The sequence below is a fragment of the Osmerus mordax genome, chromosome 24 (assembly GCF_038355195.1).
Source record: "Osmerus mordax isolate fOsmMor3 chromosome 24, fOsmMor3.pri, whole genome shotgun sequence".
Classification (NCBI taxonomy): Eukaryota; Metazoa; Chordata; class Actinopteri; order Osmeriformes; family Osmeridae; genus Osmerus; species Osmerus mordax.
Window position 1 is genome coordinate 9,597,826 of NC_090073.1, and position 131,336 is coordinate 9,729,161.

General features: G+C 47.8%; 20 protein-coding genes across 26 annotated transcripts in view; 7 read left to right on the forward strand and 13 right to left on the reverse strand.

Moving 5' to 3' along the window:
• Positions 1–3,650, reverse strand: part of ssh1a (slingshot protein phosphatase 1a) — a 13,025-nt gene extending 9,375 nt beyond the window's left edge. The window contains exons 1-2 of the mRNA XM_067227905.1: positions 3,323–3,650; positions 203–303 (exon numbers count right to left, since the gene is read on the reverse strand). Of these exons, the coding sequence (XP_067084006.1) occupies positions 203–303; positions 3,323–3,420 (199 nt within the window). The 5' untranslated portion in view covers positions 3,421–3,650. The remainder of the gene's footprint in view (positions 1–202; positions 304–3,322) is intronic.
• An 11,176-nt stretch (positions 3,651–14,826) lies between these two features.
• Positions 14,827–18,870, forward strand: LOC136932570 (D-amino-acid oxidase-like). The gene is made up of 11 exons (XM_067227711.1): positions 14,827–14,838; positions 15,233–15,428; positions 15,512–15,626; positions 16,120–16,196; positions 16,573–16,638; positions 17,028–17,082; positions 17,374–17,478; positions 17,561–17,643; positions 17,874–17,991; positions 18,122–18,220; positions 18,416–18,870. Exons 2-11 carry the CDS (start codon positions 15,235–15,237, stop codon positions 18,536–18,538), a joined length of 1,035 nt encoding a protein of 344 aa, XP_067083812.1. The 5' UTR covers positions 14,827–14,838; positions 15,233–15,234; the 3' UTR covers positions 18,539–18,870.
• Positions 18,871–18,974: 104 nt separating this feature from the next.
• Positions 18,975–28,034, reverse strand: svopa (SV2 related protein a). The gene is made up of 16 exons (XM_067227712.1): positions 27,954–28,034; positions 26,763–26,923; positions 26,368–26,453; positions 25,598–25,696; positions 25,416–25,487; positions 24,868–24,992; positions 24,613–24,676; positions 24,074–24,199; positions 23,758–23,886; positions 23,425–23,498; positions 22,871–22,947; positions 22,514–22,618; positions 21,864–21,975; positions 21,536–21,617; positions 20,982–21,071; positions 18,975–20,761 (listed from the first exon to the last, which is right to left on the reverse strand). Exons 1-16 carry the CDS (start codon positions 27,986–27,988, stop codon positions 20,549–20,551), a joined length of 1,650 nt encoding a protein of 549 aa, XP_067083813.1. The 5' UTR covers positions 27,989–28,034; the 3' UTR covers positions 18,975–20,548.
• Positions 28,035–29,322: 1,288 nt separating this feature from the next.
• usp30 (ubiquitin specific peptidase 30) lies at positions 29,323–34,334 on the forward strand. Of its 2 annotated transcripts, none has more exons than XM_067227621.1 (13): positions 29,323–29,413; positions 30,313–30,422; positions 30,523–30,705; positions 30,987–31,090; positions 31,207–31,305; positions 31,407–31,449; positions 31,750–31,844; positions 32,159–32,218; positions 32,392–32,478; positions 32,681–32,761; positions 32,908–33,124; positions 33,319–33,418; positions 33,772–34,334. In XM_067227621.1, exons 1-13 carry the CDS (start codon positions 29,343–29,345, stop codon positions 34,049–34,051), a joined length of 1,530 nt encoding a protein of 509 aa, XP_067083722.1. In that variant the 5' UTR covers positions 29,323–29,342; the 3' UTR covers positions 34,052–34,334. The 2 variants fall into 2 exon arrangements, with proteins under 2 accessions (XP_067083722.1, XP_067083723.1); XM_067227622.1 differs by having other exon boundaries at positions 33,799–34,334.
• A 763-nt stretch (positions 34,335–35,097) lies between these two features.
• On the reverse strand, positions 35,098–39,708 carry alkbh2 (alkB homolog 2, alpha-ketoglutarate dependent dioxygenase). Of its 3 annotated transcripts, none has more exons than XM_067227624.1 (5): positions 39,645–39,708; positions 36,876–37,024; positions 36,215–36,524; positions 35,862–36,060; positions 35,098–35,573 (listed from the first exon to the last, which is right to left on the reverse strand). In XM_067227624.1, exons 2-5 carry the CDS (start codon positions 36,876–36,878, stop codon positions 35,198–35,200), a joined length of 888 nt encoding a protein of 295 aa, XP_067083725.1. In that variant the 5' UTR covers positions 36,879–37,024; positions 39,645–39,708; the 3' UTR covers positions 35,098–35,197. The 3 variants fall into 3 exon arrangements, with proteins under 3 accessions (XP_067083725.1, XP_067083726.1, XP_067083727.1); XM_067227625.1 differs by lacking the exon at positions 39,645–39,708 and adding an exon at positions 37,234–37,263; XM_067227626.1 differs by lacking the exons at positions 36,876–37,024; positions 39,645–39,708 and adding an exon at positions 36,741–36,807.
• Positions 36,942–40,195, forward strand: unga (uracil DNA glycosylase a). The gene is made up of 7 exons (XM_067227623.1): positions 36,942–37,155; positions 37,535–37,744; positions 37,858–37,953; positions 38,350–38,447; positions 38,919–39,007; positions 39,617–39,795; positions 40,046–40,195. Exons 1-7 carry the CDS (start codon positions 37,057–37,059, stop codon positions 40,184–40,186), a joined length of 912 nt encoding a protein of 303 aa, XP_067083724.1. The 5' UTR covers positions 36,942–37,056; the 3' UTR covers positions 40,187–40,195.
• A 34-nt stretch (positions 40,196–40,229) lies between these two features.
• Positions 40,230–43,013, forward strand: pxmp2 (peroxisomal membrane protein 2). The gene is made up of 6 exons (XM_067227629.1): positions 40,230–40,594; positions 40,768–40,889; positions 41,334–41,447; positions 41,626–41,788; positions 42,098–42,217; positions 42,317–43,013. Exons 2-6 carry the CDS (start codon positions 40,780–40,782, stop codon positions 42,383–42,385), a joined length of 576 nt encoding a protein of 191 aa, XP_067083730.1. The 5' UTR covers positions 40,230–40,594; positions 40,768–40,779; the 3' UTR covers positions 42,386–43,013.
• Positions 42,874–43,855, reverse strand: isg15 (ISG15 ubiquitin like modifier). The gene is made up of 2 exons (XM_067227628.1): positions 43,737–43,855; positions 42,874–43,585 (listed from the first exon to the last, which is right to left on the reverse strand). Exons 1-2 carry the CDS (start codon positions 43,832–43,834, stop codon positions 43,096–43,098), a joined length of 588 nt encoding a protein of 195 aa, XP_067083729.1. The 5' UTR covers positions 43,835–43,855; the 3' UTR covers positions 42,874–43,095.
• Positions 43,856–44,392: 537 nt separating this feature from the next.
• tmem175 (transmembrane protein 175) lies at positions 44,393–50,236 on the reverse strand. Its single transcript, XM_067227937.1, has 10 exons — positions 49,979–50,236; positions 49,676–49,714; positions 49,479–49,576; positions 49,340–49,391; positions 49,211–49,246; positions 48,857–48,940; positions 48,029–48,193; positions 47,568–47,646; positions 47,006–47,141; positions 44,393–46,745 (listed from the first exon to the last, which is right to left on the reverse strand). The coding sequence occupies exons 1-10, from the start codon at positions 50,174–50,176 to the stop codon at positions 46,073–46,075; spliced, it is 1,560 nt and encodes a 519-aa protein (XP_067084038.1). The 5' UTR covers positions 50,177–50,236; the 3' UTR covers positions 44,393–46,072.
• Positions 50,237–50,418: 182 nt separating this feature from the next.
• On the reverse strand, positions 50,419–55,029 carry psat1 (phosphoserine aminotransferase 1). The gene is made up of 9 exons (XM_067227818.1): positions 54,896–55,029; positions 54,317–54,377; positions 54,020–54,089; positions 53,101–53,306; positions 52,209–52,381; positions 51,948–52,117; positions 51,645–51,773; positions 51,379–51,516; positions 50,419–51,128 (listed from the first exon to the last, which is right to left on the reverse strand). Exons 1-9 carry the CDS (start codon positions 54,950–54,952, stop codon positions 51,026–51,028), a joined length of 1,107 nt encoding a protein of 368 aa, XP_067083919.1. The 5' UTR covers positions 54,953–55,029; the 3' UTR covers positions 50,419–51,025.
• Positions 55,030–55,469: 440 nt separating this feature from the next.
• On the reverse strand, positions 55,470–57,729 carry kiss1rb (KISS1 receptor b). Its single transcript, XM_067227817.1, has 6 exons — positions 57,486–57,729; positions 57,118–57,242; positions 56,892–57,027; positions 56,514–56,752; positions 56,145–56,303; positions 55,470–56,064 (listed from the first exon to the last, which is right to left on the reverse strand). Exons 1-6 carry the CDS (start codon positions 57,727–57,729, stop codon positions 55,798–55,800), a joined length of 1,170 nt encoding a protein of 389 aa, XP_067083918.1. The 3' UTR covers positions 55,470–55,797.
• A 4,710-nt stretch (positions 57,730–62,439) lies between these two features.
• On the reverse strand, positions 62,440–64,168 carry isca1 (iron-sulfur cluster assembly 1). Its single transcript, XM_067228210.1, has 4 exons — positions 64,088–64,168; positions 63,506–63,559; positions 63,258–63,363; positions 62,440–63,048 (listed from the first exon to the last, which is right to left on the reverse strand). The coding sequence occupies exons 1-4, from the start codon at positions 64,166–64,168 to the stop codon at positions 62,900–62,902; spliced, it is 390 nt and encodes a 129-aa protein (XP_067084311.1). The 3' UTR covers positions 62,440–62,899.
• A 1,529-nt stretch (positions 64,169–65,697) lies between these two features.
• tut7 (terminal uridylyl transferase 7) lies at positions 65,698–76,698 on the reverse strand. Its single transcript, XM_067227915.1, has 29 exons — positions 76,598–76,698; positions 75,450–75,828; positions 75,129–75,283; positions 74,825–74,941; positions 74,300–74,477; positions 73,918–74,006; positions 73,728–73,779; positions 73,576–73,645; positions 73,293–73,419; positions 72,754–72,873; positions 72,354–72,485; positions 71,965–72,142; positions 71,198–71,856; positions 70,949–71,099; positions 70,408–70,494; positions 70,090–70,190; positions 69,161–69,218; positions 68,434–68,537; positions 68,259–68,348; positions 67,817–67,930; positions 67,535–67,612; positions 67,246–67,423; positions 67,031–67,078; positions 66,856–66,947; positions 66,633–66,748; positions 66,332–66,534; positions 66,149–66,174; positions 65,994–66,057; positions 65,698–65,905 (listed from the first exon to the last, which is right to left on the reverse strand). The coding sequence occupies exons 2-29, from the start codon at positions 75,808–75,810 to the stop codon at positions 65,847–65,849; spliced, it is 3,807 nt and encodes a 1,268-aa protein (XP_067084016.1). The 5' UTR covers positions 75,811–75,828; positions 76,598–76,698; the 3' UTR covers positions 65,698–65,846.
• A 1,200-nt stretch (positions 76,699–77,898) lies between these two features.
• LOC136933136 (cyclin-O) lies at positions 77,899–79,738 on the forward strand. Its single transcript, XM_067228516.1, has 3 exons — positions 77,899–78,270; positions 78,409–78,594; positions 78,971–79,738. The coding sequence occupies exons 1-3, from the start codon at positions 77,899–77,901 to the stop codon at positions 79,682–79,684; spliced, it is 1,272 nt and encodes a 423-aa protein (XP_067084617.1). The 3' UTR covers positions 79,685–79,738.
• Positions 79,739–80,971: 1,233 nt separating this feature from the next.
• On the forward strand, positions 80,972–83,790 carry mcidas (multiciliate differentiation and DNA synthesis associated cell cycle protein). The gene is made up of 7 exons (XM_067228517.1): positions 80,972–81,010; positions 81,188–81,269; positions 81,391–81,470; positions 81,919–81,979; positions 82,241–82,467; positions 82,937–83,047; positions 83,356–83,790. Exons 1-7 carry the CDS (start codon positions 80,972–80,974, stop codon positions 83,788–83,790), a joined length of 1,035 nt encoding a protein of 344 aa, XP_067084618.1.
• A 5,225-nt stretch (positions 83,791–89,015) lies between these two features.
• On the reverse strand, positions 89,016–90,922 carry gpx8 (glutathione peroxidase 8 (putative)). Its single transcript, XM_067227993.1, has 3 exons — positions 90,688–90,922; positions 90,282–90,543; positions 89,016–90,156 (listed from the first exon to the last, which is right to left on the reverse strand). The coding sequence occupies exons 1-3, from the start codon at positions 90,892–90,894 to the stop codon at positions 89,993–89,995; spliced, it is 633 nt and encodes a 210-aa protein (XP_067084094.1). The 5' UTR covers positions 90,895–90,922; the 3' UTR covers positions 89,016–89,992.
• A 4,395-nt stretch (positions 90,923–95,317) lies between these two features.
• Positions 95,318–102,087, forward strand: slc14a2 (solute carrier family 14 member 2). 3 transcript variants are annotated; one of them, XM_067227844.1, is made up of 11 exons: positions 95,379–95,477; positions 97,586–97,657; positions 97,766–97,952; positions 98,398–98,587; positions 98,794–98,922; positions 100,313–100,505; positions 100,735–100,882; positions 100,987–101,121; positions 101,208–101,257; positions 101,402–101,598; positions 101,650–102,087. In XM_067227844.1, exons 1-11 carry the CDS (start codon positions 95,412–95,414, stop codon positions 101,939–101,941), a joined length of 1,659 nt encoding a protein of 552 aa, XP_067083945.1. In that variant the 5' UTR covers positions 95,379–95,411; the 3' UTR covers positions 101,942–102,087. The 3 variants fall into 3 exon arrangements, with proteins under 3 accessions (XP_067083944.1, XP_067083945.1, XP_067083943.1); XM_067227843.1 differs by having other exon boundaries at positions 95,318–95,435; positions 101,402–102,087; XM_067227842.1 differs by having other exon boundaries at positions 101,402–102,087.
• A 2,800-nt stretch (positions 102,088–104,887) lies between these two features.
• lnpep (leucyl/cystinyl aminopeptidase) lies at positions 104,888–114,158 on the reverse strand. 2 transcript variants are annotated; one of them, XM_067227808.1, is made up of 22 exons: positions 113,796–114,158; positions 111,715–111,809; positions 111,287–111,489; positions 111,053–111,164; positions 110,600–110,857; positions 110,085–110,275; positions 109,825–109,963; positions 109,585–109,716; positions 109,102–109,222; positions 108,842–108,993; positions 108,354–108,467; positions 108,141–108,272; positions 107,933–108,064; positions 107,577–107,737; positions 107,393–107,481; positions 107,062–107,245; positions 106,733–106,889; positions 106,417–106,601; positions 105,627–105,788; positions 105,392–105,532; positions 105,221–105,302; positions 104,889–105,131 (listed from the first exon to the last, which is right to left on the reverse strand). In XM_067227808.1, the coding sequence occupies exons 1-22, from the start codon at positions 113,821–113,823 to the stop codon at positions 105,000–105,002; spliced, it is 3,102 nt and encodes a 1,033-aa protein (XP_067083909.1). In that variant the 5' UTR covers positions 113,824–114,158; the 3' UTR covers positions 104,889–104,999. The 2 variants fall into 2 exon arrangements, with proteins under 2 accessions (XP_067083908.1, XP_067083909.1); XM_067227807.1 differs by having other exon boundaries at positions 104,888–105,131; positions 108,842–109,222.
• Positions 114,159–115,144: 986 nt separating this feature from the next.
• LOC136932569 (endoplasmic reticulum aminopeptidase 2-like) lies at positions 115,145–121,218 on the reverse strand. The gene is given in 22 exon segments (XM_067227710.1): positions 115,145–115,292; positions 115,406–115,487; positions 115,574–115,683; positions 115,685–115,715; positions 115,912–116,073; positions 116,189–116,373; positions 116,648–116,804; positions 116,886–117,072; positions 117,176–117,255; positions 117,335–117,510; positions 117,656–117,724; positions 117,800–117,931; positions 118,021–118,152; positions 118,270–118,383; positions 118,642–118,796; positions 119,023–119,143; positions 119,217–119,351; positions 119,445–119,583; positions 119,766–119,935; positions 120,092–120,278; positions 120,533–120,793; positions 121,113–121,218. Coding segments are annotated over 21 exon segments (2,850 nt in total). The 5' UTR covers positions 120,712–120,793; positions 121,113–121,218; the 3' UTR covers position 115,145.
• A 3,042-nt stretch (positions 121,219–124,260) lies between these two features.
• rgmb (repulsive guidance molecule BMP co-receptor b) lies at positions 124,261–130,435 on the reverse strand. The gene is made up of 4 exons (XM_067227978.1): positions 130,290–130,435; positions 127,719–128,086; positions 127,437–127,622; positions 124,261–126,542 (listed from the first exon to the last, which is right to left on the reverse strand). The coding sequence occupies exons 1-4, from the start codon at positions 130,405–130,407 to the stop codon at positions 125,829–125,831; spliced, it is 1,386 nt and encodes a 461-aa protein (XP_067084079.1). The 5' UTR covers positions 130,408–130,435; the 3' UTR covers positions 124,261–125,828.
• Positions 130,436–131,336: the final 901 nt, after the last annotated feature.

Genomic DNA, 131,336 nt, shown 5'->3' on the forward strand with positions numbered 1-131,336 from the left:
GGGGAAATTCATGTGGTCATACACGTCCTGTTTAGAACACAGAGATACACTGTACATACACACACACACACACTAACCTTACCCTATATCCACACACCCGTCAATGGAACATCCTGTGCAACGCTAGCCATGTAAAAATACACATCACATTCAATAAAGGATCTGATTCTCCAGTGTGGAGGGTGCGGCCAGAGGTCCTTACCTGCGTGCTTGTGGTAGGGGCGTGCCCTCTGGCCCTGGGGCACGCTGCCCTGCTGCAGGAAGAGAGCCGCCCCCTTCACCATGAAGAAGCTCTCGCTCAGGCTACAAAAACAAGATGGAGGACATTTACATTTAGTCATTTAGCAGACGCTCTTATCCAGAGCGACTTACAGTAAGTACAGGGACATTCCCCCTGAGGCAAGTAAGGTGAAGTGCCTTGCCCAAGGACACAACGTCATATTGCACGGCAATCGAACCGACAACCTTCTGATTACCAGCCCGATTCCCTAACCGCTCAGCCACCTGACTCCTGACGAGACGGAGCATGGACGCGCGCGGATAGAATGCTGCTGCAGCTGAGCGACGACCCCGGGGTGCGACCGGGTTACGTGTCGGGACGAACGTGGGACCAAACGAGAATCTGTCACCTCCTTATGGTTTATCTGCACGTTTATGATACGCTGGTGAGGAGATGTTTGGGGATGTTTGGCCTCTGTGTGTTGGGTCAGAGGGTTTTCACACGGGGTACAGATCAGAACCTTTCAGGACTTGTAGAAAGACAGATAGTCGATGATTAACCAAAAGGACACTGACGCATATATCCAAAAGGGAAAGTTCAGCCTCCGAGGTTAGAGAGAAGCTTTTTCAATCGAGGATTGAGAAAGTGATGAGTCAGGTATCGATGCTGAAAGCTGCCCAAGCCGTTACCCCCTGCTAGACCTGCATTTCAGATTTGTCAAGTCTCTGCTGGCTTTGCTGAATGCTAAACAGGCAGCATTTTCAACCCTGGAGTTGCGTAAGACCAGAGACGAGGATGACGGAACACATATCGACAGCTCACAAGCACCTGCCTGTTCTTCTCACTGCGCGTCTGACAAACATACAGTACATATGACCGAACACGTTTGAGTTGGTGGTCAAAAAAAAGAAAAAGACAGGATATGGCATGATGATCCCCCACGATTAGCTCCAATCATTCTCCTTCCCTGTGCTTCCTGAAAGAGCCTCTCTCCTGTCTAGTAAATCAGGATGACAGACGCGCAGGGCGCGGTCCCACACTAGTCAGTGTGTTCAGTCAGCGAGACACTCAGGTGTGATGAGAGACTGGGACTAAACCCACACCCCCGGGAACACCAGGGAACCAGGGAGCACCAGAGGCACCAGGGAGCACCAGGGAACCAGGGAACACCAGGGAACACCAGGGAACCAGGGAGCACCAGGGAGCACCAGGGAGCACCAGGGAACACCAGGGAACACCAGGGAACACCAGGGAGCACCAGGGAACACCAGGGAACACCAGGGAACCAGGGAACACCAGGGAACACCAGGGAACCAGGGAACCAGGGAACACCAGGGAACACCAGGGAACACCAGGGAACCAGGGAACCAGGGAACCAGGGAACACCAGGGAACCAGGGAACACCAGGGAACACCAGGGAACCAGGGAACACCAGGGAACCAGGGAGCACCAGGGAACACCAGGGAGCACCAGAAGGCACCAGGCAACACCAGGGAGCACCAGGGAACACCAGGGAACACCAGGGAGCACCAGAGAGCACCAGGGAACACCAGGGAACACCAGGGAGCACCAGGGAGCACCAGGGAACACCAGGGAACACCAGTGAGCACCAGTGAGCACCAGGGAACACCAGGGAGCGGACAGCCCCCAGGAGGAGAGGGGTGAATATCTAGGGACCAGATTTCTGACACCAGTGAGGGTGAAGACTGCATCCCTCCTCCCCCCCATCCTCCCTTCCTCCCTCCCCCATCCCTTCCTGACTGGACTTCCTGTGTCAAGCCCAAAGGAACAGGGGTGGATCAGCCTTACAATATGGTTGCAACAAACAAGCTCTTCTTTGTAAGGCTCACACTAGAATCCCCCCTCCCACCCCCGCCATCTCACAAACAACGTTCCACAGTGACCAAGAACCCGGGGGTGGGCTACAATCACAAAAGCTTTTGTTTCACTTTGACGTATTTTTGTGTTTGTATTTGACAGTTCTCTTTCGTTCGTTCCTTCCTTCCTTCTCTCTCTCTCTCTCTCCGCTCTGACACTCTCTCTTTCTCTGTCTGTCTGTCTGTGTGTCTGTGTGTCTGTGTGTGTGTGGAGTCATGAGGCTGAGAGAGGAGGGTCTCCTGTCAGGGCACGATGGATGAAAGGTAGAGATGCTGAAACTACAGGAGGAATATTCAGTTGCTCCTTCAACAGGTTGCAGTTAGACGCTCCACGTCAACAGCCTAGCTACTGTACCAAACCACTCCTTAGGGGTAAAGAGTAAGTTAATCATGACCATACAGTATCGCTTCAAACGATTGATCACAATGAAAGTTTATTAAAACAAAATACAGAAGGAAAAAAAGTGAACAAAAATGATCGGCTAAATAACTTAATTTGTGAACGTGCCGCTGAAACTGAGAGTCAGGAGGACACGGATCGAGAACATACCGGCTCTCGACTCGACTGGGATGTAAATCCGGATCTGTCCACGACAGTATAGCTCATACTCAGACAGCCTAATTAGCTAGCCCCTGCTCGGGTGTCTCTCGAACTGCAGCACCCTGCTATCAGCCTCGCCACAAGCACACCTGCTAAAAATAGAAACCGGTTTCAAGGCAAACAAAAGAACGGTTTCCCACGAAACCTCCGCGATCCCTCGTGGTCACCACGTACGCCTCTCAACCCCCTTCCGAAACAGACAACAATCTGGCTTCCCCTCGATGCCTACACGTGTACGTACACATACCGTCCGTTATTACCGGCGCTGTTGCCTCAGCTCTCCTTCGTTCCTGTGGTGTTGTTTAACACCGTTTCTGACTCAGCTGCTACGGTGGAATCCGCATGCCGTTGCCAAACTAACCCCAACCCCTGTCGTTCATCTATCTGCAAGCACTTAGCACCGCCAGCGAAACTTTCCTGAACTAAACCCTTCACGGAACGACACCTGTTTAAACATTTAGCACCACCTGCCCCTTTAGTACCACACACACACACATGATCACTGGAGTTCTATTGTTGTTCATGACAGTAAAACACAGCAGGAGTAGAGAGAGAGAGAGGGGGGGGGGGGGGGGGGGTGAAGTTCTGGGTGCAGAGAGTTCTCGAACCCTCAGAAAGACTCACATGCGGCATATCTCTTTCTGGGTTAGCACAGCGTTCTCCACGAAATAGGGCAGCATCTTCAGCACAGCCCCCTGGGAGGAATCCACCACAAGATGCATCCTGTTGGGCCGGCAGAGCGTCCCGACTGCCCCTCACGCCCCCGCCACCTGCTTCTCCAGATCCAGGAGACGGACAGACAGCAGAGAGGAGCGAGGCGAGTCCTGACCGGCTCCCGGTCTGGTTAGAGCTCTTCAGAGACCCCGGCCGGCTGGCTGAAGCCCGCTGCTTGGTAGAGTTCCAGTCTTTTCTTACCGGCACTTCTCTCTCTCTCTTTATTCTCCTTTGCTGTGCGCGAGGGCTGATGAAGAAAAAGCCAAGTCAGTGTGTTCCAGCCTTGAGGGACTTGCTGCAGTGTTCTGAGTCTCCACCCGCAGCCTGGAGCAGACAGGGCTCCCTCCCTCCCTCCTCTCTCTCTCTCTTTCTCTCTCTCACACACACCAACTCTCAGGCTGACACAGAACCCCGCTAACTCTCTCTCTTTCTCTCTCTCACACACACAAATAAACAGATGGGTTACAGCAGGAAGTGTAATAAATCCAGAGGAATTTCGAGATCCCAGACCCACTTTCTTCTTATCGTGAACTGTTGCGATTGTTTTCTGTCCTTCTTCCAGCGGGTTCTGAAACAAAACAACGAATGTGTTCGGCCCACTCTTCAGCTGTGAAGGAGCCAGAGGTTCCCACTTCAGCCTGGGAAAAGAACGTCCACATTTGTGATGTTCTGGCACTGTCCAACAGGAGCCCTTCCCTCCAAGACCACACAATGGCAGCTCTCCCCTGCTGTCTTAGACCAGCAGAGCAATCAGTTCAATTGTAAGAGGAAGAAAAAGACGATGGACCGCGGCCCAAACTTGACAGCAGACATCTTCATTGGTGTAGCTGGAACGAGGATCTGCATGCCAACCCTACAAGTCACTGGACACCTAGGCAGCAGGAGGGTTAGCTGGGTACACTCGACCTGGGAGGGAGGGAGAGAGGGAGGGAGGGAGGGGAGAGGGAGGGAGAGGGAGGGAAGGAGAGGGAGGGAAGGAGAGGGAGAGGGAGGGAGGGAAGGAGAGGGAGGGAGGGAAGGAGAGGGAGGGAAGAAGTGAGGGAAGGAGTGAGGGAGGGAAGGAGGTAGGGAAGGAGGTAGGGAAGGAAGGAGAGAAGGAGGATGGAGAGCATGCGAGCGTTCAGAAGGGAGGACCTGGCAGGACTCTTGTTAAAGCTCATTACCCTCAGGGTTAGGGATTACCCTGCCTCACTTTCAGAACGGCCGGCGGGGTCAGTCAGTCACTCATCTCCCGGTCCAGACCACCGAGCCAGGGTCCAGCTGAGAGGAGGGGCAGAGCGAGGGGTGTGGATCGGGGGGAGACCCAAAACCAACAGCTGGAGACAGGTCTAGTGTACACTGAGACGGTCATTAGTGGTAAACCACTATTCAACTGCAGATGACTATGATAATCACTGGGGTTTCTTCTGATTCTATGCCTTGAGGGCTTCTCCCTTCCTCCTCTCCTTCTCTCACACACACACACCGTGAGAAGTGTAAACACACACCCTGTCTAACCTGACAGGGTTTTCTGACGCGCAAAAACAGGAGTTCTGGGAGGCAGATAGAATATTAGAATATTAATGGGCAGAGATGGAGTTCTACAGCCACACCAACCGCCACCGATCGACGCCTTTAAATGAGACTCACGGCCGGGGGAGCGAGGATTATCTGAACAAGGAATGTTCGGCAAGGCCGGCTTTGGGAGTAGGAGGTTGAACCGAAGGGCCTGTCTTGTCTATGTGATGGGGGAGGTTACCGAACCCAAACAGCCAGAATAGGCTTGGCTCCCAACTTCACCGCCACCAGGATGTCCTGGCTAATCCGGGCCCCATGAATCAGCAGGTGTGAGGGGGGATTACTCCCATCTGACGAGGATCACAACACACACACACACACTACAGAGGGGCTGGGCGCCAGGCAGGTTTATTCGCGGATCGTGTGCCTTCTGCTTACGCCAGCACAAAGGAAACACAGGCCTCCTCCTTAGGGAAGGATGTTCTCTCTGACGGCGCTGGATTGGTGGGGACAGGGGACGGGGGGGGGGAGACTCCTTAGGTGACAGAGGCAGAAGGAACAGGTAACAGGTGACGTCCTACCTGAACAAGAAGCAGGTGCACGTAAGATTGAAAGCCGGCCTACTTCAACCAAAAGCAAACAAATTCTTAAAAGCCGCCTCTCCGGTAAACACAGGACCTGCTGTAATCCGGAACACTCCGTTGATAACAAACGACAGGGCTGTATTTCAAAGTAAGCAAGGGTGTTGCAACAGCTACTGCCCTGGGTAAGTTCAACATAACAGCAGGCAGTCATCCTGATAAATCTGTCCATCTCCTGCTTGTGCAACCCGTCAGTTAAGGACCCCGCCTATAAACTCCCACCGCGTTGGAGCACTCCAGAGAGAGCACACGCTTCTCCCAACGCAACACGCCATTGCCTCACCCTGCTACCATGTTGGTGTGGTGAGATCATTTGTTAGTGCAGCTCCGCTGCCACCTGGGTGCCGTTTACGTTGGCTTGATCCACCACGGCTTGTTTCTGTCAGCGTTATCGAGTTAAACGGAGAGAAATAGCGTCATAATGCCATGCATTTTAATCAAAGTTGTTATTGTGTTGCCCTACTAACAAGCGCTGCCACAGAGGGCTGATCTACCCACAGATCAGCACCTGTAACCTACCTGAACCCTCCAACACAAGGGAGATAAAAATGGAATAGACCTTGAGAGGATGCAGTTACTCAACAGATGTTTTTATCCAAAGCACTATACAAAGGGAGATTCGAACCTGCAACCTCTTGACCTGCAGTAAAATGCTCTACCCCTGAGCTATACCTATCCCCTAACAATGAGGTAAGCCCCATGCTGTTGCTGATTGACAGGCAGGGACTTGGTACAGGGCGCCCTGGAGCACGAGTCTGAACTTAACCTTCTCCACATGCCTATAATATAAATATAACGAATTATATAAGGCGTGCATTTTATGACCGTTATATCGTGAAGCGTTGCTTTTCCAGAAAGCAGGGCAGCTGGAGTCTAGGCAGGCTCTGACTTGCGCTGGGCACACATCACTAGCGCGTACGTGCATCACTTCAGCACAACAGATATTGCGTAACTAAAGTAGAGTAGCTTGGATCTGCTCTTGTGGTTACTAGGCTTCTGCAGATCACAATAAGCCATCTCTTCCTGTGATGGATGATCAAGGTTTTTGACCCGTGTGGCAGCACAGCCCCTTCTCCTCCTTCATATATGGCTCATCCTCCTCCTCCTGTCCTCGCCTTCAGCAAGCAGCCATGCCTTCTCCTTCTCCCCTCCCTCCACCCCACCTCCTCCACCGGTCCTCCTCTCTCCCTCCTCCATCCCCAGGCCCCCAGCAGGAAGCTGTAGCCTGGAATCAGACATCCTGTTCCTGGTTGGAACACAAAGACAGCTGTGTTTGACCCGTACACTCAGTAACTGAGGACACAACAAAGACTAGAGAGTTGGGATGTATCGAGAGCCAGCGTCACCCTCTTTTGTTATCAACATCTTTATTCAGTACAACAGACAGATTGGTGGTTTGAACAATGAAGGAATGAAAGGATGTCAACAGGGTGAGATCATTCAGGTTAGTGGTTCATCGGTGGCCCCGCCCTGGATAGGAACTACTAGCACTACTTGGTAATTATTTTTTACAAAAATAAAACTACTTCACAAAACAATCTGTTCACATTCAACAGTAACATTTCTCTAACCCAGGTATGTCAGTCCTGTAGCTGACAGCCAGTGCAGCTGTAACCAAAGCAACCCTGATGTCGGCCCTCTGAACCAGTATGGATCAGGTGTCAAGTACAAACCCAGCTCTAGGGGTGGTGACACCAACCTGGCCAATCCTGGCCCTGAGATCAAACACGCAGCCGGGGGCAGCTGGGGGCTGCCCCTCCCAGCCCGTCTCAGTTTGGCACGTCAACTCACAGTTAGTTACCTTTGACATTCTGGTGTCACGTGACCGTGGAGAAGATCACAGGTGTCGTTGTGAGAGCCGCTGACCCCCGACCCCTAGCCTTACGTCATGTGGATTGCGTACGACATAAAAGAGCCATTGTTTTTCTGACCACAGGAGAGGGGTCGTTCTGCATTGGCCAGGTGTCTTTATACCAGGTACTAGACAGGTCAGACAGTGGACACAGCTGCCTTGAACGTTAGTCATCTCTACCTTCTCCTCCTCAATGCATATGACGGACCCCAGCACTTACATTTATGTCTTGGTAGTAACAAGGTATATTCAGAGTTTGACTGAAGCGTTTGGGGGGTGCTTGTCCAGTCTGAAGGGTGTGAAAGGCTGTGTTCTCCTCCATCCCCTACCCAGACCCCTACCCCAGGCACCTACCCAGTCCCCTACCCAGGCACCTCACCCAGTCACGAGCCAGTCCCCTACCCAGGCACGGGCCAGTCCCCTACCCAGGCACCTCACCCAGTCCCCTACCCAGACCCCTACCCCAGGCACCTCACCCAGTCCCCTACCCAGTCCCCTACCCAGACCCCTACCCAGTCCCCTACCCAGTCCCCTACCCAGACCCCTACCCAGGCACCTCACCCAGTCCCCTACCCAGGCACCTCACCCAGTCCCCTACCCAGGCACCTCACCCAGTCCCCTACCCAGGCACCTCACCCAGTCCCCTACCCAGGCACCTCACCCAGTCCCCTACCCAGTCCCCTACCCAGGCACCTCACCCAGTCCCCTACCCAGTCCCCTACCCAGGCACCTCACCCAGTCCCCTACCCAGTCCCCTACCCAGTCCCCTACCCAGGCACCTCACCCAGTCCCCTACCCAGTCCCCTACCCAGGCACCTCACCCAGTCCCCTACCCAGTCCCCTACCCAGGCACCTCACCCAGTCACGGGCCAGTCCCCTACCCAGGCACCTCACCCAGTCACGAGCCAGTCCCCTACCCCAGGCACCTCACCCAGTCACGAGCCAGTCCCCTACCCAGGCACGGGCCAGTCCCCTACCCAGGCACCTCACCCAGTCCCCTACCCAGGCACCTCACCCAGACCCCTACCCCAGGCACCTCACCCAGTCCCCTACCCAGTCCCCTACCCAGACCCCTACCCAGTCCCCTACCCAGTCCCCTACCCAGTCCCCTACCCAGACCCCTACCCAGGCACCTCACCCAGTCCCCTACCCAGGCACCTCACCCAGTCCCCTACCCAGGCACCTCACCCAGTCCCCTACCCAGGCACCTCACCCAGTCCCCTACCCAGTCCCCTACCCAGGCACCTCACCCAGTCCCCTACCCAGTCCCCTACCCAGGCACCTCACCCAGTCCCCTACCCAGTCCCCTACCCAGGCACCTCACCCAGTCCCCTACCCAGTCCCCTACCCAGGCACCTCACCCAGTCCCCTACCCAGTCCCCTACCCAGGCACCTCACCCAGTCACGGGCCAGTCCCCTACCCAGGCACCTCACCCAGTCACGAGCCAGTCCCCTACCCCAGGCACCTCACCCAGTCACGAGCCAGTCCCCTACCCAGACCCCTACCCAGGCACCTCACCCAGTCCCCTACCCAGGCACCTCACCCAGTCCCCTACCCAGGCACCTCACCCAGTCCCCTACCCAGGCACCTCACCCAGTCCCCTACCCAGGCACCTCACCCAGTCCCCTACCCAGTCCCCTACCCAGGCACCTCACCCAGTCCCCTACCCAGTCCCCTACCCAGGCACCTCACCCAGTCCCCTACCCAGTCCCCTACCCAGGCACCTCACCCAGTCCCCTACCCAGTCCCCTACCCAGGCACCTCACCCAGTCCCCTACCCAGTCCCCTACCCAGGCACCTCACCCAGGCACGGGCCAGTCCCCTACCCAGGCACCTCACCCAGTCCCCTACCCAGGCACCTCACCCAGTCCCCTACCCAGTCCCCTACCCAGACCCCTACCCCAGTCACGGGCCAGTCCCCTACCCAGGCACCTCACCCAGTCCCCTACCCAGACCCCTACCCCAGGCACCTCACCCAGTCCCCTACCCAGTCCCCTACCCAGACCCCTACCCAGTCCCCTACCCAGTCCCCTACCCAGACCCCTACCCAGGCACCTCACCCAGTCCCCTACCCAGGCACCTCACCCAGTCCCCTACCCAGTCCCCTACCCAGGCACCTCACCCAGTCCCCTACCCAGTCCCCTACCCAGGCACCTCACCCAGTCCCCTACCCAGTCCCCTACCCAGGCACCTCACCCAGTCCCCTACCCAGTCCCCTACCCAGGCACCTCACCCAGTCCCCTACCCAGTCCCCTACCCAGTCCCCTACCCAGGCACCTCACCCAGTCCCCTACCCAGTCCCCTACCCAGGCACCTCACCCAGTCCCCTACCCAGTCCCCTACCCAGGCACCTCACCCAGTCACGGGCCAGTCCCCTACCCAGGCACCTCACCCAGTCACGAGCCAGTCCCCTACCCCAGGCACCTCACCCAGTCACGGGCCAGTCCCCTACCCAGGCACCTCACCCAGTCACGGGCCAGTCCCCTACCCAGGCACCTCACCCAGTCACGGGGCCAGACCCCTACCCCAGGCACCTCACCCAGTCACGGGGCCAGACCCCTACCCCAGGCACCTCACCCAGTCACGGGCCAGACCCCTACCCCAGACCCCTACCCCAGGCACCTCACCCAGTCACGGGCCAGACCCCTACCCCAGGCACCTCACCCAGTCACGGGCCAGTCCCCTACCCAGGCACCTCACCCAGTCACGAGCCAGTCCCCTACCCCAGGCACCTCACCCAGTCACGGGCCAGACCCCTACCCCAGGCACCTCACCCAGTCACGGGCCAGACCCCTACCCCAGGCACCTCACCCAGTCACGGGCCAGTCCCCTACCCCAGGCACCTCAACCAGTCACGGGCCAGTCCCCTACCCCAGGCACCTCACCCAGTCACGGGCCAGACCCCTACCCCAGACCCCTACCCCAGGCACCTACCCCAGGCACCTCACCCAGTCACGAGCCAGTCCCCTACCTCAGGCACCTCACCCAGTCACGAGCCAGACCCCTACCCCAGGCACCTCACCCAGTCACGGGCCAGTCCCCTACCCCAGGCACCTCACCCAGTCACGGGCCAGTCCCCTACCTCAGGCACCTCACCCAGTCACGGACATGACGGGCCAAACAACCTTGGTACTCTTTAAGCCCCAACATGATTTAATCAGTCAGTCAGTCAGTCAGCTAGTCAGTCAGTCAGTCAGTCAGTCAGCTAGTCAGTCAGCTAGTCAGTCAGTCAGCTAGTCAGTCAGTCAGTCTGATATCTGAAAAAGAGAGCATTAACCTCTGATTGTCATGACCGCAGCCAGCTGACAGAAACCACACAGACAAAGACACAGTCTGTTTTACCTCTGGTTGTGGTTAAAGGTGAACGTCGGCTTAGACAAAGAAAGCTGCTATGACTCACAGTGAGAATGTGAGTACTGGTTTGTAAAAGGTGCCAAACCCCCCACAGCAATGAAAAGCCCCACCGTTGGACAAGCACAGTCCCACAGACAGATCACCTCTTAACTAACCTGTTGCAGGTGAGCAAACCCAATCAGGAAAACACCTGTGTTTTAATTATGTATTATTAAGTATTGCAGACTCCCCTTCCCCCCCCACACACACCCACACACAGCCAGAAAGGTTAATTAATAATGTATCAGTGATGGTTTACCGTCAAAACGGCGTGATTCTCACCTCTCACCGAATCAAACACCAATCAGAACACAGGGGACAACCCACACAAACACTCGCCGTCAGACTGTAATTTCCATCCGTTTAACCGCCATTCGCTACGCCCTGAACCCCGTGCAGCTGAAAGGCCTGAAGCAGAGCAGCCCAAGGCCAGGTGGGGGAGGAGGAGAAGAAGGAAGAACTCACCTCTGATTCAGCCTGCGTTCATCGTCACTCCCAAAATCCTGCAAGACAAGACGGGGGGGGGGGGGAAGACCCACGTTTAGTAACAGTGTGAGACGTTATAATTTAATTTATATAAATCCAGCAGCATGAATTAATGTGAAATACTTTCCTAATGCTAAGCTTGGATAACTGGATTAATGAACAAGGTTTCTCCCCCCAAAAAAATTGCGACAGGAAATTCACTTGTCACGAGAGGCGGGAGACACCTCCTGAAAGGCTCCTGGTTAACCTACATACCTTTGTGAGAGGAGAAAGGAGGGCACATACATAATGTTTACCACAGAAAGGCCTTCGAAAAGGGCTCACAAAAAGCCAGTGTGGGAGCCATCTTGACATTTCACCTTAATGACACCTGAAGTTGTCAGTCACACCACAAACATTGATATTCAATCTGGATATGCTGGCTGGATGCCAACAGCGAACAATCATCCGAAACCTAAAACTGCTACAATATAGTCAAGGAAATCCAACTCCAGCTGTTGAGTTTAAATCTTAAAAGTAGAAAAATGACTTATTGGTGTTCCAAAACACCCAAAGTTGAGTGAAATGAAGCATTGTGCTGATATATTCAGTTCATCCCAACAAACGGACTTTGTAATGTGATCTGGCAGGCCATTCAGGCGAGGGGCAGGGCAACAGAGGACCAGGTGTAACTGACACCAGCGCAGTGTCAAACGCTGTGTTTAAGACTGGTTTCGGTTTGCCGTCAGGGTAATCCTATAGTCCACCAAAAACATCCCTGCAGTCACCACATGAACCAATACTAGCCATAACAAGGAACACTGACATTTAGTCATTTAGCAGACGCTCTTATCCAGAGTGACTTACAGTAAGTACAGGGACATTCCCCCCGAGGCAAGTAGGTTGAAGTGCCTTGCCCAAGGACACAACGTCATTTTGCACAGCCAGGAATCAAACCGGTAACCTTCTGATTACCAGCCTGAATCCCTAACCACTCAACCATCTGACCCCTGACAGAACCAGTGCACTGAGAGTACGAATACACGACCTCAAGCCCCTATGGTACCTGGCAGATGGGGGTCTAGGAAAGCCCTGTATTTCACCTGTGTCAAAACCATGCCGCCATGTTGAAGGGGGAATGAAGATCATCAGCCTCTCGCATCACATCCTTCCTCACACCCTCCTCTGTTGTTTTGTCTACCCTGTCTCCCTCTCACTGCTTTCTAACACACCTCCCCTCTCCTCTCTTCCTCCCTCTCTATGTTGCCCCCCTCTCCCCCCCCTCCCTTCCTCTCCTCTCCCTCCCCTCTCTCCCTTTCCCTCCCTCCCTCCCTCGCCACCCCTCATGTGACGATGACATCATGGCTGCAGCAAGCTCCAGAGGGCTGCTCCTGCTCTGCCTGTACACCTCCACGCCGACACCTCTCTGGGATTTACATGGAGGGATGACCCTTCCATCACTCCATCACTCACATTCAACTACGTGTAATCAAACTAAACTGTTAACAGAAGTTAAGAAAGCAAATACACAATCCAGACATCGATGTACTGAAGAAGAAAAAAAAACAGTTGATGACCAATGTTTTTTCTGATTATCTTTATCATCTAAAAATAATTGGCCTACATTCTCTTAAAACATTTATCATTGCTGTCGTTTCGTTGTGAACTATAGCCACTGTATCTTCACTACGCCTGGTTTATAGCGCCCCCTCCTGGTTGGGAAAACTGATTTCTGAGAAGGGCTGGTTCCTGTCATGAGGAACTGATTTGAATGTAACCAACAGCAAAGTATACGTTAACAATGTGTATTGTGAAAGCATTTTACCGGTCATCTTATTCAAGTTCTGTAAAGACGTTGAGTACAATTAAAAACATTTTCTTCCATCTCAGGGTTGTGTGCCACCTGCCATAAGTTTCACTTAATTGACACCTCATCTAGGAAACCACGAGCACAGCATTTAGTCAACACAGACCAGCAGGTTAATGCTGACAATTCCCTGATTTACATGAACTCAGCTGCATTGTAGTTACCTGACGATGTATAGTCTGCAGTGGAACAAGCCATTGCTAACAGCTTTATATGTGTCTAGCTGGATTGCTATAGGGCTGAGCTAGCTAGAACAATGCTGTAGTATCAACGTCATATTTAATATAAAGCAGCCGCTCTAGACTAGAGTCTAGTCTCATTCAATAGAATAATAGCTCAAGGCAATACCTTAGCTAATAGATCGAATTGAGGGAGATATGGCTCCATGTATGCCGCAGTCTTCACAACTAGCCATCTCAGTTAGCTAGCTTCAGCTGATGGATAAATACTTTCCAGCTAGCAAGAAGAAAGCTGAGCTCTTGATAATCTGCCTTCTTAAATGCACATTGCAATGTATCATTTGCTATGTGTCAATGTGCTAATCTGTAACTGCTCTCTAGATTGCAACGTGAACAATTGTACACAACTGGGTGGCACTGCAAGCATGGAAATGAAATACTGTCGATTAATTTAGCTAGCTAGCGAACCACCTAGCTAACAAGCTCCATCCATGGCCTGTTAAGTACCACGTATCCCCAGTGTTTCAACGAGCGCTTCCAACAACTGCATCTCTTCCTGAGTTTGCAATCTTACCTCCCCTGCATTCGTGGTCGTTGTGCTAGCCGTGGAGGCAGCGCTTGGGGTGGGGGAGCGTTGTAGTGTTACAAGAGCCATGGCCGGGAGAACAGCTAGCCAGGCCGGTATGGCCTGTCTGGGGATGCGGTTCCTTATTCCGGGGGAAGAACTGTCTGGAGGAAGTTATGTTTTCTCGATGTCACCGTAGAAAGACAACCGGCCGTCAGTGCACGGACGGTCATAGTCGTTATAAGTGCATCGTTGTAAAAAAACAAACAAAATCCGGTTTTTGGCGTTTGTAAATGTTCTTTGAAAATTGTTCAGCATTCAGCCATGGCTCGGGCCCACGGGCTGGATAGAGCGCGCTTCCCCGTGGTGATGCGGCGTTTCAATTGGTTGCACATCCCCTTGGATGGGAGACGGCCGTCAGATTTATGATACCTGCACTGTGGCTAACATTCCATGTGTGGGAACGGATGTTTACTGCCATGAAGTGAAAACGTAAGGGTTGCCATCATAAGAAGATTATCCTCAAACCAAAACAACCTTTTGTTAAGGCCCGGTGGACCGGGGTAATTGCCCCAGGTTCCCTGATCATCATACTATTTCCCACTCAGATCAGGATGACTTGAATTATATGATTTTAACCCCGATAAGTTTTGTAACATAAAATAAAGTTAAAAAATTTGAACAAATGTTTATGCTTCCATTTGACCACTTTCAAATGTAGTCAGCTTTTTTGTTTCACCACAAGCATTTAAGGACTTTGGCAAAACCTCGGAGAGCTCATCGCCTATCTCCTGGTTCTCGCTAATTGAGACAGCTCTTTTTTAAACGAGTCTGGTTGAAACTGGTGTTGGACCATGTGACCACCTTGCCATTGGGGGCGATCTGCGGTGAACTCGGACTGCAAGTTTGCAACTCATTCAACTTCAGTCTACTGTACAACTAGAGAGGCAAGAAGACACGACGAAGGTGAATTAACATCGGATAATTTTAAAGGATTTGTGCGTTATACGTTTTCCATAGACTAGGCTCCTACAGCCAATCGCAGAACGCTTCTTAAAAGAACCATGAAATTACAAATTTACACTGTAACTGCTCATTGCACAATTAACGCGACTGCAGCCAACAATTGATCTTTAACTATTAAAATGTTCTAAAAGTTTTCATAAATAACAATGACATCGTAGCCTACCGTTATGAAAGGCAATGATTTATCATAAATTTGTTTTCTGAATTATGAATTTAAGTAGGCTATTTGACAAACCACTCGCATTGGGCTTTGCTCTTAGACACGTAAAACAAACTTTAACCTTGTTGCCAATACAGTCTGAGAAGTCAGTGATAGTAGTCTTTTTTTTGTCAGACATGCGAGTTGCAGTGATCGGAGCTGGGGTGTCTGGCTTGGCCACGGCGCAGAGCATTTACGAGCAGTACCATTCCATCGTCACTCCTTTAACGATTGAGATTTATGCAGACCGCTTTACTCCCCTGACCACCAGCGATGGAGCGGCAGGTTTCTGGCAACCATACCTCTATGACAAGGGCAACACCAAGGAGACGTAAGGGATCTCTACCGGTGACACGGAGGTTATGGTTACACCCGACAGAGAATCTCACTCTCTCCTGCTTTCTTCACCTGTAGTGAATGGAACAAGGAGACCTTTGACTACCTGTTGAGCTTCATAAGTTCTCCTGATTCAATCAAGATGGGTATTTTCCTGCAGTCTGGATACAACCTCTGCACTGAACCTTCACCAGTAAGTAACACACCTGGTCTACTGTCTGAGCTACATCATGTTGGGGGTCTATAGTCATTTATATACACTGTAAGTTGATCTGAATAGAACTATTCTGCGATTCTGAATAGCATCTACTGTTCAGCCTTACAAAAGAGATGGCCTAATTAGTTACACACATATTCACTGATAGAGGCCCCAGCCTGCAGTTAGGCCTCTTTTAGGAGGGGCAAGAACTAACAAGTACCTTGCGCCCTGCTTGTGTAACAGAGAACTCACTCCCTAGTATAATCACCACCCACCTAGCTGGTTAAAGCGGGGCTAGTACAGGTGAAGGTCGCATTTGCGAGTCAAAGGTCCTGAGTTCGAACCCCAGTACTGGTAAGATGGGGGTGGAAGCGACACTGACCCGCGACGTGACTCCCCCTGTCACGCTTTCTGACCAGCCCGAACCAGGAAGACCTCGACATCAACACAACCACGATGTGAAGATAACCACAGCGTTTCATTTCAGGAGCCCTCCTTTAAAGACATCGTTCTGGGGTTCCGAAAACTCACCGACAGAGAGCTGGCGATGTTTCCAGGATACAGGTAGTGTTTGTTGTGCATTTGTGGTACATTAGGGGGTCAGATGGCTGAGCGGTTAGGGACACGGGCTATTAATTAGAAGATTGCCGGTTCGATTCCTGGCAATGAAAAATGTCCTTGGGCAAGGCACTTCACCCTACTTGCCTCAGGGAGAATGTCCCTGTACTTACTGTAAGTCGCTCTGGATAAGAGCGTCTACTAAATGACTGAATGTAAATGTAAGACATGCCGTTAGTGTTGCATAAGTCATGGTATCAGCTGTCTAAACAAGGTAATGCAACCTGGTACTGTTACTTAAGGCTGAGTGGGATCCCTATCAGTTTTCATTGTTTTGACAGTCACTGATATTCTATCCCTGCTAATCTGGTGAACGTTTTAGCTATGGCTGGTTTAACACTGCTCTCATGGTGGAAGGGAAGAGCTACTTGCCTTGGCTGATGGACTGGTGAGTGTTATTCAGTACTGGTCTTATCAGTACGTTGGTGAGGTCCTGTTAGATCATTCACCTGACATAACTTTTCACACAGTAGATCCTTACAGTTGTTAACACAACATAGTTTTGTTTGTCTCTTACTGTATGGTATGGTTGACGTGAGGTATATTGAGTACAGTGATGACTGTTACAAGAATACTGCAAATTATTAAATACATGTTCTATGAATGTTTAACTGTGTGGTTCTCAGCTGGTTTTATTGTGAAATAAGGACAGTTGGATTATACTGGCCTTATCTCTGAAGGTGTGGAAAGGAAGAACCATGATAGCATGTTGCTATTTATATACAGGATCATACGGCACAATCTCACTACTTTTTACTGGTCTTTTCTCAACTGTAGGTTACAGAAGAGGGGTGTCAAGTTTTACCAGAGGAAGATCGAGTCTTTCAAAGAGGTTTAACTCTTCTACCAAAAGTTCAACTTTATGTAGGGTTTCCTGAACTCAAAGTTATCTAACCTGTTAGTTATGAATCAAACTTCTTTCATTGAGAAACGTGACATTCAACCTTTGTATCGTCTCCATTATTTAACTGAGTTCATCTTTAACAGCTATAATAACGTAATATAAAAGCATATTCATTTAGCAGACGCTTTTATCCAAGGCAACATATTGTGCAGGGGGGATCTGACCCTGTGACCTTGACCTACAGTCAAATGCTCTAACCACTGAGCTATACCCTCCCAGCTTTCAGAGAGTGGAGCTGACGTCATCATCAACTGCTCGGGGGTGAGGTCGGGGGATCTGCAGCCTGACCCTGAACTGACCCCTGGCCGTGGACAGATCATCAAGGTCAGGGTTGAAAGGTCAGTTCTGTCACATGACAGGAAGTGTCTGTCCACCTCCCAGCTGAACCTGTGTGGGTCTGTTCCAGGTGGACGCCCCGTGGCTTAAGCACTGGGTCCTCACTCACAACTTCTCCAGAGGGACGTACAACACTCCTTACATCATCCCAGGGTAAACTTCAAACAGGGACCCACGACTGAGAGGGAAATCAACCAACAATCATTCAGTCAGTTGACAGATTTGTGTTCTTTACTGTTCTCAAAAGGAATTTATTTTGCTCGTCATATTGATTAATTCATTGATCATACTGATTCAAATACATCGCATATCGTGTCTGTACTTAATAGTACAAGCTCAGTTTTAGCTTGCTCGATAACGATCAACGTCACCTGTGCCGGCAGGAGTCGTCTGGTGACCGTGGGAGGGGTCCTGCAGCTGGGGAACTGGAGCGAGCAGAGCAACTCTACTGACCACAAAAACATCTGGGAGGAAGCCTGCCTACTGGAGCCCAGCCTCAAGGTGACGTCCTGACGGACTACCCAAACGACGGAGAGAAGTTCTGTCTTCGTAGGTTACCGTAGGAACTCACGGATGAGAAGAAAGGATATATGAACAGATTTTGCCATGTGTTCCTGTTGTCTGTCCACAGCATGCCCGGATAGTGGAGGACTGGGCTGGGCTCAGGCCTGTTCGCTCGGCCGTCCGTGTGGAGAGGGAGACGATAAAGGCTGGATCTGCTACTGTTGAGGTGAAGACTTGCACTTTGTACCTTTAGTATTAGTTAGACTTGTACACTACCTATTTAAGATTCTTATGTTTTAATGTATGCACCTTCCTGCCACAGTAAATTCCTTGTCTGTGTGAACTTTCATGGCTAAATAAAACCGATTCTGAAGCTGGCGTGAGTCAGCTAAATAACTGACACGGAGCTGCTCTCTTCCAGGTGATCCATAACTACGGTCATGCAGGCTTTGGCCTGACCATCCACAGAGGCTGTGCCCAGGCAGCAGCTAGGCTGTTCGGGGAGGTTTTGGGACGGGATCATAGCTCCAAGTCTCGCTTGTAGAGCCGATACACTGCCTTCACACTGCTATGAGCTCTGCATTGCCTTCACTAAAGACTGTTATATCGTGGCAGTGCTATAACAGTAGTGGATTTTTTGATTTTATACTGTAATTATGATATTATTAATATATTATTAATAATGTATGTATAGAATGGAGAATCGTATTTTAACACTATTTTTTATAAAATGGGGGCTGACAATTTTGTCATCTGAAAGACAGGAAGTGCAAACTTTCTATTTTGTTTGGCATGAATTATTATTAGTATTAATATCTAATCAGTTCTGTGACCCAAAACAACATGACTAAGAAATAAATAAACACAATGAACAGGCCTGCTTCTTTTGAAACAGTTTATCATTGTAATATACACATTTACATTCAGTGCAATGACAAGAATCTGTGCAGACATGATGCAGCACTAAATTGCAAGGGCAGGTAATTATGACACAGCTGGCTGATCATGTGCAAGGTTCATCACCGTAACGATACCTTTTCAAACGTGTCTGTTGCCAGGACAATGTCCTACCGCGTAGCAGTGTACCTATACCAACAACAAACACAACAGTTAAACCAGGTATCGATACAGCATGAACAGATTTGACATCGTGTCAGGTAGCCGTTTCATTCTAACGGGTTTCTAGGACGATAACGTATGCGTGGACTTTTACACGTGAGTAATCGAGATATTACAGTGTTGATGTCCGAATGTACAAAGGGAGAAGCGCCTGGGGCAGGGGTTGTAAGAAGGAACTTGGCCTGAAGGCGATTCTTTGTTGAAGATGTTCCTTGAAAATGATTTCACCCATGTAGATAAATAATCACATAACACAACTGACGGATCAGTGGGGTTAAATATTCAAGTATGTTACAATTCTTAGTATTCCTCTCAATATCACTCTCCTGTTTGTGAATGCTCTCTGAGTCTACATTCAAAGATTTCAGTAGCACTTCAGTTTCATGGTATGCATATATATCAGGATTTGCAGCAGCTGGCATATGCCTTCATTAATATCCAAGTTCGGCTTTTCCAATTTACATCAACAATACTGTCACTGTGAAAAATAACACCACAACCCTTAAAAATGGAGGAAAAATCTCATGAATATGTTAATGAATGTTTATGCCTGCTGCCGACTGAGCGATGCCTACACCGAGGTGAATTTGTGTCACCCTTTAAGGGATAGAATAGATGTGATTTGTTAGTCTGAAACTACTGTTTATCATTTTGATGTTATGATTAGAGCGTTGGAAGAGGCAGTTTAAATTTGTTTTGTGCGCAATATTATGAAATGTACTGTACTGTGCGACAAGCTGAAAGGATATCCCAATAAACTGTTTATTCAGACTTTCCTAAATGGATCCTTCATTCCTAAACTGAATATAAGGTCCAATATTTTAAGGCATTTGAAAAGTAACTTGTTTTTCTCCACTAACTGTTTTTCTTAATTCTGAGCTCAGTTTCGTAAATGGTGAATTTAAATGCTGAGCTTGGAGAGTGATAGAAGGTAGAATGCATCTCTTGTCTGTCACCAGTCAGTGAATTCACCCAGGACACCACAAAACTCACGTTCTCGTAACAGGTTCAAATACAACGGCCAAAAACTAGTTTTCAGTAATTTTAGAATTAAATGCAACTGTTTCTTAACTGCCTTACAACAGAAGTTAAAAACCGCATGTTTACAAGATTCAACACGTTCAGTTTGTCATCTAATGACGGCTGTTGCGCTTGATCCTGGCCCTACCCTGACTTTCGTCCATCGGCATGAAACCATGACAGTGATGATGGTAGAAGAAAACCAGAAATACGTATTGTTGAATACCGCAGGGTACCACTGTGCTTTCCCTCTCTGCTCCACAACCACGGTGGTGCCATGGCAACGCAGCAACGACACGTGACTTGAGATGGACGAGGGCAGCCCTTCAGCCTTCCCTCTCCTCTTTCAGTTCTCTCTCTCTCGTTCTCTCTCTCTCTCGTTCTCTCCCTCTCGTCGTTGGCCCTCACCGACCCCTCAGTCCTGGGACCCGGAGCTGGAGTGGGGGATGCCTCCGGGGCTGTGTGCGGAGGCCCGGCCCATCATCTCCTGGCCCCACTCCCGGTGGCTGGACTCCTGGAGGCCTCGGCCGGTGGTCTCGATGGGCAGGGCGCAGGACGCGAAGGCCGCCAGCAGGCAGCAGACACAGTACACAGACAGCGTCAGGTACAGAGACGACTCCAGCATCACCTGCAAGTTCACCTTTTAAGTTTGCAGTTTTGTACAGGTACTTGTACATTTTAATGCCTGAGGCACACTGAGGAATGCCTGCCATGAAAATAATTTGTGTCACACCATCTTTACAACTTGACCATGCAAATTAGTAGAAGAGAGAGTCGTGATGGCTGGAGACCGAATTCAAAGGAGAATGAATTCGAAGTGAAGGTTGTAGGGCTATTGGGTTCGTTACCTGGGCAACGAAAGGTGTGATGAGGGCTCCTACTCTAGCCATCCCACTGCTCATGCCCAGACCCAACGCTCTGGTTGCTGTTGGATACACCTGTGGAGGAAGCAAACAATATTTGTGTTTAGATTTGAAACACCGCAAAACAGTCCGAAGTTACAAGATGAATGTAATCTTTATCCCATCTAAAAATACCTGCCTTACATGACCATGTGGCAATTAAAAGTACTATAAAAACTGATAGGACTTTCAAAGGTTATTAGAGATTGTTCGGTAACTGAACAAGATTATTTTATAGCAGTGGCACTCTAAGACTATATCGTTTCTATAAATTGTGAACATCAGCAGAACGTGGCTTGGGCGAACAGAATATCCCTAGCGAAGTGAACTTACTCAGCCTATGGTTGATAGCATTATCATCATTTTATATCAAACCCAAGAAAAATCCTTACTGGTCGACCACAAGTGAAAATTGCCTGATCATATTGTTTCAGAGGTGACGAGCGATGAAGGTAGAATAACCACATCAGAGAGGTGGGTAGCGGGCCAAGAGAACTGACCTCAGGTGTGTAGACATAAGCAGCCTGAAACCCTCCGGCTATGAACGCTCTGGCGATGAAAATCAGCACCGTCAGGGACGTCCTGGTGGAGCAGAACCACGGCAGCGTCAGAAACACAAAGTCAGACAACAGCAGGAACAGCACACTGACCCAGTGGAAGGTAGTGCTGCATGGTCTCAGTACTCACTAGCAACACATTTCATTACTCCATCAGAAAAACACACTCTAGAAAAACCTGTTTTTCTACAGTTGCAAAGAAGATTGGACCGTCTATCTAACGGTGGTTTCTGGTGACAGCTGGATGTGTGTGTGCCAGACGTAGCCTTGCCTTCCTACGCAGGCGTAGAGCGGAACCATGCAGAGAGAGAAGATGAAGAAGCACAGAGCCATGGTCTTCCTCCGGCCCAAACGGTCGATGGCCCACAGCGTCACCAGCAGGCCTGCACACCCCAATGTCAGGTGACACATCACACCAGGTGCTCACCATGAGCATTAGTTCACAGGTAACAAGGCCTTAGTAAGTTACAACATGTTATTGACACCTATGAATGTCAATAAGCACCTTATAAGGGTATCTTACAATAACCCTAGCCATAACCTAACCCTTAGTGATGTTAGTAACACTTTTAGAGTCTTGTAAACACATTAACGCTAATAAGCTTCATATACGGGCCTTATTACCTATTAACTAATGCTCATGACAAGCACCTGGATGTGAAGTATATATTATATATTATAACAAGAACTTGGATCTTAAGTGTTACCTAATGTCATAATGTATTAATTTAGCTGATGCTTTAATCCAGAGAGATTTACAGGAGGGGATTTGGTCCTGTGACCAACTTAATCTGCAGTGATATTCTCTACCACTTTGCTGTACCTATCCCTGCACACCAGCACACTTTAGAATTAGACCAAGAGAAAGCATTGATCTGCATTTATTTCACTTTTTAAATCATTGAATTTACTCCAGAGTACCTGGGAACTCAGACAACGTTGTCCACAGCAAATCCTTGTAGTCGTCAGAGTTTAGGTATTTACACTCCAGATTACACCTGGGCTCCCTCTTGTTGCCTTTGGACACTAGAGGGAGGCAGAGCAGAGGTCATCAAAGTCACCCCAGCCTTGGATTATAACATCTTTCTCAGACACACAGTTGGGAAAGAATGAGTTATTTCCTTCTTCTCGCTACTCCTGCACCATGTGACTGGTTTTAGTCTCCAGTCTGAGGGGATTTAAAAGCAGAGTGTTTCATGGTTGAGGCCTGGAAGGTGACCGCTGCGGTGATGTGAGGCTGCTGCTGCTGCTGGTGATGTCAGAGGAGTGAAGACTCACCCCCACAGGCCCCCCCCTCCTGGAACAGCTCCGTGGTGAGAAGCACCAGACCGTAGTAGGAGAAGGCGTTGGAGAACCTGAGTGAGAGTGAGAGAGAGAGAGGGGGGGGGGGAGGGAGGGAGAGAGATAGAGGGGGAGGGAGAGAGATTGAGAGAGGGGGGGGGTGAGGGGGGGAGGCAGGGAGAGAGAGAGAGAGAGAGAGAGAAAGATAGGAGACACAGAGAGAGAGAGAGAGAGAGAGAGAGAGAGAGAGAGAGAGAGAGAGAGAGAGAGAGAGAGAGAGAGAGAGAGAGGGGGGGGGGGGGGGGGGGGAGACAAAACATAGCTGTCATCCTTCAGACCTCCCACTGGGGGATACTGAGTTAATTAAAGATGGTGGCTTCGATGTATAACTTTAATCAAAATACATAACTCTGACCACCGAAATACTATTAGAGCTATGCACTTCAGATCCTTGATGTTCTGCTGCTCTGTGCATCGCTTTGGATAAAAGAGTCTGCTTTTTACAAGGTCATGATTTGCACATTTTTGTCCTTCTAAAAAAAGCTCCTTACCAAATAAACCACAACAGAATGGTGGTCCAGCGAAAGTGTGGGGAGAAGAGATCCTGAATCTTCCCACGATCCTCCTGAAACACAAGACACATTAACACGGGAGTGAAACACAAGCTGACACGTTCTCATTTCCCTGTCAGGATGAACAATTGTATCATGGGCCCATGTGTGGTGCCTTCGTGCCTAGGAGCTGTGTGCCTCTGTCTTTGTGTCTGTCTGTACAGCATTATGGTCAACGTGTGTTGTTTTCAAATGTGCTTCATAAATACATCTGTTGTTGTTGTCGTGTCGTATGACTGCTCGAGTGTGCGTCACTATCTGCAGTACCAGCACCTGTCTGGCAGCTATGAGCTTCCCCAGGGGCATGGGTGCCCCGTTCTCCGTGGCGATCCGCTTCAGCGTGGCCAGAGCCTTCTCCTGGTTCCCCGTCAGGACGTCGTAGCGGGCGCTCTCCGGCAGCCACTGTTCATACGAGCAGAGCGGGGAGAGTCCAACACAAGACTTCAACAGCTACACGTGGGTTTAAATGTCGTGTATTCCCCTTCGTTTAGATCTCCCGTACGGTAACATATCCATTTAGCAGACGCATGCTCTACCGCGAGGCTGTACCCGTCCCCGATACACAAAAGGCTCAGATCGTCACACTCACGAAACTGAGGAAGGCGAAGAGAAAGAGGGGGAGGGTGGAGAGGCCTAAGAGCCAGCGCCAGCCCAGCGACGGCATCACCAGGATGGCTAGAAGCACCTCGAACACCGTGCCCAACGCCCAGAATATCTGCAGAGCACCACAACAAAAACACACAGGCTAATAGTTGGGATAATGGGTTTCCTGGCACATACAGCAGCAGCTTTATGGATCCAGTGTCGAGGTCAGCTCTGCTGCTAAGTAGCAGCACACACACGGAATCCGGAGGGTCACTCAGATAAGCCCACACAAGCTGCTCTCAAATCAATCAAGGTTTGAATTTTAATTATTTTTGAGTTAAATGTAGACACGGCCTTGGCAGGGCTATGCATGGTTTGCAGACTGAGAATGAGAAAGAGGCAAAAAGGGAGAGAGAATGAGAGAGAGACAACTAGATACAGATACAGGAGAATAGTTTGGTTGGATGGACCTTATAAAGATGGTGGAGGTGAGGGGATGGTGGGGTGGAGGTGAGGGGATGGTGGAGAGGGTGGAGGTCCTACCTCTATCAGCAGAATGCACGTAGCTCTGGACCTCATGGGCAGGAACTCTGCGTACAGCGTTACCCTGGAAACACACCTCACAGTTAACCCTGATTACAATCAAGGCAATATTCCTGACTAGACCACAGACAGACAGCAACCCATAATGAGAGAACCAGCAGGTTGTTATTACGGGGAACTGGATCACTGGGAACAGTGGATCATGCATCATGGGGAACACTATAGCGGGGAACCGCATCACGGGGAAACACTTACGACTGTGGAGCTCCCCCGATGCCGAAGCCGACCAGGGCTCGCAGGAACAGGATCCATCCATAGAGCGGGGCAAAGGCACTCAGCAGGCCGTAGAACAGGGTCCACAGAACACTCATCTTCAGGCCCTGCACACACACACATTACATTACATTTACATTTAGTAATTTAGCAGCAACTCTCCAGAGCAAATTACAGTAAGTACAGGGACATTCCCCAGAAAGAAAGTAGGATGAAGTGCCTTGCCCAAGGACACACGTCATTTTGCACGGCCGGGAATCGTACCGGCGACCTTCTGATTACTAGCCTGATTCTCTAACCGCTCAGCCACCTGCCACACACACATTACTGTCTCTGCCACACACACACACAACATTACTGTCTAAAACACACACACACGTTACTGTCTCTGCCACACACACACAACATTACTGTCTAAACCGCACACACCATTACTGTCTCTGCCACACACCCCGCTGTAATAACCTGCACCACACACACACACGCTTTCCCATAGACAGCACAACATTTCTGAATCCATCCAAACTCACCGTTTTCCTCCCATACTTGTCGGATATGTTCCCCCACAGCGAAGAGCTGATCATCATCCCTATGAACACCACCTGGGCGAAACGAAAAAGGAGAACGGACATCAGTCCCCGTGGAGACGTTACCGAGGGTTACCCGTCACCCTTCTCCCTCTGCGTGAGGCGGCGGCATGACGGGGACTCACCGAGGTGAGCAGCGCCACCTCAAGACTGGGAAGCTTCCACTCGCAGTGAAGCTGCGGAGCCAGGATGCTGAGGATCATCATCTCCATGGCGTCAGCCATCTGAGCCAGGTCACACACAGGAACACCAGTCAGTACACGGATTTAGCTAAGCAGACACGGGTGTAGCTCGGTGGTTAGAGCGGGGGGTCAGATGGCTGAGCGGTTAGGGAGTCGGGCTATTAATCAGAAGGTTGTTGGTTCGATTCCCGTCCGTGCAAAATGACGTTGTGTCCTTGGGCAAGGCACTTCACTCTACTTGCCTCGGGGGAATGTCCCTGTACTTACTGTAAGTCGCTCTGGATAAGAGCGTCTGCTAAATGACTAAATGTAAATGTAGAGTGTTTGACTGCGAATCACAAGGTCCCAGATTCAAATCCCACCCACCGTATGCTACTTACATTTACATTTAGTCATTTAGCAGACGCTCTTATCCAGAGCGACATACAGTAAGTACAGGGACACTCCCCCCGAGGCAAGTAGGGTGAAGTGCCTTACCCAAGGACACAACGTCATTTGGCACGGCCAGAAATCGAACTGGAAACCCTTCAGATTACTAGCCCGATTCCCTAACCGCTTAGCCACCTGACTCCCCTACTTAGGATAAAAGCTAAATGAATAGATATCGTACATATCATTAACATTACAGGAACATACTTTACATTGGATCTAAATATTGCTCCACATGCGTATCAGGTATGATTGTGTGTCCTGCGTCAGCTGGTTTTGCTCACCCAGGACAAGCCAGTGAGGATGGAGAGTTTCCACTGGAACTTTCCGAAGCCAATAGCTTCCACAGCATCCTCCACCATGAACGTGTCTATGGCAACGACAGGTGTGTCAACATCCCCCAATCAGTCACAATTTTAAAAAACACGCAGGTAAATGCTACTGTGGGAAATGGTGCAAGGTCACAAACATGGGCTGCCTGTTTGTGACTTTGCATAATTTCCCATTATAGCATTACCTGCGTGTTTTTTGCTTGGGTCACAACTAGGACTAACAAACATGCATAGGCTGTTTGCTAGTCCTATTAGTCCTTGTGATGGCGGTTCACAGGTAGAGACAGGAGGCAGGGTGAGTTGGAACGGGACACCAGATGGGTGAACGAAGAAGAACGCGATCGTACCGTCGGTCGGGTTAGCGAACTCTCGTGGAACTGGAGCTCCGTCCGCGAGGGCGACAGACTCCAGGTCCAAGTGCCTCACGTCGGCCGGCGCCTCCAGCTCTCTCCCTCCGCCTTCCTCATCCGAGCGGACGCTCTCACCCGTGCGACGGAACTTGACAACTCTGCAGGGGAGAGAGCGCAGTGTGGGTGAAGATGGGGGGGAGCTCGCGCCAGCAGAGGCTGAGAACTAGAGGCTGTTGCCTTGGTGATGTTCCCTTCTGCGCTTCCTTCCTTTGTGAATGGATTCTCAAACTGTGACACGGATTTTACTTGAAAGAGCGATCTCCACACGAGGGCTATCTGCCAGGTGACAAGGAGTTCTGCATGTCGACAGTTTCACAGTTTCACTTTGAAATAGCAGACTACTCCTGGAACACGACACAGTGAGGAAGCTACAGAGGCTGCCAGATACGCCGTAATTATTGTAATTACAGAACAGAATTGCCATGGGCTGTGAGAACACAGCTGAACATCAAGGGGATGTGTCTTGAAATGCAGTCTTTCGGTTTATTTCAGTACTGCGGGGGAGAATCTCATCCTGATGGGTATATTTGTGTTGTTTTGTAGTCTGAGATGGAGGCTTGCATACATGACACCGTATAGGTAGGCTATGTGTTACGCCAACACTCACCCATGCAACCCTATATGGAATTGTAGCAGGCCTGTATCTTCAGTGTCTAGTGGTTTGATCTTATGAATGGACGAGCTTGTGTGTACACAGGCTACATCTAACCAGCACAAGAACGTAGTTCCGAATAGACTACCAATACATCAACAGCTTCAAAGAGGCAACTGAAAAACTATAACGTGTTGATTTAGTAGATAACGGATCCACACGCGACATGTAAACAATCTGTATGTGTAAACAGTATGCAACGTCAGTCCTCGACATGACAGCACTGTTTTTTGCAGAGTGCACGATGCCATTTTCTTGTAAAGGAAACCCCCGAAATGCATTATTTATATAAATATATATATTTATCAATGCTGAAATACTCGCATGCTGTTACCCCAAATATGGGCAAAGTGAATCAAATGACCACAATGTGCACTGTGCCACTGTGCCTAAGGGCGACGGGTTAGCAAAATGGCCCAGTTAAGATCAAATGAGACGTAGTAGGCTGCAAAATATATTTTGTTTAGGATACTCACGGCAGTTGTCTGAGCTGAAACAAATCATCGTCCATTTTGGTGGTATTTGTCGATTCTCACGATGTTTTGTGTCATTGCCTTTGCATTGTTATCATAATGAGCAGAGATTTCAGCACCACGACTAGCGGAGAGCGACCCGTTCTGGTTCTCAGTGGACAGCCAATAAGAGGCAGGAAATCTCCTTCCCGTGCCGTGTCATAGGCCGGAGGGCGACTGCCGTCAAGATAGGCAATGATCTTAGTCTTACAATTCCAGTAATTTGAGGAACTCTTGTCAGACAAGTTATATTGACATATTTACAGACCAATAGTCAGTAAGTTACCAATAAATACAATGTCGGCATGACAGTCATTGAGTGTTATTTTCACAATGAGAATAGATGCTACTTCTAGGATCGCACGCGATCTACTTAGGCCAATTTGTTTCAAGTAGCCTACCAAAGCTCGAGCATCTTAGTAACCGTCAATCACATTAGTTGGCCTTAAAGGTCTAATGTGAGTAGTACTCAGGCCTTATGGATATTCAAAGTGTTATCATCTTTAGGACGTACTGAAAATACAAAAATTTCAATTAAATAAATACATTTAATTATTGTCAATAAATAACTGCATGCATTAAAAACCCACCATTTAGGAAATCGTCACCGGTCCACCCCCAATGAGATGTAGGCTGATGAAATTGTTATTTGATCCCCCCCAAAAAATATTAGTGTCATTTTATAATTGAACGAGGCCTTTTGAGTAGCCTACTGTCACTGTGAATGATCTGAAATACTGATCTGTAGACTGTTCACCTGAACCTTGAGGGCAGAATTTGACCTAATGTAACATTTGATGGAGTATCCTTCTAACGTTTCCTCGGTTTTAAGTAGATCAACATTTAGATTGGGTTCCCACTTGTTCCCACTAGTCTCAACAACCTTAATAGTGTTTTTGGTCAATCAGATGATTTATTTAAAATGGATGATTCTGTTCCACTGTGTAAAACAGCAAAACGACTGATAACTTTCTCTGACTCACATACACACCTGCAAACTACAACGTCACATTCGGAATAATTTGCGCACTATTAATTTGTTATTGTTGTCTTCATAGATATATATATATATAAAAGCCTTTATATGTGTATGTATACCACATATACATACCCTATGTGTATGTATATGTGATTTATGTATGTATGTCGGTTAGGTGTATAAGTGTATATTTGTATAAGCTACTGAATGACCTAAATTTAAAGTATCCATCCATCCATATATATCTATGGTTGTCTTGACGATGACGCTTGCGAATATAACTTTTCTTGGTACGTCTTCGTAAACAATCCGCCAAAACCAGGACGCTTGTTTAAAGTTCCCAATGGCGAGGTGTGATAATGGTATAACTCAGAATGGCGTGGTGCAGGCAAGAGACATCTGAAAATCTTATCCGGGAGTTTCTGAGGTCTGGGTCCACTGTCAGGTTAGACCTAAATGACATTTTACAAAAATACATTGTAGACACTATACCACTCAATGGATAGAGAAAAATAATCCACTTGCTTCAAAAAAGCTAACTAGCTAGCAAGCTAGCTAACTGTGTCTGTGCACTGCATGGACGTAGTAGTACACAAGTATGTGTAGTACTGGTAGCTTGCTAAAAACAAACGGACCGATTGGGTGGTCTAGCTATTTTCAAACCTAGCTAGACAAGCCATCTAGTTAGCCGGTATTCGTTGTCATAGACAATGGTGTTTGTCTGTTTGAAATCAAATGACGGCTGTATGAAAGCTTTTTAGCGTCATAAAATACTTACTATAACAAAAGACAGTTAACCAGACTTTATACAGTACTATCTAAAAGTGTTGGAATCACCTCAAATTAATGGTTTCGTCGTGCTAGCTAGTAACCTACAGTTAGCTTCTGCGCATTGTGACTTTGTGTTGTGCGTAGTGAACTGGCAGATCTAGCTAAATTTTGTGTAATCAGGTCTGGGATCATGAGATGCAAACTAAAACGATTTAATCTCACATTAACAATACATAAACTAACTATCGTTTCATTGATACATTCACACTTATCAGATTTCTCACCTTTGTAAAACGACACTGTACATACATTTTTGAAAACGATTTAAATGACCCTGGAGCAACTGGTGTTAGCTAGACAGTACGTTTAAAATGTACTCAGCGCCAGTCTGGGAGCGTGCGGTCTGTTTGATCATCGACAGATGTAGTTGTAAGCTACAGGGCAGGGGAGCATGAAGGTGAAGATTTAGGCGAGCAGAGATCCTGTTACACTGGCCCTTATTCGTATTGTGTGCGCGCCAGCAAATCTCATCAAGGTAACGTTGTCAGTTGCATCGCTCATCTCAACTTTCAGAAACAAGATGATGAAAAATTGGGGAGTCATCGGCGGGATTGCGGCAGCCATGGCAGCCGGAGTTTATGTTTTATGGGGACCAATAACAGACGGCAAGAGGAGGAAGAGGGGTAAGACGGGGAGGGATTCCCCAGATAAACCTGTAACGCGTTTATTTTTGTTTGTTGGTGAGGTAAGGACCTTAACGACAACCGTCCACCCCTCTCCCAGGTATGGTGCCTGGCTTGCTGAACCTGGGGAACACCTGCTTCCTGAACTCGCTGCTCCAGGGCTTGGCAGCCTGCCCTTCGTTCATCAAATGGCTGGAGAAGAGTACTCACCGGACAGGAGGATCCGAGGGAGAGCCGGAGAAGGACCACGAGCTGTCCAGCACCCTCCTGGAACTCCTCACAGGTCTGTCATGGGTGCTGGAGGCCTCTGTTAGTCCTCTGAGCCTGTGTCATGGGTGCTGGAGGCCTCTGTTAGTCCTCTCAGCCTGTGTCATGAGTTGAGGTACAGGTACAGCTCGGTGGTAGAGCGTTTCACTGTAAATGTAGATGCCGTAGGTTCAAATCGCTCTTAGTATGTTGGTTTTGTTATTACATAATAATTTCTGCTTTCATTAGAAGTCCAGAAGGACAGGACCTGTAGGGAGATGTTGAGCTTGACTGTGATGGCGATGTTGTCGTCTGCAGCTCTGTCGAGCGACGGCCCCGCGGAGGAGGACCTGCTGGACGCCGGCTGCCTCCTGGATGTTCTCAGGCTCTACCGCTGGCACATCGCCTCTTTCGAGGAGCAGGTGAGCAGCCGGATACACGCCCTCTGTGCTGCCGGATGATGTCATTGGCGGGTGCCGATGTGATTGGTGCAGATGTGACGATAACGTGAGTTTCGTGTCTCCTGTGTCGTCTCCAGGACGCCCATGAACTCTTCCACGTGCTCACGTCCTCCCTGGAGGAGGAGCGAGACCAACGACCTAAAGTAGCCCCCCTCTTCGACATGCAGTCCCTTGAGGCAAGCTATCCCCCATCCCACCCCTCCTCCCCCACCCCTCCTCCTCTCTGAATCTATGCTTTTGGAATCTGATCTGTTCCGTTTCTCTCCCCTGGAATCAGAGCGTGCCAGATGTGGAACAGACGCTGCACTGTAGAAGTCGAGGTAAGGAGGTTCACGTGCCGCCATCACGTCTCCTCACGCAGTCTGGCTTCATAATACCATCCTAGGTGTCTAGTTGGGTGATAAATACACTTCGGCCCAGTTTCTTAGACCATGGATCAAGCCTAGTTCTAGCCTCAAATCTTTTCATTGGAGATCTTCATAGAATTGTTCTCTTACTTTGAGACAAGGCTTAATCCATGTCTGGGAATCTGGGCTTTCATGTTTTGAGCCAGGGTAGCAGATAATCTACAAGAGTAGTTTTTGAGGAATTGTTTTTAAACGCAATGGTTTTCCTTCTAGGTCCGCTACACCCTATACCGAGCCCTTGGAAATCTCAGCTTCCCTTCCATGGCCGGCTTACCAGCAACATGGCATGCAAGCGATGTGAACAGCAGGTGGCGCGTTTTAACATTTACATTACATTTAGTCATTTAGCAGACACTCTTATCCAGAGCAACCTACAGTAAGTACAGGGACATTCCCCCGAGGCAAGTAAGGTGAAGTGCCTTGCCCAAGGACACGTCATTTTGCACTGCCGGGAATCGAATCAGCAACCTTCTGATTACTAGCCCGATTCCCTAACCGCTCAGCCATCTGACCCCCCTTTATGATATGAAAAGAGACTGAATGTGTTGGCTGTGCAGACTTACTGTTGTTGACACAGACGTGTGTTTGTGCTGTCTTCTGTCTCGTACTCTCTTCTTTGCAGAGTCCAGTGAGATACGACTCATTCGATAGTCTCTCTCTATCGATTCCTTCGCCTCACTGGGTGAGTGAAATACACTAGGTGTTAGGGAAGTGAAACATCACCACAAGCAAGTCACACAATCGAATGTTTGTACAACTTCCTCCTTCAAATCCCACTGTAAAATCAGCCGTCTGTTGTACTGCCAGTTGGGAGGGTGTTTGGTTTGGAGGGCTGATGGGCTGTTTGTTCTAAAGGGAAGGCCTGTTTCCTTGGATCACTGTCTCCAGCACTTTATCTCCTCAGAGACCATTAAAGAGGTGGAGTGTGAAAACTGCACTAAGGTACTTTTATCTTTTATACAACTATTATATTGTCTGTATCATGAAAGGCTGGTAGTCCCATATGGTGTGTTTTGTTTTAAACCTTTTATAGGATCATTTTCCGTAAGACATCCTTGAGTGTTTTGAAAGGTGTTCCCAAATAAAATGCATTATTATTATTATTATTAATACTGATGTTTTTGTTGTGGCTGGACTTCCTCAGCTTCAACACAGTGCCTCAGGGAACAGGCAGGTTCTGGTAAGCCAGAGGACCACGTTCATCAAACAGCTCAAACTGGGAAAGGTAAAAGAGCTTTGTCACTTTCCAGGACTATCTGTTCCTTTTTTTCCAGGACTATCTGTTCCTTTGTTTGTTATGTCAACGGTTTTAAGCTTGCCATCTGGCTTCACGTCACCACTGTCCGTCATTCTCCCTCCCCCCCCTCCCAGCTTCCCCAGTGTCTCTGCATCCACCTGCAGAGGCTCACCTGGTCGAACGAAGGGACGCCCATTAAGAGACAGGAGCACGTGCAGTTTACAGAGTACCTGTCCATGGACCGCTACAAACACCACTCTAGCATGCAGAGGCAGCAGCACAGCCAGGGTTCCCCCAGGACCAGCCAGCCAGACAACTCAGGGGGGGCCGTGGAGAAGGACCTCACTGCTGGTAGGTCAAACACTAACCATGTCCGAGTGGTCTTTAGTCGTGTTGGGTTTTTTTTCTTTTTCTGTTGTGTGGATGAAGTTCGGATTAACCGGTTCAGCGTTGGAGTTGCTGAACAACTCAGAGGGCCTCATTAGTTTACGCTTGTTTATGAGGGACAAAAATGTATTTGATTGACATCACCTGCGTCCACTCAGGTGCAGAGCACCTCAACAACAATAAGCCCCTGTCCAATGGAACTTCCTTCCTTCGTTCACCTGGTCTGAACCCACAACTCAACTTTACCTACGACTACAGGTAAACAGCCCCGACTACTTAAAGCTGTAGATGTAGATTCAACATAGATTCATAGATCACATTTAAAGGAAAGAAATATTCATGATTTTTCAGAGTTTGAGATCTCTAGATTCACTGATCTCTAGATTCAAGGGAGTCAGTTGGCTGAGCGGTGAGGGAGTCGGGCTAGTAATCAGAAGGTTGCCAGTTCGATTCCCGGTCATGCCAACTGACGTTGTGTCCTTGGGCAAGGCACTTCACCCTACTTGCTTACAGTAAGTACAGGGACAGGAATGTCCCTGTACTTACTGTAAGTCGCTCTGGATAAGAGCGTCTGCTAAATGACTAAATGTAAATGTGTTCCCTCTCGTAAGTGGCATACCACACCCTTCCCTCCCCAGCACTTCGGAGTACCTGTTCCAGCTAATGGCTGTGCTGGTCCACCATGGTGACATGCACTCGGGACACTTTGTCACGTACCGTCGGAGCCCCCCCCCGGCTCGCTGCCCCTCCCCCGTCAGCTCCCAGTGGCTCTGGGTGTCGGATGACTCGGTCCGCAAGGCCAGCCTGCAAGAGGCCCTGTCCTCTAACGCCTACCTCCTGTTTTATGAGCGCGTGCGGCGTCTCGGCCCAGCCAGGCTGTCGGATGAGTAGGCCCCAAAGCCTGGACACTCTCTTACTCATACTACCCCAGCCTGGTCACTCTCTTACCCATACTACCAAAGCCATGTGTGCCACAGAACACGGTTCCCCTCCGTAACTGTATTTCTCCACCCCCCCCCCCCCCCCCCTCCTCCCTCATCAGTCTACCTGTAGGATTGTACCTTTTGCCTGCTGTCTTGCAAGGGAAGTTACTTTTTTATTTTTACCACTGATAAATGTGAGTTGTATCATAGATGTCTATAAGACAGAGTTTATGATGACCCACTTGTCATGTATTTTAATACGAGGAATTTCAAATCAAAAGGTTCTGATTAGGTGGAACTTGATTCCAAAGATTGCATACCTCGGGGGGTTAATAAAACTGTATGGTGAAACATATCTCATATCTCTGATAATGTCAATAATCACTTATCTCTTCTGTCTTTGACAGATGGAATTACTTTTGGCGTTGACGTTGGGTTTTACATTTCTGAGACTAAGGTAGCTCATGTAGGGCACCTCTGTCTGGGGGGGAGACAAGGACATCAATACAAATTCATGAAAGTCAATTACGGATTAATGCACATCAGTGTCCTTTGCTATTGTCATCTGATATGTCATTCTAAATCTATAGCATTATGTGTATACAATGTATTTAAAGATGTGTCTCTCTTGACTCTGCTGCTGAATCTCATATTTTTCTAATTGTACGATAAGAGAATCACTATACAGACATAGCTTCACTTCAAATTAGTCTTGTTCATGTAACAGAATGATGGTTTTGAACTGATTGAAGGGCATTGAACTAACCTGACCACTGCCAAAGGGTTTGATGTTATCTAAACTGTATACAGCTGTTCTTGGCGTACTGTACACAACAAAAGAATGACATTTTTTGACATTGTCCAATAATTGTATGAGACTAGACTGCATACCCATGCCCTCTAAATATTTGTCGGTGAACTTGCACTAATGTATATTTAAGATGTGTGTGTTTGCGCGTGAGATATTCAGAATGTGACTTGTTTTCATAGATTTAAATATAAATAAATGAACTAAACAATTCCTTGACTGCATGTATGTATTGCACATATTCGGCACGCACGCACCCTGCCAATCCAGACTAACGAGAAGGTAAATAAGCAGGAGGGAAACGTGCTAGGACTGATAAGCTGAAGAGTGTCTCCTGTCAGCCACCGTAGCGAGAGCTCTCCCAGGGGCGGAGCCTCCCTTGCGGTCCAGTAGGATGCGTCTGAAGGTGAGGTTGATGCGGGGAGCGAGGATGCTCCTGCGAGCGGGCAGGCTGTGGTACCAGAGTGTGTTGGTGGGCGGGTTCATCAGGAGCAGGCTGCCATGAGAGAGCTGCAGCTTCACCGGGTCGAGCCTGCGCCGGCAACGTTTCCCCCGTGCGTCCCTGTGGCGGAATATGAAGTCCCGCGCCGCTCCCAGAGACACCGATGCGATGGGGGAGAGAGGGTCCAGTTCCCTCTCGTCGTCTCTGTGCTCGCCCATGTGGTCGCGTCCATCTTTATACCTGTCGGAGACGATAGAGAGGGAACGGCATAGGACAGGGGTGTTCAACCCTGATTCTTGGGGTCAGGGGCGCCGTATAGGGGGGAAAAGTTAGGACAATTCCAAGGGCCCCTGATTGACAGGGGCCCCCAAAAATAGAATAACTAATATAAATGTTTTTTTGTTTTTTTTTCATGGTGGTCAACTGTCCTGTATGTTCTAGATGTGTCTCTGCTTCCACAGACCTTGATAACAACCCATTTGAAACTAACAATCTGTCTTTTAAGACCTATTCTACTTCAACACTCACCTGTTAATCAGGACAAAGTTGAAGGTTTGTCCCGTAGCCTTGGTTACAGCATCTTGGATGTCCTCCAGGGTTGGAGTCCAGGGTTTGGCCGTGTGTCTCACTCCAGAGTAGGTGTAGGTCAGTCCTGGATCCCCGTATGTCGCCTGCATCCTGGGAACACTGTAGACCTTGCCGAACACCTGAACCGTGGCTTCATCACCTGATGTGTTTTTTTTTAAAGTTGAATAAACCAAGAAACAGTGAATCATGGTGGACTGACTCAGTAGCGAAACAAAAAAATGAGATGGGATGGGAGCCCCCCAAAAATTACATTCTGGAAACGCCCCTGGACTGTGTATTAGGCCCGTGCATACCTGTGAGATATACCACCTCTTCTTCCAGTTTTTTGAACAGGCGATCAGCTTCTTCTTTGGTAAAGAGTAAAGCGTAGTCGCAGTCTAGTCCCTCCGCTTCAATCTTCCGCCAGGGAACCGGTTGAGAAAACTCCGCGAGGTCTTCCTCCCCTGCATGTTTCACGTCCTCCGATATGCACTCGCTTTTGTCGCTCTCCAGCTTTAACGGCGACCTCACCGCTTCCGTCCGCTGTACAGCTGCGGTCCGCTGTGCGTGAGAACGCTTCCTCGTCATGAATGTATCCATTAGTGACGTGCACATCAAAAGGACCTGTCATTGCAATGGTAGTTAACTTAGAACATTTTAGCGCCATAAGACTGCACCTTGACAATGGGTTAAGCCGTACAATAAATTTAAATGCATTCAGAATTTAGGACAAGAAAATTCAAGATCTTAAAACTGCATCAATTCAGATCCAAACTAATCTGAAGTTAACTAAAAAATTACTTTATGATTATATGCACGCAAACGTATGTTTCTACGCACGTTTTATATTAGGAACTTTGACTTAGTTGCTGCAGTCAAAATCCAATGTTTACCCAAAACCTTTCACTCTTTTGTAAAGCACTTTGAGCTGCAATTCTTGTATGAAAAGTGCTATATAAATAAAGTCTTACTTACCATTCATAAACGTATCCCTGCGACGTCATAGCGCGCGAAAATAATCCTCTGCGTAAATTCTTCAAAAGGGTTTGATGAACGTGGACGCCTGCAGCTAGCTGGACACGTCTTGGTTTCTGCTGTTTCGGAGTCAAATTATTACCCGGCAACTGAAAGAGAAGGCGAAAGCAGAAAAGGGCTAATGAGAATGATAGGTCAGAAAACTATCAATTCGTTTTTCACGCCTGTTTCGAAAAAGAGAAATACAGACAAGCTAAATGGAGACACCAAGGATGAGCATGTAAGTTAGGAATGTCTCGCGGTCGCTGGCTCTTTCTAGCAAATACTATTTGGGGGCGTGGTTCTTTGCAGTATTTACCTGGTTATGATTATAATCTTTACATGGAATAAAACAAACAATGTTGAAGTTTCTGTCTTGCCAGAAAGCAGTCTATATTTTGGTTCGATTAGCAAGAGACTGACCAAATCACTGTTCTTATGGTCCCCGCCGTAACCAAAATTTTTTTACTAACCCGACAGGAAGTTGGTAATGTTCAAGAGCTGCAGCGGTTAGAAAGTCCCTAACTATGTTTGCATCGTCTGTGAGACGCTCACCGAGGAAATTGTTAAATGTGACATGTCCAGTTTCACAAAAGTCTTGCCTTTCCCCAACTACAAAGGTTGGCCAGAATAAGAAGCTGAAGACATCTGACGATAAGGCGGCTTCTTCGTCATCTTATCGTCTGAGCCCAGAACAGCTCGAGCGAATCGCTCAAAACAAGAAAGCGGCTCTGGCGAAGCGCGAGCTCGGCAGCCAAACACCGGAAGGATTTGGGGAGAGCTGGCAAAAGGCGTTAGGAGCAGAGTTTTCAAAGCCCTATTTCAACAAAGTAAGATTATGAACTAACGCAGACTTGTCATTTCACGGTGTTTCTGCTGATAAATGCAAAGACACGTTACGGGGCAGTATTGGCTAATCTTCCCCGTTTCAACATTCCCGTAGTTGATGTCCTTCGTTGCAGAGGAGAGGAGAAAACACACCGTCTACCCGCCCCCCGACCAGGTGTTCACCTGGACACAGGTGTGCAGCATTCAAGATGTAAGTATGTGATTCTGTCAGGTATGTCTGACTGACACACCTAACTGACCTGACCACGTTATGCCTGCATAGTGTGTCACATGACACAGCTGAGCTGTGTCACATGACACAGCTGAGCATGCCAACACCCTTCTACACCAGTCAAAAAAGTCAAGAGAAGGTTCAATAATACAATTCAATAACAAACTTTTTGTATAGACACAAAGTGTATACAAAAAAAAAAAATACACTTGCTGTATTCAGACTGCCTGTAACCTAGAGAATGAGAGATTCTCAAGACTAGTTTTTCTTGGAAACGGTGACCAGATGGGTGGAGCTCATTAGATTTATCTTTCAGCGTCGATGAGGAGTGTAGTTTTTGACTCAATCTCGACCTGTTTGTCTTCTCCACCGCAGGTCAAGGTGGTGATTCTTGGCCAGGATCCGTACCACGGTCCCAATCAAGCCCATGGGCTGTGCTTCAGTGTGCAGACACCTGTCAATCCTCCACCGAGGTACACACACGTTCCACTGAGGAACCCTTGAGTTACACAGAGGAACCGTCACTTGACGCTAGCAGCCAACAGCTGTCGCAACACATCCGCAAACTATCCCTTTATGTGAGGAGTCAGGTGGCTGAGCGGTTAGGGAATCGGGCTAGTAATCTGAAGGTTGCCGGTTCGATTCCAGGGCATTGCAAAATGACGTTGTGTCCTTGGGCAAGGCACTTCACCCTACTTGCCTCGGGGGAATGTCCCTGTACTTACTGTAAGTCGCTCTGGATAAGAGCGTCTGCTAAATTACTAAATGTTATGCAATCCCCCATTGCCCATTTTTTCCCTCAGAGTTTTCCTGGGAGTTTTCCCTTGTCTACCTTTTGAGGGTTTAGATTGGTTGAAGTGCAGTTCTATGGGGCGTATGTGAAGCCCTCTGTGACATTGCTTGTAAAAAAGGGCTATACTCATACATTTGATTTGATTTTTCAGCTTGTTGAACATGTACAAAGAATTGTCCTCCGACATAGAGGGCTTCCATCACCCTGGGCATGGAGAGCTGACAGGATGGGCGCAACAAGGTACTGCTGAACATGTGAATGTGCTGATAACTAGTGGGGGTCAGATGGCTGAGCGGTTAGGGAATCGGGCTATTAATCAGAATGCCAGTTTGATTCCCGGCCGTGCCAAATGACGTTGTGTCCTTGGGCAAGGCACTACACCCTACTTGCCTCGGGGGAATGTCCCTGTACTTACTGTAAGTCGCTCTGGATATAAGAGCGTCTGCTAAATGACTAAATGTAAATAACTCTTGGACATAGACACATCAATACAAGTCACCTCTCCATACCATGAACAGTATGATCACATTATATAGCTGAATCACCTCATTGTCTGTGCTGTAAGTTTGTCGCTCTCTCCCCTCCCCCTCTCTTTCTCCCCTCCCCCCTCTCTTTCTCCCCTCCTCCCCTTTCTTTCTCCCCTCCCCCCCTTTCTTTCTCCCCTAACCCTCCCCTACCTTCCCCTCACCCCCCCCTCTCACCTCCTCCCCTACCTTCCCCTCACCCCCCCCCCTCTCACCTCCTCATCGCCCCCCCGCCTCTCTCTCCCCCTCATCCCCCTCTCTCTCTCCCCTCCCCCCTCTCTCTCCCCCCCTCTCATCTCTCCCCCCTCTCCCGTCCTCACCCCAGGAGTGCTGCTGCTAAACGCTGTGCTCACCGTGCGGGCTCACCAGGCTAACTCCCACAAGGACCAGGGCTGGGAGGTGCTGACTGATGCAGTGATCCGCTGGCTCAATGACAACCTGCAGGGGCTCGTCTTCATGCTGTGGGGGTCCTACGCACAGAAGAAAGGAGCAGCTATCGATAGGGTTAGATTATATAAATACAATTAGATATAGTGAATTCATCTAATTACATATCTGTTCTGATAGTTAGTTTGTTTATACAGTATCTCATACACATCTGCTGTGATGTGTAGCGATGATCAAACACAGTATCTGTAATGGTTTGCATGACAGCACTATTTGCATGTCGCTTTGCATCAAAGCGTGTAGTGAATGAATACATGTAAACGTTAAGTCTTCTAACCTCTAGCAACGGTACTCTTATGTTCGGTAGAAGCGTCACCACGTCCTCCACTCCGTGCATCCCTCTCCGCTGTCGGCACACCGAGGATTCCTCGGTTGCAAGCACTTCTCCAAGACCAACGAGCTGCTGAAGAAATCTGGGAAGCAACCGATAGACTGGACCGCACTTTGAGATTTGGATTTGAAATGCGAATACTAGCAACTTGTCTGCTAGCTACTGACCAAACCGTATAAGCTTACGTTTTCCTTCTTGTGTCTTTGCATTTTTGCGGAGTTTTCCGCCACACTATGGAGAGTTAGTTGGGGTGGGTGTTAATGTGCAAACTGGAACTACATGGACATCTGTTTACATTTTATTTTAAGGCTCATGGTAATACAGCTGGTTGGAAGTGCTAAAGTGGTTAGGTGAACCCACCGCTGCAGACGGGAAATAAGTAGACTCATTTTTATATACTCTTACATTGGTTTATGGTTTTGTACTTCCAAATAAATATCTAACGTACTTCCGTATCGTTTCTAATTGGCGTTCGGTCCTCAACGGCTGTCAAATCAGACACAAAAGAAGGCGTGCTGTGTTGGCGTAAGTGTGCGACGCTGGGCTGGCTAGCCATGTTGGTAGCAGGCAGGTTCAATGAGTTTCAAGTAAAGATACAGATCAGCTGCGAGGCATTAGACCTGCTACTTAGTCAATAACTTGTAATTATCAAGCTAGCTAGTCAAATTGTACATCTATATATTGTTATTGTTTTATAGCCGACATAAACAATGCCTGTTGAAAGTTTGCCAATTCGACAGTCGTCCTTCCATGTTCGGTTGCTGCAACAGTATCTGGGTTTGCTGAAAAATTACCCCATCCTCACCAAATCCGTAACGAGGTTAGTAGGTTAAAGTAGTTGGCCAGGTGGCTAGAATGCATTGTATGAGCTAACTAGTTAGCCAGCCACATCTGTGAAAAGTGACATTTAGCTGCAACTTTGCTGCTGTTTGTAGTCAAACAGGTTTGCTTCATTATTTTTTACGGGTTTCTCACCCAATGTTGTTCATTAATTGGCTAATTGTATGGTAAAACTGTTAACGAATTTATTTATGTCTACCATTAAAGCTACTGACTTGATTGTACCCTAAAAGTAAACACGCGTAGTCTCTTTCAACATGGACCTTTTAACCTTTCTCTGGTTGATTTAGCCAATCACCCTCGGCAGTGAGAACCTCCCCTTGGCTTGACAGCACAGCCTCCGGAAGCATAATGACGATTTCAATACTTTTATTGTCCATATCTTACTTCTGCTTTAACATAAATATTGATTTTGCCTCTGCAGTGGCATACTCTCAGCGTTGGGAAACATCCTGTCACAAACGTTAGAGGCAAGAAAAAAGACGAAGGATTTGAAAAAGATTGACATTACTGGACCTACTCGATATGCCATTTATGGGTAAGCAACAAAAAAAAAGACATTTCCAGAGGTCCCACTGACAGGATGTTCCTATATAGCCTAAATCTTAACATAAATTACTAATTTCTATATTTCTGCATTGCCATGAGGAGCAACTGATATGTGGTCAGATGATTTGGTGTCAATGGTCAGTTTATTGGATCCTGTGTGGCTTTAGGCTTTTTGTCACAGGGCCAGTGAGCCATGTCTTCTACCAGCTCATGGAGGTCCTGATGCCTGCGTCTGAGCCTTACTGTGTGGTCAAGCGCCTGTTGCTGGATCGGCTCGTCTTCGCCCCTGCCTTCCTGATGCTGTTCTACTTTGTCATGAACATCCTGGAGGTCGGCTTTACACTCAACCCATCTCCCACTCTCTCCCGCCCTACTCTCTCCTCACTCCCTCAACTCTCTCTCCTCACTCCCTCAACTCTCTCTCCTCACTCCCTCAACTCTCTCTCCTCACTCCCTCAACTCTCTCTCCTCACTCCCTCAACTCTCTCTCCCCATCTCCTTTTTCTCTGGTCATTCATCATCACCTACTTCTCCCTCCCCATCGATCTCCTTCCTTTAGTGTCTGTTTTCACAACGTCATCAGATCTATTGAAAATGGTTGCTATGAAGAATGTTGTTTGACTTTTTAATGTTTCTCAGGGAAAGAGTTTATCAGACTTTGAGGGCAAAGTGAGAACTAGTTATTGGACTGCCTTGAAAATGAACTGGAAAGTGTGGACACCCTTCCAGTTTATCAACATCAACTACATACCTGTTCAGGTGAGCTTTTTACATAAGTGGCCTTTACTGGCACTCGTTGTGATGTGGTTTTGGATTGGTCTGACATGTTGTTTTCGTGGTTCACTTTTGTTTTCCCAGTTTCGAGTGCTGTTTGCCAACATGGTGGCCCTGTTTTGGTACGCTTACCTTGCGTCTGTGAGAAAGTAAAGTCGTCCAGGGCTGATCTATGCTGGCTGGAGAGGGCCTGGTTTCACACAACGCAACACAACTATAAAACATGCAATGACTTTAACTCATCTTAATCTACATACCATCTGAACCATTGTTTGTTAATGTGGTATTAGATAGGTCTCTGACACATTTTTGGTCGAGTACTTTTGTAAAGAAAATGTAATGAGTCACCGAGAACAAACTCTGTGCAAATTTCAGCTCAGGAGGCAAGTATTTTCTGCAGAATACGATGCATGTTTTTATTACATCCTGTCTGAAGTCTCAGTGGTGCTGTGGCAGTGTTGTGTTTTGTTTACTTACAGGCTGCCTTAATGCGAGTCTGTTTCAGGTCAAAGTTACACTGAACTACTACTGAACAGTTTCTAACCCAGACTTCCATCACGTTACCTTGTGATGCCATCTCAAGAAGTATGTCAAGACCATGTCGCCATTTTGTTATGGCTGACCATGAAGAGTACACATGCTGATCGTTATCCATTTTTAATTGTTACATTTCTTACTAACGTATTACAATGATTGGTTAATGTGGATAAACATTTGACATGAATAACGTTAAGGATTTCCTGCCTGTTACAAGGAGCTAAATATAGATTTTCAAACATCACTTTGACTAATTATTTCCAGAGTAAAAGGTAATATAATTTAAAATGTCACGTAAAAGATTGGGAAATATATTCCCCAAATACTCAGCCTCCCCTTAAACGGAGCGTCAGGTAAATTGTACTGTTAACTGCAACGTTATAGTCTGCCAGAGTCCTTCCGTCATCGAATTGCTTGCCTTCGTGGATCAGCCTCTGTTGATCGACGGGAACCCCCTCCTTGTTGTAGACCCTGGCTTTGAACTTGGTAACGGTCTCCCCAGGCGAGACATCGTAGACGCTTGTCTGACCTTTTTCATTCTTCAGGAACACCTGGAATGACGCGGGTTCGGGAGTCACCAGCAGCCACACTTTAGATCCAGAATGCAAGCCGTAAAAGCTCAAAACTTTGGAGTCGTCGCTGAGCTGGATCTTTTGCCCGTTTTCGCAGGTCAGTTTTATCCTGGCCACTGACAGGTTAAAGACTTCGGAGATGCGTTTCTTAAGATCCTTAACGGTTGCGTTCTGCTCCACGCTCAAGGGACGCGCTTCTCCACTCATCAATGTGACTACGAGATCCATAGTGAGAACTTGAAATCTGAAAAAAAAAGATTATAAACCAGATTTAATTAAAATACATGTTAGGATGATGTTAGGCTACTTAACACCTTACTTGTGAATAGTCGTATACAAATAACTAGTTTAGCCTATAAATGTACAAGACATGAAAAGGGATCCTTTTTTTTTACCTTAGTTGTTTTGACGAGTTCTGAGGATTGTTATGCTGAACAGCTGATGACACCGTTGACTGAGGTCTCTGCCAGTCCACAGCTGACAGGAGCGGCATATAAACCAAATGAGACTGCGTCACGCCCATCAATATAAGATTCGTTTTCCCTGAGTTCAATCGCTTTCCAAGTTTCGTTTTTCTTTCTCAAAAGCTGTTTTGTCCCGTGTGAGGGGATTTCCGGAATTCATAGGCCGAGTAACAGGGCTTGTTTACAATGTTACCTGTATAATTAGCCTATCACACAAGGCAATATTTTGTTATAATTTACAATGCCTCATTACATTTAATTGGAGATAACGTGACAATCTTATAGAAATTCTAGAAAGACTCATGAAATGGAAAGCATCCCAGGGAGGGGAATGACCATGCCTGATCTCAAGAGAAAACTATTTCTCTGGATGACATGACTGACTAAGTTTCACTTCACAAGATCGGATTCTGATTGAATCGCAGTAGCTCAATTAATACATTAATATAATATTTTGATCTGTGTGCGTGGGGGGTAAGGGGGGAAAATCCTATTTTGTGGAAGATTTTTCGTGACTAGGCTAATGACAGCTGACACTGTTGGATGCAATTTGTGTCAACACGCATAAACAAAACACAATCCAGAAGTTCATGAAATACGTAACAGTATATTATATTCACAATGTTACAAATATTTTCACGTTTAATTTGTTACAGGATATTTAGACATTAAAGTAGGCTATCGCAGGCAAACAAGTAGGCCTACGCATTCAGGTTAAAGTGCTTTGTGGATTTGATTATCCATGTCATCTTAATAAAACACGCACATCAAGCACAAAAGCAGCAAGACATTACCCCTCAGTTTCATGGCAAAATGAATTAAACAGTGGCCTCTTGTGGAAAACACCTGGCAAAAAAAAATCATTAAATATTTTACATGACATCCAATAGGGTCTACAACATTGCATTTAGAGTCGTTACTAAAATGTATGTCCTTTAACATTTAAATCACAATGGCCTCATTGATATGTAATGCCCTAATTTGTGGAAAATATTGACTCAGAAACTGTTGCGACAGGCAGTTTCTTCGACTCTATTACACACACCTTCTACCAAAACAGGAAGGAGAATTTTCTGTTGTACCACACCTCAGTGTTTATATATATATATATCTATGCCACACCTACTGTATATCACAGGGCGTTTCTTGGGATTTCCCAGAAGTAGATAGGGTAAGGTAGGCTCACTACATAGATGTCACTGTTGTTAGAATGCCCATGCACCTGTACATTCAGGTCCTGATAGCTGCTACAGTATACACTTTCACAACAGATTATTTTCCTTAAACTTCAAAACAATATCTTGAACAAAAACATAATATACAGTACGGGTACAATAAACGAGGATATGTGCAATTAAATTATCTGGTGGAGTGTGTACATCTCTAACAGATTTAAATTTCAACATGACGTTCAGTATCCTACACCTTTTCCTAGCTGTACTGTATAGGCTACAGTACAGAATGGCTTTCATTTGAGTGACTGAATATTTTTCACTCAGCACTGTGTTAAAAAGGAATATTTTAAACTGACTGTTCGCTACTGAACAATAAACCAGGCATTGTCAATTCTTTAAATGCAAGACATTTTAAATAATAAATAGCAGAGCCTTTGGTTGTGTTTTGTATCATTGCTACCTTTTGAAATTCAACATTCAAGACCAATTTAATTTCAGTTGATGACACTATGACCACTTGATGAGAATAGCATAGGTTTCATGTCACATTCTTCACATCAATGCTTGAAATTGAAAACCGAAAGTGGAACCTGGCCTGAAATGAATTCCAATGCAATCAGGAAATAAAACCTCAGCAGGCTCTTAAGTCTCACGCATTCGCCGTGAGTTTTTCGCCGAGCTGATAGCTGTCTCGAGTTATACAGAGTTAAATGCCACCTACCAGCCAATCAGACACATCGCCAGCATCTCCCCACCTCCCACCCCTTTCCCATGGCAGTCAGTGGAAGGGGTGTTAGGGGGGGAAAAATCCTCCCCATCATCTTCGTTTCTATCTTTTAACCAGCTAGCAAGCATTATTAACATTATTGGATGTGTCAAAGTGTGATTTAGAGCATGTAATCTACCCCGTAAACGAATATGAATGATTGAAAAAAATCCCCCGCTTGCAACTTTTCACCAGAAAGCATCTTTTGAAAGGGGCGGAACGAGGCTGAAACTGGCGTGTTTCGTTACGTTTTTAAGAAACGCTACTTGATTGACACCAAAGTTGCGTCAGGCCCATTTACGGCTTTGCTATCGGTGCATCGAAGGCTAAGTTACGAGAGCGTTAAACGGCATCCTGGCCTCGTCCTCTTCGTCCTCCAGGGTGCTCCTCTGGTCCGACCTGTCCGGACAGAAGACCAGGCGCAGCAGCGCAAGCCCACCGCGCACCAACAACCTCAACAACAGGAAAGCAAAAGGCACCGTGACTTGCATCAAGTGAAATATTGAAGCGCTGAACCGACTCAAAACGCACGTCACGAAAAATGTTCCGAGCGCGACGCACGGATACAGCGCCAGCTTGGCGAACATAAACGCGTGATCTCGACCTCCGTACCTGACATATGGGTGCAGTGTCTCGCGCTCGTTAAACAGAGCCGCGACCCAAATCGCCAGCTGGAACACGCCCGCGAAGAAAATGATAACGCAGCTAATCTGGATAGCTTCCAATTCGTTGCGGGAGTTGCAGGGGAACTCGTGGGTTAGGGTGTACGCTAGCGGAAGGCCTCCGACGAAGGCCAGTGATAAGGTGTTTAGCAAGCCCATGAAGCGCGTGGTCTTGGTGACATGGAGAAAGAGAGAGTGGTGGACAAACCACAGGAGGCCCACAGTGGCGAAGGAACCGAAGTAGGCCAGGTATTCTGGGCCGTAGTCCTGCAGGGCAGCTATCAGGCTGCCTCCATACTTCTTCTGTACCACACTGGGGGTGGGGACGTTGTCCTCGCTAGGGAAAACACACAAGGGATAATCATAAAAAAACAAGAAAGAGCGTCATTGCTGTTCAGTTTGCATAGATTATACTGTATATTACATACCAACATTGAGAAAAACGAACAAAGTCACATTATATGAAAAGTTTCTCGTGCACACGATAAAACCATGCTAATTACTACCCGAGTCTCCTGACTGGACCGAACATGAATTCATCCACCCCATCCCACCCCTCAACACATCCAGCCGCACACATACTACCAGGTCACGCACCATATATCCAAAATGAGGAGTGTGGCGACGATGGCGTAGACTCCGTCGCTGAAGGCCTCCACGCGCTCCTTGGTCAGCGGTTCGTTGGGGCGGTAGCTGTAGAACAACACCGAGTCTGGAGTCTCTTCCACTTGGCCTGAGGTAAACAACAAAAAACAAAATCCACTTTATAAAAGGGGGGTCAGATGGCTGAGCGGTTAAGGAATCGGGCTATTAATCAGAAGGTTGCCGGTTTGATTCCTGGCTGTGCAAAATGACGTTTTGTTCTTGGGCAAGGCACTTCACCCTACTTGCCTCGGGGGAAATGTCCCTGTATTTACTGTAAATCGCTCTGGATTAAGAGCGTCTGCTAAATGACTAAAATGTAAAACAAAAAAGAATCAGCCGAACAAATGGAATGTGTTCATTTAGCGGATGCTTCCAAAACAGTGTACGGGTTTGTTTTTTAATTGATTTTTTAGGGATACCATCTCTTGATCTGCAGTCAGATGCTGTACCACTGAGCTATACCTATGCCTCAAATGTTCTATTCACTTTCATTCAGCTGTATGGAGACACGTACCTATAGCCTTGCTACGACACCATTTCAAAGACTCTGTGATGTAGGGCAGGAAGATGACTACAGCTAGTATCACGTAGGACTGGAAAACAAAGAAAAACATTTACCGTTACATGAAGTCTTCCACCATGATCTGGTGGAATTCTTTGAGATTATGGTACTGAACTCCCTGTGACTTTTTTTAATCCAAAATATTTAGTAAACCTTTCAAAACTTGTTTTCAGACACAACAAAAATTCTGGGTTCATTTTTGTACTTTTTTCCAAAATATTTTTTCACACACACAGTGAAAAGTGTGTGTGAAACACATAAACACGTTTTACGGTACATCATTTACCACACACGTGGGTATACATGTAGATAACTACCGATCTCAACGCAGCCGTTTCAAACTGTAGTCCATCATTGTTTCAGAGAGAGCTTTGTAAACCCTGCATGGAGAACTAGCGATAACTTCTACCTACCAGCTGGAAGAAGATGAAAGAGAAGATGCTGGCGAAGAAGCACATGATGGGAACCCTCATGATGACTTTGAGGATGTGGTGCTTGTAGAACACCTGGTTTTCCGAGATCTGGATCTGGTCGTTCAGGAGGAACGGACGGCTGAAGCCGTACAACACTATAACTGACTGGGAGGAGAGGTGGAGGAGAGGTGGAGGGATGGAGGAGAGGTGGAGGAGGGATGGAGGAGAGGTGGAGGAGAGGTGGAGGGATGGAGGAGAGGTGGAGGAGGGATGGAGGAGAGGTGGAGGGATGGAGGAGGGATAGAGGAGAGGTGGAGGAGGGATGGAGAGGTGGAGGAGGGATGGAGGTATGGAGGAGAGGTGGAGGAGGTGGAGGAGAGGTGGAGGAGAGGTGGAGGACAGGTGGACAGGTGGAGGAGGGGTGGATAAAGGGATGCAGGAGAGGTGGAGAAGGTATGGAGGAGGTGGATAAAGATATGGAGGAGAGGTGGAGAAGGTATGGAGGAGAGGTGGAAAAGGGATGGAGGAGAGGTGGAAAAGGGATGGAGGACAGGTGGAAAAGGGATGGAGGAGAGTTGGAGAATGGGTGGAGGAGAGATAAAGGAGGGATGGAGTCGTGCATCAATGGGTAGAGGAAATAAACTAGTAGTCTAAAACTAAACAAAAGCATTTGTTTTTTTGTTTTGTTTTTATCTAGGATTTTTGTCTAATCATCAGTTAATCAGTGAAAGTACTGACATGAAAATGTATTTTTGTGTCGTAACAACAGTACACATACAGTACTGTATTATATGATAGTTCAGCCTCACTTGTTAGAAAGACTCTCACCTGAATCAGTCCAATCACCATGACACACGCACAGAACAGGAGGATTCCTAGGATATGCTCAGGAAAGGTTGCCATGAGAGAAAACTGTGGTGACAAAAGTAGCCTATATTTAATATCAAAATCATTAACCTCTTGATGCTCAACTGTGCATCTAATTTCGTTGTATTTTACATGAATTCACTTTTGAAACTAAAATAATACAATACAAAATGAGTCGACCTGGAGACACAGAGAGAATGTTTGGCATGTGTATTGTGGTATATACATCAAAACTTTAATTAATGAATAGGTTATATTTTTCTTATGGTTGGAAGTATACATTACAATTTTTCTACTATAGGTAGTTTGACTTACTGTGTATGGAAGAAATGTTATCAACATCATGCAGGCCTGAAATAAGCAAAATACAAACATAAACCACAAACCAATCAAATCTGAATGTATTTGTATATCTTAATAAAACGCCATTGTTTCGATTTTTACCAGATTGAGAAGTGCAAGGCAGTCATCAATACGCTCGATCACTTGAAACAACCTGTGACAACAGTAAAGACACAACTGATCAATTAAAAATGAGCCAATCAGATTGTGACCCAGGAGAGCTTGTCTGAATGGTTCTCACCTGATATGGGCGGCCCACGCCACACTGACTATCAAGAACGTCATCAAATAGACAGCGATTTTGGTTGAGAGTAGGGCTTGTAAACTCTCCTTTAGTTCCTAACAGAGAATAAAGGAACACGAACTCAGTAATACAGTATATATACATATGTATTTTTTTTTAATGCAATGTGATTTATTCAGTTCTACAACCGTTACCTCAGTATCTTCCACTTTTGTATGAGCAACAGGTAATATCTGAAAATACATTGATTTTCAGATTAGATACATTTGTGTGTGACATTTTGGTTGACGTTAATCCGATTTGTTGTAGAGGGCTACTAGTAGCTCTATATCTGCATGGGGCTCACCTATGAAAACATACTGTTAGTGCACAGAAAAACTGCTGTAGCATCGGTACCTTTCATCCATCATCTATACCTTGTATCATCCATTCATTTTAAGGGTGCCTTTCTAGCTGTGGTTATGTGAAATAATGTCAAATAAGCGTGTATTATTTACCATTACAGTGGCTATGATCGAAATAAGCGCGTCGCTATAAGCAAGTAGTCGGTGCGAAGACTGCGTGCTCGAGTGTCCCTCCCGTTCAAAAGGAGTAAGACTCCCGATAAACGAAGAGGCATGACTGTTTGTTCTTCTCTTCTCCATCTCTTCATCAACGTGATGTTCGATTATCTCATTGTCGACGTTTTCCCCCATAGCGACAAACGAGTCATGCAACAGACAACCCAAACGACAGTGAAAACATGCGGGCACAGTAGCTTTGTTTGCAAACAAGGATGACAGCTGACTGGAAGAGCGGGGTGAAGTCAGCCTCAACGGACAAGCTCATTTCCGGTTGATGTATTCAAACATTTCAAAATAAAAGGTACGACACACAAAGTATTTTTCCATTATTTGTAAATTCATAGAAAAGAAAAAGTGAATAAAAAATGTTATAGTCGTTTTAAGTATGGGAGGCGTTTTACTAAAGTAATGACAGTACAAGTCAATAGAATCACACTTTGTGGGACATCTTGGTCCATGCTCTTATTCCGAACTCGAATTTGGAAAAACGGAAATCTTACTGAGGACAGTTTCATGGTCCTGACTGATACCGGAAGAGCTATTAGTGTTATTTGTTTTTGCTACTTTAGGGATTTGCTAAGTAGTTTTCATAATTGTCAGTCAAGCACAGTACAGAAAAGATGCATTCAAGTAGACAACCAATTAAATGTTTTTGCCATAGCAGTTTTTTTTCCCCTTCTTACAGGTCTTGGTGGCCACAAAAACAACTCTTGATACAGAGCAGTCGAGTGGGTTTAATGTAGTGTATTAAACTTAAAACAAATATTTATCCTCAACAAATATCACAGCACTGAATTTTACTGCCTGCTTGTTTAAACCTGGAGTTAACAATAACAAAATATAAAAGTAGTTAAGGCATTACAGTCAAGACTATAATTGTCTAGAACCTACTAAAATGTGCGCTTTGCAGCCTTTAGATCCATATCATGGATCTTAAACTACTGACATATAATGCTTAAGTGGTTTCTCTACATTCTTGTTTTATTGATGCTCCTTGAGGAATTCCTTCATGTAATTCGCCAGAGCTTGTGTGTCCTCCACAGTTACGGCGTTGTAGAGAGACGCACGCATCCCCCCAACTGACCTGTAGAGGGAGACAGACACCTTCTGTAAATAACCCTGTTTCAGCCAACAGAGAGATCCGTTCCATACAGCGAATTTACTGAATAAGCCGGGCTTATGTCTGGGAAACTGGCTTCACGGAACAGCCCCCTCCTTTCGAGGTGAAGTCAAGTTTCTCTGACTGGACCACAACAGACACAACACCAAGGTTATGATTCAAACTAGCAGACAACAGGGTTCTTCTTTAAACTGTCTCGTGTGACCCCTCGTACCTGTGTCCTTTCAGTGAGATCATCCCTCGTTTAGACGCGCCGTCCAAAAACTGGGCCTCCAGTGTTTCATCTCCGTCCGGGCCGCCCACGCGGAACGGCACGTTCATACGGCTCCTGCAGGCGTCGTCGACAGGACACCTGGACGGGAGGGGGGAGAACGGGTTACCATGGGAACAGCAGACCGACCGACGCCGGGACAGCAGCAAAGCAAACAGAGGTGTGTCGTGGGGAGCTTCGCGGACGGCCGCAGGGAGAAGGACACTCACGAGTAGAAGCCTGCAGAGGAGTTGATGATGTCGTAGATCAGGGAGGACTTCTGCTTGTTCAGCGTTTCCATGGCAGCCGTGCCCCCGTTGTTCTTGATCCACTCCAGAACCAGACTCATGATGTAGATACTGGAGGACAGACAGGCAGACAGGAACAGAGACAGGGAGACAGACAGGAAGAGAGACAGACAGGCAGAATACACACAAATTAATATTGTATGCAATAATATCTAGAGGAAAATCTTTCTTTTTTTGGGGGGGGGGGGGGGGGGGGGGGGTGTACACAGGGTGAGGGGTTGGTACCTGAAGCAGGGGGGGGTGTTGTAGAGAGAGTTGTTTCCAGCCTGCACCTTGTAGTCCAGGATGATGGGACACTCGTTTAGGGCGTGGCCCAACAGGTCCTCTCGCACGATCACCACGGTAACCCCGGCACACCCTACATTCTTCTGGGCTCCTGCGTAGATCAGCCCGTACTGCCGGGAAACACACACACAAAACAACTTGTTTAAACATCAGAAGACGGAAGGTAAAAGCGCCGCCGCGCAAGCCGCTGGCGAGACCGACCTTGGACACGTCGACGGGACGGGACAGGAAGTTGGAGGACATGTCGCTGACCAGCACGGCGCCGTGGGCGTCCGGGAGGAAGTTGTACTCCACACCGTGCACCGTCTCGTTGCAGCAGTAGTACACATACGAGGCCGACGGGTTCAGAGTCCAGCTGCTCGGGTCTGGGATCTCTGGAAACACATTTTGTCATTTAGCAGACGCTCTTATCCAGAGCGACTTACAGGAAGTACAGGGACATTCCCCCCGAGGCAAGTAGGGTGAAGTGCATTTACATTTAGTCATTTAGCAGACGCTCTTATCCAGAGCGACTTACAGTAAATACAGGGACATTCCCCCCGAGGCAAGTAGGGTGAAGTGCCTTGCCAAAGGACACAAGGTAACTTTTTGCCTCCAAATCCAAGACAAGGCTCGAAGCTATAATTGTATATTTGTGTTTCAAAAATTGTTACCCCGTTATTTAACACACACAAACATTCCTTCCTCAAAAGCACTTTATACTTCATTTCAAAGCTGGCTGAGGCCAACCAATTCAGCCAGCCTGACAACAACTTTGCTCAACCATGTGAGAACATAGTCAGCATGCCAGTCCTGAGATTTGTTCATTAGCACAAGGTCATTGTGTTCACAGCGGGCCAGGAAACAGGCCCATCTTGTGTTCACTCCAGAACGGTTTTAGATTATGAACTTTGTATTAATTTGCCAGTTTATTTTGAGGCTGGAACGGACGTTGAGATCTTCAGATGATGATCGTGTGAAACTGACCACAAGTGGAATGTCTAAAAACCAACCCAACCCTTATCAACCGCAACAATTACTATTACTGGTTACGCAAGTATAGCTGCTAGGTGGATCAAGTTCACATTCTCGTACTTCACACACACACACTTACTAGTGTAGCTGTCCAGTTTGGGGTGAATCACGTTCACTTTCCCATACTTCTCAGCCTCCTTGGCAGCTCTGGAAGACCAGGTGCCCGTCACAATGTAGTCAGCACACCTGTCCTCCTTCAGACCAATCAGGTTGAGCGGAACACCACTAAACTGGCCAGACCCGCCCCCTTGAAGAAACATCACCTTGTAGTTGTCGGGAATATTTCTACATAGAAAAGAGATTGTGCAAATAGTTAAACCCGTAATAAAAAGGACAACAACAATAAATCTTGAAATGTTGTAACTGGATACAAGATACATTTACATAGTCAAACAAAGCACAACTTTGGACATTAAAACAATGATGATACAAAACGACAAAATTATATCAGTGAGGTGGATGCAATGACAGAACAACTAGGCTGTCCAATCATCACTTCTGACACTAATGATATAGCAACTTGAAAATACCTGTTGAAAACGAGGCAAAGTACGATAAATCATGACAGTTAAACAGTTCAGAGCTACGAGCCGTGTGCGCCACACTGGGCTGCCCAGCGATCAACCTGGCTGGGCGCCAGGCTGTTTGTGCATTCAGCAGCGCTACACGGTTGCCTAGCGTCGCAACATAACGCATGCATGAGCAGTCCCACATTATAGGGCCCAGTTCCTGTGAACAAGTGGATGGAATAGAACATGAATCCCTAACTATCTAAGACACCTACATCTAAACAAATAATCACCTCAATTTTGCTTCAGTGTCTGAATGTAACGTCTCTGGTGAGTTTGAAATCAATAAATGTAAATGTTGAAATCAGAGCAAATCCTAAATTCGACAGATTCTTCTCTAGAAATAAGCCTCTGTTTAAAAGTTCAAAGAAGATTTGAGAAAGAGAGAAGAGACTATTTGTGTTTTCAAACCAGAAGGCCACTACTCACAGTAAGTCTCTCAATAGAGTTTCAGTTTTGGTCATAATTTTGTTGAAATCTGATGACCGATGACTCATTTCTAGAAAAGGAAGAGTAACACATGCATGTTCATACAAGAATAACACATAAGCATGTTCATACAAGAGCAGAGGTCTGTCAGGTATAATACAGACTGGAGTGACTCATCAGTCATGTGACTGTAGTTTGACATCTCAAAGTTTTGAGTATTATTCTTATTACTATGCACAGACAAGAATTACATCAGTTAAGTTTGATAGTTATAATACATTTTCGAATGATGCTCACCCAGAACACTGATCCCAAGTTCATTATAGTCCACAAGCTCCTGTTGAGCCCGTAACAACACCTGGAAACATATCACAAAAGTTAGGTGTTGGGAAATTATCTAGTGCGCAGGTAAGCATATGAATAGTCTTTTGTCAGCCGAGAGATGATTATCTTTAATGATAACCACAAATTAAGAAATACTCCAGCCTGCCCCTAGCGGTATCTTCTCGACATTGGATTTCCCCCCAGAATTCGGCTGACGCAACCAAAGGATGCAACGCAAGGAATCTACACCGCACAAGTCAAATTCTGCGATTTTCAAATTTATGTTTTGCTTTTTGCAACAATTTAGCGAGGTTAAGATACTGAAATCCCGCAGCAGATTGCTACAAACATGAAAATATATTTGTTGTCAAGTTCATAACAAATTTCCCTAAAACAACACGCTAAATTGTTCCAAGCAGTGAAACCATTTGCTTGGCTCAATCAGTTTACGCTGTGCGCCTTTAAAGTTTCTTTAAGATTTAGACGATGGATAGCGAGGTGTAAGCTAATCTGTCTCTTAAAACAGCCCACCATCGATGCTTTCATACTTACCGACTGCGGAAGCTTTGCAGGTCCAGGACCAAAGTTGATAATTTGCTTCTTTTCCATGTTTAGATAATATTTTTGTTCTTACAGTAAGACTTGACGTTAGTTCTTGCTTGCACCGATCAATACTCGCGTGGCGCAGACTTTTTTGTAGTTGAAGCTTGTGTATTAGGGTGAAAACCTCAGAAGAGCGTTCAAGCCATTTCATTGGCTGCATCCACATGACTAAGTTACTATTCGATCACTCATTGGTCGATAATGTTTTCTGAGGAACAGTGATTGGTTTTTCTATCATGCCACATGTGATTTTGCAGAATCGCATAATTCAGGAGCACACATTATTAATTAAAGCGTAACTGAGAGGCTGAACATGTTCATCCAAGTCTTGTTACCGACAACTCTTTGCAAAGGGTTATTCTTACATATGGTGACATGGAGAAACACAAAACCTAACGTTAATGAATGAAAATAGGAAAAAACACACACAAGCTTTCACTATCAAATAGCCCAGTTTTGTACCAAAATCGTCTGCAGCTTTAATCCAGTGAAATCAGTAGATCAAACAACAACAACCTGATCATTTGGAAATCTGTGCAGAGGGGAGGAGTTCTGTCGAGGTCATGTGAGGCATATTCAGATCACCTGACACTCTCGAAGAGCCCAGATACACCGGTGCTTGTGTTCCCTCAAGAGTCTATATTTGGCACGTATCGATTTATAAGCACAGTTGGTTTGGTCTCTACCAAGTAATCTGCCATTTTTACGGGTACAAAAGCAGCTCGGTGCACATCAGTCCATTCTGATTGAAGTTGTGGCATCATACGTGTCTGTGTGTTTGTGAGCTCAGCGGGAAAAACATAAATGAATAACAAAGGTGTAGCCCTGTGTCAATAACAGATCACTGGCCTTCAGGGTCCAGATGAAAGAAAGTGCATCTGTATGTCCCTGGTGGGGGGCTGCCTTTGGATCTCTCCACCCCCCTCCAGCTGCCCTTCCATCTCTCCACCGCCCTCGGTCTCCGCTGCCCGCTCCTTTGTCCTCCCTCCGCCTCGCTTCAAGAACACGGAGGGGAATGCCTGCTTGAAGGCCTTCCTGAAGTTGTTTCCCATGAAGGCGTAGACCACGGGGTTGACGGAGGAGTTGGAGTAAGACATGCAGTGGGCCCAGATCTTCACCTGCAAATCGGTTGGAGGTGAACGTGACAGTCTGAACCTCAACAGATATCTGATCTGTAGCAGACTTTCCCGGCACTGACCTTGTAGAGAGAGTAGCTGCGGAGCTGAGGCCTGAAGGCTTGCAGCAGGATGCAGATCTGAATGGGACCCCAGCACACGGTGAACAGAGCCACCATCACCATGACCATCCGAGACACACGCACCCTCACCGAGGCCGCGCGCACCTCCTGGGCCTGCAGCTGGCGGAGGAAGGCAGAAGAGGAAGACCATCAAAGAGGTTGTATGATCAGTGCATGTGGAAAGTGCAGCGGAAGATGAAAGGATCAGAAGCGCGCAGTCTTTCCGTGGCCAGAGTCAGGGAACGAGCACATCACAGACACCAGGCACAGTGAACAAAACTAAACCAAAAAAACACCACCACAATATGTACGAAGATGACATCAAGTCACCTGGTAGTTCCCATCCATGGGCTGCACCCTGGGCTGACCCATGCGCTGGAGCATGAAGGCGTAGCAGGCGCTGATGGTGACCAGCGGGAGGAGGTACACGGCCAGGAAGCTGTAGAGGATGAAGGCCTTCTGGAGGTGGGGCGAGGGGAAGGCCTCGCTGCAGTAGGTCTGCGGGCCGAACCAGAACCCCGCCTCCAGGCGCTGGTACAGCGGCACCGGGACCGAGAGGACCAGGGAACCTGGGGAGGATGACATGCAGTTACGGATGTATGTGTGTGTGTGTGGAGGGAGGGTGTACATTTAGTCATTTAGCAGACGCTCTTATCCAGAGCGACTTACAGTAAGTGGGTGTAATGTGAGTGTGTGTGTGTAAAATACCAATCCAGATGGATACTGAGACCATCACGGCCATGCGTGGTGTCCGGTGTAGTAGCGACTGCAGAGGGTAGACGGTTACATAGCAACGATCCACACTCATGGCTGACAGTGTAATACAGGTGGCCTGGGCGGTCACCTGAAAAGACAAACACAGACGTTGGTAACTTGAATGATGCAGCCTCCTGTTGCTAAATCGTCCTCTGTTGTGTTTGTGTGTGACTCGCACTTGTTGAAGGTAGCTGACTAATCGGCACATGAACTCGCCAAACACCCAGCTGGGCAGCGGATAGAGCGTGGCTGTGAAAGGCACACAGCACACCAGGAACAGGATGTCTGTGGTTGCCAGATTTACTGTAAGAAAAAAAAAACACAGTTGATCATCAAGACTACCTACCTGCTTATTCTTAACGCCATGAATATGGGTTCACAATAAACAGAACATTTAGCCTACAAAAATGAGAGCATCTGTAGGCCTAACATATTCACAGGCAGAGGTAGACCTATAAGGTAAAACACCAGTGTTCACGTAGGGGCAGGGACACATTATAAATAAGGTTTTTATGCACAAACAATGTCGTAACGCATCCGAAGTACCTATGTAGAAGTTGGTGACCGTCTTCATCTGCTGTTGCTTTGTGATCACGTGTATGACCAGTGAGTTGCCCACCAGCCCCACCAGCATGATCAGCCCAAAGAAGACGGGCACCAGCCAGGCGTCCACCAACAGCGGAGGTCCATGGTCTTCCAGGGGGGAGGACTCGTTACACAGTGACCCCTCCATACCCAGATCGCAGTAGCGCCCTCCAATGGGCGTCGACAATTCGGGATTTTCCGTCATTCCGCCGCGATGTGATTCTAGCCAACGATCTCAACACTGTGACCTCCGCCTGAGGAATGTTTAGAATGCATTCCGGCAGATTCTTTGCAATAATCGGTGCAGAAATTAGGTTCCTTCCAGTACGCAGCACTTATAGTTACATTTAGTCATTTTACATTAGTTAGCATAGTTGATGGTTCAGCACTATAGCTGTGTTGGTCTATTGGGCTTCAAACAGCGTAAACAAAACACCATGTGTTACTGTGTATCGGTTGAATTAGGGTTGTGGTGGTAATTTGATTTCTGTCTCAGTCCATCAGCATTATTTCCTAAGTAAAAGCCAGAACATCTACAATATCCATACATACAAGACTCCTTCATACAATTCTTCAAGTCTTAATAGGGACCAAAATAATTGCTTCCATATATTTATGGTCTATTCCTGTCTTCTTTCACTTACTTAAAAACAATTATAGATCTAAGGAAACATTAACTTTTAAGATCATTTCGATCTTTTCATCTTTTGACAAAATATGCAGATCATTCAATCGAACAGGGCAGAGCACAGACACCAGATAAACCACAGCATAACTAAAATAATAAAACTAAAACTTTGTTTTGTGATGTTACTCTTAAGGACATGGATGCGGTCACCTGTTAAAACGTCTCCTCTGGTGGGTCCTGTCCTCAGGTGGGTCCTGTGTCCTCTGGTAGCTGCTAAACACACAGTCTATCTGTGGTTGGTCTCTGCTCGGCTAAGATCCCTGCTCACTCCTTTTGTTTGGTTTGTTGTCGTTTAGATTTGTATTAAACGAACAGTTCACTGTTGCAGCCCTGCTCTGAGAGGACGACCAAGAGATGAAGAGAGAGATGGAGAGAGACAGAGAGAGGGGGATGAGGCTCAGGAGAGGGCAGAAGGGTGGGAGGTGAATATGGAGGGAGACAGAAACCGAGAAGGGAAAATGTGATTGTGTCCCTGTGTTTGTGTCCCCGCACATGTCTGAGTGTTTGTGTTCTGGTAACATCAAGCTGTTATCGTCTGTAATTATCTGGGTCTCAGTGACATTTCATATGGCTGCAATGGAGAGACAGGAGACAACAACTTCAAAAGGATGAGAGTGAAGCTCTGAATGGCAACCTTCAATGAGGCAAATCATTTGGCTTTCAACGTTATCAAATAGCATAGTTTAGGATTATTTTCATACATCTCGGATGAATAAAAGGAGTTGAAGGACTCATCTGTGTTGAGAAGCTCTTTCTTTGACAGAGCCTTTTACTGATGCATGTAATTGTAGTTTAAAGAAATGAGTTCTCTCTAGTGGTCTATAGAACACCACTCAAACCTTGTTCCACATCGTCAAATGTTCTCTAGTTTAAACTCACGTAAAAAAAAAAGAGTCTTATTTTAAATGAGGCTTCCTCACTTATACGTCAATTACACAAAAAGTCGACTGAAATGGTAAAACAGGAGGAAAAGAACATAGATGATGGACCCACAAGAGAGGTCACAATGACAAAACAGAGTAGTCTCTCTCTAAGTGCAGTTTCCAGGTCTCACAGTGTGTTTCTTGCCAGGTCTAATCTCCCAAGAGCAGGGTGACACTGAGGGACAATAGCACACTATGAAACCATCAGAGCCAACACAACATGCTGCTCTGGGAAAGGATGTAACCACCAACCATGGACAAATCAGAGAAAATTACACTGGTTCAAGAACTCTTTGCTGATATTCTCATCATTCCAACATTTATTAAATCAATCTGTTGAAAAAAAAAACTACTACGCAAAAAAAAATCGCTATCTAGTCTGTGTCACGTCTTTTAATGACGTTTGTTTATTTGTTTGTGAAATAGGAGATTGTGGAGTTTGAACCTGTGAATGCTCCAACAGGGTGACTGTACTGACTGTGTGTGTGTGTGGTTTCTGAGTGTTCATCTGGGAGGTGAGAAAGCAGAGTAGTAGATGTTAGTCCGACAGACCAGAGGAGGGCAGCAGAGCAGAGAGGTGTCAGCAGAGTGCCTCAGGTTCCTGGTCAGGACACCTCGGTCTCTCTGACCACTACGCAGAGTAGGCAGCGTCCACACAAGCCTCTTATACAACATCCACTGAAGCTCCCTGATGTCCTCAAAGTACCGCCCACTTACTACAGCTAGACCTCAGAGAGACAAAGATGAACACACATCAGACAGTGTTGTATTCTGGGAGCTAAATGCAGCATTCATGGACTGTAATTGTAGTTAAGTATGTGGGGGGGGGGGGGGGGCAGGGGGGGGAGATACACAATACAAAAGTGACTGATGAGTGATGATTCCTCTATAAGTTGGAGTGCAAGACAAGTATACACTTCTGGAAAGGTTGGTTCAAAGTTCTAATCATATGTTACCTGCTCAGACTTCCTTCAGTTCTATAAGTTACCTTGGGGGTCAGGTGGCTGAGCGGTTAGGGAATCGGGCTAGTTATCAGAAGGTTGCCAGTTTGATTTCCGGCCGCGCGAAATTATGTTGTGTCCTTGGGCAAGGCACTTCACCCTACTTGCTTCGGGGGGAATGTCCCTGTACTTACTGTAAGTCGCTCTGGATAAGAGCGTCTGCTAAATGACTAAATGTAATGTACCTGGCTGGCCACACCTCTTTCGGACAGGTTCCCGCCTCCATGGTTCACTTCGTCTCTGCTCGCTCCTCTCACAAACCCCGCCCACATCAGGACACAACTCCCCCTTCAGGAGCAGCTCCCTGATCGAGGACAGCGAATCACAGCACAGCTCCGTCTGTCTCGCCGCCAGATAGGGCAAGAAGAACGCATCTGGTGACAGGGAACAGGGAGGTTCGTTTCCCGCGCAGGTCTGAGCTGCAGGGGTGCAGCCCTGGGTGGGGTTAGAGGTGTGGAGAGCTGGGTTAGGAGCAGGGGTCTTGTAGGGTTGTGTCTGGTGATGACGCCTCCTGTACTGAGGACCAGAGAGTCTCTGTATGGAGTCTGGGAGGAGAGCTTGTCTGCGTACGTTTCCATGGACACTGGAGGCGTTTCCCAGGATGACCAGACGGACGGGGAGATGACCACTAGGGGGCGTCTTCCTCAGTGGCAGGTGGTTGAGTAAATCAGAAATCTGAATACAAAATACAAATATTATTTTTTCCCATTTATGTTAAATATTAAGTCAGGAAAGGCTGAGCTTGATTTTTATTTTTTTCCTACCTTTAACCCGTACAAATCACTGTGGTCGCCATTTTTTCCCCCAGTTTGGTCACCCATGGTCTTAGATAATCACAAATATTGTTAGGGATGATTATAGAAGTGTTTGATAAATCCTGAAGGACTATATTAATTAAAGACTACAGCAGTAAACACTTCAAGTCCATTTTAGAATCTCTCTCGATCTCGTATGCAGATCTTGACTCGTTAGGCTAGCTTTGCATCTTGAATAAACATGGCCTGATAATCAAAGAACGCACACTCACACAAGCACAGAAATCTAATCATATAATAACAAAAAGTTATTACTGGGAAGAAAATGATCTCTGGTCTAATTAATTCTAAGCTGACAGAAGTCTCTACCCACAGCGGCAGTGAGCTAGTACCTGAAATAGGTGCCCTCTGGTCCGCACCATAAATGGGGAGAATTGTGATTTGAGGAAACAGATATGAACCGTAATATGACTCACTGATGATGTCATAGTCAAATAAAGTGCAGTTAAGGTAGTAGTGTGACAAAATATGGACACAGTTAATGGGTTTGGTACTTACCAAATGCACAATTTAGAACTCCAGATCAACCCTTTAAATTCGTCAGATATCAAATCCCACAATGGTTTCTTTTTAAAATCCATTTATTCTATATGTTCCACACCAACTGTACAAATACATTACACTGGTTAGAAATCTGAAGTATTAACAGCACACAGTTTATACATACACTTGTTCTGGTTTGAGCAAAATAAAATAAAAACACAAACCTCATATACAGTGTCATCATTCCTGTAAGGGATTAGTTTGTTTTGGCTCTGTACTCCGAAAACCTTGGATTTGAAATATCATATTTGTCTTGAGATGAAAGTCCAGACTTGTCAGCTTGAATCTGAAGATGTTTACATATTAAACGTTTTGTTACAATTCCGACATGTTTATGGTTTATGGATGTAAATATCCTCACAGCAAGGCTTACAGGGTGCACGTTCACCTGTCAGATTCATTTCTAATGCAAAATTCTGCAAGAAGAATCCAGAGCAAAAACAAAAATGGCTGACTGAAAAGTATTTGAGAAATACATTTTTTTGTGCGTTAAATGCGGTTTAAGGGAGTTGGGACATTCATTATATAAATATACTTACATATATAATATACTCCATTTCAAACAACCAAACGGCAAAACTGTAAAGATCAGTTTTCTTTGTATTTGCATCACTTCCTCTGCTGATTCAGGAAGTGGAGGGCAGTCCTGTCACTGGATGGATGGTAACTGACTCTGGGCAGGTTGTAGGCTACTGAGCGGCCTTTTAGACCAGCGTGGAGGAATTCTCCACCAAGATTGTTGCCCAAGCTGTTGGGCTAAGTAGCATGGAAAAGGAGAAGGGTTCACGACTGAACACCATGATTTAGTTACATGATCAAACTTGTAATCTGTTAAGAGCCTCAAGTGAAAGGACATTCGGAGACAACTACTGTTTATACTTCCTGTGACCGCACTACAGGCCATCCTGGTTGTTGTTGTCGCCCACGCCCCCACGCCCCCTTCACCCCCCCTCCCCCCCTCAAAGGCCCACAGAGGGTAAGCCTGAGACCGAGAGCATCTAAGTGTAGCGAGAGTGTCTGTTAACGGACTTCTACCACTGACCGCAGGAAGTGACATGCAGGAAGAGGAAGTGAGCTTCTTTGCAGGGTTTTTGCGTGCTAGCTGAGTGTAGGGAGAGAGGGAGGGGCTTGTGGAGTGTGACAGTCCCCCCCCGTCATCCAGGCGTGTCGGGAGGGCGTGTGACTTGTCGGAGGGCAGCAGTCGTCGTCGTAGCAGCATCGGCATGGCAACTTCCCAAAGAATTCCGTATTACCAGACTTCTTCACTCTCGCGTTTTATTTTAATTCGTGGGCCTCCTGATGAAAGGACTAAAAGTGTGTGTGTGTCTAGTTAAGGGGACTAAAATAGTGTGTGTGTGTGTGTGTGTGTGTGTGTGTATATGTGTGTCAGGAGGCCCTGTGATGTTCAGATGTTGAAACTCTCTCCACAGCCACACGTTCCCTTGATGTTGGGGTTGTTGAAGACAAACTCATTTGAGAGTTTAGTTTCTACATAGTCCATTTCTGTCCCCAGCAGAGTCAGCTGGGCTTTCTTCTCGATGAACACCCTCACGCCTACAAGAACAAGACATGAGCGCGCATATATATATATATATGTATATATATATATATATATATACATATATATATACACATATACACACAGACACGTATATACTGTATACACAATGCCTTGTAAAAGTATTCGGGCCCCTGACTAACTCGTATACTGAATAACAACTGGTGCCCTTGCGGTTTCCCTTTTTTCCTCAAATGTTACTCACCGTCCTGCAAGACCTCCTCGTCAGCCTTGTCCTTCGCCTTGGTGTAGTCCAGGGTGTAGGTCAGGCCGTTACAGCCTCGCGTCCTCACCCCAACCTTCATACCGATCTGCACACACACACGCCACCGTCACTGCTTCTCCTCAACGCCATTTGAAATTGAAATGATTCGAGCTTGCGTTTATACATTTTTTTTATACCGTTGTCGATAAAAGTAGCTCATACGTGTGTGACGTGTTAGATATACTCACAAACTCTGGCTTATCCTGCAGCAACAGTCTGATCCTGTTCACAGCAGACGGAGTCTGGAGGAGGTGGAACAGAAGGGAATTAGCACTCAAACTGCTGAGTAATGCAGCCAAATAGGAAAACACGATGTACAGTGAACGATGTCTAGATGCTTCGCTCTAAACGCTTAGATTTTACTTTATAAGACACATCTTCGCTTATAACATGCTAAGACAAAGTGAGCTTGCAGTCAATCGTCACTTATCTAACAGTGACAGTAAACATGCTAGCACAACCTTTTACCACGAACCTAGCAAACGACAAGTTACCGAAACCATGGCCTGTGAATTGTCCTTCATTAAATCCCTATTTCTTACGATCACTATGAACAGCGATGAACTTAACGTTAAATGAACAATTATCTTCAACAACGACTTGTGTGTTGTGATGTAACGTCATCGTCATTATCTAGCTAGCCAAATCGAGCTAGCCGAAGAGTGCAAACACATATCCAGGCTATTTGTAATAAGGTTACTTCACTACACACAAACACCACTGATATTATTCCGTGGTAAACTATCTATTCATACTGCTGAAAAACTCACCAGTGTTAATGCTGCTCTTGTGGCTAAAATCTTTCTTTTGCTGACCGCCCTGACGGTCGCTCGCACCATGGAGGCGGACATTTTGGACTTCTGTAAAAAAGTCAGCGACTTGACGTGAAAACACTTCAGACGCGCAACCGCATGAGAAACCCCGCCCCTCTGTTTATGTAAAGTGTTTCACAATTGGGTGACGCTTTAATTGACAGGAAATTACACCAATAGTTTTCTAGTTCACTGACGCCACAAACAACGACCGAAATGGTCTTAAGAAGATAGGCGATGTCAAACTACAGCGGTTATCGTGTTATTAGGAGAGACCGTGAACACGTTTTGACAGCGGGACTGGGAGGGGAACATTTAATCTATATTCAACCGACAGTTACTTAGCAAATACTAACGTTATCGCTATTCGATTTTGTATACACAAATTAACGAGAACAGGCAACGGTCTCCCTAAAAGGCTCACAAATGATTAAATGACATGGAAAAAAAGTAAACAATTTTCACCTAAATAAGTTTTATTTAAGAAGGGTCTTTCAGACAGAACACTAGCAGCAAATCAGCCTGGGGCACAGAGCCTTACATTACAGCTACCTTTCTGACTAACCAAATCCACCACGGCCACAAATTACTGTGTCTGGCCAAACAAAATCAATAGTTGAACAGTTTCTTATTTTCTCTTGAACTTTGGATTGACCAACTCAAGTTTTAGGAACCACAGTGTATCTCTATATCAACATCTCGAGTTCAAAGAGAATTGTGATCATTTCATATATTCAATAACAAAAGACATTCTGCTGGAGTATACCATAAAATCGAGTTGTTATTTTGCAAAAAATGAAATGGCAAAAACAAATTAACATTCCAATAATAAACAAAAATATCTAATAAATACTTCATGATTGACACAATTTGCTGTCACATCAGGAATATGATTAACTTTGTTGGGTAAAATAAACGACGCTTTCCAATTTGAGATGGCTCGACGTTAGGTAGAGTCCAAGACGGTGAACTTGAAGACTGCATTAACTGCTCCGGAAAATTGAGTTGCCCAACCTCACTCTCTTTTACAATGTTAAAGAGTTCTTACATCATTGCATATACAGTAGCCTTAATCGGGTTAGAGGAAAGTGGAATGGACTTCTACCATCTTTGGAAACTCGTACGTCATAAGTGAAAAATAAAATCTTTTTTTTGTTGCTGAAAGAAAATAATTTGACCCCTTGTTCAGGCAGTTCCACCCTATTTAAAATCACAAAACCCTGCAGACGTACATGAGGAAAGCCAGTAAAAGTACCTGCGTTGTGTGACTCAGACACCAGAGCCATGGCACAAACTGCTTGCTAGGCTAAACGAGGAGGGAGACAGTGAACAATCAGTGCACAGGAAACAAAATTTAAAAAATCACTCTTAAAAAACAAAAAAAACAAAGAACAAAATAATGTAAAAGCAGAAACCTTGTTGTTTAGGTAAACGAGGAAGTGACGTGCATGCAGCCGGTTAAAACAAGTTCTTTTAAAAGCTCCTCTGAGAGGAGCGAAGGGTTTAAAACATAAAATGGCCTTCTTGTCCTCTGGGACACATTGGGCCAATTTTCTTTCATTTTGGGGGGGGGGAGGGGGGGGGGTCTGTGAATTTCTACGGTGCAGTCCTGGTTCAGGGTTCACCGAAGAAGATGGGCTTGGAGGTCACTGCTCTCGAGCCTCTCGTTCTTCTTTTCTCCTCTTTTTTCTTCTTCTCTTCCTCCATGTGGTCGTCCTCAGTCTACCAGGCTCCGCCCCTGACCGGCCCGCCCCTGGTGTCTGCTGGATAGACTTCCTAAAACGTTCAAACACACCAGAATAACACACCCGCCCACACGCTCAGACGTAACCATGACGCCGAGCCTGACGGCGGGAACACACACCTGTCTGTGGACTGTGGACATTTTTCTGCCTCGTTTTACTTTTCTCGTCATGGGGATGCAAGCCCTAGACAAGGAAACAAAGATGAGAATCTCTCTGGGAATGTGTGTGTGTGTGTTTGTCAGATGGTGGTGGAATTTGTGTGTGTGTCAAATACCTGTCTGTCTTTCTCTTTGGCACTTGCTGCAAAAAAAAAAAAAAGTTAACACAGTTATCAGTGCACCCATGACAGTCATTCCACACAACTGAATTAAGGGGAAATTCCAGTAATATCACGAAAAATGGCAGGAATTGGCAGTAGAAAGCCCGGTTTAAAAACAGGTTTCTGAGTGCCTCCTACCTATTGGGGGCCCTCTGTACTGAGGACAGTCCTTCTTCATGTGCGCTTGAGAGCCGCACAGGAAGCAACAGCGCTTCTCCTCCGGTCTCCTCCAGCGCTCTCCCTTCCACGGTGTCCCCTCCCGGCCCCCGTCGGCCGGCTCTGCCCAGTCTCTCCGTCCCTCCGCCCTGTTCCTGTCTTCCTGGTCCCTCCTCTGCTTTGACCTGTCCCACACACACACACACATCAGTAACACACACACATCAGTAAGACACACACGCATCAACAGAGAAGAGAAAGGCAGTTTGTTGGCGATTCATACTTTTTGCGCATGGGGCAGTCTTTCATGAAGTGGCCGATCTTGCCGCAGATCCTGCAGCAACGGTCGTTGGGCGCCAGTTCTCCCTCCGTAAGAACCTCCGGATCAAAGAAATACTCCTGGAGACACACACACAGCGCTCGTGAGGGAGGAGGGAAAACACACATTTTACACGCATGCTTGGGAACCTTTTTTTTTTCAAACGTGAACGTTTGTGAACACGAACCATTTGGCTGGGGTACTCTGGAGGATAGCTTTTGACAGGAACGCCGAACACTCTTCTGCCGTTGATGAAGGCCTTCATGATGAAGTTAGTCACTGTGATGGAGAAGAAAGACTGGTTAGCAGAACAGAAGGTCTAAAAAGGTCCAGACAGGATATATTAACAGAAAGAAACCTACTTCTCCTGGACAGGCCAGCTCCCAGGTTATGGTTAAGATCAAACGGGTCTGGGGAAACAGGAAGACAACACTTTGACACGAGGGAAATAACATCCTCACTGCAAACTAATTTGGACGAGACACCAAACCGACAGCACTCCCCTCTCCTCCACAGTCCTCTCTAGTCTGAGGGGGCTGGCTGCTCTCCTCCACAGCCCTCTCTAGTCTGGACTCACCCTCGATGACGATGTACTTTGAGGTCCACTGCTTGTTGAAGGTGGTGAGGGGAGCGTGCTGGCGGATGCAGATGACGTGCTCTCTGAAGTCAAACTCCTCTGTGTAGAACTGCAGCAAGCCCAGCCACAGTGCCCCCACGGATTCAGTATTCTTCTGGTACTGCGGCCAGCGACTGGGCTGGAGAGAGACACAAAGACAATGTGTTTATTAAGCAGAAACAAGCAGTTGGATTCAGGTGGAATAATCACACACTTAAACACCAACATGCTCAACACACACACAACTTACCAGAGCCTCCATGTCATCATAAAAGTACACGTTCCAGCCATCGACCAGCACCTCTGGCTTCACATCCCCATCGTAAATCTAGTCAGGAAAAGATCACCATTTGTTATTCCTTTCTTCATCAACGCTCTTGGACGTCTCATCGGTAACGCTCACTCTAGGATGAACGCAGAACTAGGTGAGGTCAAGGTCAATGAAGCCAGGTGTGTGTTTGTGAGCAAGTGGTGTGTGTGTGAGCGTGTGTGTGTGGTGTGTGTGAGCGTGCGGTGTGTGTGTGTGAGAGACCTCCTGGAGCACAGGGATGAGCGGCGGGCTCCTCTGCTGCAGGTAGAACAGCACCATGAGGGTGTAGGCGTAGGACGACAGGCTGCCTCGCGACGCGTCCCCAATGTCACACATCTGCAGGGGAGGGAACACACGTCACAACCTTGGGGACACGCGACGCGTCCTCGCCTCACACGGACGGGACGCGTCCTCGCCTCAGACGGACGGGACTCGCCCTCGCCTCACACGGACGGGACTCGCCCTCGCCTCACACGGACGGGACGCGCCCTCGCCTCACACGGACGGGACGCGAGGGTTAGAATGGCGCCGTGCTGAGCACACGACTTACGTGTAACAGTGAGGAAAGATAGGATGATGTTGACCTGATCATGTAGGCAGGTGTTACGAGTGTGTTTGTGTGTGTGTGTGTGTGTGTGTGTGTGTGTGTGTGGGGGGGGGTTACCTTGGCAAAGACCTTCATGACGTAGCAGAGGATGGTGACCCTGCGGTCGATCGCGGCGTAGCACGCCAGCAGGTTAGTGTTGTGCAAAGCCTGATGGGAGAAAGACAGAAAGCAAGTTCAATCTCCCATTTTTTCCTCCCAGTCTGCCAAGACCTTCCGGCTTGTTCCCCCTTACCAGTGTGTTGTAAAGGCTGATGTCTCCCTCCAGACTGGTGCGCACGTGGTAGAACTTGACGATGGGCACTTTGGCTGTGGTGATGGGCAGGATGTTTCTTAGATCTGGGGGTGCAGACAGAATGATGGATGAAATCACACACTTCTCTCATCCTGATGTGTGATTTCAGACCGCTGAAGAGATATGAAGGGTGGAATAATTTGGCTAGCTCAGCTTGCAAATAGATAATTAGGCTAGTATGTATTATTTTTTCGTGTTTCTGGACAAAAATATTCACCCCCAGTTATCAAAACAAGAATGCATGTGTTCCTTACGTTGAATGCAGTAGTGTTTAACAGTGTTTACGTAGGCAGGGCCTCCCCATCCAGAAACAACACAAAGCACACAGGCTGAGGCCGCAGCCCGGCTTCCATTCCAGCCCGGGTCCTTAGCTGCCTGTCATCCTCTCTCTCTCCCCCTGCCTTTCCTGTCTCTCTCAGACTGACACTATCATTCATAAAGCAGAAATGCCTACAAATATATAAATTCCTTCAGTAGGGGGAAACACGCTAAGAATAGTCTGTATGAGTTAATTAAAGGCTGATGCACAGAAGCATGAATTGCCATTAGATGGGGCTGTTTCTCCTAACTTGATCACAAGCTCTCAAATGACCACTGTAAGTATATCTTCTAACTAAATAAAAGTTCAGTTGAGTAACGACGTAGGGGCAGGTAGTGAGGACCAGACCTGGGTGTTTCCTCAGCAGTCTGGCCACATTCTCAATAACACTGATGCAGTCCAGGTCCTGAGGATAGAGCACATCACACGCCAGCGTAAACACACAGTACCATGTACACATCACCTACACTACACACAGTACCATGTACACATCACCTACACAACACACAGTACCATGTACACATCACCTACACAACACACAGTACCATGTACACATCACCTACACAACACACAGTACCATGTACACATCACCTACACAACACACAGTACCATGTACACATCACCTACACAACACACAGTACCATGTACACATCACCTACACAACACACAGTACCATGTACACATCACCTACACAACACACAGTACCATGTACACATCACCTACACAACACACAGTACCATGTACACATCACCTACACAACACACAGTACCATGTACACATCATCACCTACACAACACACAGTACCATGTACACATCACCTACACAACACACAGTACCATGTACACATCACCTACACAACACACAGTACCATGTACACATCATCACCTACACAACACACAGTACCATGTACACATCACCTACACAACACACAGTACCATGTACACAAAAAAAGGTGATTTTTGCGATCTTGTGCGATCAGCTGTTACAAGTTATTTATAAAAAAGGCAATTAATATTATGTTGATTCATATCTACTTACAGACTATGGCCGGGTTTCCCAGATTCGTAAAGATAGAACGCTCTTAGAGTTAAGAGCTTCTTAACTAATCTGGGAAACCCGGCCTATTTCAGTTGTTTGCAAGGTGTTTACAATATATTTTTGTTAATTTCTGTGTGCCAAGGTGACCTAGTGTGATTTTAAAACAAATATTTTAAATATTGTTAATGGTTGGGTGGAATGATATGCATGTCAAATGAAATAAACGTTTGTATAATTACATCAGCAGTCTCCTGTCCCTCTAACACCATGCAGATGTCCAAGTCACTCTGCTTGAAGCCAAATCCGTTCTTCGAAGAACCAAACAGGCGAAGTTTTGCACCTTTCACCAAAAACACAGATTAAACAAAGATTGTTTTGTTTTTTTACATTAAAAAGGCCATTTGTTTCACCCGTTTGTCAGTGACATTCTGAAGCACTGGATAGTTCTTCTACAGTAGCAACAGTTATACACACGGGAGTTATTTGTAAAAAACAAAATATATATATATATATATTGATATACTTTAGTATGTGGAGATAACAGCCTGAAGTCTTACCTGCAAACTGGCAGCGTACGAAGCGCTCCAGATCCCGCAATATGTGCTCTCGGACTCCCAGCTCCAGCTCATCAGGGGCGAAGTCTCCTGCAGGGACCAAGCTGGCTCAGCTGCACTCACTTAAACACCCTCCTACTTACAGCCTAACCAATAGGACTTCATGGGTTCAATACCGATTTCTTTATCGAATTCAGTTTAGACGGATACATTATTCAACATTGGTAGCTAAAGAGTTTGGTGAATCCTTAATCAAGAATGAATCTTCCTCGTTTTTGACAACGTACATGACATTTGCTTGGTTGTAAAATATATATATATATATATGTTAAGAGTGAGGTGGCTGAGCGGTTAGGGAATTGGTTTGATTCCCGGCTGTGCAAAATGACGTTGTGTCCTTGGGCAAGGCACTTCACCCTACTTGCCTCGGGGAGAATGTCCCTGTACTTAATGTAAGTCGCTCTGGATAAGAGCGTCTGCTAAATGACTAAAATGTACTAAATGTAAATGTAATACGTTAGCCGTCCTCCTCATCTGTACTCACTGTAGCACTGCTCGCAGACCAGGCTGAGGGTCTCCAGGAAGCAGGGGATCATGGGAGGCAGAGGGTCCAGCGTCACCTTCTTGAAGTCTTCAGGACAGTCTTTCTTCAGGTGCCCGTCCCGCTTGCACAGGCTGCACACCACCGTGTGGGACTGGGGGGAGGGAAGGCTCATGATTAACCGTGTCACCGTTAACCCACATTACCAATATTGCAATTGCGGCAATTGAAAAGCGAATTCTAGTTGTTTACCTTCCCCCGTGTGAACGCTTGTTTGTTGAATTCGTAACACAGTTTGTCGAGGGCTTCCATAATCTTTCCAGATGTTTCTCTCTCTTTTTCCACCGTCTCTTCCCCCTCCTCCTCCTGGCACGGCCCCTCCTCATCGGACAGAGGCTCGTCCCCGGACACCTCGTCTAACTGGAAGAGTTCCTCGTCTTCTGTGGTGAAACTGTTCAGGTGCTCTCGACCGTAAACCTCCTCTTCCTCCTCCTCTTCCTCCTCAGAGAGGCTACTATTCCCCAGATCTGCACTCTCTCTCTCCTTCTCTTTATCGGATTCACTGTACCCTTCTCCAACTTCTTCTTCTTCTTCCACGACACAGTTTGAATCCTGAGATCCAGACTCTCCTTTGTGGCCCTTGGCTGACTCAGCCAGGCTGAGAGAGTCCAGGCTGGAGGGGAGGCCCTGCTCGTCACTCTGGGGTCCCAGACCCACCTCCAGACTAGAACCGGAACCTTTCTCTGGCTTGTGATTGGATGGTTTCGGCCCTCCTAGCTTGTGATTGGCAGGGGCCGTGTTGAGTGGGAGAGCAAAGTACTTGTAGGTGTTTTTGAGGCAGTGGAGGATGTACTCAAACATCTGCTGGCTGTTCAAGGTGCGAGCCACGTTTCTCTTCACAGCAAATGGGTCTAGGGAATACAATAAGTTCATGTAAAACTGCCCTATCAAGTGCAGAAATATTAGTTATGGCCAACCAATACGTTCAACAACACCAAGTAGTCCACGGAGATTCTAACCTTCAACAGCTATGCGTTTCTTCGGCCAGTCTTTGGCCTCGCGTGATAGGACGGCACGGGTTCTGACGCTGATGACGCTGTCGGAGAAGTTGAATTCCAGCGAATAGAATCGCAGCATCTCCACCCACAGAAGCCCCGCCTCCGGAGGGGAGCGAGGGCCCTGGAAAACAAGAGGGGCCTGCTCCCAACACACACACACACACACACACACAACACACACAGGTTAAACATCAAAACACCACCAAAGTCCAGGATACAGAACAACATCAGTCTCAACACAGAAGATCAACTGCACATCAGACAACTCCAGCTCCATTTTTTTAAATACTATTTTCAATTTCTTCCCATGGGATTGTTAGATCCTCAGGAGGAGATGTGAGCGTGGTCACCTTGCCCTTCCTGTAGAAGCCATCTGCAGGTGTGGAGGAATCCTTTGCAGAGCGGTAGCCCCAGTGCACAAACCCATCCTCCAGGTAGGTGAGGCTGAAGTCTGACAGCCTGCTCACGGAAAACTCCTTAATCTGGAGGGGAAGAGTGAGAACACGAGATGTAACGAAAACTCATGTTCAACTGCTAAATTGCTAATAAGTTTTTGTTCTGCTTGGCGGTATTAATCTATATAGCCATCGTTACCTCATCACAAATATTGCGTGGGCAGGATGACCTCAGTCAAGACAAATTAAATGTGAGATGTATCGAGATGAGTTCAGCTCATTAACATCCCAGACCCATCAAAACACACAAACAAACAAGCACATCATTCAGACAGTAGCACTCCCCCCCTCCTACCTCGTGGCCCAGGTAGCTGGGCAGGATGTGTTCCTTGCGCTGCTGCAGGAAGTAGATGACCATGAGGGCCAGGACGTACGACGGCAGGCCCCCCTCATCCGCTCGGTCCACGTGACAAATCTGACAACACAGCAGGGGGAAGGTGAGGCAGGTGGGGTGGAGGGTGAGGCAGGTGGGGTGGAGGGTGAGGCAGGTGGGTGGAGGGTGAGGCAGGTGGGGTGGAGGGTGAGGCAGGTGGGTGGAGGGTGAGGCAGGTGGGTGGAGGGTGAGGCAGGTGGGTGGAGGGTGAGGCAGGTGGGTGGAGGGTGAGGCAGGTGGGGTGGAGGGTGAGGCAGGTGGGTGGAGGGTGAGGCAGGTGGGGTGGAGGGTGTTAGCTCTAAACAGACGTATTAAGGGGATGTATAGCTGAGCTGCTGAACTGACAAACTACTGGGGGGGTGTAGGGCAGGGGTGGGGGGGTGGTTGGGGGGGATGATGTGGGGGATCCTGGGGAAGGAGTGGGGATAGTGGGGCTGGTCCTGGGGGAGGAGGTAACTCACCCAAGCCCAGTGTCTGAAGCCCAGGACCAGAGGGAGGAGGAGGGGCTCCTGGCTAGCCAGGGCCTCTAGGTAGCAGGTGGTCTGGTACGCGTTGTCGTTTCCAGCGCTCATCCTGCAGACCAGGCCGCTACAGAGGAAACACTATTATGGTCTGTGGACACATCACTTGCAGTCTGTCCCAATGGTGTACGCTGCAGTTACTGGGCACTCCAGTTACAACATTGTACAAGTGGAACATGGGACATTAGAAAAGCTGAGCTTCACTTCCACAACTGAAACTCACCTCTTCTTCTCTTTGCAGATAACCACAGGCACCCTGGCATGGAAATCAGCCTCCATCTCCACGTAGAGATCTGTAAACACACAGTAACTAAATACACCAGCAAAGGCTCCGTTTACATTTGATTCACTGAGCCGACACTTTTCCTCACTCACCACTCTTGGACAGACTTTCATGAACCAGCAACAGGACTTCTGGCTGATGCATCTGGAAACACAGTCAACTTTGTAAATCTTCATAAAACTCACATGCAGGTTTGACGCTTCACCACCCCAGATGAAGAAGTCACAGGGTGAGCAAGATTTGACTTTTCAATTTCACACACGCACACACACGACTACTCACATGAGAGGGAAACTGAATATCAATGTTGATGTCTGAATCCTTGAACCCAAACTTAGTGCAAGAAGATCCATATAGCCTGAGATTGATTCCTGGAGGAAAACCAAAACAACACAGGATTAAATACATCATACAGAAAAAACTATACAGAACTTGAAACTACAGACATGCTCTATAAGCACCAACCCCACAAGCTAACATCTGAAAACAGGGTTGTGTGTTGGTTCAGGAGATGTTCTATGGGCATAGGTGAAGCCCTCTATGATTCTGCTTGAAAAAGCACTAAAGAAATTAAATTTGATTTGAAGAGACCATAAACATTTTTGATTTGAGCAAATGGGCAGGGCTTGGTGGTTGCTGAGGCCTCTCAGCTGCAGGGTCTCACCAGGCAGGACAGACAGGAGGACGGCCTGCATGGCAGCCAGGATCTGCCGTCTGCTCTCCACGTCCACGTCGCTCATCCCCAGCTCCGTCACCACGCCCTGCAGGGCGCGGCCGAGGGCGCTCACCTGGTCCGGCCCGGGAGGCAGGATCTCCGTCAGCATGGTCTCCTCCTTCCTCTCCTGGACACACGGACGGACTCACACATTTAGTCATTTAGCAGACGCTCTTATCCAGAGCGACTTACAGTAAGTACAGGGACATTCCCCCCGAGGCAAGTAGGGTGAAGTGCCTTGCCCAAGGACACAACGTCATTTGACACGGCCGGGAATCGAACTGCCAACCTTCAGATTACTAGCCTGATTCCCTCACCGCTCAGCCACTTGACTTCCTACACACAGGCTTCAGCGTCAGATCATATACAAGTTGGTCGATCACGACGCATTAAAGGGTTAGTTGCTGGGGTGACTGAGCAACAGTCACCCCAGCAACCATTAATCGTTTGGTCTGGTTGTCGTGAGTCTCTCACCCGAGCTCGCCTCTTGTGCCACTTGTCTCTGATGTGTCTGTGGGCGGCGGGGACGGAATCCAGCAGCACGTCACACAAGGAGCAGGAGTACAGGGCGTTGGGGCAGCTACGCGACCTCTGACCCCATCATGGAGAGAGGGAACAAACAAATCGTTGGATAAAGACGAGAGAAAAGCCATGGCAAGGAACAGGCAACTGCAGACTCTCTGACCGATAACAGGTGCAAGTTTTATAGAGTTTTAAGATTTTTTTCAAAACACAGTGAGGGTGTTCTTGTCGGATATCTATTCTGAAGAGCACCAACCTTGTTGAGACGGAAGATCTCGTCTTTGCCGATCTGCTCTTCCGCTTGTCTCAGGCCCTGGAGCTCTTTGCCTGAGAGGGCCGACTCGTCGATCACCGGGCCCCTGTCGTTCTCACCGTGCCCGCGCCTCCGGTCCCGGTTCCTCTGCCTCCCCCCTGGAGCAGGACAACAAACACACCTGATTCACTACATTTCCCAAACTCACCTACATCAGCCCAGGTTTCACAACCAAGCTGCCCTTCTCATGACCTATGGACCTAGCGCCAGGGAGCTGGCCTGATAGCTGCTGAACCAAATTCTCAACTTCGGTCTGACGCCTACCTGAGTTGTCAGCAGTTGTCTCCCCCTGGTCCTCGTCCTGGTAGCCCCTCTTCCAGCGCTGCTGCGGGGGACGGTCTCTCCAGTTGTCCTTTGTCCCTCCTGCCTGGTTGTCAGAACCTGGGAACCTCCTGAACCCTTCTCTCTGCGAGGGGCTGTGGCCGCCCTTGAACCCTCCGGGAGAACTGCTCAAAGGTCCTCCTTTCTTGGAGCCCGAGCCGTAAGACCCTCCATAGGGCCGCTCTTTCTGAGGGTTGTACACCCGACCTGCGTCCTGGCTCCTCCAGACGTCCGCGTCTTCAGCTACTGGCCCTCTCTCCCGTTCTCCCTGCTTGGGGTAGCGTTGTCTACCTGACTCCTCCATGGTTATCTTCAATCAGACCTGGAGCATCATAGAGAGAGCCATGAGAGTCATCACTATGCGAATAATGACAACGTTGAGTGAGAGAAAGGGGTGCTGTTACCGTTTGTTAAAATGTTTGCTGTTGTACAGTAGTAATTAGCTAATAAATGGTACTGCATTGGTTATAAAAAGAGCAGAACAGAAACTTTGAGAAAATACTTCAGAGTTTTAAGGCTAGCAAATAAAAGTTCGCTAGTATCTATTTTAATTTGTGTCAGCCGGCTTGCGCCTCGAGGTGAATTTGTAGCGTATCTGGCTAGCTAGCTAACTATGCTCACTACAGACAGCTAGTTAGGTGAAGACAGCTAGCTAGCTTGCTAGCTGCTTCCTTAAAGTATGCATTACCATTCTGGTAGTCTTAGCACAAGTCACAGAAAACTAGCTAGCCTAGCTATCAATAGCATAATGTTTCACGGGTTGCTTTGCTAATGTAAGATGGCATGACGTAGCTAGTTTGCTAACATAGCTTGGATCTCAAGCTGAGTGGCAGAAAGGAATGAAGCTAGTATTACTTAGTTCTGTGAATTTACAAGTTTAAAACAGTCGTGAGATATTTTTCGATTTAAAACAACCCCCACAGCCAGGTTTCTAGTGAAAGCAAACTGAAAGCTACTATAGCTAGTTAGCTAGCTAGCTGTAGTGTTTTGTGGTCTGCATAATACGGACTGGCTAACAAAACCTTACAATGTAGCTACAACACAAAATACACGATTCATTGCGTGTAAACGCTGCCGTATACATAAAATACCTTTTGTCTATGTATGGGCAGCATACTAACGTCCACAAGGACTTTCATTTAATCTCAACAACACTCCTGTGTCCTCTTGCTTCTGTTGCAGGTTGCGCACGCCTGCGTTTTGGGGGCGGAGCCAAACGTGTTTTTTGGACGACACAAAACTGATGAGGCAATTAAGAGAGTTGCATGAAAAGCATCTTCTCTAGCTATGCCAACACATTCATCAAACTACAAACGTAAGAGTAAATTGGCATTAGTTAGATAGATGCTTTTTTGTCCCCGTGGAGAAACTGGTGTGCAGCACAATCACAAGGCATCAGTATGGAAGCAAATCAGTGACATAATGTTTTGAATATTAAGACATTGAATACTTAATATTTAAATGCAAACACCACCGAATTGTATGGTTTTGAATTCTGCTCTTTAAAAAATTGAAATATGAATTTATTTCAATGTTTAAAAAAATGAGATCCAAAAATTCAATGTTCAGAAATTCAAGTTGCTGTGAGATCTGATTTTACTGTACAAATTTGAGCAACCTGAATTTCTGAACATATAAATTATTATTTTTTACATTGAAATAAATTAATGTCAACTTTAAAGAGGTGGATTCAAAACCAACAAATTCGGTGGTGTTTAAATTTCAATATTAAGTATTCAATAACTTCTAAACATTTTGTCACTGATTTGCTTCCATACACCATGAACCACAAATCCATGAATAATACGTCGTACCTTACAACATATTTGGTTGGCCATACCAGCTGGACATGGACATTAGTATTAATAATACTAGCCTATATTATAAATATAAATGACCATTTCAATAACTAAATGGCTTGTTAGACATCATTACATGAATTCCATGTCAGTAAATTGTAAAACGCTTGAACGGCTGTGATTTTCCAACCGGTTCCATTTGTGAGATGGACTGTCCTTGCACTTAGTCTTTTCTAACTCTAACAAACGTGTGAGGTGGCGTTAAACTGGCTAATAAGATATAAGTATGAGTAGCTATAAAGACTTCCTATACCAAGTGAAGGTGAACATCCACTACATTGGATGGAACTCCAACATGTACCGAATGGACTGTATTTAGATTGTCGACATCATGACGTATAGCGTAAACATCAGAAACGGAGCTTTGAGCGGGGGAGACCCCGGGAAAATAAAATGATGCATAAAACGTCATCGCGTAGATGTCCAATGACAAGCAAGCACTGGGTTGTCAATACACAACCACACCAAAGGTATCACTTGGGTAGGATATTTTTTTTAAAGGCGACTAGACAGACGCAGTCTAATAAGTGAAAATGGTCACACTCAAGCACACTGGAGAATGTTTAGGAGTCATTTGCGGACGAAGGCGCACGAATACCGTCTCTGAATCAGGCGTAGTGCAGGAAAAACAAACCTGCACACCAGTTCAGAAACCTCAGGCCGCGAGGTACCGAAAGCAGAAAATCATGACCAAACTCAGTGATTCTGGTTTTGAGGAGGATTTTCCCTTTGCGAGTCCTTCGCCTATTCAGACACGCTGGCGTCACCCGGGCCCGGAGACATCACGGAGTCTTCATCGGCTGCTATTAAATTGGTATCACAACTATGGAGAGATTGTTTACAACATACAAAAAGACAAGGAGAAGCTATTTCATCCCTTCAAGTGTTTGGAACGTCAACCCCAGGTACGAAATCGAACGGAAGCTGGGGTAGGTAGACCCCGTGAGAAGCTTCAATCACCTGTGCTGGTTTTGTAGGCTTAACAGATTTGTGAAATAATTTGTGGGCGATAAACAAAACGTTGTCTTTGTATTTCCTCCCAGGTGACAGCAGAAGCTCGGTGTAAACTGGTCAGTTGGCTCATTCCCGTGCACAGGCATTTCCGCTTGTCATTCGAGTGCTCCTGTCTAGCGGTGAACATCATGGATCGCTTCCTGGCTTCGACACCTGTGGCTGCAGACTGTTTTCAGCTACTGGGTGTCACCACACTCCTACTCGCAAGTAAACAGGCACGTGTGAAGATTGTATAGTTTCGCTCACATCGTAGCATGACAGTTTTACTTTCTTTAGAGAAAGTTGGAGTGTGTTCGCCTGCCTGTGAGTCTGTGTGCTCATTAGTGTCACTTAGCTGGTGACTGTTTAAGTGTGTGTGTGTGTGTGTTGGACCTATAGTGCTGATTGAAACATGACTTTCCAATTCCATGAACTTTCAAAGTTCACTCAATCTGTGTCAGATGCATTTGGACGATCAAGGCTTCAACACATTTCCATCGTTAAAACATGGCTTTAGAAGGTCAGCATTGTTCTGTGAATCCTGCTTAGAGCGCTACATGGCTAGTAGTACCGTTAGCATCTGTAAGTGAACTCTTTGTTTTGCTCTCTCAGGTGGAGGTCTTCTCCCCAAGAATCAGCCAACTGCTCTCCCTCTGTTGCCATGCCTTCTCCCGAGAGCAGCTCTGCAACCTGGAGTGCCTCATTCTGCTCCGCCTCAATTTCCGTTTAGCCGCGCCCACTTTGGCCTTCTTCCTGGACCACTACACCAATCACAGCTTGGCCGGACAGGAAGTGGGCGGAGACGTGGAGGACAGCAGGCTGCCTGTGGACGGAGGAGAGGAGGGAGGGCAGTTACCGTCAGGTGCAGGCAGGTGCAGCAGCCTGGCTCGCAGGGTGTGTGAGCTGAGTTTGGCAGACTATGCCTTTAATAAGTACCCTCCTTCTTTGACGGCTCTCTGTGCAGTGAAGCTGGCCAATGAGCTTCTGGAGAAGGGACAGGATCTTGCTGAATGCATGGACCAATCAGAGACTGAAGACAGGACATGTGATCCTGGAGAGGAGAGCGATCAGGGACATTGCATGGATGAACGTGATCATACCTCTGTTGATAATGATCAAGCTTCGATATACGAGGATCACACTTTATCAGTGGGCGGCACTCAGTCAGTTACAGAACACACCCCGTTACCGGGTAGCCCCACCCTGAATGACCTCACTCTGGGTTTGGAGGACAACACCCAAGGCCTTGCCCGGGAATGCAGAGATAACTTGAAACTGTTAGTGTCCCTGAACAAGGAAGCATTGCTAGCTATGATAACATTGTGACGTGATTACCTCAAAAAAAGCTCAATAAAAATCTTTGCGAATGGCACTGGTCTAGGTCACCTCATATACTTTATCAAATACATTTGATGTTCATTTCCTTATGAGTTATTATTGATTCCGATGTACTGAAGTATTTATTTGTGACTGTTCAGGTCAAGACAATCTGTTAGTAATTCTTTCTACAATGCATTGACATGAGCTGTGTAAGATGTTTCTGGAGAGTATTTTCAATTTGCACAATGATTTATGTTTTTGTCTGTCAGTATGCAATCATTATGAAAACGTTTACTGTGAATGGAAACAGGTTGAGAACATGTTCAATAAATCATAAACAATCCAAACAAGTTGTGCTTCCCTTGTCACAGAGGCAGTCAGGAAAAACTACCCCAAACCTTAGAGAGAAAATGGAAGAAACCTCAGGATGAAAGAATCTAGGGATGGATTCTTACAGAGACATAGAGGCAGTTGTTTGGGGCAGTTGTCAGCTACAAGATCAACATTACACCACAAAACAGTCAGTTAGGAACCAGGAGATCTGGGTGGTCCATCAGAGGGCATTAGAGACCAATGTCTGTGGTGGGTGGGGGGGTGGGGGGGGGGGGGGAGTTGATAGTTTTACTTAATTTCATGCAAGTCTGTCTCCAAATGAAAGTACAAGATGTATTTCAAAGGACAAAGAAATGTGCTTTCCTTACTTAATAATTAATCTTACAAAATTGATGGGGGTTACAGGTTAAAACGGGTCTGACACCTACACATTAGATGATGTAAATATGATTAATGTTATTAGTTAGTTTACCAATACGTTTTAAAAACGGTGTATTTGTTCTTTCACCTAACCTTATTTACTCTTATGGAGTGGGATGTTGTGGGACTTAATGCTACTGCAAAGACCATTGCCGTTAGTGATCAATCACCCGTAGGCTACTTCTCCAATAATGCCGCTCGGTAGCGCGCGACAAGCGCTGGAAAGGCGCTAACCGTGAGTCCCAAGCTGAGTTCAACAATTTGCCACAGAGTCGGTGGTCCCCAAGCGGATAGACTACACGCACGGAGAGCCCGCGGTAAAGCGCCCTCTCTCGCGGTCCCATTTTGCACTTAGGGCAGAAAACCGTTAACTACACCTGTTTAATCTCCGGGGACGCTGCTGTTCCATGGAAACCAAAAAAGGCCGCGGCATTGAGTTGTTTAAACCGGGAGCATGTTGTTTATATCAGACTCAACTGTGTTTTGGTGCCAGTCAATCATTTGGTTGTCGGCAAGACATTAGTAACAATCTGCCTGAAAATGCATGGGAATAGGACATATTTCGGGAATTCTAATAAGGTGGGGCACCATCACGAGAGAGTAGACAGGAAACAAACAATTACAGTGTAGTCTATAGAAAATATCGCTAATTTTACGCATGACAACAAGTTACTGAATTGAAAAAGAATCCATCTGTATTTTAAAGCATATATTTATGTATATCCTACATATTTTTAATTATAATTCTTCTTCAAGGCCAAACTGATGCTCCCAAGAAGCAGCAGTCCGGTGACGGTGTACGTGGACGCGGACCAGATCCCGTGCGTCGTTGAGGAGGGTATGTCTTGTTGAACTCACCGTTCAGCAAACGTCTTTTTGGAGCTATAGGCTGTTTGTGGTGTACGTACCGCATGTGCTCCGTCAGCTAACATTTTTCCAATTTGATCGGTTGTATACAGCCTTCGCAACGATTGCATGGGACGACTTGGAAGAATGCACGTCTGTGATCCGACGAGATAATGACTCCCTTGGCTCGCAGGTAAAACAGCTTAGACACACACACACACACAAACACCCACACACACAGAGAGACAGAGAGAGGTTCAATCCATTTCGCTGAGTGAAAGCGCAGCATTACATCAATCCATGACCTACGGTTAATATTTAACAGCTTAACTGTGGGGAGAGTGCAGGAATTTAGCACGAATTATGTGGTTGGCTTGTACCTCTCGCCTATGGCAAGCTCCAGCAAGCGGCTTCAGCTTGACAAAAACAATTTGAACAAACCGACTGTTGCTCACACTAAAGCTGCTACTTTTACGTGACCACACACACAACCAGGATGACCACCCAGACATGCAACCCCATGTACTTACCATTTTGGAGTTGGGATTTTCAGGTAGCCTACTAACTGTATATGTTTGGAAAACCTTGACTTTTATGCATTGTAAATGTCTATAATCAACGCGTTTTTATTTTTCGCACAGGTAAATGAATCGGTCGCAGATGAGCAAGACTTTGCAGACTACGCGTTTGATTTAATTGCAGGTAAGAAAAACAACAAAGCTCTTTTTGACAGTGAGAAATTTCACGATTTACGGAGTTGCCTTTAAATAAAAAAGAAATCGTTTTCTGACCCTATTGCTAAAAACGGTTAGGGGAAGTAGGTATTGCGTTATTAAATAAACATACCACAAGCATTTACAGTCTTACTGTGTTTGTATAGACAGACAGCATACATTTTAAAAAGCAATTACCCCGTTTTATAACCAAGCGTCGATAGCCTACATTAAGCAATCTACTCCCTAGATTCGCCTGGCACTTTGGAGAGCAGCTTCTCTCCTGCTGGGCTGGTACCATTCCAGGGCTGCATTATACCGCCACTCACCCCGCAGCACGACTTCTCACCGGAGGCCTGCCCGCGCTACCCCTCCCCAGCCGAGGGACCGCCACATGCCAACGACGAGGCCCTCTGGAGGGGCCTGGCCCAGTACCACCACAGAGCCCTGGAGGAGGCGCTGGACACCAGCAGCAAGGTGAGGAGACAGTTCACAAGGCTGGATCAGGGTAAAAGCTGCATCCTGATCTGAAAATCGGGTCTATTCCATATGTCATATAGGCTTAAGCAATGGTTATAGGAATAAATAAATAAATAATGTATTTAGTCAAAATTTACAAATGTATTTACATTGTTTGATTTACCCTTGATTAAAGGAGTTATTAAGAGTAAAGTCAGGATCACAGTCGAGTTCTCTTAAAACCAAAGATGTATTATCAGTTGGGAAAAATCATATTAAAATCATTCTGAAATTTGGTTGGGTCGAAAAAGATGAATTGTTTGAAACTACATTTCAAGGCTCAAATCATGATCAAAAAAGTAACTATTGAGTCTCAACCACAGAGGTCAGACGTCAGAGGTCAGAGAGGATGTTCCTGTGTGTCTGAGTCAGACAGAGAAGTGACTGCCCTGACTGCGTAACACATTTGTCCTCCTTGTTTGTGTAGCTTCACTTGACGGTCACCAAAAAGAAAGCTGAGATCAACTCCATCCAGGAGAGAAATGTCCATCTCAGGGAACTCGCCAGCAGAGCCAAGCACCTCGCGTCTGTGCTCGATGTAAGCCTGCCCTGAGATCCACCATCTTCTCATACATAACCTTGATTCTAAACTGATTTACAGGCTCGTTGAGTCGTTAAAAACCAACAGGGAGGCTGAGCGGTGAGGGAATCGGGCTAGTAATCTGAAGGTTGCCAGTTCGATTCCCGGCCGTGCCAACTGACGTTGTGTCCTTGGGCAAGGCACTTCACCCTACTTGCCTCGGGGGGAATGTCCCTGTACTTACTGTAAGTCGCTCTGGATAAGAGCGTCTGCTAAATGACTGAATGTAATGTAAGTGTAACAGCCACTGTGTTTGTCCCCTTCAGAGGCTGATGAACGGGAGGGAACCGTGTCGAGCTGCCACACCGTCCCGTCACAGATCCGTCACGGCGAGGAACTGCAAGAGGCCGCGATCGGACGAGGACTGCGAGACGGCGTCTGCCCCGGGCCTAGTGGACGACATTATTCGCGACATCAGTGAACGCTGCAACGCTGTCCTGCACCGCAGCGCGAAAGAGCCAAAACTGGACGACACAGAGACCGTACAAATGTTCGGCTTGTTCTCCGGGTTACAGACCTCTGTTGCCACAGAGAAGGTTTCTCGCAGGGAAGGGTCCGAATCGCCACTTGATACGTCTTTTCGTACATCGGTCCAGGAACACAGCACCATTCGTACCCAGGCGTACCCACACGGACATTCCTTCACCTCCAGGAACCCACAAGGAGGATACTGCTTTCGCTGGGTACCCAAGCAGAGCTAGCAGTTAGTTAAAGTAAGCGGTTCGACAATCAAAGTATTCAACTGCTAGTGTACAATTCCAACAATATCTACAGTTCTGAACGCTTAAAAAGTTGTCACTTCAAAGCATCATGTTTTACGTTGACGCCTAGGGATGCCTACGTGATAGATGTAGTCAAAATGTCTTCATGTAACTTGCAGCGCTTAATAGGTGGAATAATGAAGAGGAAAGATTGAAGGAAATGTATTGCCATAGCATTCTTACACTGAGTTTCTTGTCAACACTGCCTATGTACTGACTGGGCACGATTCATCCTGTTTCAAACAACCAACAAAAGCTGTAACAATGTCACATTCAATACCTCAGAAGCTGTTTTACTTTAATCATGAAATATGATAAATTGTGTGTTTTTTTAATTAAAAAAATATATTTTCATGTAACGTCGCTATCTTAATTTCCTAATTGGGCCTATTATGTTTTGTTTCGGAAGGAGCAATTCAACATTAATCACAGAAATGGAAAGTACCAGAGCATCTATGAGGGGGCTGTCATTGTTTGAGTAGCAAAACAAACGTTACCTCTTGACACTCTTGACCTGAGGGCACGTCCTCCCCATTTGTCTTGTGACACTGTGTGGTCTTAGGGGGGTCACAGAGAAATCCATTCAATTACCAGGCGTCCTTTCTGCCTGGTGGACCGGAATTGTCTGCTTTAGACTAAAGACTAACCCCGAAAGGTTTGAGGGACATTGTCGAAACTTGAAACTGGCCACTTGAAAGTATCATAATTGTATGTAATTGATCGCTATGGAGACGGGAACATTCACTATAAATGTGAAAACGCTCCACAGCTTCACAGCCCTTTCCTATTATCCACATTTGACAAATGTCGAATAAGATAAACATCTGAAGGAGAACATGAACAGGGAGCTACGTATGATCGATCCAAGTTTGGAGATTTGACATTTGTGTCATATTGTGTTAACTCATGTCTGAGTAGAGCTGTAGCTGGGTTTGTGTGAGGTGAGCAGGTCCAGATTTGAACGTCAAACCGCTGCAGGCCACCTGTTCAAACTCCTCACCCGCAGTCTGTTTGCTCAAGACCTCTGGAAACAAGACATAGGCCAGGCAGCATTTACAGTACTGCTATGAGCATGAGCATTTGTTTGAGGAGGATTTAACAGCATGGAGGAGATAAGGAGATACTGATAGAGGTTTGGGGCTGCGTGTGTGAGAATCCGTGTTCATGGCTGTCGTGCCTCAGGACCAGATAAGATGTTGGTTACAATATCTGCCAAACAGGAGGAGTCACAGTGATGTGCAGATCTTTAACGCTTAGTGAGAAACCACAGACTGGGTAAACAGAGAGAAGTGGAGAACTGAGATTGCTGTGTAGCAGATTTCAAAAGCGTTCACAAGGAGAGTTCATTTTACTCGTTGAGTGTTTACATAGGTTCACTCTCATGAGGTAGACCTATATAAACACTCATGGTGTTAAATTAACACTTAAAAGTTTGCGGTAGTGACTTTTTTTTCTTCTTCTCAATACAAGATCACATATGTATGGTAAACTACTAAAGATAGACTGTTGCTCAAACACAGGCCAATGGATTAGTGTCTGGTGGAGAAAAAAAAGTTCGTGTTTTTTTGCCGTTCTCTTTCAGACTGATAAGAGAGGTTCTTGCAGGTGGGGGCATTGTAGAATTTGTCGTGTTGTGTTTCGTTGCGACATTCAGGCCTTTAAAACAGGGCCCAGCATGATGACCTTGCGTTATTTTACCTTTGACTTAAAACACGTGCACGAGAACACATTCCTCTGCTGTGAAAAATCTGGATTTTGTTTATTATCCGCCAGAGCTAAATATGTCTACAGTAAAAAAAAAAATATAAATACTAAATAAATATTATGGTATGATCTTCTGTTGTATATATCTGTCATATGTATCTTTTCGTCACTATCGGCCCCTCCGACAAAGTCTTAAGACGCCTCTTTAAAGATCAGACTAAAAAATAACGACATTTTCTAAATGTCTTCCTGGCTTTCATTTGGTTTCATATTAGATTAGTTAGTGTTTATAATGCAGGTTTTGTCTGTCTTCTATCATTTGATGTGAAACTAATTTTACAGTGTAACACACTATTTCCACACATTGAACGTGTACAATATTTACTGTGACGTTTTACTACCGTGCTTATCACTGTTGAAATCTGCTGCAAGTTTATCAATTGTTACAAGTCAGAGTTGGGTCACTGTTTGCATTGCCAGCAGTCTGCAGTCGAGGTTTCGACATTAGGTTAGTAGTTTAGAATCGTTGGCTATATTTTATAAAAACAGCCCATCCCTTCTTTTGGTTAGTGTAGCCTAGCTATTAGTGCTTTGAGTAACAAACGTCTCACATTCAAGGGTATAGGGATTATAGAATATGAGTACAGCTCTACCCAACTGTAAATAAGTCCAACCCAGTCTCAACCGTCGAAGTGGTTTTGAGGTCAGGATTTACGATAACTATTGTTTCCTTATAGCGCCTCCTTTTGGGCCCATAGCTAAACCTCACCTTAACGTTAGGCCTAATTAAATCATTTACATTTACATTACATTTAGTCATTTAGCAGACGCTCTTATCCAGAGCGACAGTAAGTACAGGGACATTTTCCCCGAGGCAAGTAGGGTGAAGTGCCTTGCCCAAGGACTGTAAATTTATTTAATTGCTTCAGTGAAGCAAGACGTTTGCTCTCAGCATGGCCATGAAGTCCTTTAAAGCACCCATCTTCACGTCAGCTTGTTTTAACACCCACTTGTAGCCATAACCGCTCTCCAAACAAATACGTTTCTCATTGACTGTTGGAACAATAACCGTGCATATTAACAACACGCGACAGGAGCAGTTTAAGAGTAATCCGTTACCACCAAACTGCGGGAGGTAAGAGGTAAGAAAAGGGATAAATACGTTCCCAAGGTGACATAGTCAAAACACAGGCCAGGACCCGTGGAGGAGTGTCTCCCCTGAACACAAGATAACAATATAATTATCCATAAAAGACACAGGACATGGGTTGCGTACACCAAACCAGTCCTACAAGAGCATTTTGACGAGTTTTTCATGTGTGTTGGTTGGGTTAATGACAACATTAAGCAACAGCATCTCTCAGATCGCTCATTGAGTGCACCTGTTGCGGAGCCGGGGCAGGGGCGCGAGCGCATATGGAAATGGCAGGTGGCGAGGATAAATCCTTCTCGCGCCGTTAACCCATTTTAGCGCCATTCGGTGATTCTCATGCAGGGCGGGGGAAACATGCGGTGGTAAAAAAATATATTGGAGGTTTAGGACTATATCAAGAAACAAGAATACATCTACATTAAAATAATAATAATAATAACAATAATCATATACATAGCCTGTTAAGAAATTGATGCAGCCTGTTATTATTGATAATAGCCTATAGGTTAATATGCCATAGGCCCTATATATAGTCTTATTAGGCAACATTGCTATTTCATATGCGATTATTGTCCTTGTTTTATGAGCCTATTTTTTGGCATTATTGTTATTAATACTATTTTAATACACTTAATGCTTTAATTCTTTAAATCATATTGGCCTATATTCAATTGGAAAGGCCAGTTTAACGTGTAGCCTAGAATAGCCTACAATGCAGGTCCTTGCTACAAAAGAGCATAGAAACTATAAACTATCCTCAAATCCCAACAGAGTTAACATATTCCCGCTTGTTGCAGTCCAGACCCAAACCCGCCGGTGCTATATAAACTTTACCGCGCCTTGTGCTGCTTTGTCTTGATTAATTACTGTTAAGTAGGCTAGTGTATCCACATTTGGTAGCCAAGGGAACCACTAACGTCTTAAATGGCTGAATTCCGTGTGTGAACCGTACATACCTCCGATACAGAACCATCCAATTGTATTGGTCAGACCGCTTCCCGCCCCAGCATCCGCGACTGCTGTGTATTTATGGACGCCGGACAGAGGAGTCTATAACAGGTGTGCTTGCCCTTAAGTGAGGACTGCGCTGCGAGTTGGGTCGATGTATGTCTCTATCTAGTTTCTTATTAATTAGGCTTTGTAGTGGAAACTTACACGGAAGTCCTGTTTTAGAATAAAAACCGGAGGATAGGTGTGTTTGCAGCAGGCTGTTGAATTAACAGGTTTTTAAGACTCAGGCTGTCTTTTTGGTGTCCAAGGAAACATCACGGGGATTTTACGGAAACATTGTCAATTCGAAGGCTCTATAGAATGGTAAGATTTTCCAGTGAAAATAGAATACGAAGAAGTTATAGTCATGTGACAATTATTTGGGATATATATGATAAATCGGTAAACACGTCATTGACCAAACTGAGAAGAAAAAAGTGGTCTGCATGATGTTGGCTGAGATATATATTGTCTCTGTGATTGGTTATGAGGCAGTGTAATGTTAGCTGGTTTATATACATTTCAGCTGACACTACAGCTGTTACCTAACCTCTCACCCACTCCACTGACAAATTAAGGATTGCAGCTTTTTCTTTTGCTCTCAAAACACCGTCAGTATAAGGAAATGTGTATTATTGAGAACCACAAACTGTCACAGTCTCCAAGGTGTGGCCTATGCTTAATTAAATAGCAACGGATAGTCCAAATGGTTCTTTCAGACTGGTGAAACTCCAATGACTTTGTCTCTCTCAATTGTAAAATATCCTCCTATAGGAAGGGTCCCCGTCCTGGGTGTCTGGAAGGCAGTGTCTTGTTATCTGGTTTGTTTTCTTTGCCAGTTTACCTGCTGCTGCCGTCCAGCTGCCTGTGTTTACATATGGGAATCTAGGCTGTAGTTATATTTACATTTATGTTTTATTCATTTAGCAGACGCTTTTATCCAAAGTGATCCAAATAGCGCGTAGAAAGCACAGCATGCAGAAGATAGCGAATGAGAAGTAGCCTATAGTTTGGCGGTCAGAGTCAAGGACCAATCTGTATTTATACCAGCCATCTCATCTACCGTTTGTGCCCATGGAAACTAAAAATGCTTACAATGACAACAGTTTACAGTCAACTATTGCTAGCTGTGAAACTAAAATGTTGTTGTTTAAAGCCAGAGAAGCGTCCAGAGCAGATCTGTGTCTCAGTTTGGCAGTGCCGTGTTAGCTGGCTGTTCTCCGTTTAGCCGCTGCACATGCTTCCATACCAAGGCAAGGAATGACATCCATACCCATCCAGAGGTCTTCTAACCAGGGTACATAAGCTGCTGAACCACTCAGTTACCAAGTACATTTATTATTTAAACAGTTGTTTTAATAGGCCTACTCTTATTTAGCGGGTGACTTAGATTATGTTAAATGTATCTTTGTTTATTAATCTCTCTATAGCGGTGTTTTAAAGTGTTCAGGTATGTTGAAGTGTCTGAGAGGCTCAGAGCAAAAAGATTCCACGTTTGTATCCAAAAGGTTTTTTTTCAATAAAAAAGGTGTTCACCAGCTAAACAGCTTTGAACTCAAAGAGTTGAGACAAAAACAAAAATCCTCTATACTCTACCGGCACAGTTGCAACATAAGCCTGATACACAATCATCAATAAGTACACATGGCTTTTAACATCTGAACAGATTATAAAAAGCAGGTTTACTCTTTGTAAGCATGTCCTTAATAAAAACTTTCACAGGTCTTGAAGGACTACAATGAATCATCTCTGACATCAGTATAAAACTTTCCTCCAGTCAGCTGATTTTGGAACAGGAGGTGAATCTATAGAGATATTGCTGGAGGTGTATGTATAAAATAAAGGCTTTTGTTGACGGTAAAACAGTGTCTGCTTTGACTATTTAACTACCATGTTTATCCAAATAATGTTGTTACTGTTCAGATCATATATCATATAAATGACAGGTGAAAACAATGGTTCTCAGGCCACAAGATAAGACAAATACTTGTGTGCAGTTTGACACAGCAGGAAACAACATCAGTTAGGAATTGACACAATACTTTCAGACGCATCTTAAACTTCACAGATTGGCCAGTGGTTACTGATGATGGACTAATCGCCAGAGTAACATTTAAGCATACTTATAGCCCCATTTCATCTGACAACACTATCCATAATCATAATAATTTCTAGATTCCTTACCATGAGTCACCGGAAACAATTAATTGTGTTCATAGAGGTCCTTCTCATTCTTCAACTTGCACACTGGAAGCTACCTAAGAATCTCAACAGTTCTTATATACCAAGAAAGTGCTAAAGCTCCACTCTTTTCCTCAGGATAATGTCTCGTACAAGAGATACTGCCTCTTCACGCACGCTGAGGATGTTTTCTTCAGGTCTCCAGAACCTCACCACCTTCCCTTCTGGATTCACGAGAAATTTCCAGAAGTTCCACCGAGGTACTTTTTGGACAGAATCTGTATGTTGGGATAGAAAGAAAATGTGAGAATTTGGAAACTCCATGTGTGACATTTAGGTAAGCATCCGCCTTCGCTGTCTCCGTCAAGGTGAACTGATTCCTTTGCCCTAGAGAAGTGCTTACCTGTGATAAATTTAAACGCAGGGTCGGGGTCGGAACCCAATATTTTGATCTTACTGAAGAAGGGGAACGTTACGCCGTAGGTGGTCTTGGCAAAGCTTTCAATGTCGTAGCTGTTCCCTGGTTCTGTTTCCCCGTATTGTCCACAGGGGAAAGCGAGCACATTGAAATGCGATGTTCCCAACTCCTTGTGGAGGTCTTGCAGTGCGCGATAGTTCAGCTCAGTGTGTTCGCTATGACTTGCCACGTTTACAACCAGGGAAACCTGCGTAACACAAAATAATTGTACAACATTTGATTGTATGACTCACAAATATGAATAAAAAGTCTCCAACTTTGACGTGTGTGCGCAATTGGCTTATGAACTTGAATTATTAAAGTTAACTGTAAAACGCTGATCTGGACTTACTTTTCCTCGGTACCTCTCCAAGGAAACTGTCCTCCCTTTCGCGTCCTTCACTTCGAAAGAATATAAATCTTTTGGTTTTCTTGACTTGGCAAGTTTGGTCTGTAGCAGAAACAGACACCCCAGGCTGACCATCAGACTAAAAAGAACGGTAAACATTCGTGCTTTTGGGGCCGTGGTCTTCGTAGGGTAGCCCCCCAAAGCCTCCATCTTGGAGGCGGTGGTCAACTATCCCAAGTTAAGTTGTAAAACAACGTGTGTCTGACGCTAAGAATGGGCGGACGATACTGTCTGAAGCTTATCCTTTGTGCCGTAAAGAAAAAAAAAAGAAGGAAAACGTAGAGCACACTGACATCTGCTGGTTTGCAAGAATGAAAGCATCTATATAAACCAGAGACCACAGACAAAATTACGGCAGACTTTGTACTTGACTAAACGCACATGCCCGGTCAAACTACATTGTATGCAGGCTTTATATTGTGGGTATTGCATAGCCCTAATGTACAGGGATGGAGGTCTCTGGATGGTTCAGACTGGGCCTGTTGAAGGGTTTGAATTCAGGACTGGGAGGAGTGCATGAAGGGGCCACGTCCTTCCTCCGTCCACTAGAGGACAGTATTACACGTTCTCTGATCACAGCAGCGCCGAAGCCACCTTTCAGAACCTCAGCAACAGGCAGTGTTAGGGAGTAACGGAATACATGTACCGGCCAGGGCCAGTGTTGCATCACCCGATGCATGGCTCTCTGGATTGGCACCACAGTATTTCACATGGCTCTTCATGCTAATGTATAGGTTCAAAGGCATGCGATTTTAATGCAGTTAGCCTGCACGTAGGGTGGGTTACTCAGACAGGTCGAAAACAACAGCCTTCTGATCCAGAATAGGCTATCAGCTGTCCTGAAAAGGTACCAAAGGTTCACATGCCTATAGCCTACAAAAGACAAGTACTAAAAACGATGTATCAACTAAGTATCAACATCAAAAGAAATGTTCTCACCATCAAATCCTTTTTTAAGATAGGAAATATTACTCTTATTGTTTAAGTCAATGAAATAAATGAAAAAATAAAACATAATAATACCACACCTACCATGGACTATTCTGATTTCAGACCTGTCCACCCTATACATACACGTATTGGTATTAAATGTATGCTATTAAATGTACATAATTCTGGAGTAGAAGGGAAGAAACGTATGCAGGGGGAGAGCATTTCATGGCAGGCCTTGTTTTCCATTTGATGTAAGTGCAATGCACTCCCTGCTAACACTGACTAGGAAAGTGTTACATGCCTGAAACTTACTGTGGTTACTCATACTAGTGACCTCAGTGTACAGTAAGAATCATCTGATAATGGGATATACAGAACAGACAATAGAGGGGGGTGCATTTCACGACAGGCTTGTTCTATTCCTTCTTGCCATGAAATGCACCCCCTGCTAACTCTGACTAGGAAAGTGTCACATGCCTGAAACTTACTGTGGTTACTCATACTAGTGCCCTCAGTGTACAGTAAGAATCATTTGATGCTGGGATGTACAGAACAGACAATAGAGGGGGGTGCATTTCACGACAGGCTTGATGCACCCCCTGCTAACTGACTAGGAAATTGTCACTTGCCTGAAACTTACTGTGGTTACTCATACTAGTACCCTCAGTGTACAGTAAGAATCATTTGATGCTGGGATATACACAACAGACAATAGAGGGGGGTGCATTTCACGACAGGCTTGTTGTATTCCTTCTTGCCATGAAATGCACCCCCTGCTAACTCTGACTAGAAAAGTGTTACATGCCTGTAACTTACTGTGGTTACTCATACTAGTGCCCTCAGTGTACAGTAAGAATCATTTGACGCTGGGATATACAGAACAGACAATAGAGGGGGGTGCATTTCACGACAGGCTTGATGCACCCCCTGCTAACTGACTAGGAAATTGTCACATGCCTGAAACTTACTGTGGTTACTCATACTAGTGCCCTCAGTGTACAGTAAGAATCATTTGATGCTGGGATATACACAACAGACAATAGAGGGGGGTGCATTTCACGACAGGCTTGTTGTATTCCTTCTTGCCATGAAATGCACCCCCTGCTAACTCTGACTAAGAAAGTTTTACATGCCTGAAACTTACTGTGGTTACTCATACTAGTGCCCTCAGTGTACAGTAAGAATCATCTGATGCTGGGATATACAGAACAGACAATAAAGGGGGTGCATTTCATGACAGGCTTGTTGTATTCCTTCTTGCCATGAAATGCACCCCCTGCTAACTCTGACTAGGAAAGTGTCACATGCCTGAAACTTACTGTGGTTACTCATGCTAGTGCCCTCAGTGTACAGTAGGAATCATTTGATGCTGGGATATACAGAACAGACAATAGAGGGGGGTGCATTTCACGACAGGCTTGTTTTATTCCTTCTTGCCATGAAATGCACCCCCTGCTAACTCTGACTAGAAAAGTGTTACATGCCTGAAACTTACTGTGGTTACTCATACTAGTGCCCTCAGTGTACAGTAAGAATCATCTTATGCTGGGATATACAGAACAGACAATAGAGGGGGGTGCATTTCACGACAGGCTTGTTGTATTCCTTCTTGCCATGAAATGCACCCCTTGCTAACTCTGACTAGGAAAGTTTTACATGCCTGAAACTTACTGTGGTTACTCATACTAGTGCCCTCAGTGTACAGTAAGAATCATCTGATGCTGCGATATACAGAACAGACAATAGAGGGGGGTGCATTTCACGACAGGCTTGATGCACCCCCTGCTAACTCTGACTAGGAAAGTGTCACTTGCCTGAAACTTACTGTGGTTACTCATACTATACCCTCAGTGTACAGTAAGAATCATCTGATTCTGGGATATACAGAACAGACAATAGAGGGGGGTACATTTCAGATAGGCTTGTTGTATTCCTTTATTCTCGCAGAAACTGTGGAGCTCACCCAGGATACGTCATAGGTTTGGGCTAAGCCCCGAATGTTTATAACGTCTGGCTCCGCGCCTGATTAACACTCGGATCGTTAAGCAGACTCAAAAATTGTAACATAATGGTAATATAAAAAATAATACGATCCCTTTCCGTAATCATGATACCCTCCAGAAATGTTCACTGCACCCCCAGTCAAAGAAGGCTGCATCCGGCCCTGGTACTGGCGTTACGTATTCAGAATACAAATGATGAGTAACTGTATTGTTACAATTTAAATAGTTGGTATTTAGAATACAGTTACATTGTTGAAATCAATGGATTACATTACGATACTTATCTGTTTCACGAGAGTATTTATTCTCCGAATAAATTAAGGCAACTCCATGCATTTCCCAGAACTTCTATCTGGTGGTTTCTACACCGTACGAACACAAGTAGGCCTACATCTATAGCTCCCATGTCATTGCCTCTCGTTCTGTCCTTCTGCAATGCTATTGGCTAAGCCAATGCATGGCCATCACATGCACGGGGGATGCAAACTCACGAACCATGGATGGCCAAAGCATGCCTCTCATCCACTCAAGTAGTTCGGGAAACGCACGTAAGAAATAACGATGGTTCGTTATTTTGCTAGAACAGAACCCTCGTAACAACTAAGATCCATCGTTATCGGGAAATGCAGTTTAGTAAGCAGGATTACAAGTACATCAAGTATTCAAAATACGTTACTCAGATTGAGTAACGTAAAGGAATACGTTACAAAATACATTTGTGGGCATGTATTCTGTAACGAAATACGTCTAGTGACACCTGCGTCTGTCACAGTGTCAATGTCACCTGGAATTCTACATATTACATTAGCATTTTTAGTGACATAACAAAGTGACGCACAAATAATGCATTTAGAAAGTATGACTGCCTGCCCTGTACTCACCCCCACCAGCATTGCTGCTTCTACACCTGAGGAAACTTCTAGAATATGCCCTGCCTCGTTTTTGTCTAGCGATGACTATCTGTGGTGGTGGTGGTGGTGGTGGAGATTACAGCATCGCAGAAGGACTGTTTTATAACTCTAAATGTGCTTCAACGACTAAACGATGTCTGGGAAACTCAAACCAAGGATTTGTGAGCAGTTTCTCAAAGCTAGGGTGACCATACGTCGTCTTTTAACCGGACATGTCCTCTTTTTGAGACCTATAAAATGCGTCCGGGAGGGATTCCAAAATTGTCCGGGTTTTTGCCTTGTCGGATATTTGTGTTTCTCTGGGTCTTTCACAAACTATTAGGCCCTTACATCTCCCTTACGTTCCACCCTCTTGCGCGAGCTCTGACTGTAGAGAGAACTGTCAATTTGATCAGATAGTGCGGCAACTCGACGCGACAAAGTGTCCTCTTTTTCACAAACTTAAATATGGTCACCCTATCAAAGCACACTTTTAAAATAAACATTTCTCCTTTGAAATGGGTGTCTGTCTTCCTGTCTCCCAGCAACAGGATGTCTCTACAGGAGCTAGTCTGGAAAAAAGGTTCAGTACAGCAGGGTGATCAAACAATTGGCTGCAACAAATGCAGCAGTGTGCCATGGAATGTGGTTACTGTGTGTGTGGTGTGTGTGTGTGTGTGGTGTGTGTGTGTGCATACTTCAATGAGTTCAAACAGTTCTGTGAGGAACAAGAGGAGGATGAAGAGGAGGAGCTGTTGTCTTATATAAAAGCAGAGATTTTCCCAAAGACTCTGACACGACCGCGGACACACACAGGACCTGCCATCACCTGCTGGGACATATGCCTGGGTCACTCCAGCCCCAGGTAAACCCACCTACCACAGGGACAGACTCAGACACAGATACTGTAGGTGAGAAATGAAATAACTAGAGCTGGTTGGTGTTCGCCTCAGGGGTGTCTGTTAGAACTCTTACACACAGCTTTCTTTTGTTGATCAGTTGTTTGTGGTCAGTTGTAACTGATTTAACTACTTGTACTCGCTGTGAATTATATTATTGTTGCTTGCTTTCCTCCAGGTACACCTTAGCACATTTGAGGTTCATGTTGTTTAATTGAAATTTGTTTAACTACATGCTCTTCTGTTTCTACCCATTGGCACTTATTTGTTTTTCACAAAGTTTGCTTCATGTTTTGGCTACCCGCAATGTTTTTGGGGCAATCTCGTTGGTTATGATCATTGACCTATGCACCTTTTGTAAAGCTCTCTCTTGTAAATCGTTTAGGATAAAAGCATCTGCTAAATGACTAGGGGTGTAACAATATATTGTAGAACAATATATCGCAATACAAATGTTTTACAATATGTATCGTACAGTTATGGCAATATTTTTACAATATGACGTCCGTTTGATCTTATTGGTTGAGCTACCAGCTCGCAACCTACTCTGCACCTGCTTCATGTGTGCATTCACTGCATTCACAGAAATCCTTGAAGTGACTTAACTAAATTGTATTTACAACAAAGAAAATTATTGAAAATGTTTAATGTTTTGGAAATAAATCTGGTAATTGAATTTCAGTTTCATTTAAAATGTTGTTCAAAATATCGTGATAAGTATTGTATCATACACCCAGTATCGTGATACGTATTATATCGTGAGCTGAGTGTATCGTTACACTCCTATAAATGACAAAATGTAAATCATTTATTGCTAAGAAATGAGCAGTTTTCCGTTTCTGTGGTGTGGTGCTGAAACAACACAGAACGTAGACACTCCCAACACAGTATATTACAGGAAATACAAAAAAATAATATGTTACCAATGCTATAATAATTAAACAAATATTATACGTTCTATTAACATTATATTAATAAAATCCAACCACTGTCGAAAACGAAACTAAACATTCCACATCGCAGTATAGGCATACACAATGCTCTGACCGCTATATTGGACTATTTATAAACTTTACAGAATAAAATAAGGTTCAACTATCAGAGGACTAAGAACAACAACTAAACATCTTACTTTTATCATGAACGCACCACTTTGCTAAATTAAAGATTGCTCACTGAGAGCATAAAAAGAAAACTTAGTGCGGTATTACTGCAGAAGACCACCGTCATTTCTAATAACTAACTGATAAAAATCGGTTGACAAGCGTAGTTGGTCTCTTATTGGCTGATCCCACCAGCCTTTCTTACAGATACAGACGCTGGTAGAAACCAGTAGATGACCAAGTCTAGATGTGATGGGCAGGGTGCAGCACAGTTACAGTCTACAAAACTTTTTGTAAGGCAATCCTTAACTTTGAAGTTGTGACGGTTTGGGTTTCGTGTTCTCTCTCTGCTTTGTAGACTGTGAAGGTAATTATGGTCAGTGGTTTTAGTTGAAGGAATACCGTCGAATGAATTAATGACTGTTCAGGTGAGAGACATCTCAGATTGTGTCTGTCACGAGGTGCAGGGAAGAGCCAAGCATGAGGAGACAAGAAAGACCGCTATACATACAGTATGTATAAGACATATCTAAGTAACAGTAATGCATATACTTCCTACTCTGGAATATTTCCTCTGGAATTTTACAAGTCCATAAAAAAACTAAATGAAAATGGCTTTGTGTGCAGCAATTTCACACACAGGAATGACATAACAGTCACCCGACTAGGTCTAGGTCAGTTAATAAGTGTATGTCAATAACTAACTCTCTCATTTTCATTGACTTCTAACAGTGCAGAGGATTGGGATAGGTCTTATGAGCAAACGTTTCAGTTACTTAGTTCCATGGTTCTTGAATTCTCTCTTGAAAAATATTAAACTTGATCTATTTACGCTTGGTAGAGTTGAAAGAGTTGATCGATGTCTAAATCACAGAGGAATTCAATGTTTAATGATGACATCTTCATGTTTCTTTGTATTTTTGTAAATTATCTAACCTTGTTGTTTAATTGTCCTGTATAATTAAAGGTTGACTGAAAAAAGATACAAAAACCGTCTTCTGTTCTCACTCCAGGACAGCCCAGACAACAACCTGAGGTACAACGTTCCCTCCTGGCTAGGACACTCCCCAAACATTCACACTACGGTAAGACTGGACGGGACTAGACCAGGCTGGGACTTTATTTTTTCCTTCTATGACGACATGTTGTCGGGTCACGCTCCTCATCTCTGGGAATCTCTCTCCTCCTAACAGCACTTCTTGCAGCTGCAGCCCCTGATGTCCGACTTGGAGGCAGAGGCAGGAGGGGGGCCTGAGGGGAGCCCGGCCCAGGGAGAGAAGCCCCCGGCTGGGCAGGCCTGGCACAGGGCCTGGGGACACATCCTCCAGGGAGTGTCCTACTTTTCAGGAGACATGGAGGCCTTCGGGGAGTGGATGAAGAGTAAGAGAAGGAGTCGTCCCTCTGGCAGACACATGCAGCGCCTACAGGGACTGCCATGCAGTGCCAGGGAGGGTCTGCCTCGTAGCTGAGGGAAAGACAATAGGGTCATAAGGCCTTGGCAGAAAGTCTTTCATGAGTCTTTTTAATCGGCAGAACAAACACACACACAACGCTCCCAGCCCAGCGGCACAATGCAAAAACCAAACACCCAAGAAGATAAAATCATATGATAAACTGATAAACAGATTGTTATTATCAGCTTAAACCCGCGTAAAGTCTAGTGATTCCAACATCACTGACTGACCATAGACCCTCCCTCCCTCCCTCCCTCCCTCCCTCCCTCCCTCCCTCCCTCCCTCCCTCCCTCCCTCCCTCCCTCCCTCCCTCCCTCCCTCCCTCCCTCCCTCCCTCCCTCCCTCCCTCCCTCCCTCCCTGCCTCCCCCAGATCAGTTCTTCCTGCTGCAGCTGTGTGACTGGGTGCTTCGTGGGGCTGCCCAGGTGATGTTTGTGAACAACCCCCTGAGCGGGGTGATCATCTTCGCGGGGCTCGCCTTGCAGAACCCCTGGTGGGCTCTCAACGGCTTCACCGGGACTTTGTTCGCCACCATCTCTGCTCTCATACTCAGACAGAACAGGTATGTGTGTGTGTGTGTGTGTATGTGTGTGTGTGTGTGCCATGCCAACATAACAATTCCCCAAAAGAACAGGCTGTCCCCTTCAACATTCTTAGACATTCTCAAGAGACGGAGGTCAACGGTTTTCATTAACTGTGTGTGTGTGTGCCTGTGTGTGTGTGTGCCTGTGTGTGTGTGTGCCTGTGTGTGTGTGTGTGTGTGTGTAGGGGGGCTATCTCTGCAGGTCTGTATGGGTATAACGGGATCCTGGTGGGCCTGCTGATGGCTGTGTTCTCCAACGCAGGAAACTGGTACTGGTGGCTACTGCTGCCCAACATCTTCATGTCCATGGCCTGGTGAGTGTGTATATATGTGTGTGTATACATATATGTGTGTGTCATATCTGTTGTTGGGCAAAACAGCCACGCCCCCCAACTCAGTGTTCCGCCCCTATTCTTAACCAATCGCTGCTCTCTGTGAAAACATCCCAGATACATTGTCATTACCTGGGAAGTGCGAGCGCATCTCTTATCGCCCAGCTCATCACATTAAGCAAACACCTCAGGCGCTGACGATGCTCGTCTGATTTAAGACCTTTAAGTTAGGGGCTAAATTACTGTTTTGTCTCTCCCGGCGAGTGTGGTGCATGTTTCACAGTGACAGTGCAGTTTGTGACCTAGTTTGATGATTCATGACCGTGTCGGAGGTGGAGATCATATCTGACCTGCTAGGGGTGTCATTCCTCTGATACCAGTCTCATGCATCTCTGCATGCAGAGAAGCTGGTTTTATCTAACCGCTGGTCATGTCTGAGACTCGATCTTACATGTACACTGGCGATGTCGTTCGCCCCACTCCCTCGATCGGATGGCGCCAACTTACAAGGTCGTCATGGTCACCACACTCTAGTGATCATTGGGGTGAGACACCAGGCGATAGGCCACGCCTCCCCACAGCCACGCCCCTCTCGTACGTTACGCTGGTGTAGAGAAGCAGAAAGGACAGAGACACACTTACTCGCACACCCACACACACACACACACACACAGCATATGGTGTTTATGAAAGGAAGGGATGTAGAGATAGTAGGTCTATCTACAGCGATTGTGTGTGTTTGTGTGTTTGTGTGTTTGTGTGTGTGTGTGTGCATGTGTGCATGTGTGGAATGAGCATTCCAGAGATAATTAGGCTCAGGTCTTCTGTACTTCGGTGTACCTTGAAACCAACCTGAAGACCTCGGCTGGAGGTCACCATGGAGGAGCAGGAAGAAGAGGAGGAGGAGGAGAAGGAGGAGGTCTGGGTGTGGGAGAATCTTTAACCCGTCTCTAAACTCTGAGTCAATTCAATTCAATTTTTCAATTCAAGTTTATTGTCATATGTACAGGATACACAAGTATACAAGTACAATGAAAAGCTTTGTGAAAAGTCACATGAAGACTGAGATATCAGCCTGATCTGATCTGGATGCAAGAAATAGAAAATTAAATTGCATCCTGAACCTGCTCACCTGCCGGTCATGACCTTCTGCAGTAACCGTTCCACATTCCACATTGAGCGTGCATCCAGGATGTTTCAGTCAGGAAGTTAACCTTAAACACGTGTCACGCTGAGCTATCGAAGGTCAGGCCAACAGGTGTGACATCTGATATAGAGATATGTGGGAGTGTCATACAAGTGTGCATTCCCCTGACGCACCCTCCCTCCCTCTCCTCATCCCCCTCTTCTCATCCTCCTCTCCCTCTCTCAGTCCTATCTTGTCTAGTGCCTTGGCTTCCATAAACAGTCGTTGGGATCTGCCTGTGTTCACTCTGCCCTTCAACATCCTGGTGTGTCTGCACATGGTGGCCACCGGCCACTACAACCATCACTTCCCCCAGGTGCTTATCCAGCCCCGCTCCCAGCTGGCCAACATCTCCTGGGACCAGCTGGACGTGGCCAAGGTCAGTGTGTGTGTGTGTGTGTGCGTGGTGATGTTTTCAGGCCGGGGAGAAACTTGAAATGATTTGGGATTTTGCATCGGGTTTACAGTGACAGTTGCGATTGCGAGGATGGATCTGTGATGAAGTTTCTTTCTTTCTCTCTCTCTCTCTCTCTCTCTCTCTCTCTCTCTCTCTCTCTCTCTCTCTCTCTCTCTCTCTCTCTCTCTCTCTCTCTCTCTCTCTCTCTCAGCTCTTCAGAGCGGTGCCTGTGGGGATCGGTCAGGTGTACGGCTGTGATAACCCCTGGACTGGAGGGCTCTTCATCCTCTCCCTGGTCATCTCCTCACCCATCACCTGCGCTCATGCTGTCATAGGGTCCGCAGTGGGCATGGTCTCAGGTACACACCTGTGCGCACACACACACGCTCTCGCACTCACACAATCTCACACTCATCAGAGAAAACAGCTTACAGAAGTGTTTGTATATGTGTGTTACCATCAGGTCTGGCCCTGGCGGCTCCGTTTGAGGACATTTACTTCGGCCTGTGGGGGTACAACTGTGTCCTGGCCTGCATCGCCATCGGAGGCATGTTCTACGGTCTGACATGGCAGGTCCACCTGCTGGCCGTCACCTGTGGTGAGTCACACTGTGACCTCACGCTGACCCTATACCGACCCCTCTCTGACCTCTCTGACCTGGTCTCTGTCTTTCCCCCCCATCAGCTTTCTTCTGCGCCTACCTGGGCTCAGCCATTGCTAACATCATGTCCAGGGTACGTGCTCATTCACACACACACTCACTCACTCACACACTCACTCACTCACTCACTCACTCACTCACTCACTCACTCACTCACAGGAGACACACAACCTTCCTTTATCTCTTCTTTATGTGTGTGTGGTGTGTCTGTTTTCAGTTCGGGCTCCCAGCATGCACCTGGCCTTTCTGTCTGTCAGCTCTGACCTTCCTGCTCCTCACCACGGAGTCGAGCAGCATCTTCAAGCTGCCGCTGGCCAATGTGACGTACCCGGAGAAGAACCTGGGCTTCTTCTGGAGGCTCCGCAAGACCGAGAGGATGGAGAGGGAGGAGAAGGAGAGAGAGAAAGAGCGAGAGTCGAAGGAGAGAGAGAAAGAGCGAGAGTCGAAGGAGAGAGAGAAAGAGAGAGAGAAGCAGATAGAGAAAGAGAGAGAGGAGAAGCAGATAGAGAAGGAGAGGGAAGAAGAGGAGAAAAAGGAGGAGAGAGAGAAGGAGGAACTCTGTTTTGAGATGGAGATGTTGGAGGAAGGGAGGAGCAGGGAGGAGGGTGGGGAGGAGGGTGGGGAGGGAGACAATGAACTCAGCGACAAGCAGGCACCCGAAACAGATCGGAATAAAGATTACTGCACTACATGTCAGATATACACACACACACACAGTGTCAGTGAGTATGTGTGTGTGTGTGAGAGAGAGCAGTGATAACCTATAGTAACCTAGAAAGAAGTCTACACAGTAGGACATATCACACATTGTCTTTCTGAAATGCTACCATCAGTGAATCTATCATTTTACTGTGTGATATATGAAGGAGACATACATTAAAAGTTTATATTTTTTCTAAAACACACTCAGAAAACCTTATTCCTGGAAGTTGTCACAGCACTCAAATCGACACAAACCTGTCAAGCGCCCAACATGCTTGCGCACACACACACACACACCTACATCTCTCATCATATAGGACAGTGTCCATAAAGAACAAAGTGCCCGCATATCTTTTAAGGAACACCATAAATCACACCACGTGAAGTCCTTCCTGGTGTCCTTTGACAGCATTCTCCGAATTCTAAGAAGTTCCTCAGAAGCAGTCTCTTCATTTACATTTACATTTATTCATTTAGCAGACGCTTTTATCCAAAGCGACTTCCAAGAGAGAGCTTTACAAAGTGCATAGGTCACTGATCATAACAACAAGATAGCCAAAAAACATCGCGAGTAGCCAAAACATGAAGCACACATTGTGAACAACCAAAGTAAGTGCCAAAGGGAAGAACCATAAGAGCATGTAGTTAAACAAGTCACAACCAAACAACATGAACAGCTATAAGTGCAAGTGTACCTGTGAAGAAAAAAAAAAAAAAAAAAAAAAAAACAAGCAACAGTAATAAAACAATATATCACAGCGAGAACCAAAAAATTTAAATCAGTTACCACTAACCACAAGAGCAACAAGTCTCTAAGCAAGAGTCATTGTGATCCTTGAGGAAACTAACATCGGGTCAAGCGAACCGTTCCTAAGTACCGTTGTACTCCCGGAACAAGTGCGTCTTGAGCCTTTTCTTGAAAGTGGAGAGACAGTCAGTGGCAGTCTCAGAGGCAGTCTCTTCAGAGGCAGTCTCTTCAGAGGCGTCCTCGCCCACCCGGATGACACGATAGAGAGCCTGTGGCTCCTGCTGCGCCCGTGAGCAGGTGAGACACCTGGTGGACGTCTCAGTCCTGTCAGGAACCTCAGAAAGTCTGAAACCTGATACCTGGGGTGGGTGTAGCTCAGTGGTTAGAGCATCTCACAACAGATCAAGATGTAGGTTCAAATCCCCCGGCATGTCACCTTGGATGAAAGCATCCGTTAAATGAACGTCTTTTATGAAAAAAGAATAATAAACATAATAGTAGACATTCAACGATCTGTGAAGCCTTCTGGAGTCAACAAAACAGAAGCACGGAACAGATCAGAAAAAAAGCAACTTTATTTCATATTTGTGTTGACATGAGGAGTGAGGACGATACAAGCCCTGCGCAGTGCCATACAGAGCAGAGAGACAGGTCCTCTGACCCCGTCTGTCCTCACATGACACAGAGCAGAGAGACAGGTCCTCTGACCCCGTCTGTCCTCACATGATACAGAGCAGAGAGACAGGTCCTCTGACCCCGTCTGTCCTCACATGATACAGAGCAGAGAGACAGGTCCTCTGACCCCGTCTGTCCTCACATGATACAGAGCAGAGAGACAGGTCCTCTGACCCCGTCTGTCCTCACATGATACAGAGCAGAGAGACAGGTCCTCTGACCCCGTCTGTCCTCACATGATACAGAGCAGAGAGACAGGTCCTCTGACCCCGTCTGTCCTCACATGATACAGAGCAGAGAGACAGGTCCTCTGACCCCGTCTGTCCTCACATGATACAGAGCAGAGAGACAGGTCCTCTGACCCCGTCTGTCTTCACATGATACAGAGCAGAGAGACAGGTCCTCTGACCCCGTCTGTCCTCACATGATACAGAGCAGAGAGACAGGTCCTCTGACCCCGTCTGTCCTCACATGATACAGAGCAGAGAGACAGGTCCTCTGACCCCGTCTGTCCTCACATGATACAGAGCAGAGAGACAGGTCCTCTGGCCTCCTGTCTCTCCTCACATGATCCAGACAGACAGCTACAGCAGGAGTACACCACAGCTACAACATTCACCTCCATACTGTCAAACCAACCCCCATGAACGCCTCTCTGAATCCCCAGACCTGTTACAATAACTAAAGCACACACGTTGGAACTTGCGCCGGCAGGGAGAGACAGAGGGCCTGGTTCTGTACCTGAACACACACCTGAACACACACCTGTGAGCGGCTTGGACAGCTGGAGTCTAGTACACCACGCTGGAGCAAGATGGCCTACGTCCCATCCAGCAAATCACAGGTGGAGGAGAGTGGTAGAGTTTGACCTTTGACCTGGTCGAAACCTTTTGGGGGGTGGGGGTTGCTAGGAGAAGGGAGGGTTGCTAGGCGAGGAGTTAGTTGGACAGATAAGTGTTTGGACAGGCCAACCTGAGCTTGACTCAAAGCTAAACTCCAACTGAGTTCAGGGGAAAGGGAAGATCTGTACATTCATAATTCATTGTGTACCTTCATACGCCAGTGATAATCATTTCAAGCTTTTCATCCACGTAGCAACATGACAGGCTAGCCGACAGCTAGAAGGCTCTCCTGGTTCAGAAACACACACCTTTGCCCTTCTAGAGCACACATTCATTAAAGCAGCCCTGAGCTCAGAGCAGGGCCAGGACCTCCCGTCATCAACACACTATGTACAAAACACACAAAGAAGAAAGCTACCTTTAACAGAAGAGAAAAACCAACACAGACAATCAGAAGCAGGTAAAGAGTATTTACATCTTAATTACAACTGTACAAGGCCCTGGGGGGGGGGGAGTGGGGGGGGTCTGTACAGTGATTGCACCAAACGCACAGGGGGAGTGGCCTAAATGACAGGCGACGTCGTGAGCTGGAGTCTGATTGGACAATAGTGCAAACACTCCTGCCGTCAGAACAGGCCACTGTGTGTGTGTGTGTATCTGTGTGTGTGTGTGTGTATCGGTGTGTGTGTGTGTGTATCTGTGTGTGTGTGTATCTGTGTGTATGTGTGTGTGTGTGTGTGTGTATCTGTGTGTATGTGTGTGTGTGTGTGTGTGTGTGTATCGGTGTGTGTGTGTGTATCTGTGTGTATGTGTGTGCGTGTATCGGAGTGTGTGTGTCTGTGTGTGTGTTACAGCCAGCGCTGCAGTGTGGGGAGAATGCGGTCCACCCAGCGCTGGTTCAGTCTGATGGTCTCTGTCGCCTCCAACACACTCCTCATCTGGGAGCCTTTCTGCTTCAGACTGGAGAAGAAGGCTTGGACCTGCACACACACACACACAGGTCAACACACACCCCCATCTAAAAGGTGGCACACAGGTAAAGGCAAACACGCACACCACTGCAGTGTACCTGCTCTAGATGTGCCTGTGTAGAGAACTGGGAGGTGGTCGATTTGATGATGCTCTGGATGGCATAAGAACCAACAGGAAACCTACCAACACACACACACAATCAGTTAGTAGTGAATAAATGCATGTCCCATAGGCGCAGTGATGCAGAGTGGCTAGCAGAGGGACTCACTTCTCTAAGAGCTGGTCCCAGTTCTGCTGGACAAAGTCCCAGGCGAACAGGTGGCCGGCGAAGCCGTCACTCACAGCGCTGACGACCAATGGCAGCTCTTGTGTCTGAATATCCTGGCCCAGTAGCCCCGCCCTCAGAACCCTGCATGGAGAGGGAGGTCACTTAGCTGTTAGTGAAGGACCACACACACACACACACACACACACACACACACGCACACACACACGCCCCTCACCAGACGATGCGGCGGGCGTCCTGGGTGGAGGCGAGGGCCCTCAGCAGCCTGCGTTTCTCAGCGGCGTCGGAGGCGTGTCCGTAGGCCTGCAGCAGGAAGTCCCAGCCTGCATCCGTCTGGGCGCCCGCGCGGTACACCACCCCCTGCAGGTCCCCCGGGATACTGCAACACACACAACACATCACTACAGATCCCACCCTCCAGATCCCACCCTCCAGATCCCACCCTCCAGATCCCCTCCCTCCAGATCCCTCCCTCCAGATCCCACCCTCCAGATCCCCTCCCTCCAGATCCCCACCCTCCAGATCCCCACCCTCCAGATCCCCACCCTCCAGATCCCCACCCTCCAGATCCCCACCCTCCAGATCCCCACCCTCCAGATCCCACCCTCCAGATCCCACCCTCCAGATCCCCACCCTCCAGATCCCCACCCTCCAGATCCCCACCCTCCAGATCCCACCCTCCAGATCCCACCCTCCAGATCCCACCCTCCAGATCCCACCCTCCAGATCCCCACCCTCCAGATCCCCACCCTCCAGATCCCACCCTGCAGATCCCACCCTCCAGATCCCACCCTCCAGATCCCTCCCTCCAGATCCCACCCTCCAGATCCCACCCTCCAGATCCCTCCCTCCAGATCCCACCCTCCAGATCCCCTCACTCCCTCCAGATCCCTCCCTCCAGATCCCACCCTCCAGATCCCCTCCCTCCAGATCCCACCCTCCAGATCCCCTCACTCCCTCCAGATCCCCTCCCTCCGGATCCCCTCCCTCCAGGCAGAGCGCAGTACCGGGTGGTGCTGTTGGGGGCGCTGTACTGGTTGAACAGCAGCAGAGCCTGCTGGGTGCAGTTCTGGAGGCCTAGGGCGCAGGCAGCCTCCAGCAGGGCGGAGCGCTGCTCCTGCCTGGACACGCTCACCTCCTCCCCCCAGCCCTGTCCATCCATCGCCGGCCTGAACACTTCGAGGATGTACCCCTGCACAGGGGGCACACACACACACCATACAACCACACAAGTCAAACGTGAAAAAGCCAGTTAGTTTGTGTGTAGACGTGTGTGTATGTGTGTGTGTTGGTGTGTGTGTGTAGGTGTGTGTGTGTGTGTACCTTCATGCGGGAGGCCAGCCCCTGCTCCTGCCTCTTGTCCAGCAGGTGGTACACCGTCCTCAGCTGAGACAGGCCCTCCAGCACGGGCGCCGTCTCCGTCTCATTGATCACGTAGCTCATCAGGCTGAGAACCTGCCGGAATGTCACACGGCCCAGTCTGGAGGGAGGGGGGAGGAGGAAGAGAGAGAGAGAGAGAGAGAGAGAGGGGAGGAAGAAGTAGAGTAAGAGAGGAGGGAGATATAGAAGGAAGGAAGGAGAGATAAATCAATGCACTTACATCTCACTCTCTTTCTCGTCCTCTCTCTCTATCAACACACACACACACACACCTGGACAGGGCGAAGATGTTGTGTATGAGCGAGGCGCGGTCCTGGTCAGTGAGAGTGCTGATGTTGGTGTTCAGGGCGTCGGTGAGGTGGGCCCAGCCTTGGTCTCCATAGTGCACCATGTAGAAGCCTGTGTTCCTGTAGTTCAGCTTCACCCACAACGCACTGGAGGGCAGCTCCACCGTGGCTGCACACACACACACACACACACAGGCGTACACACACAGGCGTACACACACAGGCGTACACACACACAAAATAGTTGAAGTCATCTTCGAACAAGATGAATTCGCTTCATGGGTAAAGGGTCAGAGTTCAGGGGCCAAAGTTTTACCTGTCTTATTCTTCAGCATGAACATGTTACTGCAGCTGGGGGCGGAGCTACAGTTGTCACTGACGTAGGTGATGGGGATGTGCCAGAGGCTGCAGACAACACACAGCACAGCTCAAGATACACACCATGTTTGTGTGTGTGTGCGCGCACGTGTGTGTGTGTGTGTGTGTGTGTGTGAACTCACCTGGAGGTTTGTGTGTTGTTGTCTGCAGACAGCAGGAAGTGTTCCTGTGTGAAGGTCAGATTACGTCCCTGCAGGGTGGCTGTGACCAATGGGAAGCCTTTCTGGAGCGTCCAGGTGTTCATCATGGCCGACACGCTCTCGGAGGGGGCGGGGACCTGAGCCTGGGGGCGGGGCATAACCAGCTAGTACGCTTTTCTGTGTTGCGGAGTAGGGTAGCCTAGCCGAGCATAGCCTAGCATAGAGTGGTGTAGCCTAGGCTAGCCTAGTGTGACATAGCCTAGCCTAGTGTAACATAGCCTAGCCTAGCGTGACATAGCCTAGCCTAGCGTAACATAGCCTAGCCTAGCGCGGCCCACCTGTGTGAGGCTGTTCCAGAGGTCGTCGGTGACGGTGTTGGAGCCGCTGAAGCGGGACAGGTACTGGATGATGCCCTTCCGGAACTGACCATCCGGCATGCTGGCATTCAGCATCAGCAGGATGGAGGCACCCTGCACACACACACGGAGCTATGGAACACGTACGTACGTCTGTGTGTGTGTGCTAGTGTGTGTGTGCGTGCAGTACCTTCTCGTAGGAGACCGAGTCGAACATCTCCTCCACCTGCTCAGGTGAGGTCACCTGGGTGGACACGGGGTGGGAGGAGTTTAGAGCGTCCTTCGCCATGGCCTCCAATCGAACCTTCAGGAACACGTTACCCTGGCAACCAACACCACCCATGTCAGGGACAGGTGTATGTGTGTGGGTGTGTATGACTGTGTGTGAGACTGCAGTACTCACAGCGTCCAGCTGGGGGAGCTGTCTGTCCAGGGAGAGGTACTGCATGTACGTAGCGAAGCCCTCGTTCAGCCACAGGTCGTTCCACCAGCGCATGGTTACCAGGTTACCAAACCACTGACACACAGCGCCATGGAAACGTTAAGGCAGGGCAATCACCCGACTGTCTCCATCACACACACACACACTGTAGACACACTCTACACACACACACACACACACACACACTCTAGACCAGGGGTCACCAACCTTTTAGAAACTGAGAGCTACTTCATGGGTACTGAGTCATATGAAGGGCTACCAGTTTGATACACTGAGATTCTGAAATAACAAATTTGCTCAGTTTACCTTTAGCTCACTGGTCTTGACCTGCGGGCGACTCATGTAGTCCTTGGGGGCGACCTGGTGCCCGCGGGCACCGTGTTGGTGACCCCTGCTCTAGACACACACAGTCACACACACTGTCACACACTCTGCACACACACCCCTACCTGGTGAGCCAACTCATGGGCGATGACGGAAGCGACCAGCTGCTTGTCCAGAGGAGAGGACTGGTTCCTCACCAGCAGGCTGGTCTCCCTGAAGGTGATCAGGCCCCAGTTCTCCATCGCCCCCGCCAGGAAGTCTGGGATAGCTACCAGGTCTGTAGGACACACACACACACACACACACACACACACACACAACAGCAGCTCAGGGGGAGGGGGTCTGTGTGTGTGTGAGAGGGTGTGATCTGTGTGTGTGTGCTCACCTAGCTTCTTCAGAGGGTAGTTGATGTCGAAGAAGGAATTGTAGAACAGCAGCAGGCTGGAGGCTGTGTCCAGAGCGAAGTGTGTTTGTTCCTTCTTATCAGGAACAGAGTAGACCGACACCTGCAGGAAAAACACACACACGTAAAATATGCAAATATGTACTTGTCAAATGTACACAGTTGCCACACACAAACATACACACACATCAAATATGCAATTAAACACAGGTCACACACACATAAAATAGGCAAATATACACAGGTCCCACAGGCAGGCAGACGGGTCTCACACACAGACAGACAGGTCTCACACACAGACAGACAGGTCTCACACACAGACAGACAGACAGGTCTCACACACAGACAGACAGACAGGTCTCACACACAGACAGACAGACAGGTCTCACACACAGACAGACAGACAGGTCTCACACACAGACAGACAGGTCTCACACACAGACAGACAGACAGGTGCTCAGGTACCAGCGTGTTGGAGACGTTGCGGGACACGCAGGTGAAGTCAGCCACGATCACGGCCACTAGGTAGGAGCTCATGTTCATGCTCCTCTCAAACTCATCCTCCTGCAGCCCTCCCGACAGCAAGCTGGTCTTACTCTGGACACACACACACACACAGCAGGGTTACTGACGAAGTGACAGGCACCTTAGACAAGCTAGAGAGAGTTAGGTGTGTGTGTTTGTGTAAGTGGGTGTGTGTGCTACCTTGGGCATGTTGGAGAGGGAGATGTATCCTGGCTCTCGGATGACGCGGATCAGGAAGGTGGCTTTGAACGAGGGCTCGTCAAAACAGGGGAAGGCTTTCCTGGCTGCCAGGGGCTCAAACTGGGTGGCAGCTAGGACCCTGGGGAGTGAGGAGAGGGGGAGTGAGGGAGAGGAGGAGTCAGAGAGTTCAGCAGGCGCTTCTGGAGCTGCGTTCCTTCCTCCCGGCTCCTGATTGGTCAGTGTAGAAGCAGTGTTCCTACCTCCTGGCTCCTGATTGGTCAGTGTAGGAGCTGTTGTAGAGGCCGTCGTAGGCGTGGGACAGGCTGGAGGAGAAGCCCAGGCTCAGCTCACAGGTCTGTCCGGCCCGGAGCGCCTCAGGGAAGGACACGGCGATCTGCTGCCAGGCAGGGTACTCCAGCACCTCCACCTGCATCGCCTCCGCCCCACCCAGCTGAGGACACACAGGAAGTTAGTCCTCTACCTCCTCCTCTTCTTCTTTTCTACTCCCCCTCTCCTTTTCTCCTCCTCTACTTCACCTCCTCTACCTCCTCCTCTTCCTCCTCCTCTTCCTCCTCCTCTCCTCTACTTCCCCCCTCTCCTCTCCTCCTCTCCTCTACTTCCCCCCTCTCCTCTCCTCCTCTCCTCTACTTCCCCCCTCTCCTCTCTTCCTCCTCTTCCATCTCCTATTCTCCACCTTCTCTTCTTCCTCTTATGTCCTCTAAACTCCATCAAAGTCATATCCTCATCTTCAGGGTTGTCATGGTGATGCCCCTACCTTGAAGGTTGCCTTTGTGATGTTGAGAGTTGCACTGTGCAGGACGATGCGCTTGGTGTCGTGCTGTATCGCCATGGTGATGACGACGTGCCCGGTGAAGGTCATGGTGGTGAGGTTAGGGGTCAGAGAGAGGTCGTAGTTCAGAGGTCGCACACTGGCTGGGAGGCGGCGCTCTGTCCAGGGAAACAGCTTCCCATTGGTCGCCTTCGGAAACACCAGTTCCATGGGAGTGGAGGAGTTGGACTTATGACAACCAGCCTGGGAGAGGGAGAGAGGGAGGGAGGGAGGGAGGGAGGGAGGGAGGGAGGGAGGGAGGGAGGGAGGGAGGGAGGGAGGGAGGGAGGGAGGGAGGGAGGGAGGGAGGGAGGGAGGGAAAGACAGAATAATGACACAATAATCACACATGCTCAAATTCTCAACATTATATGAGCCACTACACACACACAGTGGTACCTTGGTGAATGTGCATCCTGGCAGGAGGTAGAGCACCATGGATATGGACACCAGCAGCACCAGGATGAACACACATACCACCATGGTACGACCTGAGGGCCGGGAGCACGACCTGTCACACACACACACGTGTAAAAAAAGTGTCATTATGACAGAATAACCTCATTAATCACTGAGAGCATCAGCACCAGTTAACCTACACACACTCACACACCCACACCCGCACACCCCTACCTGGGCAGCGCTTGTCTTGTGTAGGGGGAGGAGCTAGGCCGGAGGGCGGAGCTACGGTTCATGAAGGACATGCCCAGGAGGCGGGCCGATGACTCGTAGTCCTCCTCCTCGTCATCTAGCTCCGCCTCCCCCAGCCCGCGCACCAGCAGCCGGGAGCTGCGGGGCTCGTACACCACCTCCTCCGGCTCCAGAGCAGGAAACGCCTGCACACACAGGATATGACCTCACTCAGGATGTGACCTCACACACACAGGATATCATTCTACACTTACAGGTTATGGAGTTGTTTGATGTTGCGCCTGTGATATGATGTTTATTTTGCTGTACTGTACTATGCGCTAGAGTAACTGAGACGTGACACTACTGATCCCCTGCTGTACTTTGTGTTTGTGTCGTGTTGTGTTTCACCCCAGGAGGATGTAGAGTACCGGGAATGCAGCAGAGTCTTTGGCCAGGTCCACAACATCTGGCTCCTCCTCAAACATGCTGTTCTCTATCATGTTCCTGGGAAGAGAGGCATGGTCTGGGAGAGAGAGAGAGAGAGAGAGAGAGAGAGAGAGAGAGAGAGAGAGAGAGAGAGAGAGAGAGAGAGAGAGAGAGAGAGAGAGAGAGAGAGAGAGAGAGAGAGAGAGAGAGAGAGAGAGAGAGAGAGAGAGAGAGAGAGAGAGAGAGAGAGAGAGAGAGAGAGAGAGAGAGAGAGAGAGAGAGAGAGAGAGAGAGAGAGAGAGAGAGAGAGAGAGAGAGGGGGAGAGAGAGAGAGGGAGGGTTAACACCAACAGGACTGGTTCGGTGAGAACACTGTGTTGATGTGGCTGCTGAAGACAGGAGAGATATAGAAGAGCAGGAAGCTGTAATACAGCCTTCACTTCCTGCTCAGATCTCTGCTTGATCAAGCCCCAAACTCTCAAGTCTGACTGACTGACTGGATAACTGACTGACTGGAACTGACTGGATAACTGACTGACTGGATAACTGACTGACTGGATAACCGACTGACTGGATAACTGACTGACTGGATAACCGACTGACAGGATAACTGACTGACTGGATAACTGACTGGATAACTGACTGACTGGATAACTGACTGACAGGCTACAGAGAGTCTGCTTACAATAAGCAGTCAACTACTTCCTGGTTTCCTCAACCTTTCATCCCAGCAGCTGCTGGCTCTGTGAAGACAGAGAAAGAGAAGTGGGCTGTAAACGTAGACAGCAGCCCAGTGATCAGGCTGTCTGCCAGCGCGTGACTCTCAGACACCTCCCTTCTCCTCACCATCCTGGCTGGGGGACAACACTGAGGCCTGTGTGAGCCTGAACCTCCTCTCCCTCCTCCACACCCCCTCTCCCTCCTCCACACCTCCTCTCTTTCCTCCACACCTCCTCTCTCTCTTCCATGCCCCCTCTGCCTCTGCCGGGGTATAGAGCAGGGGCGTATAGAGCTAGGAGCTGGGGTAAAGAAAGGCCACTGGCTGAAGGACAGACAGGCTGACAGACAGGAAGGCAAACAGACACAGACCAGACCCAGAGTAGGACTATAGTTTGGAGAAGAGCTTGTTAAAGTCCTTGCAGTTGCAACATTCTCTTCCTGTTGTTGCTCTAGTCTACAGAACTTCAATCCTAACATTGATTTGTTTTGTCGCAGTGTCTAAACACATACTATAGAGTCTGTTTTATTATCAAATTGTCTTCTGTCTGTCTATCTAGAGATAAATACACAGAAGTATCTCTTTAATGGGGCAGAGAGATGCAGAGAGAGAGAGACAGAGAGAGTGAGAGAGAGTGAGAGAGAGTGAGACAGAGAGAGAGAGAGAGAGAGAGAGAGAGAGAGAGAGAGAGAGAGAGAGAGAGAGAGAGAGAGAGAGAGAGAGAGAGAGAGAGAGAGAGCGGCCCAGTGATAAAGGTCACCCTAGTTCAACCCTCTGCCCCTGGAGGTCTTATCACACGAACAGGCAGTACGAAGTTCTGATATCGAATTAACACAGTCAGTTTGTTTAGGGCCGAGTAAAAAATCTGCGAGACTTAAGCTAACAAACACCTCGTAAGACAGCTGGTAGCCAGTGCACAGTTCTGGGCGCGTATGTGTGTATAGTGCTTTATGTGTCAATAAGTTAACAATAGTGAGGTCTATAAATCTGCAGATACTAACCTGCCAGACTTATCAAGACAATCGAAAGTAGCCAATAATTTACTAAAGAACAAGTTTTAATGCTAGGCTCTGGAAATTAAGTTCTCTCATTTTTTTTGCTGGCTAAAAGTGGGTCGTTCGAGACACCGAGGATAAAACAGTTGAAGTCAACCTAAAGCTAGCAGTCAGACATACATTGAAAGGCCTTCCCTAACGTGACGGGGGACCGACACTAGGAATGCGTTGTCCCCAAGCGAATGTCATCCTGCAGGTCAACTGGCTATCTGGCTAGTATGACCCAAGCTAGTGCTAGCTGTTAGCTTTCCACTGTCACTGCAAAGAAAGTCTGCCAGCTAGCTAGCTAGCTACTAGCCATCTTCCTTACCGTTGTTGATATTGTCGAAGGGATCCATGCTGGCACCTGGATGTTCTGTTCACGTCCAGATTAACGTCCAACAGGACAAGGATTTTAAACGAACTATAACTAACCCTGCTATCCAGACCAGGGCTGTGATGTGTTAGCAAGAAAAATTAATGAGTCCGTAGGAGGAGAGTGAGGCTAGCCCAGCTAGCCAGCTAACTTTGATACCAGCTCGCAGCCACAAGTTTACTCTCCATCAGTCCATGTCGTTGGCAGTTTAAATACAACTGCAAATCTAAGAAAGCAAACTTATTACAGAGAGCAATAAAAACGTAACCAATATCGAGTTACTATTCAAACAGGAACTTCCTCCCTCCTGGACTAGTTGTTGACAGCTTTCCGTCAAAATATGAGCCGCGATTCTATTGGACGCGGATGCAGTAACGGAGCGGGGCGGGGCTAGGAGGGTGGAGGCGGGCTAGGTGAGTTGTAAAGACATAAAAAATATACTTACAAAATAGTAAAATACACACAAACACACACACACACCACACACACGCACACACTTACCTAGCTGAATATATGAAGACTTTAATTTTTGTCTTGGTGAGGCCAGATGTAGAGTCCAATCCTCATGCCACATTGTCTATGGATGAGTAAGGGCATGCCAAAAACCTAGTTTTATACCCCTGTCTCTCTCTCTCTCTCCCTCTCTCCCTCTCTCTCTTTCATTCACTCTTTTTCACTCACTCACTGACCATTTGACCTCAATTTGAGACGATTATGAACGGAATTCATCAACTCAGCACTCAGCATTAGACTGGCATGTGGCATGTTAAGCAAGGGTGTACTACACACTGCATGTCTGTCTGTCTATCTGTCTTCTGTAGGCACGCGCGCACACACACATTCTCAATTTGAACTCAATTTGAGAGGCAGGATACAAGGGACAATTTTCCCCAAATTGAAAGAACGATGTTCTCCATCCCTTCAGCTCTCCCTACTGGCCGGTTGTTGTCAGTGTATCTGTTTGTGAGTGGGCATTATATCAGACATTATCAAGCACACAGTCATACCAAACATCTTTTTAATCCAACAAAAATACATTGTGAGTCCCTGAATTGAAATGTACAATATTACAAAAAGATTCATGTTTCTGCTAGTGCAAACACCGGCCAAGCCTGGATTGAAAAACAAACACAACACGCAGGCACAAAACAACACAGCAACAAATATGCAAACCTCCCCCCCTCCTCCCTCCCCTCCCTCCCCTCCCTCCCTCTCCCCCCCTCCCTCTCCCCCTCCCCCCTCCCTCCCTCCCTCCCTCCCTCCCCCCCCCTCCCCTCCCTCCCCCCCTTCCCCCCGCCCCCCCTCTCAGTGTATGTGGAGGTGCAGCCAGGTTCTGAGAGGGTCCAGGTTCCTCCTCATCCACAGAACGTTCTTCTGGACGTTGTCGAGGGCAACCTGCGTGGCCCTCAGCTGGGACGCCTGCTCTGAGATCGACCTGTAGAACGACTCCATCTAGGGAACCACACACACACACACACTCACCATGCTGTACACACGGGGCTCACACACAGCTGTTTCCATGTTTGACAGCAGTGTGTGTGTGTGTGTGTGTGAGGCAGTCTGACCTGGGCTAGCTGCTCTGGGGAGGAGAAATGAGACGTGGTTCCGATCAGAATGTTCCGGATGCAGAAGGATCCCAGCTGGAACCTGAAGCAGAACCAGAGACTCAGCACTGGTGTGTCTGTGAGTGTGTGTACAAGCATGTGTGTGTGTGTATGTGTGTGTGTACCTACCTGTGGACCAGAGTGTCCCAATGCTCCTGTACGAAGCCCCAGGCTAGGCTCTGACCCCGGGGGTTCCTGGCCACCAGCAGGATGAGGTAAGACAGGTCCTGGGAGCGCACCCGCCTCCCCCTGGAGACCCAGGCCCAGCAGCCTGCACACACACACACACACACACATCAATACACACATTTTACTGATGCTGTCCCAGTTGGTCTTGTGTTGAGGAGAGACAGAGAGAGAGAGAGAGAGAGAGAGAGAGAAGAGAGAAGAGAGAGTGAGAGAGAGAGAGAGAGAGAGAGCAGAGAGAAACACAGGAGAGAGAGAGGAGATAGAGAGAGAGGCCGTACCTCTTCAGTTTGAGCGTGTCTGCGCTGCTGGCCAGAGCAGAGAGGATCTTGTGTTTGTGCGTCTGCGAGAGGGAATTTGTGTAGGTGTGGAGGAGAGCCTCCCAGCCCTGGTCCTCCTGGGCGCCTACAAAGTACACCGTCTCAACCACATCTGCAGGCAGGCTGGGGAGGGGAGAAGGGAGGGATGGACAGATGGAGGACACATTGAAGACTGGTTGAAGAGGAGGGTGCTATTGCGACAGCAAGCAGAGACACACACACACACAGACGGTCAGACCTGAGTGTGCCATTGGAGGTGAGCCAGTGTGTGAAGCTGAGCTGGGCCTGTTCCAGACAGGGGGGGTCTCCCAGATGGCAGGCCAGAGACAGGAGCTTTGTCCTCAGCTGCCTCTCAGACACAGAGCCCTGGTCGCTCCAGGACTGCTGGTCTATCACGCCACGGAAATACTGCAGGATGAAGCGCTAATGGAGAAACACACACACACATCACACAACACACAACACACACACACTCTGGTCCAGCTTCCCTCTGACTTGTCTCAGATGTGTGTGTGTGTGTGTGACAGGTGTGGCTTCCTCCCTCTCTCTCTCTCTCTCTCCCTCCCTCTCTCCCTCTCTCCCTCTCTCTCTCTCTCTCCCTCTCTCTCCCTCTCTCTCCCTCTCTCTCCCTCTCTCTCTCCCTCTCTCCCTCTCTCCCTCTCTCCGGGGTGCACCCAGAGTCCTGTGTCTCACGTACTTTGAGGTTGTGTGTGACGTCTGAGATGTTTGTCTTCTCCAGCAGCCTGTAGAAGGACTCCAGGTAGACCAGGCCCTGGAGGAGGGGCACCGTGTGTTTCTCTGAGTGCAGGTAGCCAATCAGGTCCAAGGCTTTATCGATTGACAGCCGACCGGCCCTGTAAGATGATAGCGGAGGCCGGCTGTTGTCACTGAGACGTTGATGAGGAGGGTTTGGTTAAGCACACACACACACTTACGAGACGAGCTGGAAGGCGTTGTGTATGAGGTGGGCTCGGTCCTGGTGGCTGAGGGCGGTGTGGTTGACTCTGAGCAGGCTGGTGAGCTGGTCCCAGCCTCCAGCCTCGTAGTGGACCAGGTAGTAACCTGTCATATCAGCATTCAGCTTCACCCAGGACACATCCTCCTGCCCCAGAGACAGGCTGTCTGAGGACACACACACACACTTATGTAACACGTACACACACACATACATGTGCACATGTATACCCACATGTACATACGTGTGTGTGTGTGTTTGCTTTCCTACCTGTGTGTGTGGTGAGCAGGTGTGTGTGGATGGTGTTTGATCTGTCCGTCCTGTAGGTCAGAGGGATGTGCCAGAGGAACCTGAAGCAGGGACAGTGTCAGGGTCAGGGGCTGGGTGTGTGGGTGTGTGTGTGTACAGTATGTGTGTGTGTGTGCTCACCCCTGCTGCAGAGAGGTCCAGAGGGGGTCTGAAGGGTGTGTTGTCTTCAGAAACCTCTCCTGCTTCACCAGCAACCTGGAACCCTGCCTGGTTACCGTTACCAAGGGAACACCTTTCTGCAGCGTCCAGGTGTTCATCATGGTCGTCAGGTCCAGGTGTTCACCTGCCGCAAGGTACTGTCACAAACCACAACCAATCAGAGCTCTGCAAACACAACCGCATCACGTCACAGCGCTGACGGGTGGACCGAATCAAATGCACCTCCTGGCTGACATTATAGTGGGTTTTAAGTAGAAGTACAACAGGGGTGCATTTATTTACTGCGTTCTTGGAGGCCTGGTTGATGCTGTAGCAGTGCTTTCCTGAGGTGAACTCCTCCTCTGAGCAGGTCTGAGAGACAAACAGACAACAGAAATCAGTGTGTGAGTGTTTGTGAGTGTGTGTGTGTGTGTATATGTCTCCTACATTGACCAGGCTGTCCCAAAGGTCCTGGTTGCGAGCGTTGCCGTAGCTGAACCTCCGCAGGTATCCCACAATGCCTCTCTGGAACACCTCATCTGTCAGGAAGTTTCTAAGCATGTGCAGAACACACGCCCCCTGGTGGAATACACAAGTAGGGTCACAATCCATCAATCATGTGTGTGTGTGTGTGTGTGTGTGTGTGTGTGTATGTACGTGTGTGGTACCTTGTCATACGACATGGTGTCGAACATCTCCTTGATCTGGGAGGGCGTCTCTGCTGAGCTGGAGATTGGCCGGGAGGAGTTAAGAGAGTCTCGACCAATAGCAGCAAAGCAGGTGTCCAGCAGGTGGTCATCCTGCAAGAGGTAGAGGAGGAGAGGAGGAAACGATGAGGAGGAGGAGGAGAAGGAGGAGGTGGTTGTACTACTGTGAGCGGGCGGGTATAGGTTAGAGTTAATAAGACTGGGTCGTACCACTTGGAGCTGCGGGTAGGTTGGCTCCAGAGAGACATGCTCCATGTATCTGGCGAAGCCCTCGTTCAGCCAGATGTCGTTCCACCACTGCATGGTCACCAGGTTACCAAACCACTGCAGGAGAGACAACCACACAGGGCACAGTCCAGTCACCAGGCTGACACTAGGCGTGAGCATGTCTAAGCATCGCTGTGAGGTCACTTCCTGTCCTGTTTCCTGTGTGTGTGTCTGTGTGAGCCTATTGTTATTGTCGTTATTTTTCACCGTGCTTGCTAGCTGAGAAGTGGTTACTTTGTGCTGTGGTTACTTATCGCTAAATTCACACCCTTCTTTGACTCTGTTAGTACGTTTCTTTGGATACCGTAAACTCACCTGATGGGCTAGCTCGTGGGCGATCACCATGGTCACCCAGAGCTGGTCGGAGGCAGAGGAGGTGAGGGGATCGTGGAGCAGGCTGGTCTCTCTGTACGTGGTCAGACCCCAGTTTTCCATCGCCCCCGACTGGAAGTCTGGGATGGCTATCAGGTCTGGGAGAGAGAGGAGGGGGGAGAGGGAGGGGGAGGAGGAGGGAGGGGGGAGGGTGAAGAAAGGAGGGTAGAAGAGAGAGAGGGTGAATAGGAGAAAGGAGGGTAGGGGGTAACTAGTTACCTAGTTTGGGTAGAGGGTAGGGGGTAACTAGTTACCTAGTTTGGGTAGAGGGTAGGGGGTAACTAGTTACCTAGTTTGGGTAGAGGGTAGGGGGTAACTAGTTACCTAGTTTGGGTAGAGGGTAGGGGATGTTGAAGTATTTCTCGTAGAAATCCAGCAGTGTGACAGCAGCTTCCAGGGCATAGTGTGTCTCCTGGACCTTCTCAGGAGACGCGTACACAGACACCTGCAGCACATACACACTGATCCTCCAGCTACACACACACACACACACTCCTGTACTGCAAGTAAGTACCTACCTGTACACCTGACGATGTCACTGCGCTGACGGATTTGAAGTCACAGATGACGAAGGCCACCAGGTAAGTACTCATCCTCACGCTGACAGCAAACTGGTCCTCTACCGCCCCCCCTGCTAGCGCCACACTCCGCTCCTGCAACACACACACACGCACACACTCATACAGATGTACATACACACACCCTCATACCCACATACACACAAACTAACACACCCACACACTCACCCTGGGCATGTTGGAGAGGGCGATGTGTCCCGGGCTTCTTCTGATGCGGATGGAGAAGTTAGCTTTGAAACTGGGCTCGTCGAAACAGGGGAAGGCACTCCGGGCACTGGTGGGCTCAAAGTGAGTGGACGCCAGGGTCCTAGAGAGAGTGAGTTTACCAGACAGTTAGGCAGGGAGTTTGGGAGTTAGACAGAGAGGTGGAGAGAGAGAGAGAGAGTGTGTGAGTGTTGTTTTAGACACACAAAGAAGTGAGGCTTCAATGTATAGTTAAAGAAACTCAAACTCTCTCTCTCTCTCTCTCTCTCACACACACACACACACCTAGTCTCTCCTGTGCTGGTCTTGTAGGTGCTCTTGTAGAACCCATAAAATCCATCTTTCAGCTCCGCTCCGAACTCCAGATACAGAAAGTACTTCTGGCCGCCGCTAAGCACCCTGGGAGAGAATATGGCCACCTGTTCCTGGGGGGTGTTGTGGAGCACTGGAAGGACCTGGTGATGGACCGATGCAGAGCAGATTGTGTGTTGTACATGTAATGTATGTACTCGTGTATAACCTGTGAATTTTCATAAACAAAGTTATCTGTCTGTCTGTCTGTCTATCTGTCTGTCTGTCTGTCTGTCTGGTGATGTCACAGCCGGACCCACCTGGTCGGAGAGGTGGGCCATGTTTTGGTCCAGGACGGTTGCCGCGGTGACGGTCAGGCCTTTGCTGTGCAGCACGACCCAGTTGGTGTCGTTCTGGACGAGGACCTGGATCCTCACGGAGCCGGAGAAGGTCAGAGAGGTCAGGTCCGGGTGGAGGAGCAGGTGGTAGTGGAGGGGGACAATGTACCTGGACCAGAACCACAACCACAAGCACATTCTCACTGACAGAACCACAAGCACATTCTTACAGACAGAACCACAAGCACAAGCACATTCTTACTAACAGAACCACAAGCACAAGCACATTCTTACTGACAGAACCACAAGCACATTCTTACAGACAGAACCACAACCACAAGCACATTCTTACAGACAGAACCACAAGCACATTCTTACAGACAGAACCACAAGCACAACCCCACACAGCATTCAGACCGGTACCCTGGCAGACGCAGTCGGCTCCAGGGGAAGGACAGGTCGTTGCTGCCCAGGGAGAGCTGGTCCTGTCTGGGCTTGGGAGGAAGGCCAGAGGGGGCGTCCTGGAGCTGGGAGGCCTGGGACCCAACCAGACACAGGGAGAATAGAAGAAGAACCATCGACCGGACACGGACCAGAGCCATGGTGGTGATGAGTTCAGATTGGATAGGATGAACCCAACGGAAGTGGAATATTCTAGAAAAGTCCTGCAGTTCAGTCTTCACCCTGAGGGAGGAGGGAGGGATGGAGTGGAAAGGTTGAAAGGTGAAAGGTCAGCCACGACCCAGATTCTACCCTGTGTTCTATTAGTTTCTATTAGTTTCTACTCTGTTCAGTTCGTTTTCTGTTCTGCTCTATTCCGTTCCATTAGTTTCCATTCCGTTCTGATCTGTTCTCCGTGTCAACAAAACACACAACAGTGAAGAAGGACAGAGCTATTTTTGGACCGTGATGCCCCCACACACAATGACGCACACACACACACACACACACACATAGCACACAGCACACACCAATGTCTGATGTTAGTAAAGTGTTTCTGTACCCTGAGGATGTTCGTCTGTGCCGTGAGTGGAGTGTGAAGGAGGTGAGTGTTCCGGCTCGTTCTCTCACCTCAGTTCTGCTGCATCATGGCCACGCTCCTTCCTTCTCTCACAGCTTTCATTTTCTCTTTCAGGTTCCCGCCCACTGTCCCTGTGAGCCCAACGGCTGACTGCGAGTGTGTGTGTGTGTGTGTGTACCTGTGTGTGTGTGTGTGTCTTCCTCTCTCTCCTCTTGTGTGTTCTACACAGACTGAAAGTGACTATGGTTTGTAGCAACTCTGCGTTCTCTGTCCAACGAGGACCATCTATCATGACTCACGACTGATGTCAACTTCTCCCACAACTATTGTTTAGTATTCGAGTGTGTGTGTGTGCAGTATTAGAGTTAGTATAAATAGCAGAGTTTGACTTTCACTGTGTGTGAGAAGACCAGGTGGCTAATCCTGCGAGCACCACACACACCTAAACTGCATTTCTGTGTGTATGTGTGTGTATGTGTGTGTATGTGTGTGTGTGTACCTGCATTTGTGTGTGTGTGTGTGTGTGCAGATCTGAATGTCTGTTTGTGTGGTGTGTGTGTGTGTGTGTGTGTGTACGTGTGTATGTGTGTGTGTTAGGTGTGTGTGTGTGTGTGTGCAGATCTGAATGTCTTTTTGTGTGGTATGTGTGTGTGTGTACGTGTGTATGTGTGTCTGTTAGGTGTGTGTCTGTGTGCAGGTGTGTCCCAGAATGTGTAACTGGGTCTTTGATATGATCACAGGGTTTCTGATATATCTAACAGCATAGGACAGGTGTGTCTCCGTGGTTACTTGGGAAACAATGTTGTGGCAGGGAGTTGGTGTGTACTGGATGAGCTACCAACGAACAGAACTAGCATTCCTAAGATCAGGGGCAAAACTCTCTCTGTCTGTCAGTCTCTCCCTCACTCTTGTTTCTCTCTCTCTCTCTCTCTCTCTCTCTTTCTCTCTCTCCTTCCCCATGGTCTCTTTCCCCCTCTCTCCCCTTTTCTCTCTCTGGGGGGATTCCATGGTGGGTGTCGCATGGGTCACATGATTGAGCAATCTCCCACAAGGCATTGCTGCTGAACTTCACCACCCACTAGAATGCTCCTCTCACTATCTCTCTCCCCACACACACACACTCTCACTCTCTCTCTCCACACACACACATATAATAGAGATTTTAGAATGCTAAGAGGCAACAGGTATTCAACACACACTCGCACACAGATACAAACCCACACAAGCCAGAGGTCTCCAGGTGTCTGCAGGACCCGGAGGGGAGACAGACCTGATGAAGAGGTCTTCCCGGACTGACCAGACAGAAGCCTCCCAAATCCTCCTCCTCCTCCTCCTCTGGACTGGTGAGTAGCTCCAACCTTCATCAGAGTCACAAGAGGATTTTGAAGTGATCTTTTGCTTTCTGTGGATGTTTTGTTCGTTGTGTACGGCAACACCAGTCTGATGGACTGTGTCTCTTTTTTTACCTGGCTCTGGCTCATTCTGTCTCTCCTCTCCTCTCATTCTTTCCCTCTCTCATTCCTTTTCCCTTCCTTCCTCCCCTTCTCTATACCTTTCATGTCTACGGGCAACCCTCCCCTCCCCCTTTTCTCTCCCCCGGTCCAGTAGTCGGAGGGTGTGACATCGTTGCGTCTCTGCCCCCTCCAGTCCACCTCTCAGGGGAGGGTCTGGGCTGGACTGTGCTGGTGTGTCTGGTCACGGACCTGGGGGCGGGGCACCTGGAGGTCACCTGGGGGTCGTCGGGCGGTCTGGCTCCGCCCGGCGGCAGCTCGTCGTTCAGCGTGGCAGGAGACCAGCGGGATGCCAGCGCTGCTGCCGTCATCACCGTGGCGACCGCCGTGTGGCCGTCCTACAGTTGCCTGGTGACTCACCGCCATCACGCCAGGGTGACCTGGACACGGCATGTCTCCTACGCAGGTGTGTGTGTGTGTGTAGGGGGGATGCAGTTTATTGTTGTGTGTGTGTAGGGGGGAATGCAGTTTATTGTTGTGTGTGTGTAGGGGGGAATGCAGTTTATTGTTGTGTGTGTGTAGGGGGGAATGCAGTTTATTGTTGTGTGTGTGTAGGGGGGAATGCAGTTTATTGTTGTGTGTGTGTAGGGGGGAATGCAGTTTATTGTTGTGTGTGTGTAGGGGGGAATGCAGTTTATTGTTGTGTGTGTGTGGGGGGGATGCAGTTTATTGTTGTGTGTGTGTAGGGGGGATGCAATTTATTGTTGTGTGTGTGGGGGGGGAATGCAGTTTGTAGTTTACCATGGATGTTCTCCTCTCCTGAACATCCAGTATTAAACAGTATCAAAACTGCTGCTCCAACTGTCAGGCCTCAACCACAGATCCTCCTGTCTGTTTCAGAGCCACACCACACCAGCTGCTGTCACCACCAGCACAGCAGCTCTGAAGGTACGGTTCATCCTCACTCTCATCCACCAACACCTCACCCACTCATCCTCACCCACTCATCCTCTAATCTCCTCTCAATCTGCCTTTCTACCTTGTCTCTCAGCAGCCATTGGCTCATGGACCAATCATGTGACCGTCCAGGCCCTTAGGCTCCTCCTCCTGAAGACGGTAGTCTTCAACTTCCTGGTCACAACCCTCGCCCTCTCGCCCTCTCGCCCTGAACCACCAAGGCAGCTGGTGCCGTCCAAGGGTCAGAGGTCAGGGGTCGAGACCACTGAGGTCAAGACGGGTTGTCACGGCAACCCGGCGCTCCGTCCTGGTTCGTGGCGGCGGGAGCGGTCGGCTTCAAACGGTCTCCCTGGGAAACCCAGGTGCTGTGTAGTTTGTCAGAGTGACAGTTAGGAGTGTGTGTGTGAGTGTGTGTGTGTGTTAAATGGGGGTGCAGTATCTGATCGTAGTGGGGATACACAGCCATGTACACACACCTGTGTTTGTAGACACACACACACGGTGCACACACACACACACACACACACACACCACAGGATACATGCACCAGAGAGTTGGAGTGAGAATTCTAGCTCTGCTCTGTCCTGTCAAGTCCATAGGAGTTACTAGTTTACACTATCCACACTCAAGATACGGAGAGACTCTGGTGTTATTGCTGTTGCTCTGGCGATAGTGTGACTGGTGTAATAAAAAAGCCTTTTCTGTGTTTATTTTTGTTTGTAGTTTATTAAATAAAACACTTGCACACAGTTTCTTTTTTTCCACGTTTTCTCCAGCGCCCCCGTTAGAGCAGGACTTGGTCGTAGCACTGCGGGGCCACCAGGTGGCAGTACAATCACATTTTCTTATTTTCCAACAGCAAAGAGTGTGGAGCTTAGCTTCCTCTAGAAGGACACTACTTTTATAAATAAGTTACGTGTTTTGACATTGAACAGTCACCAGACAGACTCACACACTAAAGGGATATCCAGACCAGAGCATGAACACAGCAGACCCCCAACCCCCTTACCACCACCACCACCCCACAGGGCACATTTCCCATAAGACACTGGTTTGTAGTTCTCTTATGGGGCTCGGCGTTCAGTCTCTGGCCAGAAGGGGAAGGTGGGCTGGTCAGCTTGGGCAGGAGGGGCAACAGAGGACCTGTTTAAGCTAGCAGTGGGGTTTGGCTAGAGGGAGGGGTGGGGGTAGGGGCTGGAGCGGGGGGTATGAATGTGGCTGGCTGGAGCTAGGTGGCTATGGCTGGGACTGGGGCTAGGATGGGAACAGGATGTGGCTATGGCTGGGATGAGGTGGGACATGGTTGTGGTTTGAGGTTAGGAAAGGTTGTGATGTTCTTACATGTGAGTCTTTCTCCAGCAAGTTTCCTTGTCTTTGGTTGAAACAGAAACCAAGATGGATGTTTGGCTCAGGTCAGGGGTCAGGGGTCGGGAAACATTCACCCACAGCATGGTCCGCAAACGTTATAACACACGCAAACGTAAAACACTGCACGCACGCTCTCTCTCTCTCACACACACACACACTCTCTCTCTCTCTCTTTCTCGCTCGCTCGCTCTCTCTCACACACACACACACACACACACACACACAAGAACCATAAAATGGAGGACACAACCAGACTGCTGTGACTCAAGTTCTGAGATCAGCTGCTGCAGCGCACAGAATACATTCAACCAACATACGCTCAGATAGAGGAGGGAGGAGAGAGAGAGGAGGGAGGAGAGAGAGAGAGGAAGGAGGAGAGAGAGAGAGAGAGGAAGGAGGAGAGAGAGAGGAAGGAGGAGGATGGAGATAGAGATAATGAGGGTTGAGAGAGAGGGAGGATAGAGGAGAGGAGGAAGAGGACAGAGGGAGAAGGATGGAGAAGAGGAGGAGCGTTGAGATTACAGGGAGGGGGAGAACACTGATGTGGATTTGAAAATAAAATCATAATAAAGTAAATAAAGTGCTTCCACTGTCTGAGGAACAAAACCATCACATTAAAAATCACACACAAAAAAAACACACGCATACACACTATTTACAATCTGGAGTGTATACAGTTTAGCCGTGTCATTCAGCACACAGACACACACACGCAGTGTTGGGGGGTGTGAATGCGTGAACAGCTGTCCTCCAGGGCAGTGGGGCGGTGTCCTGTCAGGTGTGTGGAGGGGGGAGGGTGTGAATGTTCCTCCCCCCCTCTAGGGGGCAGCACCAGCGTCCAGGCGTCCAGGCCTGGTCACACAGAGAGGGAGGGGGCTGGCAGCCAGATGACTGGAGCTGAGCAAATAACACACACACACATTTACACCAGCCCCGAGCAGAGCCCAGCAACCAGGAGCAGAGCGAGGCGTGTGATTGGCTGGGCGTGGGCGTGGGAGGTGGAGCGTGGGTACATCCTCCACCTATCGGGGTGCGGGTGAAGACTCTCCATGTCCCTCCGGGCACTGAGCGCCGCTGCCGTGAAGTTAGCATCCCCGGTGGTGAGGAGGTCGAACACACAGGAGTGGTAGTAGATATCCTGCTCCTCCAGCTCCTCCCGACACAGCCCCCTCGCACCCTCTTCCGTGAAACCCCAGGGGGCAGGGGCGGCCAGGGGGCCCAGGGGGGGATGCCTCTGGAGGCCCAGGGCCGGCGGGGGCCGGGGCGGAGGCAGGGGGAGGCGGCCCCCCCTGTCGATACGCTCCCCTCTCGGGCATCCGTTCACGCACAGCTGAAGGTCCTGGCTGGCATCGTAAGCAAGCGCTAGGTCTTCCGGGATGCGCAGCGCCAGTGTGAGGTAGCGGCCCAGCTGCCGGATGATGGCGGTCACGCCCAGGTAGCCGGCGTGCAGCTCCACGTGGTGGCCGGGGCTACGCTCGGAGATCCAGAGCGCCCGGAGCTTCCCGGAGGGGGACGGGGCCCCCGGAGGCCCGCTGCTGACCGTGCCGTCCAGGAAGGCGGCCGGGAGGTGACCGCTCACCGCCTGGTACACACGCTGGTCTGTACACGCCTCAAAGGGCTTGAAGATGATGGTGATCTAGGGGAGGGAGGAGGAGGAGGGCAGAGGAGGAGGAGGGAGGAGGAGGAAGAGGGAGGAGGAGGTCAGAGGTTGGTGAGTCTTTCATTGGAAGTTGAATGCCACACTAAGAAACACACACTAAGAAACACACACGCACACACACACACACACGCACACACATGCGAGGGGTGTGGTTTCACCGTTAGTGTTAGCATCCTAGTTCTGGTGAATGGCTGCTTTGTTCACAAGACAGACATGAGGAATGAGGCCTGGGCCGTTACACTGCAGGCAGGCAGTGTGTGTGCATGTGTGTGCGTGTGTGTGTGCATGTGTGTGTGTGAAGGGGGCCTAATAAGGGGCTAATGATCATTAGTACTAGCCTGCTCCACCAAAGCCTCACTTACAGACACATCTGTGTGTGTGTGTGTGTGTGTGTGTGTAGAGGTAACATTTTTTTATCCTGATCATCCAACTTTACTAAACAATAAACTGCCTTTAATTCATGTGTAAATGGTCTTTTACCCACTCGCGCAAACATGCGCACACACGCACACACACACACACACACACACACACACACACACAGTGGGTCCTTTCACGCCTCTCGTTCCGAGGTTTTAGGGGTCAGACTATAAGCAGTCATTAACCACCAACGCCTCAGTCACAAGTCAAAGTCACAAGACCAGTCTGTTAGCCTTGCACCTGGCAGTGTGTGTGTGTGTGTGTGCATGCGTGTATGTGTGTGTTTGTGTTTATGCATGTGTCATTAATAGAAACAAATTAGTGTCTCTTTCTGCCCAGAGAGATGGAAAGTCAAGAAAGCTATCAAATCATTTATTATAGTACTCACACACACACACACACACACACTCACAAAAACAAGCCACAGAACACCCATCTTCTTCCCCTCACCTTGTTCGTCGCCGTGGCGCTGGAGCCTGTTACCACGGGAACGTTGGTCACCTGCACGGACAGGTAGTCGTTGTCGATGAGAGGCCACGCCCCCTCCACCTTGCAGGTTTGGAAGCTGTCCTTAAACGTCCTCAGGTGGGGGTCCCCGAACAGCCCGCAGAACAGGTACCCCGGACGCACCTGCTGCTGGCCGTGACTGTGTGCGTGCGTGTGTGTGTGAGCGTGTGTGTGAGCGTGTGTGTGAGCGTGTGTGTGAGCGTGTGTGTGAGTGTGTGTGTGAGCGTGTGTGTGAGCGTGTGTGTGAGCGTGTGTGTGAGCGTGTGTGTGAGCGTGTGTGTGAGTGTGCTGCGTGCGGCTGTGGTAGTTGCATGGCTCCGGGGGGATCTCCGGGTGTGTGGAGGAGGTGGGGCCGTCGCGGGAGCAGTTCCTCTGGGTCATGAGGTCAGAGATGCCCAGGACGGCAGAGTGGAACACCAGGTTCCCCCGGCAGGCGCGGGCCGTGCGTTGGGTGCAGGCGGAGTACGCCCGCAGGGCCTTGCAGAAGTCCGCCTCGAAGCCGTCCAGCGCCGAGGTCAGGTGGGACGTGAGCGAGACGAAGTCTGTGGTGCACTTCTGGATGCGACACTGGGGGCTGGACACCTGGCACTGGCCTGGACACACACACACACACACACACGCACGCACACACACACACACACACAGGAGGGTCAGGATTAGGGTTAGCTTTGATCTGTGTGGAAAAAACCCTGAGAGCAATTCAACATTGTGTGTGTGTGTGTGTGTGAGAGAGTCAAGATCAAACAGCAGAGCCAGAAAGAGAGAGGGGAAATAAGAGAAAATAACAGAGGGAGAGAGAGAAAGCTAGAGGCGGGAAGAGAGAGAGAGAGATGGTCTAATGCATCAGCGACAGTATGCACCTATTAGATTAGACAAGCTCTCCAAGGCAGCTGTGCACAGACACACACACACATGCAGACATACACAAAGAAACAAATCATACAGGGTGTAGTACTGGGGGCTTCCATGTGGGGGCAGCACTGTGCTGGGTATTTGCCTGTCTCCAGGAAGCAGTCCACACACCTCGCTCACACTGGAGTCTAGAATCTCTCTCCAGTCTGTTAAATACTGACTCTAACCCTATGGCGCGCACACACACACACATACATACACACACACACAGGTCAGTCTCTACAGCACAGCAGGACCAGACAGACCCTAGTCTGACAGCCAGCAGCCTTCCCTAACCCCCAACCACTCTCCATCTCTCTCTAACCCTCTCCATCTCTCTCTAACCCTCTCCACCTCTCTCCATCCCAACCACTCTCCATCTCTCTCTAACCCTCTCCATCTCTCTCTAACCCTCTCCATCTCTCTCCATCCCAACCACTCTCCATCTCTCTCTAACCCTCTCCATCTCCCTCTCTAACCCTCTCCATCTCTCTCCATCCCAACCACTCTCCATCTCTCTCTAACCCTCTCCATCTCTCTCTAACCCTCTCCATCTCTCTCCATCCCAACCACTCTCCATCTCTCTCTAACCCTCTCCATCTCCCTCTCTAACCCTCTCCAACTCTCTCCATCCCAACCACTCTCCATCTCTCTCTAACCCTCTCCATCTCCCTCTCTAACCCTCTCCATCTCTCTCTAACCCTCTCCATCTCTCTCTAACCCCTTCTCTTTCTCCCCATCCTCAACCCCGCTCTCCTGCCCCAGCTCCAGTGAGGTGCTGCCTGGATGACTGTGACTAGGCAGAACAGGTTGGAACAGCCAGGATCTGACCTTCACAGTTTCTCCTCAGGAAGACCTTAGGCTTCTCTTAAGATCCAAAACAAAATCCAAAGAGATCGTCTCCACCCTCAGGGCTTCAGGATATTATTGATCACTTATTGATCCCTGTTTAGTTTGCTCTTTCTCAGCAACACCCCCTCCCCACACACACACACACACACACACACACACACACACACACACACACACACCTCAGCCTCAATCTCCATCACCATATTGATTGGCACAACGAAACGTATGTAAATATGAACAGTGCTTAATCGGCCGCTTACACGTGCCGGAGAACAGCCGCTGCACACTTAGACGATGTTCAATTAATTACCAGAGGTGTGACTGCTTCCCTCTCTCACACACACACACACACACAAACGCACCAGGTTAACACACACGTACACGGTTGTGGGGTTTGGTTGAATGGTTTGTAGACCCCCCCCCCCCCCACACACACACACACACACACACACACACACAGTACGTCATCTACCAATAAATCTAGCCCTGGTCAATCAACTCCAGAGCAACCGCCGAGATTGGCCTTGATGGAATTCCGAATAAACAGATAAAAAAAGCTTGGGTTATAAACCGACACGATGGCATGTTTGGCTGAAATGGCAGAAAAAGTGACCACGATAAAACGTTTATTAAAACGCTGTCCAACACATCCAACCCCCAACCTCATGCGTGCTGTACCCCTCCGATTCAGGACGTGACATGGAGAGACAGAGAGAAAACAGTCGGGGGAGCGACAGGACGAGAGAGGGAGATGAAACACGATCCTACTCCTGAATGCTGCACTGCCGCTGGAGAGTACAGCTCAGTACTGGTAGGGTTCGGTTCGGGATCCTCAACAAAGGCCCACAACCAACTGACAACACTAGGCTACATAAACTCTATACGCCACATGGACGGAACTTAAGGAAAATCGTTCAGAAAGCATTTCGTAGGTACGCAACTAAGTTTAGGGGTTTTCATGGGCGTATGATGAGTAAACCTATCACGAGCTACTCCCCGACACTGATTTGGCTACCAAGACTAGGAATTTAGTCATTTATGTAAGTCAGTTACCTATGTGTGCCCCGTAGCAGAGAGCGAGGAGAAGCAGCGCCAGCGGCCGCAGGCGGGGCACCACAGACGCAGAGACGAGGCGCTCAGCCCCGCGGTAACAGCATCCGGCTCTCCCCATCCCCGTCCATGCAGGCCCAGGAGGGGGGAGGAGGTAGCGCTGCGCGGGGGAAAAGGGCCAGGAGGGTCGCGGTTCTTCCCCGGGAGTCAGGCCCTATCCCGTCTTCGTTCCCCTTCTTCGCTTCTTTCTCCCCTACGAGGGTGCGCAGGGGCATTAACACGCAGCTGCTCCGCGGAATGCTATCCGTCAGGGCGGGCGGGGGGGGGGGGGCGAGGAGAGGGGAAAACAAAGTAGCTATAGAAGAATAGAGGTCCCTTCAGAAACAAGTTTTGGCTCCCTCGCTTCTCTTCCAAAATGCCGTTACTCCTTTCGCACACTGATCGCTGCGGTAAGCGTCATTCCAAAGGCTACCGTGCTTCTTTTTTTCGCGTGCCTTGTTCGCAATCAGTGTCGGCTTTCCTCTTGCTCTAAACACGCACGTTCACCTCCCTTCCAGAGTGTGCTGGAAACCTTCCCCCTCCTCGCGGCTCCTTCAGGAATCGATAGCGAATCAACCAAACCCTGCTAGCGGAAAACCCGCCTACAGAGACAGGCGCCGCCCCCCCAGCGGTGGGCCACTCCGGAGCAAGAGGGGAGGGACGGGGAAAGAAAGGGGGGGAGAGAAATAGAAAGATGGAAGAGACACAGGGGAGAGGTACATAGTCTATCCAGGGAGAGAGGGAGAGTGGAAAACGGAGAGAGAGAGAGAGAGAGAGAGAGAGAGAGAGAGAGAGGGGGTAGATGTAGGTGAGAACTGAGACAAGCGGAATAGTATGCCGTGATGGTTGAACGTGAACTTCATTAAAACGTCTTCTGACGGGAAATACTAGAAGACACATTAGCAGTTCAGCGGGGATTTCATGTGTATCAAGCAGAGTTTGCGTAATATGCAACTCCCCTGACAGATCTACATGTCATACAATCATTACATAGTAGACAACAGCTAACAG

What these genes read in the sequence shown, in the direction of transcription:
- LOC136932570 (XM_067227711.1), top strand. Translation starts at nt 15,235, where the DNA reads ATGCGAGTTGCAGTGATCGGAGCTGGGGTGTCTGGCTTGGCCACGGCG. An exon ending in AAGGGCAACACCAAGGAGAC is followed by an intron (nt 15,429 to 15,511) that starts GTAAGGGATCTC and finishes CTTCACCTGTAG; the next exon opens with TGAATGGAACAAGGAGACCT. An exon ending in GCGATGTTTCCAGGATACAG is followed by an intron (nt 16,197 to 16,572) that starts GTAGTGTTTGTT and finishes TGAACGTTTTAG; the next exon opens with CTATGGCTGGTTTAACACTG.
- svopa (XM_067227712.1), bottom strand. Translation starts at nt 27,988, where the DNA reads ATGGACGATGATTTGTTTCAGCTCAGACAACTGCC. An exon ending in TCTTCGCCTTCCTCAGTTTC is followed by an intron (nt 23,887 to 24,073) that starts GTGAGTGTGACG and finishes TCGTATGAACAG; the next exon opens with TGGCTGCCGGAGAGCGCCCG. An exon ending in AACGTTGTCTGAGTTCCCAG is followed by an intron (nt 21,976 to 22,513) that starts GTACTCTGGAGT and finishes TGGGGTGTGCAG; the next exon opens with GCCTGCTGGTGACGCTGTGG.
- usp30 (XM_067227621.1), top strand. Translation starts at nt 29,343, where the DNA reads ATGGCGTGGTGCAGGCAAGAGACATCTGAAAATCTTATCCGGGAGTTT. An exon ending in CGGCAAGAGGAGGAAGAGGG is followed by an intron (nt 30,423 to 30,522) that starts GTAAGACGGGGA and finishes CCCCTCTCCCAG; the next exon opens with GTATGGTGCCTGGCTTGCTG. An exon ending in AGTGTGAAAACTGCACTAAG is followed by an intron (nt 32,479 to 32,680) that starts GTACTTTTATCT and finishes GGACTTCCTCAG; the next exon opens with CTTCAACACAGTGCCTCAGG.
- alkbh2 (XM_067227624.1), bottom strand. An exon ending in AGAGGTGGTATATCTCACAG is followed by an intron (nt 36,061 to 36,214) that starts GTATGCACGGGC and finishes AAAACACATCAG; the next exon opens with GTGATGAAGCCACGGTTCAG. An exon ending in AACTTTGTCCTGATTAACAG is followed by an intron (nt 35,574 to 35,861) that starts GTGAGTGTTGAA and finishes CGTCTCCGACAG; the next exon opens with GTATAAAGATGGACGCGACC.
- unga (XM_067227623.1), top strand. Translation starts at nt 37,057, where the DNA reads ATGAGAATGATAGGTCAGAAAACTATCAATTCGTTTTTCACGCCTGTT. An exon ending in CAAAGCCCTATTTCAACAAA is followed by an intron (nt 37,745 to 37,857) that starts GTAAGATTATGA and finishes ACATTCCCGTAG; the next exon opens with TTGATGTCCTTCGTTGCAGA. An exon ending in AAGGAGCAGCTATCGATAGG is followed by an intron (nt 39,796 to 40,045) that starts GTTAGATTATAT and finishes TATGTTCGGTAG; the next exon opens with AAGCGTCACCACGTCCTCCA.
- pxmp2 (XM_067227629.1), top strand. Translation starts at nt 40,780, where the DNA reads ATGCCTGTTGAAAGTTTGCCAATTCGACAGTCGTCCTTCCATGTTCGG. An exon ending in CTCACCAAATCCGTAACGAG is followed by an intron (nt 40,890 to 41,333) that starts GTTAGTAGGTTA and finishes TTGCCTCTGCAG; the next exon opens with TGGCATACTCTCAGCGTTGG. An exon ending in TCAACTACATACCTGTTCAG is followed by an intron (nt 42,218 to 42,316) that starts GTGAGCTTTTTA and finishes TTGTTTTCCCAG; the next exon opens with TTTCGAGTGCTGTTTGCCAA.
- isg15 (XM_067227628.1), bottom strand. Translation starts at nt 43,834, where the DNA reads ATGCCGCTCCTGTCAGCTGTGGACTGGCAGAGACCTCAGTCAACGGTG. An exon ending in AACTCGTCAAAACAACTAAG is followed by an intron (nt 43,586 to 43,736) that starts GTAAAAAAAAAG and finishes TTTTTTTTTCAG; the next exon opens with ATTTCAAGTTCTCACTATGG.
- tmem175 (XM_067227937.1), bottom strand. Translation starts at nt 50,176, where the DNA reads ATGGGGGAAAACGTCGACAATGAGATAATCGAACATCACGTTGATGAA. An exon ending in TGGTGATTGGACTGATTCAG is followed by an intron (nt 48,194 to 48,856) that starts GTGAGAGTCTTT and finishes CTCTCCTCCCAG; the next exon opens with TCAGTTATAGTGTTGTACGG. An exon ending in GTGTCGTAGCAAGGCTATAG is followed by an intron (nt 47,142 to 47,567) that starts GTACGTGTCTCC and finishes TGTTTACCTCAG; the next exon opens with GCCAAGTGGAAGAGACTCCA.
- psat1 (XM_067227818.1), bottom strand. Translation starts at nt 54,952, where the DNA reads ATGGAAAAGAAGCAAATTATCAACTTTGGTCCTGGACCTGCAAAGCTT. An exon ending in CTGCAAAGCTTCCGCAGTCG is followed by an intron (nt 54,378 to 54,895) that starts GTAAGTATGAAA and finishes ATATGTTTCCAG; the next exon opens with GTGTTGTTACGGGCTCAACA. An exon ending in AACACCCCCCCCTGCTTCAG is followed by an intron (nt 51,774 to 51,947) that starts GTACCAACCCCT and finishes TCTGTCCTCCAG; the next exon opens with TATCTACATCATGAGTCTGG.
- kiss1rb (XM_067227817.1), bottom strand. Translation starts at nt 57,729, where the DNA reads ATGACGGAAAATCCCGAATTGTCGACGCCCATTGGAGGGCGCTACTGC. An exon ending in TAGTCAGCTACCTTCAACAA is followed by an intron (nt 57,028 to 57,117) that starts GTGCGAGTCACA and finishes TTGTCTTTTCAG; the next exon opens with GTGACCGCCCAGGCCACCTG. An exon ending in GCAGCTACTCTCTCTACAAG is followed by an intron (nt 56,065 to 56,144) that starts GTCAGTGCCGGG and finishes ACCGATTTGCAG; the next exon opens with GTGAAGATCTGGGCCCACTG.
- isca1 (XM_067228210.1), bottom strand. Translation starts at nt 64,168, where the DNA reads ATGTCCGCCTCCATGGTGCGAGCGACCGTCAGGGCGGTCAGCAAAAGA. An exon ending in TGCAGGATAAGCCAGAGTTT is followed by an intron (nt 63,364 to 63,505) that starts GTGAGTATATCT and finishes GTGTGTGTGCAG; the next exon opens with ATCGGTATGAAGGTTGGGGT. An exon ending in CGAGGAGGTCTTGCAGGACG is followed by an intron (nt 63,049 to 63,257) that starts GTGAGTAACATT and finishes TTGTTCTTGTAG; the next exon opens with GCGTGAGGGTGTTCATCGAG.
- tut7 (XM_067227915.1), bottom strand. Translation starts at nt 75,810, where the DNA reads ATGGAGGAGTCAGGTAGACAACGCTACCCCAAGCAGGGAGAACGGGAG. An exon ending in AAGCGTTCACACGGGGGAAG is followed by an intron (nt 71,100 to 71,197) that starts GTAAACAACTAG and finishes CCCTCCCCCCAG; the next exon opens with TCCCACACGGTGGTGTGCAG. An exon ending in CCAAAGAGAAAGACAGACAG is followed by an intron (nt 66,058 to 66,148) that starts GTATTTGACACA and finishes TTCCTTGTCTAG; the next exon opens with GGCTTGCATCCCCATGACGA.
- LOC136933136 (XM_067228516.1), top strand. Translation starts at nt 77,899, where the DNA reads ATGGTCACACTCAAGCACACTGGAGAATGTTTAGGAGTCATTTGCGGA. An exon ending in GTTTGGAACGTCAACCCCAG is followed by an intron (nt 78,271 to 78,408) that starts GTACGAAATCGA and finishes ATTTCCTCCCAG; the next exon opens with GTGACAGCAGAAGCTCGGTG. An exon ending in TCCTACTCGCAAGTAAACAG is followed by an intron (nt 78,595 to 78,970) that starts GCACGTGTGAAG and finishes TTGCTCTCTCAG; the next exon opens with GTGGAGGTCTTCTCCCCAAG.
- mcidas (XM_067228517.1), top strand. Translation starts at nt 80,972, where the DNA reads ATGCATGGGAATAGGACATATTTCGGGAATTCTAATAAG. An exon ending in CCCGTGCGTCGTTGAGGAGG is followed by an intron (nt 81,270 to 81,390) that starts GTATGTCTTGTT and finishes GGTTGTATACAG; the next exon opens with CCTTCGCAACGATTGCATGG. An exon ending in ACCTCGCGTCTGTGCTCGAT is followed by an intron (nt 83,048 to 83,355) that starts GTAAGCCTGCCC and finishes TGTCCCCTTCAG; the next exon opens with AGGCTGATGAACGGGAGGGA.
- gpx8 (XM_067227993.1), bottom strand. Translation starts at nt 90,894, where the DNA reads ATGGAGGCTTTGGGGGGCTACCCTACGAAGACCACGGCCCCAAAAGCA. An exon ending in TGGAGAGGTACCGAGGAAAA is followed by an intron (nt 90,544 to 90,687) that starts GTAAGTCCAGAT and finishes TGTGTTACGCAG; the next exon opens with GTTTCCCTGGTTGTAAACGT. An exon ending in TGCGTTTAAATTTATCACAG is followed by an intron (nt 90,157 to 90,281) that starts GTAAGCACTTCT and finishes CCCAACATACAG; the next exon opens with ATTCTGTCCAAAAAGTACCT.
- slc14a2 (XM_067227842.1), top strand. Translation starts at nt 95,412, where the DNA reads ATGCCTGGGTCACTCCAGCCCCAGGTAAACCCACCTACCACAGGGACA. An exon ending in CAGACTCAGACACAGATACT is followed by an intron (nt 95,478 to 97,585) that starts GTAGGTGAGAAA and finishes TTCTCACTCCAG; the next exon opens with GACAGCCCAGACAACAACCT. An exon ending in CCTGCTGGCCGTCACCTGTG is followed by an intron (nt 101,122 to 101,207) that starts GTGAGTCACACT and finishes CCCCCCCATCAG; the next exon opens with CTTTCTTCTGCGCCTACCTG.
- lnpep (XM_067227807.1), bottom strand. Translation starts at nt 113,823, where the DNA reads ATGGATCCCTTCGACAATATCAACAACG. An exon ending in ACAAGACAAGCGCTGCCCAG is followed by an intron (nt 111,165 to 111,286) that starts GTAGGGGTGTGC and finishes TGTGTGTGACAG; the next exon opens with GTCGTGCTCCCGGCCCTCAG. An exon ending in GGCTGGCCTCCCGCATGAAG is followed by an intron (nt 106,602 to 106,732) that starts GTACACACACAC and finishes CCCCCTGTGCAG; the next exon opens with GGGTACATCCTCGAAGTGTT.
- rgmb (XM_067227978.1), bottom strand. Translation starts at nt 130,407, where the DNA reads ATGGGGAGAGCCGGATGCTGTTACCGCGGGGCTGAGCGCCTCGTCTCT. An exon ending in CTGCTACGGGGCACACATAG is followed by an intron (nt 128,087 to 130,289) that starts GTAACTGACTTA and finishes GTGTGTGTCCAG; the next exon opens with GCCAGTGCCAGGTGTCCAGC. An exon ending in ACACACACGCTCACACACAC is followed by an intron (nt 127,623 to 127,718) that starts GCTCACACACAC and finishes AGTCACGGCCAG; the next exon opens with CAGCAGGTGCGTCCGGGGTA.